Consider the following 126,136-nt stretch of genomic DNA (forward strand, 5'->3'; position numbering starts at 1 on the left):
AGATAGATAAATGTGGAAATACAGGACTTTTACAGATGTGTAAATGCCCCTGTTGTCAGGCTGCCCAGATGAATAACAGAAAAATGACAGCAGTGTATGGCAATGGTAGTAACAAGGGACAGACAATCATTAATGTTAAAGCATGCAATTTTAGAGATACATCCCTTGTTTGTTTTTGCTATTTAGTGAAGGAAGAGAAGCCAAGGACTACTTGCTCCACTGAAAGGTTTTGATCAAGGAGTAAAAACCAAAGTGTTAATATGGAGACCACGTCCCTCAAGTATAAATGGTGTGTACGCCAATTTCCATGCTCACTTCAAGATGTATAAAAACTAAACTTGGCATAAAGCCACTCACGTTTTCACGGCAGCCTCACACCGTGCGTACACACGTTTCTGCTCAGTTTTGAAAACTGGCGGCACCCAGCATCAAAGCAGTGCTACTGTTCCTGTTTTCTTTCTTTTTTAGACTCATATCCATAACACGAGTTTTATCAAATACATCAAAATTAACTGTATATTGTTTATAACTTGAAGGCACTTCATTGTAATCATGCTGTAACAATATAATGCAATGGACAAACTATTCCAAACACCATAGTTGCTTTAGTGTTGCTACTCTTAGTGCACCACTCAGAGTATTTTTAACCCATTGTATCTGAGTATGGAATCACAGCTGATCAGCAGCTGACTGGAAAGCTCTATGGCGGCTTGTGTTGAGAGCGCAGAGGATTATTGGGATACAGCATCCAGCCCTGGAGGACATTTATAGCACACATTTCCTCTTGAAAGTTACAAGCTCCTGCATGGATTCCCCTCAGCCATGCTGCAGTCTATTTGAGCGTATCCCATCCAGCAAATACATCACAGCCTATCCAGACCATCAAGTGCTCCCAGTAGAACTATTTGTTCTTATAATTACAATTATCTCACCGTAAACTCCAGCAGACTCCTGTGACCATGTAGTTGGATAATGGATGGATGGATGGATGTATAAGAAAACACTGCCTATATCATTACCTTACCTATTATTCATCTCTGCTTTAAATCTCCATCTGAGGATCTCCTTGGCTTACTGTGACAAGGAAATTTCAAGCTGACAGCTTGAGTAACATGCAAGGACAGACACATCCAGACCATCTACTGATAATCTAAACTTATTCATCTGGTTTTGCAATGACCAATTCATATAGTACATCACTCCTAGAACTATCTCTTGCGTGGGGCTGTCAACCTCCTTCATGGCTGGCCTCAAACCTGCACCAATGCTAATGTCAGAACTCTCATTGTGCTCTCTTTTTCAGGCTATTCTTATCTTGCTCTGTAATCTGCTACTGGGTTACAACTGTAAATCTTAAATCATCTTCTCTCACCAAACCTGTTTATTACAAGTCAGGATTACAGAGAACCATGAGGTATCCCAGCAACAGTTAAAATAAATTCCTGGAAAACAAGGAAGCCGAAATCAAGATAGATTTTCCTCTTACCTTTAACAGCATGACATCGTTTTCTAAGGCTGCAGGTTGATAGTATGGATGAGGGATGGCTTCCACTTCTACAGTATGTCCTGCCTGCTATTCTCATTCGCATCATGAAGCAGCACAGTCTAATGTGGGACAGCAACTGCTCCTAACAAATGCTCCCTTAAGCCCCATAGCCCTTAAGTCCAGAGAGCAGGTTGTAATACATTGGAACAAGGTAAGGTGAGTCCCATTGTGGCTCTCCTCTTTTCTCAGTTACTTTTGGCAGCTATCTGTCTCTTCACAACTACTTTGTATTTCTATACTTTTATCTTTCAACACTAATGTAACCAAATAAGAAAAAATATTTTTTTCAATTAAAATAGTTTTAGTAAAGGAGTCTTATCAAAAGTTTTTCTGACCTCTCTCATGAAATATTCTAGCAATCTACTTTTGCAAAATTATGATTGTGTTTGCAAGCTAACAAACAAAAACACCAACAATTGCAGCCAGGGACCAGCTTTACTTTAATTTGACCTTGTGGTGTAATGTATTTTATTTTAAAGACTGTGAGTACATTACAGTGATTCATTTAAAATCTGTAAAACATAAATCCTGTTCAAATTAAAATCTACATGTGTAGCCTTTTCTTAGTGACTCTGCTGGTATTATTGTCAGTGGGTGGTCTTCTGTTAGCAAAAATGAACACTCTAGCACAGACAAACTCATAAACAAAAGAAATTCAATGAGAGTCCCCTAAAGGCAATATGGCCAACGGTGCCAACATATACAGTTTATGCTCTCCATTTACAGTATCTCTATAGGGTGTCCTATAACAACACAGGCTCACTATCAGCACTTTGGGAAGGACTGGCATATTTGTGAACAGTGTCTTGGGGAAGGAAGGTTAGTCATTGTGTCAAAATAACACAATAATGTTGGAAGATCCTTCTTTAATTTGCTATCTTTATTTCACTATTTCACCTGTTATTTCTCATCACATTGGAGCCATTATTAGTTGAGGTTGAGTAAGCCAGTTTTCATATCTCTGCCTAACTTGTCATTTTAAAGGCAGCTGTGCTCACTAGTGAATGGGTTACCAGGCAGCACAGGTTGGTCTTTAAGTATTTTAGTCTGTTGTGGCTGTGTTCCCTTGTACCTTCATTAATCACTATGGCCTGGTGACATAAAACAGATTCCTCTAGCATCACTGCTAAGGCGTTCTTATAGAATAGCTACCAGCTTAGTTGCTCAAACAAGGCTGAGACCACAACCCTAATTCAGATGACAGAAATGATGTACATTCCAAGTGTAGGCTGAGTCAAGCAGATTTTTTCCATCATAGGGTTGAAAGGCTGGGAACTCTTTAAAGGCAGCATAGAATAAGGAGCCAGCAGGAGCTTAATGTACAGACATAGGCCGCCATAGCCAGTCCTAAAATGGTCTTCTGGCCCTGATTTTTAAATTTCTCCAGGACAATCTTAATGCAAGACCAGAGAGATCAAACTCCTACCCCTGCTTTGCTTGACTTCAGGTTTCATTATGCATTTTTAAATATGTGACTCCTTACAAGTCATCATACAAAAAAAAAACTTGAATGTGATCCTTTAGCCTCGCCCTTTCAGCACCTCTAAAGATGTCCTGTAGTGATTAATTACACCAGAAAATTGTCTTCCTTGGGGGGATTTGGTGTTGTACTCTCAATTTTGAAATCACTCAAACAAGCTTCCATATAAATTTGTTCCTTAAAGAGCAGTTAGATGTCTCAATGGCTGTAATCGTCTCTGTTGATTTTGCTTTCTCAGGCAGTAAGTATTGCTGACAAAAGGAAGCATTAATTATCAATAAACCATAATGAGTCTTGTCACATTGCATTTTCAGATAACTAGTGGAAAGAGTGAGATTAAAGAAACCACAAATGAAAATTAAATTCAGGGAGAAGAGAAGTGCAGAATTCACAGATAGTACTTCAGTGACCTCATGACTGCACTTTACTGAATCTGGTGCTACTATAGGTACCCGGGTTTAGATCCCACCCTGATCACCGTCTCACTGGAGTCTGCATGCTCTCCATCTTTATCACTCATATCTCAACATTGTATGGGTCAGGTGAAGTAAAGTCTGTAAACAGGCCCTCTATGTTAGACTGTGCCTATTTATCCTAGCAATTAGCGGGTGCACCATGTGCCTTAATTCCAGACTTGTGATTGATTCTTTAAGAATAAGCTCTGCCTGAAGTTGGCATGAAAAGGGGAGTTTAAAAAATTAAAGTATGAATGGCAGAGTTTTAAACTCTGGTGTTTTTGATTAGTAAAAGTAACTGATGATCCAAGAGACTGAAGTCATTAATTTAGCTCCTTCGACAGCAGACAATATAAAAGGTTATGGCCTCTTTGTTGTATTTTTCTAAATCTATTTTATTATTATGGCAGCAGTGGGAAACACTACTGTCTCACAGATCCAGGGTCCTAGGTTCAAGTTCATGTCTATGTAGGTTTTCCTTCCATATCCTCATTGTTTGGCTAGTAAGTGGTATGTGACCAAAAGAGTTGTGCTTTTATGTGTGTTATGACAAAACTCATATGTTTGTTAGTGCTGGTGATAGTGAGTTGCTATGTAGAGAATCCTATGTGGAATATTACAGAGTGACTGGTAATTGGCAGCACCCCAGGCTTTGCCAGGATAGGATCTTTATGTGTGTGTCTGTGTGTGTGTGTGTGTGGGCTAATCTTTCCCCTAACCCTTGCCCTACTCTGGTAAGTCTAACAAATTCCATGATAATATATTAACTCTGTCTGCGGACCTCATCTTTTTCATGTACTGTATATGGATGACAGGGTGGCTTTCACTCTTTCTCTCACTTGCTTTACATTACAAGTCCAGTACAGTATAATGTCCATAAGCCCGCTAATGTACAATCTACTTTAATATTCTGATAGGCTACTTCAAGTCATACGGTACAAATAGTACAAGATCACAGGGAAAGATGAAAGGAATGGACTACAGTTTAAATAATCTACCTCTCCATTCATCTATTATCAGGCCCATTTAATCCACCAATGGCAGAACGTTTCCCTCAGCACTGGAGGCAAGACAGGAGCCAACCATGGACAAACGTTAATCCATCCATTAATTCTACAACCCGCCATATCCTAACTACAGGGTCATGGGTGTCTGCTGCAGTCAATCCCAGCCAACACAGGGTGCAAGGCAGGAAAAAAACCCCAGGCAGGGCGCCAGAACTTCAAAACCTTAGGTCTAAGAGATCACAAACATTAGAGAGGTCTGAAAGCATCTTCATCAACACAAGTTTAGCAACTTTAGGCATTCTTTGTTTAATGCACTACCAGTGATCAACTCTAGAGGACTGAAAGGGTGTCATCAAGAGGTGTAACAGATTTGGGCAAAAAGCAAGAAAGTGCTTTCACAAGGTCAATATTTTTTTCTGGAAAATCTATACTCTGTTTTTCCAATGGCATGTTCAACATACATCTCTTCAGTGACGGATTAAGAAAGTAGTGGTGTGAATGTCAGAATCTTTTGTCATGAATGGACACCTGAGGACCTTTTGGACTTTGCTGATGCTTGCAATACCACTCCTGGTTGAAAGGGGGCACTGTTACTAACAATATCTTTTCATTTTCCCTCCGTGGTACCAAGATGGCACCCAGTGAGGGCAACTGAGACACATACACAACATCTCAAATGGGCCATATAAATTCAAAAGTTCCCAGAAGGAATGGTTGCATTTGAGAACCAGACCATTTATATGAAGGACATCTGTGACCCTGAATTGCTCGATTGAGCTTTTTCAGTTGAGAAGCCACGTTGGCCTTGTACGCACTTATTACGACTTTTTCTTGTTTTTGCACCTCTGGTTAAGTTCTGTTTTTAGACTCTTACTCTCCTGTTGTTTGGTCCCCAACTATTTCTGAAGACTCATCAGTTTGCTTGTCCCCTGATACTTTATGTGCCACAGAGGACAAAACAACACCATCAGCCAAGTAACTTCTTGCTGTCTGCTTTCTTTTGTTGGGATTTACACCCTCAAATGTCTGTCATTACTTTGCCTAGAAATCCTCTTTTTATTTTTTGTTTTTTATTAATGCCTCTAGTGAAGCACTAATAACCTCACAGGACATACACATGTGCATAATCTAAGACTGTAGAAGAAATTGATGGCTTTAAGCTGTCAATAACACATGCAAAGAACTTCCTGACTCAATTTATTTGGATTAAAAGCCAAACAGCCTGTCTACTGATATCCATTAGTGCATTCTAATCTTCTGCAACTCATGAAAGAATTTAAAAAATTGCATTTTTACTGTCCCATCAAAATGACTAGACAATTAAAACTCCAACACGTTTTCATTGTGGTAGGATCCTGCTGTGTTCATTTGTAGTGCTTATGGAAGACATTGAACTAGACAGCTAAAACAATAATCTTCTATATACTGTGGCTCTTCATGGATAGCATGAACTATTAGCAAGTGTATCTGGTGGTTGTATAAAGAGGATCTCATTGCCAAGTTGCTTTTGCAATAGTCCTACAATAAACCTTTTAAACTGCTCATGGCAGCAGCACTGTCGCAACACCAGGTGTTAATATAATCAGTCCTGCAGCCACAGTGATGCAGAAGTCTAAAAATGTTTGTCAGAATCCAATTTATACAAGGCTAGCAAACCAACCTAGTGACCATTCTAACCATAAACTAGACTAATTTTCCACTTTGTGCACATATCTTCTTCTATCACACTTAATGTAGAATCTGCTTGAGTTTTCATTAGCATTAGAACATTAGAACATTAGGGACAAGAACAGGCCATTCAACCCAATAAAACTCCAGTCCTGTCCACTGTAAAAGAAGTAGCCTCAACACACGATAAAGGTTTGGGGCAGCCACCCGTATATTGTCCCTGGCTACAAAAGGGTAAAGAGAACAACGTTGCTGTGTTTAGGTTGAGGTCCATGACTGAACTGATGACGTTTTGAAAGATGGTGGTTTTATAATCTGTGAACCGGAAGTGATGTCATCTGGCCGGAACTGGAAGTGGCGTTAAATCAGGTAGGTTTTACCTTATTTGGCCTGCAGAGATAACAGAGGTAGGTTTAATGCACCCGCCACCCCCTGGCCTTGCAGGTAATTACCTCCACTTGGTCCACTCAGCTCTTTTCTATTCTAATGTGTGTGACACCACTTATTTTTTCCAAAACAATATCAAGTTGAGTTTTGAAATTCCCAAAAGTCGCACTGCCTATTGCACTACTTGGTACCTTATTCTATGTCTCCATGGTTCTCTGTTTGTGTGAAAGTTATGCTTAACAAGTTTCCAACTGTGTCCCTGTGTTTAAAATAACAGTCTCAATCCACTGGACTATTTCTTTCATAATTTTAAACATTTCAATTATGTCATCTCTTAATCTTCTTTTGCTTATACTGTGTAGGCTCAGCTCTTTTAATCGTTCCTTGTAATTCATCCCCTGAAACCATGGAATCAGCCTAGTCGCTCTTCTCTGGATCTTTTCTAGTACTGCTGTGTCATTTTTGTAGCCTGGAGACCAAAATTGCACACATTACTTTAGATGAGGCCTCACCAGTATGTTATAAAGCTTGAGCAGAACTTCCTCAAACTTGTACTCTACTCATTGCACTATATGACCTAACATTCTGTTAGCTTTCCTAATGACTTCTTAACATTGTTTGGGAGTTGATAACATTGAGTCCTCTATGACTCCTAAATCCTTTTCAAAAAGGGGTACTTTTGATTTTCAGACCTTTAATTGTGCATCCAAACCTAACATTTTTACTTCCTATGTGTAATACTAATTTACTGTATATGTTTGAGCAATTTCTGCACCCAATTACATACATCACCCTGAACTTCCATCTCTTTTAATTTGATGCCCAACCTCACATGTGGCATCTTATCAAATGCTTTCTGAAAGTCAAGATAAATAATATTCTATGCTTCACTTTGATCATATTCTTCTATTTCTTTCTCACATAATTCCAGCATGTTGGTAAACATGACCTCCTTCTTCTGAACCCTAGCAGACTATTTAGTAAGACTCCTGATCTTGCCAAATGTTGCTCAATCTTTCCCTTAATAATTCCTTCCATTAATGTACCTGTGATGCACATTAAGCTTACTGATCTGTGATTTCTTGGATCTACTCGGTCACACTTTTTATATAGAAGGATAATATTTGCCATTTACCAGTCCTCTGGAATTTCCCCAGTGCACAGTGACTTCCTGAAAATAAGGGTCAAGGGTTTATATATGTACCTGCTAACCTCCTTAAGAACTCAAATATTATCTGGTCCTATTGATTTGTTTGGTTTCAATTTAATTCTAAACAGCACTTCTCCCTCAGACAATTTCCAAATCACTCAGTATCTCCTTAGTAGTCCCTGTTACTGCTGGGAGGTTATCCACATTCTCACATGTGAATACCTCAGAAAAATGCAACTTTAGAGTACTGGCAATTTCACTGTCTGTATTTTTGAAATCCCCTTTACTGTTCTCGATACACTCCACCTTCATCTATCTATCTATCTATCTATCTAAACAGATAGTACTGAATGAAATAACAATGATGGATATTACAACACATTCAAATCTTTGAGCAGGTACTGCAATATATTATATAAAGGCTTAATTTCTTATCAGCAATGAAATAATGCCTTGTTGTTGTATCCTCCATTACATCAACCACAATTGTTGCATTCAGCACATGTTATGAGGCTGACAGTAACAATATGTAAAATTAAACCTCTGATATTTGGAAATTGAAGAGTATGATGTCTTTCTCTTCATTCTATTAAACATTGTTAAAAATAAGGATAACTTTAAAAAGTGCAATTTTGTGATTGATTGAATATAGGTCTGCATCTGCCATGTCCAGAGGGTCTTAATAAAAAAAAATCTGTTCAAGTGTTTTGAAAGTCAAGTAAATTAAATCGGGGTTTTGATAGTTTGTTATATTATCTTTTGTACACTAAGATAAGTTACAGCCATAGCAATATACAATACAATACAATTTATTTTTGCATACCTCAAAATCACACAAGGAGTGCCGTAATGGACTTTAACATGCCCTGCCTTTTGACAGCCCCCCAGCCTTGACTCTCTAAAAGGACAAGAGAAAATCCCCCAAAAAAACCCTTGTAGTGAAAAAATGGAAGACAACGTGGGAAAGGCAGCTCAAAGAGAGACCCCTTTAGGGAGTAAATACAGTACAATATACAGATCAGAACACAAGTAATCCTCAATACAGTAGTGCAATAGTAATATTACAAATGCACAGCAAAATTCAACAGTAGATGATATCACGTAATATGATTCAGATTTGTTCACAGAGTCCTGGAGACCTCAGCCATCAAGCTACCTCCCCTTTTTGGCTATTCCACAGCTGAGTCAGTGCTTGGCCAGCTTGTTCAGCTACCAATAAACTTTACCTGTATGCAGAGATAAGGCAAACTGAGTGAGTGCACTACGTCTTATTTTTATTAGCACTCATGACGGCTTGCTTTTCGCTATTAGATTCAAAAATATATGTACACCTGATGATTGTTTGGGCAGGACTTGTTTTTGCAGCCCTTTAGACAGACTACACAATGCAGGGGCGTATACATGTGTGGTTGCCTTTCAATCGCAATTAGTCTTTCAGCAACACAGCACCATAGGGACAAAAACTGTTGGTTTCGAATTTGTCTGATAAGAATTGCGAAGGATGTAAACGCCACAGGTGGGAAAAGTGCAGCCTTTAAAATGTGTGAGAGAGCTGGATACTAGTGTGAGCTTTCAAACGCGTGTGAAGATGTGTCGCCTGACGATCTGAGACAAGACGTGAAGCTTTAGCTCTCTCGAACCCTCATAGTGAGCAGATAGAACTTACATTAAGTGTTGAAGTCATCTTTGCCGTTTTTATAGGTGCTTCGGCGCTTTCTGAATCACCGTCGCTTTAAGTTTCCACCACCCGCTGAGCGATCGACTTTAATTTCTCACTGCCGGTTATTTCTACTAGTCAGCTGCCGGCTTTACCTCAGGTGAACTTGCTCGGGTGCTTTCGAAGGGCTACGTGCCTGTGGGAGACGCCGCCGCTCTCTGCTTCCGCTCGCTGATCCGCTCTTGACTCCTCTGCTTTTGAAAATTTTAGACCCATCTCTAACCTGCCCTTCTTAAGTAAAATTCTAGAGAAGGCAGTCATTTTGCATTTAAATGACCACCTCAATAAACAGGCTACTCTTGATAAATTTCAGTCAGGCTTCAGAACAAATCACATCACAGAAACTGCACTCGTTAAAGTAGTAAATGACTTGCGGGTAAATGCAGACAGAGGCCATTTATCTGTTCTCATCCTCTTAGATCTGAGTGCTGCATTTGACACCATTGATCACAACATTCTTAGAAATCGCCTTAGTCAATGGGTGGGCCTCTCTGGCACAGTCTTAAATTGGTTTGAATCCTACCTGGCAGGTAGAAAATTCTTTGTGAGTTGTGGTAATCACATCTCAAAGACACATGATATCCGATATGGTGTTCCACAAGGCTCTATCCTGGGTCCGCTGTTTTTCTCAATCTAAACTGCTCAAAAAAATTAAAGGAACACTTTGAAACTTTGAAAACACATCAGATCTCAATGGGAAAAAGAAATCCTCCTGGATATCTATACTGATATAGACTGGGTAATGTGTTAGGAACGAAAGGATGCCACATCGTTTGATGGAAATGAAAATGATCAACCTACAGAGTCCTGAATTCAAAGACGCCCCAAAAATCAAAGTGAAAAAATTATGTGGCAGGCTAGTCCATTTTGCCAAAATTTAATTGCAGCAACTCAAAATTGTACGCAGTAGTTTGTATGGCCCTTGTGTTCTTGTATACATGCCTGACAACATCTGTGCATGCTTCTAATGAGATGACAGATGGTGTTGTAGGGGATCTCCTCCCAGATCTCGACCAGGGCATCACTGAGCTCCTGGACAGTCTGAGGTGCAACCTGGTGGCATTGGATGGACCAAAACATAATGTCCCAGAGGTGTTCTATTGGATTTAGGTCAGGAAAGTGTGGTGGCCAGTCAATGGTATCAATTCCTTCATCCTCCAGGAACTGCCTGCATACTCTCACCACATGAGGCCAGAAATTGTTGTGCACCAGGAGCCACTGTACCAGCATAGGGTCTGACAATGGGTCCAAGGATTTCATCCTGATACCTAATGGCAGCCAAGGTGCCTTTGTCAAGCCTGTAGCGGTCTGTGTGACCCTCCATGGATATGCCTCCCCAGACAATCATTAACCCACCACCAAACTGCTCATGCTGAATGATGTTACAGGCAGCATAATGTTCTCCATGGCTTCTCCAGACCCTTTCACTTCTGTCACGTGCTCAGGGTGAACCTGCTCTCATCTGTAAAAAGCACAGGGCACCAGTGGTGCATCTGCCAATTCTGGTATTCTATGGCAAATGCCAATCGAGCTACATGCTGCTGGGCAGTGAGCTCAGGGCCCATTAGAGGACATGGGGCCCTTGGGTCACCCTCATGAAGTCTTTCTGGTTGTTTGGTCAGAGACATTCACACCAGTGGCCTGCTGGAGGTCATTTTGTAGGGCTCTGGCAGTGCTCATCCTGTTCTGCTTTTCCCAAAGGAGCAGATACCGGTCCTGCTAATGGGTTAAGAACCTTCTATGGCCCTGTCTAGCTCTTCTACAGTAACTGCTTGTCTCCTGGAATCTCCTCCATGCCCTTGAGACTGTCCTAGAAGACACAGCAAACCTTCTGGCAATGGTACATATTGATGTGCCATTCTGGAGAAGTTGGACTACCTGTGCAACTTCTGTAGGGTCCAGGTATCACCTCATGGTACCAGTAGTGACACTGACTGTAGCCAAATGGGAAACTAGTGAAGAAACAGAAAAGATGAGGAGGGAAAAATGTCAGTGGCCTCCACCTGTTAAACTATTCCTGTTTTGGGGTCCATCTCATTGTTGCCCCTCTAGTGCATCTGTTGTTAATTTCATTAACACCAAAGCAGGCAAAACTGATTAACAACCTCCTCTGCTACTTAACTGACCAGATCAATATCCCAGAAATTTCATTGACTTGATGCTATACTCTGATTAAAAAGTGTTCCTTTAATCTTTTTGAGCAGTATATATGCTTCTGTTAGGTCAGATTATCTCAGGTTACAACGTGAGCTACCACAGCTATGCTGATGACACACAGCTGTACTTATCAATAGCACCTGATGACTCCGACTCTCTCAATTCACTAACACAATGTCTTACTGGTATTTCTGAATGGATGAATAGTAATTTTCTCAAACTAAATAAAGAGAAAACTGAAATTTTAGTAATTGGCAATAATGGATTCAATGAGGTTATCAGAAATAAACTTGGTGCATTAGGATTAAAAGTTAAGACGGAAGTAAAGAACTTAGGGGTAACCGTTGACTGTAACCTGAATTTTAAATCGCATATTCATCAGACCACTAGGACAGCATTTTTTCACTTAAGAAACATAGCTAAAGTTAGACCTCTTATATCATTGAAAGATGCTGAGAAATTAATTCACGCTTTTGTTTTCAGTCGACTAGATTACTGTAACGCACTCCTCAGGACTACCCAAAAGACATAAATCACTTGCAACGAGTGCAGAATGCAGCTGCTAGAATCCTAACTAGAAAAGAAAATCGAACACATTTCTCCAGTTTTGATGTCACTACACTGGTTGCCTGTGTCATTCAGGATTGACTTTAAAATACTGCTTATGGTTTATAAAGCCTTAAATAATCTCGCTCCATCTTATATATTGGAATGCCTGACACATTATATTCCAAATCGTAACCTCAGATCCTCAAATAAGTGTCTCCTTACAATTCCAAAAGCTAAACTTAAAAGAAGTGGTGAGGTGGCCTTCTGCTGTTATGCACCTAAAATCTGGAATAGCCTGCCAATAGGAATTCGCCAGTCAAATACAGTAGAGCACTTTAAAGAAACTGCTGAAAACACATTACTTTAACATGGCCTTTTTATAACTTCACTTTAACTTAATACTGATACTCTGTATGTTCAATTCTTCATAATAACTATTCATAGTGGCTCTAAAATCCATACTGACCCCTACTCTCTCTTCTGTTTCTTTTTCCGGTTTCTTTGTGGTGGCGGCCTGCGCCACCACCACCTACTCAAAGCATCATGATGCTCCAACATTGATGGACTGAAAGCCAGAAGTCTACGTGACCATCATCATCAAGTCCTTCCATGAAAACCCTAAATACAAAGAGGACTGTTTCATTTATGTTAGGTAGAGAGGGGACTGGGCGGTCTCTTGGTCTGGAATCCCTACAGATTTTATTTTGTTTCTCCAGCTTTTGGAGTTTTTTTTCTGTCCACCCTGGCCATCGGACCTTACTTATTCTATGTTAATTAATGTTGACTTATGTTTATTTTTTATTGTGTCTTCTATTTTTCTATTCTTCATTTTGTAAAGCACTTTGAGCTACATTTTTTTGTATGAAAACGTGCTATATAAATAAATGTTGATTGATTGATGAAAGTAAAAGAATTTTAAAATCAATGTGAAATTTTACAGGAAGGCAATGAAGCTGCTTAAGAGATGGAGTAATGTGTCGTATGTAAGTAATCTGATTTATAATACAGGTAGCTGAGTTCTGCACAAGCTGGAGTTTATGGAGAAGCTTATGTGAGAGACCAAAGAAGAGAGAATTACAATATTCAATGCGGGAAGTGACCAACACGTGAGTAAGGATAGCAGTGCTATTTAGTGTGAGGGAGGTTCACAGGTGTGCAGTGCTACGGAGATGAAAAAAACATTATTGATACGGGATTCAAAAGACAGAGTACTATCAAAGATAACCCCCAAACTCTTAACTTGTCGTGAAGGAGAAACTATTAGATTTTGATAAAGTAGACTTGGATGAAATGAGGAGGACCTCTGTCTTATGGCTATTGAGTTGGAGGAAATTGGAAGAAAACCAAGATTTTATTTCAAGTAGACAATCCTTGAGGCAGGACATAGGAAGTAGTATTGTCTGCATAACAATAAAAATTTATTCCAGATTTCTTAAAAATACCACCTAAACAGAGCCAAGCACCAATCCCTGGTGAACACCACTAGTTATTGGGAGGGACCGTGATCAAGAGTTTTTTATCTGAACAATCTGAGTACAATTAGACAGGTATGAAGTAAAGCAAATAAAAGGGTTATCAGTAATGCCAATGGCAGCTAACCGATTCAACAAAATACTATGTGATACAGTATCAAAGGCTGCACTCAGATCGAGTAGGAGAAGGATTGTTAAAAGTCCAGCATCAGCAGCCATCAATAGGTCATTAGTGACCTTGACCAAGGCTGTTTTGGACAGAAGTTGGTCTGAAATGTCTCAAACAGGTTGTTATCTGTAAGATGAGCATTAACCAGTGTAGCAACTACTTTTTCAAAAATTTTTTAAATCAATTGTAGATTTGATATAGGATGGCAATTATTGAAGTTATTGAGGTTAGCACCAGGTTTCTTTAAAACTGGAGTAATTATAGCTGATTTAAGGGATAAAGGAACAAAAGCAGATCTTAGAGAGGAATGAATAATACCAGTTATAAGTGAAGATAGTGAAGGCAAGCAGGCTTTTACCATTTGAGTAGGCATGGGATCAAGTGGACAAGTGGCAGATCTAGGTTTATGAATAAGATGAGAAATTTCAGTTTCAGTGGGCATTTCAAAAGTAAAAGGAAGATCAGCTGAAATATTAAAATAAGACTTGTATGGTGTATGTATTGAAAATGCTGGTTGTTGATGAATATTGATTTTGTTTTTTAAAAAGGTCAAGAATGCATCACATGTGGCAGTGCAGCGTAAATGAAATGGGATTATATCAGGAGGTGCAAAAAATCTATTAATAGTGGAAAACAAAGCTCTTTTGTTACTATCAGACATGGTTTGTTTAGAGTAATAAGCAGTTTTAGCTGCAGATAATGCATCTTTGTACAGACGAATGTGCACAGTGATTCCAGTTTCTTTATACAGACATTCTAAACGACGGCTATTCAGTTTAAGTGGTTGAAGCTCAGGAGTGAACCAGAGACCAGAGTGTGTAAAGAAAACAGTCTTGGTTTTTAGAGGTGCAAATGTGTCCAAAAGGCTATGAAGTCCATCTTTGTTGTAAGAAACTAATTCATCTGGAGTAGCTAAATCTTCATTACAGGTAAGATTATCAATTGCTGATGTCTAGGGAGAAATATTTATATATTTTATGTTACAATAACACATATAGTGTTGTTGTTTAGGTTTGAATAACAGCATATTAACACAAAATGAAACTCATTTATGGTCAGATATAAAGAAATCAGATGTATTACAATCACTTGGGGCAATGCCAGAGCAGCACTTTTATTCTCTCAGTCACGATCACGATACATACTACTGCCCTAGGGATCTGACACTGTTAGTTTGTATTTGAAACTGGGAGTAACTGTAGATGTGAGTGGTGTTTTGAGGCAATGGAACTGGACATTCTCTAATCTGGAGGGATAAATGCTGACACATAAACACTGGTGAACCTGCCTTCTTTGTATCTCACCGACACTTGACTTTTTTTTATTCAGTTTTATTGAGTGTTCCTGCTCATGCTGAAAAAAAGGTAACTTTTACAAGTCCTATAAATGTACACTGTCTGTTACAGACGCAAACCAAATGTATGTGTGTACTGTATAATATTAACAATAAGAACAGCTCACTACTGAAAATGGCAAATATAGGAGACAGTCAGGATTGAACCGGGGACTCTTGCTTACAAGTCAGCAACTTTTACTGCTACACCACTGAAGCTGTTGTCTTATTCTTGAACCCTTTATTTGATCTTTGGCTTTCAGGCTTCACACGTTATATAGTTTATGCCAACATCTTTTCATTTACTACTAAAATATGAAAAACGTTTCTGTTTAAACAGTGTGTTTACACAGATTATTGTGGAAACAGAAAACACATGAAATGCATGTGTTCCAAATAACAATCTATTATTTCCACTCTAAAACTCCAGCACTTCGCTCCCTGATATAAAGGAAATCAAGGCATGAGCTGGGAGAATGTTGTGCACGTTCTGTGACGGTGGGGGGATGGAATAGCAGGCTGCTTGTCTTTATCGGAACATTTACAGGACAAAAGATGCTGATGGAGAGGTGCGATGAGATTTAAGGTGGGCCAGATCTACGAGTTTTTTTGTAGGCTCTGGTAATTCTAGTGTTAAGCAAATACTACTGGATATATTTATACTGGATGTATAAAGTACTTGACGATAGAATATAAACTCTGAATAAAGAAGTATAGCTCTCTGTCTATACATTTTCCAAATCCAGTTTCACGTCTGCTGAAAATCAAAGCCCATCCCAGCAGTACTGGACACAAGGCTGGGTCCATCTCTGGATGATGTGCCAGGTCATCAAAATAACTGTGTTCATGTTGTGCCAGTTTAAAGTAGCCAGTCAACCTAACCTGCTTGTGTTTGGGATGTGAGAAGAAATGGGAGCACCCAGGGAGGAAAAACCAATGCAAACATTGAGGATGTACGAAACTCCACTGAGACTGAGTGAAACTGGACTTTAAAGCCTTAATAGCATTTTGGTTAAAATGTTAATGAAAATGTTGTTTATATAGCAAAGAAAAAAGTAACTGTAGTGGGTATGACAAAAAATGGGAAATGCATCAGATGAAATGGGAAGTGTGAAGGTTTTCTGGACAACCTTTTAAAAATGTCAGTGATTTGCAATTATTAAGATTATACACTAGATGGCAGTGTCTGCACTTAAAACCAAAATTGCACTTTGCCATACTTGGTTTTAGTCATCTGACATGAATTTATATTTCTTTCTTTTAAACTTAAACAATGTCACTATCATTTTTTATGTTTCTCTGAGGTCTCCTAAATGGCCTCTTTGGTACCTCCACTTCTAGCCCAGTACCAGTTAAATAACACTTCTATTGGACACATCAACACTTTTAACTATTTCTTTCAGTTGCCCATTAACTTTCTCATGAACTCTCCTCACTTAGTTACTTTTGGCTTTTCGTCCCATGCGAATGATGCAGAGGCTAAGACTTTGCACTGGAAAGGACTTTAGTGCTTTGCACTGGAAAGGACTTTATATTACCTTATAGTAATATTGAAGTAACTGTGCTCTCATCTTTTGCATATCTCTTTGGATCAAAGCACCAGCTAAATGTTAGCAATGCACTTAGCAATCCTTTGCTTTACACTTTTGTGTACAACAGCCCTTTATGGTCATTTTGCCATTTCCTTTTTATTTCAAGTTCTCAGTTTGTTCCAGTTCCATATCCTTGATCAGACCCTTACACCTGGAGAAATGTGTGATCCCATGGTTACAATGATCTTAGCTTCTTCTGATTGTCTTTGAAAAGTGTCTTTGAACCCCTGTGAAAGAACACAAACAGAGAGATCAGTGTGGCTGTGATCAACGGACGTGATATATTCTGCAAAAGAATTTGTACATTATTAAAAATAAAGGTTCCAGAACAATTCTTCAGAATAATGCCTGAAGGGAACATTTTTTGGTTTCCAAAAGACCAATCCACATGAAGGTTCCAAAAAGAACCTTTATTTATTTACATCTATAACCATGACTAGATGGTAAGAGATTTATGAAATCCCATGGGTTCCTGATTTTCTTTGGACTCTTCCTGCATACAATAGCATGGGCTGAGTTCAACTTTCCTTAATCTGTTAGTGTCCTGCTAGGTAGCCTAAAATACATCAGAGATTGCAGATTTTTGTGTACATATTTAAAATGTTTTAAAGCACAAAGAACCCTTCCCAGAATAAAATGGTGCTTTGTCAAGCAATGGTTCTACGAAGAACAACACAACCCAGTAAAGAACTATTAATTTTAAGAGTGTATGGTCTTTCATCTTAATGGCTTACCATCTCCCTTGTTTCACCTACGTAAATGGCTGGACACTTCCTACAAGAAACGCAGTAAATAACATTTTTAGACTGGCAAGGGGCCTGTCATTTAACATTGAATTCATCAGAGGCACCAGGTAGAAGGGAATTGTTGGTGACATATTTGCAAGTGACACAGCAGCTCCTGTTACAGCTCAAAGTGCCAGGTGGGGAATGTCGCTCTCCTGTGTGAAGTGAACTCTGGACGAGATGTTTGCATAGGATAGGTGGTCGGTGGAAGGAGATCAAGGGAGGGTCAGGAAAAAAAGCTCCTATGGAAAGATCAATCTGCAAAATGGGGAAAGTTTGTTTGATGATCTGTGTTAGAGATAGAGTGTTGAGGTGGAATGGGAGGACCATCGAGATATGGGTATTATTATTGAGGTTCCCCTTAGAGTGGATCTACTCCTTATTTGATTGAAGGCCTTGTCCACAACATGGGAAGGGTATTATCTATCAATGAGGAAACTTCTCATTCTGTGTGCTTCAGGACAGAAGTCACCCCAAACACTCCAAAGGCAGTGGAGTCTAAGGAACTGAGACATTTTAGTATGTCAGGTATTGAAGGATCTGTACAGAAGGTAACTGTGTGAATAAGTTGGCTTGTAAAACACAGAAGTTTGAAGACCTGGAAAAGTGATAGAAAGACTGATTAACAATGGTAGAGTTGTGGTGGAAACATTGACTGTAAAAGTGACCGATGGATTGAAACTAGTAAAATTATTAATGAATTATCTTAGCTGGCTTCTGAAGGAAGAGGCAGCAGTCTATCATCAATATATATTTTGTACGGGTCCTCTACAAAGCCTAGGTAGAAAGAAATGGAATGTTATTCCACCCAGCCGACAAAGATGTTGGCATAACTAGGTCCCATTCTAGGTCAAGGTTACTTTATTGTCATCATCGTCTGTGTACAGGTACATAGTGAGATGAGACAATGTATCTCCATGAGCTCCATAGACAATATGCAATAAAGTAAAATAAATACAACCATGTAACAGTATAGGGTGAAAAAGATTTAAACCTTCCAGAATAAAGTAATATTGCATGATAAATAAGATATTGTACAAAGGCAGTTTGCAATATTGAACCACATTGAGTGTGTGATAAGTATAAGGTTATCCGAGCAAATAACAGGACTAGAATGTGCCTGTTGTAACAGTAAACAGAAAATAAAGTATAGGTGCTCTTGAAAAAGTCCAAGTGTAATATGATAAGTATATAAAGCATAAAATGAGGTAGTACACTAGATAGACAGTGTGGCTGACGACCGGGGTCCATATATGTTCAGGAGGAGTAGTCATGGACTGTGTAATACCTAGAACGTTAGATGGCAGCCCCCCTGGGTTGGAGCAGTGCCTCAGTTTCTCGCAGGGCTCCATGGGAATTGGAGTTAGGTGCAGCCCTGTTGGGACCTGCAGGCGCCGCTAGTGGGTGCTGCAGCTGGGACTCCTGAGCCCTTATGGGCAGTGTATTTCGCCATGCCTGGAAATGCAGCCAAAACTTGGCAGTCAACCACCTGGAGCACTTCTGGGTGGACTATAAAATGTGCCAGCAGCCACCACTCAATGGCCAGAGTCGGGAGGAGGAGGACGAAGCTTGGAGGAGGAGTGGTGGTGCCAAAGAAAAGTGTTTGTGCTTGTGTTTTGGGTGTTTTGTCTACTTGGGACTGTTTTGTGGCTGTGGGCATCACGGGGAAGACGTGCCCTACAGGTGAAGAAAAATAAAAGGCTTTCTTGGTTTTATACGTGCCTCCAGTGTGAGTCTGTGTCGGATCAGGTGCTTATATAGTGCCTTTGTTACAACAGAAACTAGACATTTTTTAGACATTCATAATTCTGATGGACTGTGGTATGAACCTGTTACTCAGTCTTACAGAAACAAAGCAGAAACTTTGAAACCATTTGCCAAATGGCAGAAGAGAGTAGAGTCCATGTAATGGGTGGGAATGGTCTTTCATAATGTTACTGGCTCTGTTGTAGCAGCGAGTTTGATAAATGCCTTTCAGGGAAGGTAGAGGCGCACCACTAACCTTTTCAGCTGCTCTCACTATCCGCTGTAGTGTGTTGCAGTCTAAAACATTACAGTTCCCGTACCAGACAGTGATGCAGCTAGAGTGCAGACTTTCAATGGTACTCCAATAAAATGTGGTGAGGATTGGTGAGGGGGGTCTTGCTCTGTTCAGTCCAGGCATTTCAGCTCCACTGACCTGGTGAAAAACGTTGTTATCAAAAGGGATAAAACTAAAGAGAAGAACCAGTTCTGCCAGTCTGATGAGGGTGTTCATGGGAGGATCCTGGACTGGACATCTGTTAAATGCCTGTCTGAGGGCAATAAGCACCACTTACATAGCGTCACTACCTCGTAGCCTGAGTGACCCAAACTAGAAGTAAGGCCTGCACAAAATCAATGTGAAGTTTGAACCTTCCTCTCTTGAGAGTTTTAAAGTATTTGAAGATATGAAATTGGCATGATATGAGTGAGTGTAGGTGTGTTCACGAGGGGTACTCTGTCCAGGGCTGGGTACTTAATGGATCCTGCCAAAGGTTGGCTCTTGTTCTCTATAGTTGATTTGAGCTGTTTAAGTAAGCCTGAGTGGGCCATGCAATAGACTGATAATCTGTTCAGGGTTAATTCCTGCTTTATGGCCAAAGCTGCTTTTTAAAGTTTCATCTCCTTCGTCTTTGTAATGATAATGAACAGACAAGACCACAGAGAGAATGTGCAAAATCACCATGGTGGGCACTCACTAAAGTTAACTTGATAAAATACAGAACATGACATCTGTTTTTCTTCAGCTTCCATGACCCTGAGCTGCCTTCTAGTGTAGTCTAAGACTGTCTAATTTTGTAAACAATCAAAGTATGCCATATTTTTGTATATGTTGCCCCCCATCCTTGTTGATTCTTGATTTGCACTGCTTTACAGGAAACTAAAAGTCTGTCACATAAGTAATGGACAGACAGCGCCCAGTGAAGCTCCACTGACCCCATTTGATTTATTACTTTTTGACAACCATCTGCCCTAGACTGGCTTTGCTGGTTTGGTGTCTTGCTCACTAGCTATTTATAATGAAGTTTTATATTCATTCTTGTTAAGGATTACAAAGTAGAACCAGAAACACCCCATCCCAGAAGGGCAGCTGGCTGACCGGTGACCCTCAGCCATGACACTTCAGTTTCAGTACACCAACCCACCAATATGCCCATCCATATTCCAGTCACACAAGTCAATTCAAAGCCACTCACTCCATTTTTTGAGGGACACCACTCTACAAAGAGAAGCACTTTGCATTTTCTTTTATTATTTCACTACAACTACAAACAGACAGGTGAATAATTTACTTTAATCACTGGACATTTTTTTTAAATGTTTCAATACATCACAGAATTTGTAGCATCAACACTTCAAACATGATACTTCAGGCCTACTAAAACAAAACAATAGATAACAAATTATTCCAAACAGTAAGACATTTTTTTGTTTAATCTGGTTGGCCTCGGATGTCCAGACAGGGCTATTTACTGCACTTGGAATACTGGACCTGCTGGGACGCTGTGGAGCTCAACGTGCCCTGTGACGCCGTGCAGACGTACACTTTGTCTGCCTTCCACTCTCTGCCTGTGAGGCTCAGGTAGCTGCTAATGCTGTAGGTCTTGTCCGGGTCTTGCACAGGGTCACTGGTCTGCACGTTGCTGGTCACTTCTGTGCCATCTGATGTCCACTTGACGTCAGCGAGGGAGACTGACAGCTTATTGGCTATACAGACTAAGGTTACTGTATCGCTGTCTGCAAGATTCTCAGGTACCTGAGGGATGATAGAGACTGATGGTGGCAGCAGGTTGGCATCTGGAAGAGACAAATAAAAAGACAAACTTAAAACACAGGGCACTGGACTTATTCCTAAATGTGTAAATGGCCTTAGAAATCTGTGAGAGCAGCAACTCAGTAATGAAATGATGCAAATACATCCTCCAACCATCCATCATCAGATGCAATTGAAGTTAAACCAGATTATTAATACAACCCTGTAACATCCTACAGCCATTGTTCATAAAATATCTGCTCATATTATATATAATAAAAATGATTATTATCTTGTCCAGTGGGCATTAATTGAAATAAGTAGATTAGTGAGCTTTATGACATTATAGATAGAATTTACCCGTTCGGGGTAGACAGACAGACAGACAGACAGACAGACAGACAGACAGATAGATAGACAGATAGATAGATAGATAGATAGATAGATAGATAGATAGATAGATAGATAGATAGATAATGCATTATTAATTAATGAGCAAAGTTTAAAAAGAGATAGATGACTACTTAACTTGTTTCACTAAAAGGCTAATAATAACATGATATATGATTCTCAAACCTGCACAATCCAATCCAGGTTGAAAGTGACTGAAGCAGCACAAGGTTTAAGGTAGGAACCAGTCAGAGTCCCTTCAAGTACACACTCACAATCATACACACACACACACACACACACACACACACACACACAGGACCAGTCTGGAATCAGCTGTCAACCCATTTCCTATGTTTGGGAGGAAAAGTGGAGGGACAGAAGAAAACCCAAAGCAGACATTGGAGAATGTCCACATGGGCCATGATTGGACATCAGATTTCAACTTAGGACCAAGAGAGTGTTAAAGTGCCATGTTCTCCTAATATGATATAACATTATTTCTGATTTACCTGACAACTTAATCAAAGACAACTTATGGTATTTAAAATACAACATGGTTACATGTCTTTTGCTTTCCGATTGGAGCATAGCAAGTGAAGTACCTTGCTCATGGTGACACAGAGTCAGTAGCGGGATCTAAATCCATCACCTCAGGGTTTGTTGTACAAAGCCGTAGCCATTGCACTACACTATTATAATATAATATAATATAATATAATATAATATAATATAATATAATATAATATAATATAATGTTTTTACATGTTTATAGTGTATTCTTATTAGGCACGCTTTCACTTATTTTCTTTTAGCTCATATTGAGAACGGAAAAGAACACAGGTAAAAGAAAACTTGTGCTAATGATATACTTTGAGAAAAATATACATTATTATCAGAGAAAAACATAAGAATGGTAATTCTTTTTTATTATCACAAAATAATAACTAAAATCATGGCGAGTTAAACGCTATAATCAATTAAATGCCAGTTTAGTTTTTTCTTCTCTCCGCCGTCCTCAGCTCGTATCGTCAGTGTTCGGTGAACTGGCGATTCTAACGTGGCCCCATTGCTAATGTGATTGACCGCTGCGATGGACTCTCTGGCACGCTGTCCAGGGTCCTGCCTTGCATCCTGTGCTGCTTGGACAGGCTCGAACCATATGGGAGGTTGAATTGGATTAAGTTTAGAGGGTTTGAGAAGGTGCTTGTAATATTTAACTCTTCTTTATTTTATTTCCAGAAATTAAGGTAAAAAACAATAATTTAATATTTACTAAAAATGTGTCATTTACTTTTGAACTGGTGTCATGTGTAATTATTATTTCTATATTTACATGTTTATTGAAAAAAAAAATACTTTACATTGAAATTTAAACCTCAGATTCGTTCATTTCTAAACGGTCTAAACAAAGCTGCAGTATATGAAAATGCAGATCTCGCATCTCTATATTTTACATTGTTTATGAATCTGAATTCAGTATTTCCAAATGAGAGACTTTTTCACGTTCAGACCTTAATCAGTTACTACAACTTGTCATTCTTAGATGCAGTTACCTGTGAACAAAACTTTAAATGTTAAAATGAGTTTTTGGAAATTGAAGTACTCCGGACTTGCGTCTCAAAATTACATTTACTTACTTGACTGACGGCTTTATCCAGTGCGACGCACAACATCTGAGATACAAATAGTTACATTTCTTTTCTGATTTTGTAATCGGAGTACGGACAAGTGAGGTGAGTCAGTAATTGGATCTGAACGCGCAACCTCAGGGTTGGACGTCCAAACTGTTAATTACACATTGCCTACCTGCTACGTCGTCCACTATTTTGGATGTTTAACTTTCTACGGCAGTGAGATATCTGGTTTATGTGACCTAAAAGCAAAAACTGCTTTGCACATTTTATTCGTCACTTAATTAGAGAGATTTTGAAATTCAAAAGGTGGACAAACACAATAGAGATCACAATAAACGCACTGCTACACAATATATATCCTAAACACACATACTAACATAGCATAGCATAAAGTGATGAATCCTGTTACAATTTTACAAAAAATGTTACAGATGCACTTAAAATATTAAAAACTGGCGTCTTACCTGAAACGATGAGTTTGGTGCCTTTGCCGAATACCACAGTGTCCAACTCACCGCCGCGGCAGCACAAAAATCCACCAGCGCCGAGTGTTCACATTTTGACACAACAGCCTTTGTTATTCAGCGGAGACTCGACACTCTGGAAAGTCAGTAAACTGTGTCCATTAGAGAGCCATCAGACATCATGAAAGAATTCGGAAATATAAAGGTTATGGCAAACAAAACTGAGACGTTGGCAGAAGAGAGCCCTTTTACAGTGTAAAGCTTCATCCCAAATCTAGTTTTCGGTATCGATGTCTGAGGCAGTCTGGAATTAACGTGAATTCTCAGAATTCGTTTGTATTATACACCCAGTGTTATACTGAGTGAGCGGAGGGACTCCTGAAGTACCAACGGGTGGCTCGGAGTGGACTGGAAGGTGACGAGCCTGTCCTCTAGTGTAGTACCATAAATAATGAAAGTGAATGTCAGTGAGCAGTAGAGATTTGTGTTTGAATGAAAGGACAGAAACTAAGGAGAAGCGAGAAGAACTGATACGTGAGCTGTCAGTGACGGGAGACGAAACGAGGCAGATGTGCCTGCAGATGTTCAACACTAGGACACGTGTGCGTTTAACACATTATTATATGCATAATTTAGGAAGCAACTGCTGAGTAATACATCATTCATTCATTTAATTTTGAAATCTGCTTATTTCACTACGAGTAGCTGGACCTAATCCCGGCAACATTAACAACACACAAGGTCCAGCTTTGTAAGGTGCGCTGATTTGTCTAAACAGGGCATCAACACTCAGACACACTGGGTATATTCAGAGGTGTCAATCTATTCGACCTCAAAGTCTTTGGCATGTGAGAGGAAACCTCCAGCAAATCCATACTGGTAACAGGAAGAGGATACAAAGACAGTGGCTTGGCTGGGCATATGCAACAAAGGACCCCAAAGCTGCAGTACATCCATCCAAACATTGTCTAAACCCTCATATCCAGGACTGCAGGGAATCTGGAAACTATCACAGCAATCACCAGGCACAAGACAGTTTAAACACCTAGACAGGGTGCCAGCCCATCACAAAATGAACACACACAATTTTGCATTTACCAGTTCGCTTAACCAACATGTCTTTGGGAGATGATTGGATCTCTGGAAAGCAACCCTGGTGATCACGGGAGAAACCTGCAAACTAAGCGTAGGGAGTACCGCAATGTGATGATATTATATTATCCAGTATCTTGTCATTATTGGACCTATAGTAGTAGAAGTGTGTGTACACAGACACTAACTACCCAGTGCAGAGTTTTTTCCTGCTTTGCATTAAGTGCACCCAGGTCAGGAATTAAAATCTATGTTATTAATCTAATCTAATCTAATCTAATCTAATCTAATCTAATATAATATAATATATATGGGCTTGTGCCCCCATCCACAGACTGTTTCTGCATTTCACCCAGTTCTTGCTATGATAGACTCTTCCCAGTGACCCTGCTCTATGTGAAGTGGATTTGGAAAATGGATGGATGGATAATAATACTAATGCTACTAATAAAAGTAATAACAACATTAAAATAATAATAATCATAATAATAATAATTAATTAATTAATTACATTTATGTAGTTAATTAATTAATTAATTACATTTATGTAGTGCTTTTCTCATTAGTCAAAGCACTTTACATAGACAGAAGGAAGACACTTCAGCTGCCACCAGTGTATAGCATCCACCTAGATGATGAGATAGTAGCCATTATTGGACAAGTATGTTTGCTACACATTAGCTGTTAGGTAGTGAAATGGTGATAGAGATACCCAATCAAATCAAATCAAAGACAGGGGATGATTAGGGGGCTACAATGACTAGGCCACGGTGGGCAATTTAACCTGGACTTTGGGATACATCCTGCTCCTTACAAAGGATGGCTAGGGATCATTAATGACCACACATAGTCAGGACCTCAGTTTTATTGTGTCATATGAAGGACAGTGCCACTTTTACAGCACAGTGTCCCCATCAGTGCACTGGGCCATGGGGATCCACACACAGATCCAGGCTGGGCCCAGACATGCTTAACTTCCAACACAAAAGGCTTGGACACAAGTTCACCAATGAATAGAGGTTTTTATTGTGTGAAAGTTTTCCAGTGATTTGTTTCCCCACATGGCAACCACACTCTAATTCTAATACACACTCTTTGTCCTGTCTCCTCCACTCCTTTCGGCAAACTTCATCCTCCTCCTCCCAACTCTAACTCTCTGACTTGAGGCAGGCTACTCCTCTTATATAAAACCCCGGAAGTACTTCTGGTGTCACGAGACTGTAGCTTGAGAGTACTTCCGGATGAGATTAGAGCCTAACAAAGCAAAGCAGGGCCCACTAGTCCCCTCACCATCCCCTGGTGGTGCCCACAGGCCCAAGTAGGGCTGAGCCAAAGAACTCCAGTTCTCAACATGGGAGAGGGAATCTATATATGTATGGAGAGTTCTATGGAGTAAGATCGCTGTCAAAAACAACTCGTAATAATTTATGTCAAATTTACACTTCACACGTGTCAATTATGCTTGCACTTCTGAAAGTTACACTTGCTTCTGAAAATTCTGGTTGCACTTCTGAAAATTACACTTGCTTCTGAAAATTATGAGAACAATTCTCAGCGTGAACAGCCAATCATAATATTCTGCAGCATAAAAAGATATTAACATGCTTCACTAAAATGGGTCCTTTATTTAAAAAAATAAATCAGTTTTCCATATTTTCTACCTGATCAGATACAAAGGAGTAACATGAAATTGGACCAACTTAATTTTCATATTAAAGGGCAGTTCAGTTATTTCCCAGCTGAATGACAAACGTGGCACACTGTTATATCTAATGAGTAAGATGTACACTGATGTTTAATTGGCTCAATAAAGCGTTGGGTGATGTTGGGCAGTCCTCATTTTCATGACTTTGTGACAAGACAGATACCTTGTTATATATGAGTTGGGTACGTGGGTCAAATTGACGGGCAAAGTTGGCACATTCCCATATATAGTGAATGGAATTAAATGTTTAATGGGCACTGTAGAGAGTTAGATGGCATTGGGCTACACTAGTTTTGAGAAAAGAAAGATGTCTTAAGTTGCAGTTGAACTTTGGGTACATGGGTCAAACAGTCTGGCAAATTTGTCACGTGATGAACGAACAACTCAAAAACCAGAAGACTCGAAACAGGTGGCGTCACGTTAAAGATTCACTCAAAATGAATGAATCGTTCAAAAACGACCCATCACTATAACGCAGTGTTACGGAAGCAACTTTGTGGCGCTGCCACCAAATACTCACAGAAAAATCCACAAGTTAATACACACGCTGTCTCTACAGTTTCTCCACACTGAATCCTCCAGGCACTACTTACAAAAGGTTACATTGACAATCGTGTTACGTTATTTTTAAAATGTTTCCTTTTCTTAGCACAAGCACAGCTGAGAAGCTTTGATGCATGCGTTCCATAACGCGTTAAAAATCACTCATTTAATCACACTTTGCAATACAAGCAAAGGGAACTTCTGTCAATGCATGATTTCCTGGTACACCGATTAGATTGATCAGCGCTTCCTGATTCATTTTACCCTCGCACCTTGGTTTGAGAAGAAGTATGAAAAAATATGAGGTTCACACAGAAAAACAGATCACCAATTGAAGCTTTATAAATAATAGATTCGCCATCAATAATTGTTTTGGTAAAGCCATACTCAGTGTAATCCTCCTTCCATTTTATAATTTTTCCGCCACTAGCCATGATTAAATGAATGGTAAAAACTAAGAGCGGCGAGGTGACTTATTCAGGCAGGCAGGTGACGGCTCAATAGCTCAATTTGGATATAAGTAGGTTCTATTTAGTTGCCAGAAATATCTTTGGTAGGAATGGAAGTTGAATTTAGTCTTTAAATTTCTATGGTAAAGAAAAAGTTATGCAATAATGACTAAATTTAACTATATAAAGTCAAAAGTTTTATATATAAAGTCATTCCCGAATATATAAAGTCAAACCTTGATTATATAAAGTCACTGTCGGAATAAATAAAGTCAAAACTTGAATATATAAAGTCAGCGTCGGTATATATAAAGTCAAAACTTGTTTCTGAATATATAGAGTCAAAACTTGAATATGTAAAGTTATTCCCAAATATATAAAGTCAAAACCTGAGTATATAAAGACGCGTTGGAATATTTCTGAATATATAAAGTAAGTGCTGCAATATATAAAGTCTAAACTTCAATATATAAAGTCAGCGTCGGAATATACAAAGTCAGCTGGAATATCCATCCATTTCCCAACCCGTTGAAGCCGACCACAGGGTCATGGGAGTCTGCTGGAGCCAAACCCAGCCAACACTGGGCGCAAGGCAGGAACCAATCCTGGGCAGGGCACATGCATCATTTTCAAAACATTAACCGAACAGTGTTTTTTTAATTTATTTTTCTGAATACGTTTTTGTTAACTTAGTTCAGTTCAGAGTCGTTTCAATCAATAGATTTTGACTTTCACTTTATATATTCAGGAGTGAGTTTATATACTCCGATGTTGACTTTATATAATCAGAAATGACTTTATAAATTCGACGCTGACTTTATATATTCAGGTTTTGACTTTATATATTCCAGCTGACTTTATATATTCAGGTTTTGACTGTATATATTCCGACAGTGACTTTATATATTCAATTTTTGACTTTATATATTCGGGAATGATTTTTGATATTCAAGTTTTGACTTTATATATTCTGACGCCGACTTTATATATTCACAAAATCAATGTATTTGCCTGTTTGGCACCCCATAGTATATGTGTGTGTGTATATATGTACACATGTATGTGTATATATATATATATATATATATATATATATATGCCAGCAACACGAAAATGAAAATGACAAAACAATTACATTGTCAATCATGTTACGTTATTATTAAAATGTTTCCTTTTCTTTTTACTTCTCCGCTGCCAAGCGCGGGTATTTTGCTATATATATATATATAGATAGATATAGATAGATAGATATATATATATTATCACACATGTACGATTAGGAGGCAGTCAAAGAGCCTAAAGGTGAGTGAAACATCGCAAGATAAGGGGTTGTCATGTGGTGCTTACCTGAACTCTCTGTTATGCCAACAGACATCAAGAAGAAAAATAAGAAAGCCACTTCCGGGTTTCAAGATGGCCTCAATAACGTCACTTCCGGCCATTCTTGTTGATGTTACTTCGCCATCAACAATCACGTCACTTCCGGCTCATCTCCAATGACGCAATTTCCAGTTCCGCCTCCATGTCAACATTGCCAACCATTTTCTGTCACATGTCTTTGGTTTCCTGTATATAAACGCCATCTTGTTCAGTAAATGGCATTCACTGTGTGAAAGACTTTGAATCAGTTTTTTCTTTAAATTGTCTGGGAGACAATATACAGGGACGGTCCCAAAACTTTGTTTTGTCAAGTGTGAAGAATTATTCTATTACAATTGGCGTAGTCAGCAGGATCCTGTTCAAGAATGAGCGAAGAACAGAACCTCAACACCGTTTTGTCAACCATCATGGGGGATCTGCAAACCCTAAAAATCCAAATGGGTGAGGCGAGGACCCAACTAGCGGCGGAAGCTTGTGCTGCAGCTGGAGTTGGACGGAGGTCGCCGGTCACCATCCATTGCCCTGACCCTCTTACTGAGTCAGATGACATTGAGACTTATTTTTGATGTTTGAGCGTACTGCTAAGTGGAACGCATGGCCAAGGTCGGAATGGACATACCAACTGGTTCCCTACCTGAAGGGAATGGCGCAGAAAGCCTATTATGATTTAACCGAGGAGCAGGCTGCTAATTATGATGCTCTAAAACAAGAGGTGTTCAAAGCGCTACGGAGTATCACCGGAACAGGAGGCGAGAGAATGGAGGGAGTGGCAATTCGACCCAGAAAGACCACTACGAACCCAGGGCTTTGAAGCCTGGGGAAAGGTATGTCGCTGGCTACGCCAGATATAAATAGCTTGCACAAAATGGCAGAATTGCTTGCGTGTGAAACCTTCGTGCATGCCCTCCTGACCATATCGCCCAGCAGATCCGGAAACATAGCTTCGAGGACATGGACACCTGATCCAGATCGCGGAGCGTCATTGGGCGGCTTACAAATCGGGGCGAGCAGAGCGGTTCTCTCGCCAAACCCAACAGGCACGTGGGGCAGCTCGAGCCCCTCCGACAAGCTCCCGAACCTGCCGTCTGAAAACAGGATAGACCTGCTAACCTACCCGTTGTTACAAGTGTGGAGATGTTGGACATCTGTCACCGAACTGCTCCTACGAGCCTATGGATTGTTCATTAGGGAAGGGAGAAAGGTATAGTGCCACTGTGAATAACCCTTTGTCTCTTCCGTATACAGGTGCAGTTATTATTAATGGCAAAAGGTAAGGACAATGTTTGATTCCTGGAGCAACATTTCTATTGTCGCTACCCGTTTTGTTTTACCACAACAATAGACTAAATTAAAAACTAGTCTCAAATATATTCATGGGGATATCTGGTATTATAAGACCGCCAGATGTGTGGTAACCGTGAATCATAACATGATAAATATGAACATGGCTGTCTTACTGGATCCCCATTTCCAGTCACCCTTGGAAGGGATTGGAATAAAATTAACAGCGGTAAAAACATAACTGTACCGAAGAAAGGCTTAATCATGGAGAATAATGCTCCGACTGCCTCCATGCCATGTCCCATAGTAGCACGGTCTGATACAAGCACCCAGTGCGAAAATTTTGATGTCCCATCGTCCTCTGCGGGAGCTGATACAGTTAACATAGAGGGCGTGGAGCAGTTGCCCCTCCCTTGAGGTCACACCAGACCCCATTCAAACCTTATCCTTCCAATTTCTGTTAACTCCTTCATCATTTAAAGAGAACAATGGAACGATGATTCCTTGAAATTTGCTAGGAATGCTATAATATCCACCGAGGGTTATACAACTCTAGATCCTATGCCATCGATGCGTTCTTTGTGCTCCAAAATGATTTGTTATATAGAGTGGCAGAACACAGGGGTGAAGTCGGGCATCGTTGTTAATTCCACGCACTTATCGGCGACAAGTGTGTGAATTAGCACATGCTCACCTTCTAGGAGCCCATTTAGGCTCCGAGAAAACTTTAGAGAGGATAAAACTCCGATTTTACTGGCCGGGAATAAATGAGGAGGTCAGGCGATTTTCCGCTTCCTGTCTGGAGTGTCAACTTCGCCAGATACCAAGACGGTCGAAAGCTCCACTTGTTCCCCTTCCCCTTATTGACATCCCATTTGAAAGAGTTGGAATCGACCTTGTAGGACTATTAGAACCCTCGTTAAAAGGTTTTAAATATATTTTGGTATTAGTTGATTATGCCACTCGCTCTCCAGAAGCTGTCCCATTGTGCTCAGCTAATACAAAAACCATCGCACGGGAGTTAGTAGGGATATTCGCTCGTGTTGGGATCCCCAAAGAGGTTTTGACAGACCAAGGGACTCCTTTCACTTCGGAGACGTTCAGGGAAATAGCCAGATTACTCCGTATTAAACATTTGAAAACGTCGGTCTATCATCCCCAAACTGACGGGCTGGTAGAACGTTTTAATCAGATGCTGAAACAGATGTTACGTAAAGTAGTTAACGAGGATGGGAGAAACTGGGATCAGTTACTCCCTCTCGTTTTGTTTGCTTATCGGGAAGTCCCGCAGACCTCTACAGGTTTCTCTCCTTTTGAGTTATTATATGAGAGACAACCCAGAGGGCTTTTGGATATGTTAAAAGAAAATTGGGAAGAGAAGGTCCTTCCTTCATCAAATATTCTCGAATATATCGCGCAATTACGTGATAGACTTGAGAAAATTAGACCCATTTTAAAAGATAATTTAGTCAAAGCACAAGCAATGCAGTCTCGTTATTAGAATAGAAACACCATCATTCGGGAGTTCGTCCCGGGTGATCGTGTAATGGTGCTCGTTCCAACCTCCCACTCAAAATTATTGGCACATTGGCAAGGCCCCTATGAAATAAAGGAAAGAAATAGGACTGTGACTATTTGGTAAAACAACCTAATCGTTGACCGGTGAACGGGTTTACCACATTAATTTATTGAAACCATGGAAGGACAGGGATGTGGATCCCTCCTCTGGACAACCTCGTTCTCTTTTCACGTCATGTGCCCATCTTAATTTTGGTCCTGAATTAACCTTGGAACAGCGACAAGATCTCGAGTGTGCTATCTTGTCTATCCCTAAAGTTGTGGATGAGACACCTGGGCGTACTGCGCTGATTGTTTATGACATTATTACGGACCCTGGGGTAATTGTCAGAGAGAGACCTTCCAGGCTCCCGGAGGCAAAGAAAGCGGAAGTAGAGTTGGAAATTAGACGAATGCTAGACTTAGGGGTTATCGAAGAAAGTTATAGCCCTTGGTCTAGTCCAATTGTCTTAATTCCTAAGCCTGATGGTTCGTGGAGGTTTTGTAACGACTTCCGACGTCTTAATCAGGTCTCTAAATTCGATCGTATCCCATGCCGAGAATAGATGATTTACTTGATCGGTTAGGGAACGCTCGATTCCTAAATACTCTTGACATGACTAAAGGGTATTGGCAAGTTCCTTAGCGGACTCGCTAAAGAAAAACGCATTTAGTACACCTAGTGGACATTGGCAATACAGGGTCCTTCCTTTTGGTTTGCACGGGGCACCAGCGACTTTTCAGAGTCTGGTAGACACACTGCTAAGGCCCCACAATTCCTATAGTGCCGCCTACCTGGATGACGTTGTCATTTATTCTGGCACATGGAAGGACCATGTATGGCAGATTAATGCAGTGCTCTCCACACTAGCGTCTGCAGGGCTTCGTATTAATCCTAAGAAATGTTTCTTTGGTTTGAAATAAGCCAAATATTTAGGCTATGTGGGGGCATTGTTAAACCACAATGTAGTAAAATTGATGCCATCATGAATTGGCCCCGTCCGATGAATAAGTGGCAGGTTCAAGCATTTTTAGGGTTAGCGGGTTACTATCGCCGTTTTGCACCGCATTTCTCTGAAATTGCTTAGCCCTTATCTAATTTGACAAAGAAACGTGCACCTTTAAAAGTGGTATGGGATAATGTGGTGGATAAAGCATTCTGTGACTTAAAGTTGGCCCTGACATCAGCGCCTGTTTTGAAATCCCTGATTTTTCTATTCCTTTTATTCTCCAGACCGACGATCGGCCACAGGATTGGGTGCCGTTTTGAGCCAGTCGTCGGCGGTGCTGAACACCCCATTATGTAACTGAGCGGAAATTGCTGGAGCGTGAGACCAGGTATGCTGCGGTGGAGCGTGAAGCCTTGACGATCAAGTGGGCTATTACGGCTCTGAGGTACTATCTATTGGGTCGGGAGTTTACTCTGGTGACGGATCACGCCGCTTTACAGTGGATGTCCCTTCATCGTGAGTCAAACCCACGCATCACTAGGTGGTTCTTAGAGTTACAACCTTATCGTTTCAGTGTCATTTATCGTAAAGGTTCATTACAAGCCAACGCAGATGCTCTCTCTTGTATCCACGACCTGCTGGTGCAGGTCGCCCGACTTGAGGGTCTGGGCTGAGGGGGTCATGTCACACATGTACGATTAGGAGGCAGTCAAAGAGCATAAAGGTGAGTGAAGCATCGCGAGATAAGGGGTTGTCACGTGGTGCTTACCTGAACTCTCTTTTTTGCCAACAGACATCAAGAAGAAAAATAAGAAAGCCACTTCCGGGTTCCAAGATGGTCGCGTCACTTCCGGCCATTCTTGATGATGTCACTTCCGCCATCAACAACCATGTCACTTCGGTTCATCTCCAATGACACAATTTCCAGTTCGCCTCACGTCAGCATTGCCAACCATTTCCTGTCACATGTCTTTGGTTTCCTGTATATAAACGCCATCTTGTTCAGTAAATGGCATTCACTGTGTAAAAGACTTTGAATCAGTTTTTTCTTTAAATTGTCTGGGAGACAATATACAGGGACGTCACCAAAACTTTGTTTTGTCAAGTGTGAAGAATTATTCTATTACTATATATATATATATATATATATATATATATATATATATATATATATATATATATATATATATATATATATAGATATGAGAACAACACTCATATCAATGACAAAACAATTACATTAACAATTATGTTACGTTATTTTTAAAATTTTTCCTTTTCTTTTCATAACTTCTTTAACACACTACTTCTTCGCTGCTAAGCGTGGGTATTCTGCTAGTGTGAAGTATAAAACACACCGCCGTTAATTTGTTAATTTAATGCTCTCGCTTTTTATTGTTAATTGCATGTTGTCATTAATTAATTCATTGTATCAGTTTTATTTTGTTTTTGTATTTTGCCCTTTGGAGCCACTGTAAGGGGGCTAAATATAAAGTATATTCGCTGTCAGAAATAACTCCAGTATTCTACCTCTGTGGCACATGCGTAGTAACAAAAATCGATTGCTTCTTCCTGGATAGTGAACGTCTTGTGAGTCCAATAACATATTTTTCACAGTTTGTTCACACCTGAGAATTGTGCTTGCAATTCTCAGAAGCAAGTGTAACTTTTAGAAGTGCAAGTATATTTTTTGAAGCAAGTGTAATTTTCAGAAGCAAGTGTAACTTTTATTATCAGGTATATACAGTACAATTCATTTTTACATCCTTGTCTTCCATGGAATAGATGACGTCAATATAATAAGAACAAATAAAAAATACTACAATTACAACCTTATACATGTATAGAACAGTGGTGCAGTGTTTTATGGACCAAAGACCACTTTGCTCAAGTCAAATCTAACAACGGAACACTTGAGTATGTGAGCTATTTGTTAGTGTGATTAAATTTCTAAAATTTATTTTACGACACGTATTTATACAAAGAGGAGTCAAGCTAAAGTTAGAAAATGGGATTTATTAGAAAATGGAATGAACCTAACAAAACTGATAATGTCATTTCTCAATGTAGTCACCTTTCTCAATGCACTTGCACCACCAGCCTGGAAGTGCGGGTTTCAGCAGAATAAAAGGTTTTGTCTTGTCCTCTAAACCTGCACACACACACACACATAAGAAGAGCTTAGAAGAACATAACAGATTTAACAAATGTGAGGAGACCATTCAGTCCATCAGGCCCACTTGTTTAGCTAAGAGCTAAGCTGTCCCAATATCTTATCCAGATCCTTCTTAAAGGTTGACAAGGTTTCTGCGTCAACTACACGACTCAGTAGTTTGTTCCAGATTCCCAAAACTCTTTGAGTAAAGAAGTGTTTCCAGGTTTCAGTTCTAAATACACTTCCTCTTAATTTCCAATGGTGTCCTCGAGTAAAAGATTCACCATTAAGTTGAACACACACACACACACAGATAGCTGTTTTAGAATCAACGAGTAACCTAACATACATATATTTGAGGATGGGGAGGAAGCAATAAAACAAAAAGGCCCAAAGTGATGATGAGAAACTGTGATAAAATAAGAGAGGCATTAGCAGTGTAAAGAGACAAAAGCATAAGATAAAGGGTCTGGGGCACCGAGGCAAACCCTGCATATTAAAAGTATGCAAAAGGCATAAAATAAAATGTGTGGTATAGTGCTAAGATGAGGCGTCTTAAAACAATCAATCAGTATGCCCCAGATGGCGTTGTTTCCTCTTAAGGTGGATTTTAGGATGAAGAGCTGGGTCCAGGTGGTCTGACTTGGGAAGTGACATCATGGTTAGAGAGGTGTCAATCTTCCTTTCAGCAAGAGGGGTAGGAGAAGAGAATGTTATTACACAGTGCCCCTCATGTCTTGGCAGTAAATTACACTCACACAAGCCTTTAGTTTGTCCCCTAAGTGCTCACATATGACAGAAGACAGTAGTCCTGTAGAGTGTGAATTGGCCAACTGTCATCCTTCCATCCATCTATCCATTATTGAACCCAATGTGTCCATTTTCAGAGACTCAGGAGCTGGCGCCTAACCCAGACTAGAGTGTGTAGTTATAATGTCTTCCAAAGTGTGAAATCATATATATAAATATATATTGTCAGAGATGGCTGGGGTGGCGACCGGCGGAACGCCAGGAGGACCAGAGGAGGGCTTGTGCCTTCCACAGACCATGTGGGGTGACTGCCCTGGTACCTTTGGGGCCACGGGTACAGGGCTTTGAAGCTTCACCCTGTAGGGACCATGGTCACCGCCAGGCGCCCTGAGCCTAGAGAGCCCTGGACCTCAGCACTTCCGCCACACCCGGAAGTGCTGGGGAACAGGATCGGGACACCGGAGTGCTTCGGGTACACAGCCAGTGCTTCTGCCACACAGGGGCGTGTCGGGGAAGGTCACTGGAAGATACCTGGAGCACATCCAGGTGCGTATAAAGGGGCCGCCTCCCTTCATATAATGGCAGGAGTTGGGAGGAGAACGACGAGGTCTTGGTGGAGGAAGGATGCGGCCTGAAGAAGCAAGGCATTGGTGTTGTGGCCAGGACTTTGGGGACTTGTGGGGTTTGTGAGCACCACTGACTATTTGTAAATATGGAGCACTTAAATAAACGTGTTGTGGATGACATGAACATGTCTGCCTGTCTGTGTCTGGGCAAGCCTCCACAATTATATATATATATATATATATACCGTATATACAGATGGAGCCACGTCAAATAGCGCGCGTGTGAATGGCGTCGAATGGCGTCGGCTGCCCTATGCACGCCGTGATCCCCCTCCCTCTACTGATAGAAGGCGTGTCAAGATTTCACAGTAAACACGCCCATTCATGCCCTATTTATTCATTTACCTGGTTCCACCACTAGATGGCGCTTTGTTCTCAAGAACACGTTAACACACGCCAGCAATTTAGCTGCGCTGAGTTGCAATCACGTGATTTTAACATTATATTTTATTATTATAATTATAATATTATATTATATTATTATATAGGAGCTTCCCTGTCTGCCTATCATATAGTGCCTTTCCTTCCTACCTACCTATCTATATATCTATCCCCTTAGCTGTTTTTTATATATCTATTATACAGTGCCTTCCCTGTTTATTTATATATCTAGTGCCTTCTCTGTCTGTCTGATTGCATATAGCGCTGAACTTACTGCTCTGTACTATTCTGTCCTCTGCATGTCCTGGAGTACAAAAGAAACAGCACCATACAGCAACATGTGCGAACTGGCAAGATCGGGAAAAACACGCGTCACTGATTACAAACCGCAAGATGAATGAAAGCGATAATATATGTAAAAACATCATCGCACTAATGCAATATTATTTGAAAACGAATAGCGTCAGATCGGGTTTGAATATGCCTACATATTGCATGTACTGTGCGTTGAAAGTGCTGCACTGAATAAGCTGACTCCTTCTGTAACAGCGTGTATTCAAACCCGATCTGACGCTAATATTGCATGTACTTAACTATTTTAGAATAAAACATACATTTTATTTCAGTCAGTCTGTAAGAGCCAGTGTAAATGCATGATAATTGTAACGGTTAGCTTTTTTTAAATTCAGTTCCATTCTCTCAGTCGCGTTCACGAAACCCCCTCTGACAATGCTGTTTTCACATAAAGACGCGCTATAACTCAAATGTGATTTATTTGGAGAGCGCTATAGCTCGAATGTGATTTATTTGGAGAGCGCTATAACTCAAATGTGATTTATTTGGAGACGCGCTATAGCTCGAATGTGATTTATTTGGAGACGCGCTATACTCGAATGTGATTTAAACAGGGAAGAAAGTACAATGTCAGGTGCTCATTCAGTGTAATAGGAACCATAGCACAGAGAGATGTGTACACTGCAACAAGTACACATGTCGTGAATGTAGGAAGGGTGTGTGGGAATTGTTAATATTTGAATGTGATGATTTTATACAGCACGGATCGGAAATCAGCAATTCTTAGCATTGCACCACGCAAGCTGTCGTATCAACCGCCTACTGTAACTTGCTTTATTTTTCTTCACTTATAGTCTAGAATAAAAGTGCACTTGTTTTTATTCTTGTACACCAACATATGTTCCTGTGTTTGAGCGACATGGGCATGCTCAAAAATAGACGTGTAATGCCACGAAAACTGCATGCAGGCACTTCAGTTCGCAAGCATTGGTACGAGAATGCAGTCACAAGTACACTGCAGAGCTACAGCGCATCTTTATGTGAAAACAGCATTCTCAGATGGGGGGTAGGGAAGGATCCTGAACACGACTGAGAGAATGAAAAGTGAATAAAAAAACTAACCTTTACAAGTATCATAAATTACACTGTTACACACTGAAATCAAATGCATGTTTTTATTCTAAAATAGTAAGAATAAGAGCAGTTTACTTCTCAAAACAAAGTGGTGCAGGATCGAACTCACGGTCTTCTGACTCGCAGTCGGAGCTGATTCAATTGCGCTACGGAGGCAGTCGCATAAACAAGTGTCAATGTCGCATGTTAAGGCGGTTTTTTCTGCAGTTATATTTTTTTGAATAAAAGCATACTTGTTCTGTTATATTTGTTCCTTTTGTGAAAGTGTTTGATATTTGGACTTCAGGCTTCATACATTATATAGTTTATGCTTACATTTTGTCATTTACTACTACAATATGAAAACGTTTCTGTTTTAAAATGTGTTTACACGGATTACTGTAGAAACGGAACACACGTGAAAAGCGTGTATTCCAAATAATGATCTATTATTTCCTCTCTAAAACTCCACTTCACTCCCAGATAATCCAACAAGGCATGAGCTGGGAGAAGTTTGTGCACGTTCTAAGTCGTTCGGGGGATGGAATAGCCGGCTACTTGCAGCTTTTCTTTTATCAGCACATTTAGATTAACAAAAGACACTGGCGGAGAGGTGAGAACGGTTTTAAGAAGCGATTGACTAGTTTTGGAAGAATACATTTTATTTCTAAAGTCGTGTGTGCGTGTTTTAATTGTTGGGGGATTGTTTGGGTATTTAAAAAAAACATTTACTTGAACCAACTACTTACAGTAAATGGGCAAAAATGGGAGACGCTTTTGTTTTAAATAGTCAAAGAGTTGGGCTAACAATAATAATTATTATTAATATTATTACTGGTCATAGAAACAAATGAAAACAATAGTTAAACACTTGATCATATGTATCTGTGCTAGTTTGTGTTTGTGATTATGTGACCCATAATAATTTTTTCTCAGTATAAATAATTTTTTGGGTTTTAAGAACTCCATAAAAAGAGCAAACACAAACTTAGGTGAGAAACCTCAGTGGAGAATCCTGACTATGACGTGCGCTAATTGCTCTGTGTGTGTTTTTTTGGCGGGGGGAGGGGTTCTTTAGACCTGTCTGCGCAAATGTGTTTGTGTTAAAGCCAACGGAGAAATGCAGGAGCGCACACACACACACACCTCTCATCCACAAATGCTTTAACTGTTGTCTTGTAAATCGTTGATTAAACCTATGAACACAGCTGTTCAGCAGTCCTAAACACAAGCGCATGGTCTATTTTTGTCCTTAATTAAAAGACATCAATACGTTAATAATTAACACAAAGATAACATTGTTTATTTTGCTGAATAAGGTAATAAGCTATATTTAAAATAAAACAAACCAGGAAGTTAGTGTTTTATACATTAAAGTACTCTGTATAACCAAGTGCCCTAACAAACAGCAACAGTGTACAGTACAGACAAAGAGTGTGTGTGCTGGTGGGGATTGGAAGGTGAATTAGGATACCTCATTTACAAGACAAAAGACGGTCTGAGGTGTGAATGCGCAGCTCCGCTTTGCTCTTCGGTGTGTGTGTTTTTTAGGTTACTAGGGGTGCATTCTTAAATTCAGTCTGTCTAAATCTTTATAAACGCCAAGTTGGAAAATCATGTTTGAGAAAATGACAACAACAATTAAAATCTTGATCATTTGCGTCCGTGCTATTTCGTGCTTAAGTGACCCAAAATATTTTTCTTAGTTTTCTTAGAACTTCATTAAAAGACAAACTTAGGAGGAGTGGAATGTGAGAAATCTCAACGGAGAATGTACTGACTTCTCCTTATTACTGACTGTTAGATGGTGCTAAAATGTTTTTTTTCGTCCTGCTGGCGCGCAAATGTGTTTGTGTTAAAGCCAGCTCAGACAAACCTGACGAATGCCGGGCGCGCGCACACACACACACACACCGGTGGCACTTTGGCCGTTAGTGCTTCAACGTTAAACGAAGCCCCGTAAACTTGATCCTGAACAGCAGACTGACTTTAACAATAATAGTTGATTGTTTTTATATTTATGTTTTTGTATATACTGTATTTTTAAATGTTCAAATGAACGTTTCAGAGTATATAATTTGTTGTGTCATCTGTTTACAGTGTTGGCTGATTTTGTGATTGAGACCCATGGGTTACATTGAACTGGAGTGGGACAAACGGCAAAGCCAAATTGTCCAAGAATTTAAAAGAGAATGTGCACGAGACTGTCATGCAGAGATTTCCGGATCTGACAGCGCACCACTGGTTCCGAGTCGGCTATTCCATCCCCCCAACGACTTAAAACGTGCACAAACTTCTCCCAGCTCATGCCTTGATTGATTATCTGGGAGTGAAGTGGAGTTTTAGAGTGGAAAGAATAGATCATTATTTGGAATACACGCATTTCACGTGTGTTCCGTTTCTACAGTAATCCGTGTAAACACAACTTAACTGGGTCGGGAACACTTAATATAAAGCATTTAATGTGCTACATTAATTAATGACGGGGTTTGAGAAAATCTAGTAAATTAAACATTCATTTTAAGATTTAGTTTAGTTTGCGACATTCTACTGACAAAATAAACTATTAGAATAAAGTGGAAAATGTCGACTTTAATCTCGACATAATTGGCGACAATAAAGTGGAAATGTCGAGAATAAAGTCAACATGTCGACTTTAATCTCGACATTTAGATTTTTTTCTTCACTGTGTCCGTATTTTTTTTTTCACCGTGGCCCTAATACGCTTCCGTAATGTACACTGGCTCTTACAGACTGACTGAAATCAAATTTATGTTTTTATTCTAAAATAGTTAAGTACATGCAATATTAGCGTCAGATCGGGTTTGAATACACGCTGTTACAGAAGGAGTCAGCTTATTCAGTGCAGCACTTTCAACGCACAGTACATGCAATATTATTTGAAAACGAACAGCGTCAGATCGGGCGCATATTCAATATTGCATTAGTGCGATGATGTTTTTACATATATTGTCTCTTTCATTCATCTTGCGGTTTGTAATCAGTGACCGCGTGTTTTTTCCCCGAACTTGCCAGTTCGCACATGTTGCTGTATGGTGCTGTTTCTTTTATACTCCAGGACATGCAGGGGACAGAATAGTACAGAGCAGTGAGTTTAGCGCTATATGCAATCAGGCAGAAAGACAGACAGGCAGAGAAGGCACTAGATATATAAATAAACAGGGAAGGCACTGTATAATAGATATATAAAAAACAGCTAAGGGGATAGATATATAGATAGGTAGGAAGGAAAGGCACTATATGATAGGCAGACAGGGAAGCTCCTATATAATAATGCAATATTGTTTGAAAACGAATATGTAAATGCATGATAATTGTAAAGGTTAGCTTTTTTTTTTAAATTCAGTTCCATTCTCTCAGTCGCGTTCACGACCCACCCCCCCAAATCTGACAATGCTGTTTTCACATAAAACGCGCTATAACTCAAATGTGATTTATTTGGAGACGCTATAGCTCGAATGTGATTTATTTGGAGACGCGCTATACTCGAATGTTATTTATATAGGGAAGAAAGTACAATGTCAGGTGCTAATGTAATAGGAACCATAGCACAGAGAGATGTGTACACTGCAACAAGTACACATGTCGTGAATGTAGGAAGGGTGTGTGGGAATTGTTAATATTTGAATGTGATGATTTTATATAGCACGGATCGGAAATCAGCAGTTCTTAGCATTGCACCACGCAAGCTGTCGTATCAACCGCCTACTGTAACTTGCTTTATTTTTCTTCACTTATAGTCTAGAATAAAAATATTTTACTAACTAGTTTTATTAATTCATTATTTAATAATAAATAGCATAATCATCATGGGTTGTGTATTGAGTGATTTAACTAATCTGTTTTATTAATCGGTTTGTTGTTGTTTTTTTTACCACGTCATCTATTTATGAAACTATGTTGACAATACAAGAACTGCCTATACAGTATATTAAAGATACGGTATAGGGCTTCCTGGACACTGCAGTTAACTGAAGCATTCAATGCTCCATCTGGCGGGATTATACAGCATTGCAACCATCTTTTTAGAAAGCGCATGGGGGCGTTTATGGGGCGGGGCATCGTTAACTGCGTCATCGCGGGGGATCACATTCCGTGCACGGATCGTGCATGGTCCTGTCATGGTCCTGTCATGGACCTGTCATGCTCCAGGCGGCTGTTTGACGTGGCTTCCACTGTATATATATATATATATATATATATATATATATATATATATATATATATATATTAAAATACCAGAAAACAAGGCTTGAGGAGAAATTGCAATTTCCATTTACTGCAGGTTAAACAGGAATGAGTGAGAAAAAAAACTATGGCACACTACCAACATACAGTACTTTGCTTTCATTTGCTCATCTCTCCTCTTTCCAATCTGGAATGGAGCCTACCCATCAAAATCCTGGATCATTGGGGGAATTAAAGATTTTGTAAACAGACAAAGGATGGATTTTAGACAGCTGGAACTTTGCAGACGGGATCTTCAAACAACTCAGGAAATATAAGTCAGCCACTTTACGCCTTGCACATTAGGAGTGAGGCTTCATCCCTTTCTGTGTCTTTAAATCCTTAGAATTTGATCATTGGGTAAATCCATGATATGTATCAATTGTCAAATTATTGATAAGAAAAATAGAAATAACATGCAATGAGACTTATTGAGATTGCATGTTATTTCTTTTTGATAAAAAATTCTTTTAGTTAAATTGTCAGTAAAATCCTAAACCTAAAAAAATGAGGAAGTAGTGTTATAGCACTTTGAGCAACATTATTTGTATGAAAATGTACTATATAAATAAATGTTGTTGTTATTGTATAGGATAGTTTTTTTGTTGTTGTGGAAAACAATCATCATTGCTCTTTAAATATCCGTTCACAAGTCTGTGTTTACCTGTGTTTTTTATCCAGAGCTGTGTAGTGCAGGTAATCCACAACACACCAGTAAAATCAATCATATTTAAACTACACTCCTCAAAAATATTAAGGGAACACTTCATCATCACAGTCTCCAATCAAATGTATGAGTCTGTCACATACTCAAATCAAATGTATGTTTTTATTATATAACAATAACAATAGCAGCTCACCACTCAAAGCGCTAAATCCAATGAGGATCTGGGATTCAAACCAAGAGACCTGTTGACTGTGAAGCAGCAGCTTTACCTCCACACCACCTAAGCAGATCTGTGAGACAGCCATGGGGACAGGCACACTTAATGCTTTTGAGAAATGTACAGAGTTTAGTTTCTGTCTCTGATGCATTTTTATGATTGCAATGATTACGTTTTTTCAAGAGAGAAATGTGTTTAAACACTAAATGACAGGCAGATGCCTACAGAATTAGCAGAAATGCTTCCAAACAGGGAATAAACACTTTTCTTCCAGGATCAATAGCTGAAATATCCTGGTCGTGAAACAAACGTTACTTCATGAAATGTTTTACAAATCCAAACTCAAAGTTTCATTGCAAATTCAATTATGAGTAACTTACTTGCTCATCACTAGCCAATACAGTATGCTGGTCTTCTAAGATGACATCTGTCTATGGTGCCATTAATAATATAGTGCCTTGTAACTGTATTATTAATAACAGGTACTTATGCATCTTATTCTAACCTGAATTTTAATTAGACACTCACATTCTGAAGAAGCAAAAATAAAATGCAAGATGTACCATGAAAATATTAGTTCTTAACACAAAGTGGGATCAATTAAAGCCTGAAATAAAGAAGTGATAGCTGTATAGACATTTCTACAAGTCATTGGCAATAGACCTGAATAGATCACACTTTGAATGGAAGACAAGTCCTCGTTTCTGCCTTTTATCTTTCTTTTTCAGTTGCAGCAGCTCCACCTCTGGATTGTCAAGCTTTAGTCACATAATGAACTTCATCTGCTATATTATGCAATTGTGTTGGATGTATTCTAGTATATTTTTAGAGGGGAAGTCCCAAAGAAGATGACAAGATCATTGGAGATGGATTCATTTCTGAACAAGAGGTTATCATCTCAGTGTCATCACTGTTTAAGTTTAAGACATACGAGTAAACCTAATGGTGCAAGTCAGTGTAGAGGGCCAGCTGTCTAGTGTGATGTGAGCATCTGAGCAGTAAGGTGAGATGTAGCGCAGCGAGAGGTTTTTGTTCTGCTATTTATCACTGTGATACCCCAGCACTAGCAGAGCTGTCCCAGGTTTGACAGTAATACACAGCACTGTCTGAAGCCTCCACATTACTGATTATTAACTGATAATCAGTTTTGCTGCTGGCTTTTGATGTGAACCGACTGGAAGAGAAACCAGTGCCATATAAGTCAGGAGCGCTGATAGAGTGGTAGAAACGTAAAATAAACTGAGGGGACTGCCTGGCACCTGCTTCTGCCAGGCTACATGGTTGCCCTCATCTTTCTGAATGTTGCAGTCCAAGGAAGCTGTTTGCCCTGGGCTCACAGACATAACACCAGGCTGTGTCAGGACCTTCTGACCATCAGTATCTAAAACAGAGGAAATACAAAAGACATTCAGTAAGAAAAAGGTGATTATTCTATGTGTGTGTGTTGGAATGATCCAGGTAAAACAGTCTTACATGTCAACCAGAGTGCCAGGCAGAAAAGTGCCACCCACATATCCAACATGCTTGCTGACCACATGCCCTACAGTTGAGAGACGCTCAGAGTGAGGAGTCAAGTGACAACAGTAACAGATAAAGAAAAATAAGAACCAATCATATTTGGATATTCAAGGATATGCAAATCAAACCTCCAGAGAGACAGGGTGGGGCTGGACTGGAAAGAGCAAGAAAGTGGAGGACAGAAGAAAGTGTGATACTGGACTGAGGGCTGAAGTATAAACAACCTTCATCTCCTCTCTGTCTAGTGGGGTGGTCCACTACCTTGCCTACTGCCAAACTGCATTCTCTCTAAAGTTATTTCTGTTTCTGGAATTCCTAAATATGTCTGCACATGTGCCATGCAATTGACTGGCATCTTTTTTTGATATAATGCAAATAAAGGCTCTGGACTCAATTTAGACCAAATTGAACTAAATAATTTCCCACAGGAATGAAAAATCAAATAAAGGATCTCCTTAACATCTTTTGGTTTCTCCTAGACAGCAATGAGATCAGAAGAAAGTGTTGCCTCTTAGGTTTCAACAGAGATCTCAGTCACACAATTAGCTTGGATTTATCCCAATAGTTTCTTGATATTTATTTTTTTGCAATTTAAAAATATCTGCATTGTGTGCTCAGTAATATATGGTGAAGTGTGCAGTTGCCTCTGGTAATGAAACACTTTACTTTGATTACAAAAATGTAGTTCTGATTAATACAATTAGTTTCTCTAATTTATATTGCTGTGCTTCGATTAGATCATACTCATTCTGAAAGTAAAGGCAGACACGTGGTTAAGACTTTGGACTTCAAATGCTGAGACTGTAGGTTCAAATCAAAGTTTATGTCTCCTAAGGGATTTTAGGAGAAACATCTATGACAATGTCAATTCTTAAATGAAATATAAATGAGAATCACTTCTAAGCCATCAAAGATCAGCTGTTGGGCAGTAAAATTTTGCAGTGGATTTGAACATGGGTAGATTTTTTTACAATATATCCTAATATTTTATTTGCCCTTTTAGTTGCTTCTGTACATTGACTGGATGATTTTTTTACAAGAATGTTGTATTAGCGTAAAGCCCTAAATGCTTTGCAGAGGCCACTTCCTATATGCCAGGGTCTCCCATCTTTTATTTCTACTTAACATTCTATTTGGTTACATGCAGTATTTTTCTTTTTCAATGAAAATGCACTTCCACATGGATTGAAGATTGTCTGTGTGTTTGATTATTTTTACTGTCTCCTTAATATTTGCTTTGCCAAAATGTTGGTGACATCTGTATATTTCACACGTTCACTCTCTAAATCCTGCGGTGGGTTGGTGCCCTGCCCGGGATTGGTTCCTGCCTTGTGCCCTGTGCTGGTTGGGATTGGCTCTAGCAGACCCCCGTGACCCTGTGTGAGGATATTGCAGGTTGGAAAATGACTGACTGACTGACTCTCTACATCTGAATCAATGTCATTAATAGAAAGCTCAAAGTGAGTCCACTGGTGACCTCAGCCTTCCCCCATTTGGTTGTACTTTATATTTTTTGATATTTAACAAGCTTGAGGATTATTCTTCAGTGTGGAACTCTACCAGATGATTTGTTGAAGGTCTCAGTAAATGTTATATTGAAAATGTAAAATTATGTTTATTTTGTATGTCTGTTTAGAGAAATCTACAGTAACAATTTGTTTTGGTAGGTTCTTACGATAGCTGTTTTAGTACATTGCTTTTATGAAAGAAGTCTTCTAATTTATTTTTGATGACAATTTCAATAATTTTAGATAGGTAAAAGATGAGCTTATTTGGTGAATAATTTCTGGAATATATTTTGTGTCCATTCTAATGATTGGAGCCACATTTATATTTTGCCAATTCCATCTGAAGGCGATAGCTGGAATATGATACTGTGGCGAGTGGCTGGGGTGGTACCCAGCTGGGATGCCCAGGAAAACCAGAGGAGGGCTTATGCCTCCTCCAGACCACGTGGGGCAACCACCCTGGTTGATTTGGGGACCACTGGAACTGAGCTTGAAACCTCAACCCCATAGAGGCCCGTGGTCACTGCCAGGGGCACCCCAATGCCTGAGGAGCCCTGACTGTGCACCTGGAAGCACTCCAGGTGTCCCTGGTCTTCTTCCCCCCAGTGCTTCTGGGTGCGCAGCTGGTACTTCCGCCACACTGGGGAGTGCCGGTGGAAGCTAATCGGGAGGCACCTGGACCACGTCCTGGTGTGTATAAGGGGCCACCCGATCCATTCAGGGGCTGGAGTCGGGTGAGGAGAAGGACGCAGTCTTGGTGGAGAGGAGTGAGGCGGCCTGAAGAAGGCATTGTGTGAGGGCCTGCACTTTTGGGGAGTTTGGGGTTGTGTGTGCACCTATGTAAATATTAATTTGTAGAATAAAGCGTGTTGTGGGTGATTATACAATGTCTACCTGTCTGTGTCCGGGCGCTTACCACAATACACAATAAGGAAGATTGTTTGTGCCAAAATTAAATACAATCCAACGTGTTGACAACATTGCAATGCAATGCATGTGCACCTGGTGAATTTCATTTTGGTACAGTTTATCATGTCATAATTAAAACATATCAACAATCGATTGCATTTCACTAGGGCACACAATTTTCACATCCGTGTAAAATGCAATACAAATTTATTTTGTAATTTAATTCAGAATGCATGTCATAACTAAAACAAAGCAAACATATTGTTTTTCACTCAATGGCTGCTCAGAGTATATTGCATTTCAATTTGAAACTGAGCTTCAATAGTGCCAAAACTGAATGGGATCAGGTAACCAATCAGTGTCAAAAGGAGGAGCAGTGGGCGTTAACAATTGAGTTAAGGAGCATTATACTTCTAAACATTTCCATTTTCTGGGGCCAAGCGTAAGTTTTGTCAATGTCGACTGTGGAGGACTATGATGAAAAGTATGTTTTAGGCCTTGTTGAAAAATTTACTCTTATGTTGTGTAAAGTTGTCTTCTTTCTTTTCATGTTAAAATAATCCATGCAATTACATTTTTAAGGTATGCATTGTTAGCGGTTTAAACTAAATACTGAATACAGTGAAACATTTGTTAGTGTTGTAAGACAAAGTGCCCGGGCATTGCCCATTCTGTTAGGCTTTCATGGCACACCAGTCCTGTTAAGAAAGCAGATTTAACAGGCTGCAGACACCCAGCTAAACAAAACCCCCACTTGCATTCCAAACTAAGTAACTGAACTCCAGCTTGCACCAGGATCTGCCTGAAAACAAAGGTGTAAATTAGAGTGGCACTTCCATCTCTCCAGAGGCCCCTCTGCAGACCTGTTGAGTCAGAAGGGACAAAATGGACTCAAGCAAGGACAAAGACCTGTAATTAAAGGAATGACAACTAAGAAGGACAGAAGAGCCCACCTATTAAAAGACACTGATTTTGTAAATGGAAGTGACTTTATTCCAATCAGGAGAAGGTTCCACTGTCCTTTAAAACACACGCACCCCATTAAGTGAGTGAGTGAAGAAGGAAAAGAGACTAGGAATGGACACTCAATGAGTTCCTAGGGATTCTCTCAGGGAGAAGGAACTCTCTAAAATGACTTTCTAAAATCTTCTCTCAAACTAAAAGCTACGAACCTCTTTTCCTTTGAGGGCTGAATTCAACACATTCTTATCTATATGGACCAGAAACTGAGACCCAGTCTATCAAGCTAAAGCTGTGTGCCATTAGCCTGATAAGGCTGAGAAGCCATGACTTCAAGAGTGAAAATTCAGCAGCTAAACTCTTGGGCCTGAATGAGTGATGCCTTTTGCCTATTAAGTGGAAAAAGACAGCAGAAGGCAAGCTAAGGAAGGAGCAGCGCAGCACTGACAAGGATCATGCTGCAAAGACAAAGAGTGCACTCCAATGCATGAAGAATCCTCCACTTGAACCTGGAGCAACAGCAAAGCAAGAACTCCAACAACATCGGACATCATCCATAAAGACTGGATATTGTAAGACTATTTACCTGCTCCAAGATAAAGTAAAACTCCAAATACCAGTAAACAGCCAGCCTATATGTTACGGTATATGTTTGTCTGTCTGAGTCCAGTCTTTTTGTCAACATATATATGCGGTTATCATATTTCTAAACTTCTTGGGCCACATGTATGACGGCGTGTGTAGAATTCACACTAAAACATGGCGCACGGGCAACCTGGAAATGTGCATACACAATAAAAATCCAGATGCATAAAGCTGTGTGTACGTAAAGTTCCACACACTTCCCCTTTATAAAACCCAATGAACATGAAATTTAACGCATGTGCACGCACCTACAGCCCCACCTCGACTCCTCCCAGAATTTCACATATTTGAATATGCAAATCAATATAAATATCACCTTTCATTCAGTGTTTGGTTAAAAGACAATGGCAAAGGTACGTAAAAAAGAAGAATTTCAGTGTATACGAAGTGAATGCAATGAAAAATGTACCATTTGTTGGCTTACTCAGTGGTATAAACAACAAAAGTGTGGCGGAGACACTCAAAAATTCAAGTTCAGAAAGTCACACAGTGACCGAAATAAAGAAAGAAGTGGTCCGATATCACAGTTGACGTGAAAAGTACATGGCACCTAGGGCACCAAACAGGCTAGGACTGTCCCTGATTCCAAAGAACAATATATTATTTACCCTATACAATTCACTACAACTGATAAAACCATCAATACAGACTTGAGCTGTGAGTATTTTGCTGTGTGATGACTTCAGCTGGCTGAATGGAGGATGAGAGAGTGCAGGCTCAATCCTGAAACTGACACATTTGCATATCAAGTTGGTGTAGTGATAAAGAGCTGTGAAGAAAACTGAGGTGGTCCAGGAAAATGAAAATGTTCACAGGCTTCAGGTATTGTAGTTTTAATGTTTTATGTCGCCCTCAAAAAGTGCAGCACCTTTGTTTAAAAATATGACACAACCCCAAATGTACTATCATGCATATTACTAGATTTTCTCCCCAGGAAAACCCACTACACAGGAGCTCATTCCTGTTTCTTGATTCCGGCAGATGGGAACAGGCACACTTTCAATGCTTTTGAGAAAAGTACAGAGTTTAGTTTTTGTCTCTGAAACATTTTTATTATTACAGTGATTACGTTTTTTTCAAGAGGGAAATGTGTTTAAACACTAAATGACAGGCAGATGCCTACAGAATTAGCAGAAATGCTTCCAAACAGGGAATAAACACTTTTCTTCCAGGATCAATGGCTGAAATATCCTTGGTTGTGAAACACACTTTACTTCATGAAATGTTTACAAATCCAAATTACAAATCCAAACTCAAAGGTTAATTATAAATTCAATTATGAGCAACTTACTTGCTCATCACAAGCCAATACAGTATGCTGGTCTTCTAAGATGGCATCTGTCTATGGTGCCATTAATAATATAGTGCCTTGTAACTGTATTATTAATAACAGGGTACTTATGCATCTTATTCTAATCTGAATTTTTAATTAGACACTCACATTCTGAAGAAGCAAAAATAAAATGCAAGATGTACCATGAAAAGTATTAGTTCTTAACATAAGGTGGGATCAATTAAAGCCTGAAATAAAGAAGTGATAGCTGTATAGACATTTCTACAAGTCATTGGCAATAGACCTGAATAGATCACACTTTTAGAGGAATTTGAGCCCTCGTTTCTGCCTTTTTAACTTTCTTTTTCAGTTGCAGCAGCTCCACCTCTGGATTGTCAAGCTTTAGTCACATAATGAACTTCATCTGCTATATTATGCAATTGTGTTGGATGTATTCTGGTATATTTTTCAGAGGGGAAGTCTTGAAGAAGATGACAAGATCATTGGAGATGGATTCATTTCTGAAGAAGAGGTTATCGTCTCAGAGCCATCACTGTTTTTTTAATAAATATACCTAATGGTGCAAGTCAGTGTAGAGGGCCAGCTGTCTAGTGTGATGTGAGCATCTGAGCAGTAAGGTGAGATGTAGCGCAGCGAGAGGTTTTTGTTCTGCTATTTATCACTGTGATACCCCAGCACTAGCAGAGCTGTCCCAGGTTTGACAGTAATACACAGCACTGTCTGAAGCCTCCACATTACTGATTATTAACTGATAATCAGTTTTGCTGCTGGCTTTTGATGTGAACCGACTGGAAGAGAAACCAGTGCCATATAAGTCAGGAGCGCTGTGAGAGCGGAAGAAACGTAAAATAAACTGAGGGGGACTGCCTGGCACCTGCTTCTGCCAGCCTACATAGTTGCCCTCATCTTTCTGAATGTTGCAGTCCAAGGAAGCTGTTTGCCCAGGACTCACAGACATAACACCAGGCTGTGTCAGGACCTTCTGACCATCAGTATCTAAAACAGAGGAAATACAAAAGACATTCAGTAAGAAAAAAGGTGATTATTCTATGTGTGTGTGTTGGAATGATCCAGGTAAAACAGTCTTACATGTCAACCAGAGTGCCAGGCAGAAAAGTGCCACCCACATATCCAACATGCTTGCTGACCACATGCCCTACAGTTGAGAGACGCTCAGAGTGAGGAGTCAAGTGACAACAGTAACAGATAAAGAAAAATAAGAACCAATCATATTTGGATATTCAAGGATATGCAAATCAAACCTCCAGAGAGACAGGGTGGGGCTGGACTGGAAAGAGCAAGAAAGTGGAGGACAGAAGAAAGTGTGATACTGGACTGAGGGCTGAAGTATAAACAACCTTCATCTCCTCTCTGTCTAGTGGGGTGGTCCACTACCTTGCCTACTGCCAAACTGCATTCTCTCTAAAGTTATTTCTGTTTCTGGAATTCCTAAATATGTCTGCACATGTGCCATGCAATTGACTGGCATCTTTTTTGATATAATGCAAATAAAGGCTCTGGACTCAGTTTAGACCAAATTGAACTAAATAATTTCCCACAGGAATGAAAAATCAAATAAAGGATCTCCTTAACATCTTTTTGGTTTCTCCTAGACAGCAATGAGATCAGAAGAAAGTGTTGCCTCTTAGGTTTCAACAGAGATCTCAGTCACACAATTAGCTTGGATTTATCCCAATAGTTTCTTGATATTTATTTTTTTGCAATTTAAAAATATCTGCATTGTGTGCTCAGTAATATATGGTGAAGTGTGCAGTTGCCTCTGGTAATGAAACACTTTACTTTGATTACAAAAATGTAGTTCTGATTAATACAATTAGTTTCTCTAATTTATATTGCTGTGCTTCGATTAGATCATACTCATTCTGAAAGTAAAGGCAGACACGTGGTTAAGACTTTGGACTTCAAATGCTGAGACTGTAGGTTCAAATCAAAGTTTATGTCTCCTAAGGGATTTTAGGAGAAACATCTATGACAATGTCAATTCTTAAATGAAATATAAATGAGAATCACTTCTAAGCCATCAAAGATCAGCTGTTGGGCAGTAAAATTTTCCAGTGGATTTGAACATGGATAGATTTTTTACAATATATCCTAATATTTTATTTGCCCTTTTAGTTGCTTCTGTACATTGACTGGATGATTTTTTTACAAGAATGTTGTATTAGCGTAAAGCCCTAAATGCTTTGCAGAGGCCACTTCCTATATGCCAGGGTCTCCCATCTTTTATTTCTACTTAACATTCTATTTGGTTACATGCAGTATTTTTCTTTTTTTTCAATGAAAATGCACTTCCACATGGATTGAAGATTGTCTGTGTGTTTGATTATTTTTACTGTCTCCTTAATATTTGCTTTGCCAAAATGTTGGTGACATCTGTATATTTCACACGTTCACTCTCTAAATCCTGCGGTGGGTTGGTGCCCTGCCCGGGATTGGTTCCTGCCTTGTGCCCTGTGCTGGTTGGGATTGGCTCTAGCAGACCCCCGTGACCCTGTGTGAGGATATTGCAGGTTGGAAAATGACTGACTGACTGACTCTCTACATCTGAATCAATGTCATTAATAGAAAGCTCAAAGTGAGTCCACTGGTGACCTCAGCCTTCCCCATTTGGTTGTACTTTATATTTTTGATATTTAACAAGCTTGAGGATTATTCTTCAGTGTGTAACTCTACCAGATGATTTGTTGAAGGTCTCAGTAAATGTTATATTGAAAATGTAAAATTATGTTTATTTTGTATGTCTGTTTAGAGAAATCTACAGTAACAATTTGTTTTGGCAGGTTCTTACGATGGCTGTTTTTAGTACATTGCTTTTATGAAAGAAGTCTTCTAATTTATTTTTGATGACAGTTTCAATAATTTTAGATAGGACAAAAGATGATCTTATTTGGTGTATAATTTCTGGAATATATTTTGTGTCCATTCTAATGATTGGAGCCACATTTATATTTTGCCAGTTCCATCTGAAGGCGATAGCTGGAATATGATACTGTGGCGAGTGGCTGGGGGTGGTACCCAGCTAGGATGCCCAGGAAAACCAGAGGAGGGCTTATGCCTCCTCCAGATCACGTGGGGGCAACCACCCTGGTTGATTTGGGGACCACGGGAACTGAGCTTGGAACCTCAACCCCATAGGGGCCCGTGGTCACTGCCAGGGGCGCCCCAATGCCTGAGGAGCCCTGACTGTGCACCTGGAAGCACTCCAGGTGTCCCTGGTCTTCTTCCCCCCAGTGCTTCTGGGTGCGCAGCTGGTACTTCCACCACACTGGGAGTGCCGGTGGAAGCTAATCGGGAGGCCCCTGGAGCACGTCCTGGTGTGTATAAAAGGGGCCATCCCCATCCATTCAGGGGCTGGAGTCGGGTGAGGAGAAGGATGCAGTCTTGGTGGAGAGGAGTGGAGGCAGCCTGAAGAAGGCATTGTGTGAGGGCCTGGACTTTTGGGGAGTTTGGGGGTTGTGTGTGCACCTGTGTAAATATTAATTTGTAGAATAAACGTGTTGTGGGTGATTATACAATGTCTACCTGTCTGTGTCCGGGCCTCTTATCACAATACACAATATGGAAGATTGTTTGTGCCAAAATTAAATACAATCCAACGTGTTGATAACATTGCAATGCAATGCATGTGCACCTGGTGAATTTCATTTTGGTACAGTTTATCACGTCGTAATTAAAAACATATTAACAATCGATTGCCTTTCACTAGGGCACACAATTTTCACATCCGTTTAAAATGCCATACAAATTTATTTTGTAATTTAATTCAGAATGCATGTCATAACTAAAACCAAAGCAAACATATTGTATTTCACTCAATGGCTGCTCAGAGTATATTGCATTTCAATTTGAAACTGAGCTTAAATAGTGCCAAAACTGAATGGGATCAGGTAACCAATCAGTGTCAAAAGGAGGAGCAGTGGGCGTTAACAATTGAGTTAAGGAGCATTATACTTCTAAACATTTCCATTTTCTGGGGCCAAGCGTAAGTTTTGTCAATGTCGACTGTGGAGGACTATGATGAAAAGTATGTTTTAGGCCTTGTTGAAAAATTTACTCTTATGTTGTGTAAAGTTGTCTTCTTTCTTTTCATGTTAAAATAATCCATGCAATTACATTTTTAAGGTATGCATTGTTAGCGGTTTTAACTAAATACTGAATACAGTGAAACATTTGTTAGTGTTGTAAGACAAAGTGCCCGGGCATTGCCCATTCTGTTAGGCTTTCATGGCACACAAGGCCTGTTTAAAAAGCAGATTTAACTGGAATGAAGGCAACCAGCTACACAAAACCCCCACTTGCATTCCAAACTAAGTAACTGAACTCCAGCTTGCACCAGGATCTGCCTGAAAACAAAGGTGTAAATTAGAGTGGCACTTCCATCTCTCCAGAGGCCCCTCTGCAGACCTGTTGAGTCAGAAGGGACAAAATGGACTCAAGCAAGGACAAAGACCTGTAATTAAAGGAATGACAACTAAGAAGGACAGAAGAGCCCACCTATTAAAAGACACTGATTTTGTAAATGGAAGTGACTTTAATCCAATCAGGAGAAGGTTCCACTGTCCTTTAAAAACACACGCACCCCATTAAGTGAGTGAGTGAAGAAGGAAAAGAGACAAGGGAATGGACACTCAATGAGTTCCCTAGGGATTCTCTCAGGGAGAAGGAACTCTCTAAAATGACTTTCTAAAATCTTCTCTCAAACTAAAAGCTACGAACCTCTTTTCCTTTGAGGGCTGAATTCAACACATTCTTATCTATATGGACCAGAAACTGAGACCCAGTGACCCAGTCTATCAAGCCAAAGCTGTGTGCCATTAGCCTGATAAGGCTCAGAAGCCATGACTTCAAGAGGGAAAATTCAGCAGCTAAACTCTTGGGCCTGAATGAGTGATGCCTTTTGCCTATTAAGTGGAAAAAGACAGCAGAAAGCAAGCTGAGGAAGGAGCAGCGCAGCACTGACAAGGATCATGCTGCAAAGACAAAGAGTGCACTCCAATGCATGAAGAATCCTCCACTTGAACCTGGAGCAACAGCAACGCAAGAACTCCACACAACATCGGACATCATCCATAAAGACTGGATATTGTAAGACTATTTACCTGCTCCAAGATAAAGTAAAACTCCAAATACCAGTAAACAGCCAGACTATATGTTACAGTATATGTTTGTCTGTCTGAGTCCAGTCTTTTGTGTCAACATATATATGCAGTTATCATATTTCTAAACTCCTTGAGCCACATGTATGACGGCGTGTGTAGAATTCACACTAAAACATGGCGTACGGGCAAAACTGGAAATGTGCATACACACAAAAAAATCCAGATGCATAAAGCTGTGTGTACGTAAAGTTCCACACACTTCCCCTTTATAAAACCCAATGAACATGAAATTTAACGCAAGCGCACGCACCTACAGCCCCACCTCGACTCCTCCCAGAATTTCACATATTTGAATATGCAAATCAATATAAATATCACCTTCGTTCAGTGTTTGGTTAAAAGACAATGGCAAAGGTACGTGACAAAAAGAAGAATTTCCAGTGAATATGAAGTGAAGGCAATGAAAAACGTACCATTTGTTGGCTTACTCAGTGGTATAAACAACAAAAGTGTGGCGGAGACACTCAAAAATTCAAGTTCAGAAAGTCACACAGTGAACGTAAATAAAGAAAGAAGTGGTCCGATATCACAGTTGACGTGAAAAGTACATTATTTGTATGAAAATGTACTATATAAATAAATGTTTTGTTGTTGTTGTATAGGATAGGATATCCGTTCACAAGTCTGTGTTTACCTGTGTTTTTTATCCAGAGCTGTGTAGTGCAGGTAATCCACAACACACCAGTAAAATCAATCATATTTAAACTACACTCCTCAAAAATATTAAGGGAACACTTCATCATCACAGTCTCCAATCAAATGTATGAGTCTGTCACATACTCAAATCAAATGTATGTTTTTATTATATAACAATAACAATAGCAGCTCACCACTCAAAGCGCTAAATGCAAATGAGGATCCGGATTCAAACCAAGAGTCCTGTTGACTGTGAAGCAGCAACTTTATCTCCACACCACCTAAGCGGATCTGTGAGACAGCCATGGGGACAGGCACACTTTTAATGCTTTTGAGAAATGTACAGAGTTTAGTTTCTGTCTCTGATGCATTTTTGTGATTTATTTACTTGCACATCACTAGCCAATACAGTATGCTGGTCTTCTAAGATGGCATCTGTCTATGGTGCCATTAATAATATAGTGCCTTGCAACAACAGCGTGGATATCAAATAGAACTGGTAGAAAATGAAACATGCAAACACACATGCATGCAAATGTTTTATTTTGTACCCATTAATGTTTAGGCTTCAGTTTTTACACATTAGGCCAACCTGTAAATTTCACAATTTTACTTCAGTTTTATTCTTGACTAAAAGCAAACTTGGTTTGTTATACCTTTTGTGAATATGTTTATTTGATATTTGGTCTTCAGTCTTCACACATTCTACACTTCATGTCAACATTATATTGGTATCACTATAACATATGAAAAGTTTCTATTTTAGCTATGTGTTCAACATTTCTTGCTTTGCATTTCCTATGTCATCCTACATAAACACAGATCGTTGTAGTCATGAAATACACATGAAATGTATGTATTCCAAACAGTGACGGTTTTGATATGGGCACATGGGCGTTGCCCAGGGCGGCATCGTGTTGGGGACGGCATCTTGGGCATCGGCAAAAATTTTTTTTGCGTGCACCCATGCTGCCCGACATCATGCCAGTACATTTTGGGATTGCATGGGCACTGATTGGTTTTCTATTGCTCATTTGCGGAAGTAAAGGCGCCTCCATTTGTGAGTCGCCTGCTGCTTGCTGCTTGCCGCAGGGAGGAGAGGGGGGGTGGTGGGGTATTCTCCTGTGTGAAGCTGACGCCAGCTCAATGCGTGTGCTCTCTCTGTTCTTTATCACAGGTTAGTAAATTCACCATAATTGGAGTGCACATTACAGACTTTAAAATGGTAAAATATCGTCAATGAGATTTTGAGCATGTTGATAAAATGATTTGAGTTAGTAAGAGTTTTTGTTTGGATATATATGTTTGCGTGCTAACTTACTAATGCAAATGACTCGTAGTGGAGAATGGTAGGCAGGGAAAGTTAACCCGAAATATTAAACTGACTGCAGCTCTGAGAGAAAAGGTTTATGTAGTTGTTAGTGACCTGCTGGTGAACTGATGACTGGAGATGGTACTGAAGTGAAAATTCTTTACACTATAACGAAATATTTTGGTGCTGTTTAAATGTAAAATTTGATTTTGTCTCTGTTAGACATTACATTTCCAATAGTTTGTTTTATTGCACCGATTTTGTTCAGTATTTATTAGAATGCTTGGGGGCGCTGGTGGGGTGCCAGAGGGGTGTTCGCCTAGGGCACCAAACAGGCTAGGACCGCCCCTGATTCCAAAGAACAATATATTATTTACCGTATACAATTCACTACAACTGATAAAACCATCAATACAGACTTGAGCTGTGAGTATTTTGCTGTGTGATGACTTCAGCTGGCTGAATGGAGGATGAGAGAGTGCAGGCTCAATCCTGAAACTGACACATTTGCATATCAAGTTGGTGTAGTGATAAAGAGCTGTGAAGAAAACTGAGGTGGTCCAGGAAAATGAAAATGTTCACAGGCTTCAGGTATTGTAGTTTTAATGTTTTATGTCGCCCTCAAAAAGTGCAGCACCTTTGTTTAAAAATATGACACAACCCCAAATGTACTATCATGCATATTACTAGATTTTCTCCCCAGGAAAACCCACTACACAGGAGCTCATTCCTGTTTCTTGATTCCGGCAGATGGGAACAGGCACACTTTCAATGCTTTTGAGAAAAGTACAGAGTTTAGTTTTTGTCTCTGAAACATTTTTATGATTACAGTGATTACGTTTTTTCAAGAGCGAAATGTGTTTAAACACTAAATGACAGGCAGATGCCTACAGAATTAGCAGAAATGCTTCCAAACAGGGAATAAACACTTTTCTTCCAGGATCAATGGCTGAAATATCCTTGGTTGTGAAACACACTTTACTTCATGAAATGTTTTACAAATCCAAACTCAAAGGTTAATTATAAATTCAATTATGAGCAACTTACTTGCTCATCACTATGTTGGTCTTCTAATACAGTATGCTGGTCTTCTAAGATGGCATCTGTCTATGGTGCCATTAATAATATAGTGCCTTGTAACTGTATTATTAATAACAGGGTACTTAGACCTGAATAGATCACACTTTTAGAGGAATTTGAGCCCTCGTTTCTGCCTTTTTAACTTTCTTTTTCAGTTGCAGCAGCTCCACCTCTGGATTGTCAAGCTTTAGTCACATAATGAACTTCATCTGCTATATTTTTGTTGGATGTATTCTGGTATATTTTTCAGAGGGGAAGTCTTGAAGAAGATGACAAGATCATTGGAGATGGATTCATTTCTGAAGAAGAGGTTATCGTCTCAGAGCCATCACTGTTTTTTTAATAAATATACCTAATGGTGCAAGTCAGTGTAGAGGGCCAGCTGTCTAGTGTGATGTGAGCATCTGAGCAGTAAGGTGAGATGTAGCGCAGCGAGAGGTTTTTGTTCTGCTATTTATCACTGTGATACCCCAGCACTAGCAGAGCTGTCCCAGGTTTGACAGTAATACACAGCACTGTCTGAAGCCTCCACATTACTGATTATTAACTGATAATCAGTTTTGCTGCTGGCTTTTGATGTGAACCGACTGGAAGAGAAACCAGTGCCATATAAGTCAGGAGCGCTGTGAGAGCGGAAGAAACGTAAAATAAACTGAGGGGACTGCCTGGCACCTGCTTCTGCCAGCCTACATAGTTGCCCTCATCTTTCTGAATGTTGCAGTCCAAGGAAGCTGTTTGCCCAGGACTCACAGACATAACACCAGGCTGTGTCAGGACCTTCTGACCATCAGTATCTAAAACAGAGGAAATACAAAAGACATTCAGTAAGAAAAAAGGTGATTATTCTATGTGTGTGTGTTGGAATGATCCAGGTAAAACAGTCTTACATGTCAACCAGAGTGCCAGGCAGAAAAGTGCCACCCACATATCCAACATGCTTGCTGACCACATGCCCAATGTAGTTGTTGAGAGAAGCTCAGAGTGAGGAGTCAAGTGACAACAGTAACAGATAAAGAAAAATAAGAACCAATCATATTTGGATATTCAAGGATATGCAAATCAAACCTCCAGAGAGACAGGGTGGGGCTGGACTGGAAAGAGCAAGAAAGTGGAGGACAGAAGAAAGTGTGATACTGGACTGAGGGCTGAAGCATTAACAACCTTCATCTCCTCTCTGTCTAGTGGGGTGGTCCACTACCTTGCTACTGCCAAACTGCATTCTCTATAAAGTTAGTTCAGTTTCTGGAATTCCTAAATATGTCTGCACATGTGCCATGCCATTGACTGGCATCTTTTTTTGATATAATGCAAATAAAGGCTCTGGACTCAATTTAGACCAAATTGAACTAAATAATTTCCCACAGGAATGAAAAATCAAAAAAGAGATCTCCTTAACATCTTTTTGGTTTCTCCTAGACAGCAATGAGATCAGAAAGAAAGTGTTGCCTCTTAGGTTTCAACAGAGATCTCAGCAAAGGCACACAATTGGCTCGGATTTTCCTAATAGTTTCTTAATTTGTTTTTTTTTTTTTGCAATTTAAAAATATCTGCATTGTGTGCTCAGTAATATATGGTGAAGTGTGCAGTTGCCTCTGGTAATGAAACACTTTACTTTGATTACAAAATGTAGTTCTGATTAATACAATTAGTTTCTCTAATTTATATTGCTGTGCTTCGATTAGATCATACTCATTCTGAAAGTAAAGGCAGACACGTGGTTAAGACTTTGGACTTCAAATGCTGAGACTGTAGGTTCAAATCAAAGTTTATGTCTCCTAAGGGATTTTAGGAGAAACATCTATGACAATGTCAATTCTTAAATGAAATATAAATGAGAATCACTTCTAAGCCATCAAAGATCAGCTGTTGGGCAGTAAAATTTTGCAGTGGATTTGAACATGGGTAGATTTTTTTTACAATATATCCTAATATTTTATTTGCCCTTTTAGTTGCTTCTGTACATTGACTGGATGATTTTTTTACAAGAATGTTGTATTAGCGTAAAGCCCTAAATGCTTTGCAGAGGCCACTTCCTATATGCCAGGGTCTCCCATCTTTTATTTCTACTTAACATTCTATTTGGTTACATGCAGTATTTTTCTTTTTTTTCAATGAAAATGCACTTCCACATGGATTGAAGATTGTCTGTGTGTTTGATTATTTTTACTGTCTCCTTAATATTTGCTTTGCCAAAATGTTGGTGACATCTGTATATTTCACACGTTCACTCTCTAAATCCTGCGGTGGGTTGGTGCCCTGCCCGGGATTGGTTCCTGCCTTGTGCCCTGTGCTGGTTGGGATTGGCTCTAGCAGACCCCCGTGACCCTGTGTGAGGATATTGCAGGTTGGAAAATGACTGACTGACTGACTCTCTACATCTGAATCAATGTCATTAATAGAAAGCTCAAAGTGAGTCCACTGGTGACCTCAGCCTTCCCCCATTTGGTTGTACTTTATATTTTTGATATTTAACAAGCTTGAGGATTATTCTTCAGTGTGGAACTCTACCAGATGATTTGTTGAAGGTCTCAGTAAATGTTATATTGAAAATGTAAAATTATGTTTATTTTGTATGTCTGTTTAGAGAAATCTACAGTAACAATTTGTTTTGGCAGGTTCTTACGATGGCTGTTTTTAGTACATTGCTTTTATGAAAGAAGTCTTCTAATTTATTTTTGATGACAGTTTCAATAATTTTAGATAGGACAAAAGATGATCTTATTTGGTGTATAATTTCTGGAATATATTTTGTGTCCATTCTAATGATTGGAGCCACATTTATATTTTGCCAGTTCCATCTGAAGGCGATAGCTGGAATATGATACTGTGGCGAGTGGCTGGGGTGGTACCCAGCTAGGATGCCCAGGAAAACCAGAGGAGGGCTTATGCCTCCTCCAGACCACGTGGGGCAACCACCCTGGTTGATTTGGGGACCACGGAACTGAGCTTGGAACCTCAACCCCATAGAGGCCCGTGGTCACTGCCAGGGCGCCCAATGCCTGAGGAGCCCTGACTGCGCACGGAAGCACTCCAGGTGTCCCTGGTCTTCTTCCCCAGTGCTTCTGGGCGCAGCTGGTACTTCCACCACACTGGGAGTGCCGGTGGAAGCTAATCAGGAGGCAACTGGAGCACGTCCTGGTGTGTATAAAAGGGGCCATCCCCATCCATTCAGGGGCTGGAGTCGGGTGAGGAGAAGGATGCAGTCTTGGTGGAGAGGAGTGGAGGCAGCCTAAAGAAGGCATTGTGTGAGGGCCTGGACTTTTGGGGAGTTTGGGGGTTGTGTGTGCACCTGTGTAAATATTAATTTGTAGAATAAACGTGTTGTGGGTGATTATACAATGTCTACCTGTCTGTGTCTGGGCCGCTTACCACAATACACAATAAGGAAGATTGTTTGTGCCAAAATTAAATACAATCCAACGTGTTGACAACATTGCAATGCAATGCATGTGCACCTGGTGAATTTCATTTTGGTACAGTTTATCATGTCATAATTAAAACATATTAACAATCGATTGCCTTTCACTAGGGCACACAATTTTCACATCCGTTTAAAATGCCATACAAATTTATTTTGTAATTTAATTCAGAATGCATGTCATAACTAAAACCAAAGCAAACATATTGTATTTCACTCAATGGCTGCTCAGAGTATATTGCATTTCAATTTGAAACTGAGCTTAAATAGTGCCAAAACTGAATGGGATCAGGTAACCAATCAGTGTCAAAAGGAGGAGCAGTGGGCGTTAACAATTGAGTTAAGGAGCATTATACTTCTAAACATTTCCATTTTCTGGGGCCAAGCGTAAGTTTTGTCAATGTCGACTGTACAGGACTATGATGAAAAGTATGTTTTAGGCCTTGTTGAAAAATTTACTCTTATGTTGTGTAAAGTTGTCTTCTTTCTTTTCATGTTAAAATAATCCATGCAATTACATTTTTAAGGTATGCATTGTTAGCGGTTTTAACTAAATACTGAATACAGTGAAACATTTGTTAGTGTTGTAAGACAAAGTGCCCGGGCATTGCCCATTCTGTTAGGCTTTCATGGCACACAAGGCCTGTTAATAAGCAGATTTAACTGGAAATGAAGGCAACCAGCTACACAAAACCCCCACTTGCATTCCAAACTAAGTAACTGAACTCCAGCTTGCACCAGGATCTGCCTGAAAACAAAGGTGTAAATCAGAGTTGCACTTCCATCTCTCCAGAGGCCCTCTGCAGACCTCTTGAGTCAGAAGGGACAAAATGGACTCAAGCAAGGACAAAGACCTGTAATTAAAGGAATGACAACTAAGAAGGACAGAAGAGCCCACCTATTAAAAGACACTGATTTTGTAAATGGAAGTGACTTTAATCCAATCAGGAGAAGGTTCCACTGTCCTTTAAAACACATGCACCCCATTAAGTGAGTGAGTGAAGAAGGAAAAGAGACGAGAGAATGGACACTCAATGAGTTCCTAGGGATTCTCTCAGGAGAAGGAACTCTCTAAAATGACTTTCTAAAATCTTCTCTCAAACTAAAAGCTACGAACCTCTTTTCCTTTGAGGGCTGAATTCAACACATTCTTATCTATATGGACCAGAAACTGAGACCCAGTGACCCAGTCTATCAAGCCAAAGCTGTGTGCCATTAGCCTGATAAGGCTGAGAAGCCATGACTTCAAGAGGGAAACTTCAGCAGCTAAACTCTTGGGCATGAATGAGTGATGCCTTTTGCCTAGGAAGTGGAAAAAGACAGCAGAAAGCAAGCTGAGGAAGGAGCAGCGCAGCACTGACAAGGATCATGCTGCAAAGACAAAGAGTGCAATCCAATGCATGAAGAATCCTCCACTTGAACCTGGAGCAACAACAAAGCAACAACTCCACACAACATCGACATCATCCATAAAGACTGGATATTGTAAGACTATTTACCTGCTCCAAGATAAAGTAAAACTCCAAATACCAGTAAACAGCCAGACTATATGTTACAGTATATGTTTGTCTGTCTGAGTCCAGTCTTTTGTGTCAACATATATATGCAGTTATCATATTTCTAAACTCCTTGAGCCACATGTATGACGGCGTGTGTAGAATTCACACTAAAACATGGCGTACGGGCAACACTGGAAATGTGTATACACACAAAAAAATCCATATGCATAAAACTGTGTGTACATCAAGTTCTACACACTTCCCCTTTATAAATCCCAATGAACATGAAATTTAATGCATGTTCACGCACCTACAGCCCCACCTTAACTCCTCCCAGAATTTCACATATTTGAATATGCAAATCAATATAAATATCACCTTTCATTCAGTATTTGGCTAAAAGACAATGGCAAAGATACATGAAAAAGAAGAATTTCAGTGAATATGAAGTGAAGGCAATGAAAACGTACTATTTGTTGGCTTACTCAGTGGTATAAACAACAAAAGTGTGGCGGAGACACTCAAAAATTCAAGTTCAGAAAGTCACACAGTGACCGAAATAAAGAAAGAAGTGGTCCGATATCACAGTTGATGTGAAAAGGTGACTCACAGCCCACCGTCTGTTTATTCTGTTTCAGACAATATTACAAAAACTGACATCCGTGTGATGGTCGGCGGTAATGGTGCTGCTGTGCAGAGTACATCTTCAGGCTCTGGATGCTAACACACCACTGTCTTGGAAACTGCAAGGCAACCATCTGGCTGTGTGCTAACAGATGCTGTTCTGAAGTCACAAATTGAAATAATGGATGATGCAAGAGATGTAGCCAATGAACTAAGGAAAATAAGGGCTGTACTATGTGATATTCACCAAAAATGAAATGAATTGTTTAAAAATAAATGCTACATCTGTGAAACCCGTGTTTACATTCTGCTAATTACATTCAAACAAAGTTGAAATGCTGCCTGATTTGGCTGACCATTTGGTGGGTCAAGGTCAGGTTCATCATACCACGTGTCTTCAGGTACAGGCAAGCCACGATTGTGTGCCACATTATGCAGGATACTACATGCTTGCACAATGTGACACACTTTCTTTGCACTATAGAGCAGCACATTAATAAAGTGGAAATGCTTTCTATTTACATGAGCAAATTCATTCTCTGAAGTCGTCTTTATAGTGTAGCGTCGGCACCGAGCACCACAACAGATCGGTTCTCTGCTCTTTACATGGGTCATTGAGGTGTCATAGCTTTAAAAGGACTTCTTGCCTTTTCCCATTCTAGTTGGAAAAAGCACCTGCAACTGTGCAGTGCTGCTGTTTTACAGGTTCTCCAGCTATATAATGCCAGCTCATTTTTTGGTGATTCATCCCTGGAAGATGTGATTTGTCCGATGCTGTTGCAATAGCAATGTGCATGCAGCTGACTGCTTCGATTACATTTGGGAAACTAGATGTTGGTATGAATTACTCTTTGATGTTTCCCAGTTCAGCCATAGTGTAAGGAATATCTCATATATCTGGATGACAAGCAGATAATATGGACAGAACTGACAAAGGAGCAGATTGAGCACAATTCCTTAAAGTCTGCCTTTGTAAAGCCGGCACCAGTTTAGCACTCAGCTCCAAGGGAATAGTTCTTGGAAATCTAAATTAACTTAGAAGCCAGTCATCATCATCATCTCTAAATACGCACTCTCTTCTAATTCTTGCAATGTCTTCTAACAATGCTAAAGCAGCTATGGTAGTTGGAACAATTGGGCCATTCGTCCACCATTATATTTATTATTACAGAATGATTAAAATCAAGTGCCTTAAATTTGTAAACGATATGCAGTTAAATTCAGTGTATTTGATAGATCCAACATCATTGTGCATATCTGAAAAAGGGAGACCACATAGAGACAGTAGCACTTCTTTGACGTTGGGTGCTGCCAGTTTGTAAAACCAAGCTGAAATGTATGTACTCAAAGTGAGGGTCTATGGTGAAAATGTGCGTAGCTTTGCTCCAAGTTTAGTTTTTATACATCTGGAAATCAGTGTGGAAACTGATGAGGCCCCTTATGTTTATCTACAGAAACTCTGAACTGCAAAATGAAATAAATATAGGTTACGTATGAGATAAAGTTAGATTCATTACACTAAGACCGTCATTGAAGCTCTTAGACGGTAGCAACTGTTCACCTGTCTCAGTCCAATGCCGCTGAGCGGTGAGGTGAAACCAGCATGTGAAAAGATTTTAAAAGTAGATTGAGAAGATTTTGTTCAGCTGTTTATCAGTGTGATACCTCAGTATCGACAGAGCTATCTTTGGTGTGACAATAATACCCAGCACTGTCTGATGCCTCCACTTTACTGATTATTAACTGGTAATTGGTTTTGTTGTTGGCCTTTCCAGTAAACCGGATGGAAGAGAAGCCTGTTCCATAATACCGAGGATTACTCCAGGAGTGATAGAAAGACATAATATGCTGTGGAGGACGGCTGGGAACCTGCTTCACCCATGACATGTAGTAGTTTTCATCTTTCTGTATGTTACAGTCCAGTGTGACTGTGTCCCCAGAGTCACAAATAGAACATCAGGTTGCATGAGGACCTTCAGTCCACTGGCATCTGAAAAAAGCAACAAAATGATTGAATTGAAAGAAGACGTGATAATGATTTTGTATTTGTGGCTGAAAAAGTACAGAGAAATGTTCATTACATGTCATGAAGAAAGCCAGGAAACAGAAGGCCACCTGTCTGTCCATAGCCCTTACTGACCGCATGTCCAGCTAAGATAAGAGCTCAGTGTGAGGAGCTGACGAGAGACAGGTATAAATAAAGAGGAGGAATCCAACCAGAGGCCAGGAACTTAATGAATATGCAAATCACTCCTCCAATGAGGCTTTTGTGACATCTGACTTTACTGGGCTTGTACTTTGAGTACTTTCAATGGCCATTGACATTTTATTAAAATGTGTCCATAATTGTTTTTAAACTAATACAAGGCCTAAATCTGTGTAGTCATTGTTCAAAGCCATCAGTTCAAAGAAGCAGTGTGGTACTTGAGTGAGAGCCTATCACCCATGACGGGTTAGGTGGGGGACAAGTGGGACATCGTCAGAGTAATATTCAAAATTAGGAAAGATACAGACATACTAGACTTTATTTGAAAACGAATTCATTTAAATGTGTGTATACATAATCTCTAAAAAGAAAATGAGTTAACATAAAACATGAAAATTCATTCAAATGTTCAAATTTTATGTCAATATAGTACTCCTTTGTGTTACAGTGTCCTAGGTAACCCTATTTTCCTCTTTATACTGCTAATTGTGTAGACCTTAACAAAATGTCTTAATTCCCATACTCTTACCACTCTTTTCAGGTACTGCAGTTTAGCACTTCCTCCCCACTTCACTTCTACATCTATAACCTCAAGCAGGAGAGCCACACTTCATCTACACATTATGAATAATAAATTGTATTTTAACTAGTGCCATACAAACAAAAAGAATGTGGCTTTGCAAACCAAAACCAAAAAGCCCGATGATGCTAGATGTGTAGTTTCAGGTGTCCAAATAACTTACATTTACATTTGATGCACCTTGGTCAGCTCATCATCTGCACAGGCCCAGGCAGCCTGCCTGTCTCAATACGAATACTGAGACAGAGTTGTCTCTCTTCATGGCAAGATGGAGAGAGAGAGAGAGAGAGAGAAAGAGAACAGTACTCCATTTGGTTCCAGTTCAGCTACTTTACAGTGTAGATGTAATAAACAAGCAAAAAAGAAAATGTTTTTTTCTGAACTGCAGACTCTTTATATTAAATCTTAATTGTTTTGATCAAACAAACCAGAATGAACTGAATTTACAGGACTTTAATTTCAAGCATTGCAAGCATAATTTCTTGTAGGCCTACATTCTTCCTGTATTGTATCAGCAATTTGTGCTTCTGTTCCAGTTGTTTTATTTTTCAATAATTTTATGACATGGGAATGGGAAACTAGTGCAGATGCCTCTTACATCCTGCTTTAATTAATTTATAACATATGAATGGTTGGATGCTGTAGGATTAGGAATTACACAATTACTTTAAAGCTTGACAAAGAAAGGAGTGTGGAGGTATTTGAAAAATCAAACACTTTGATCAGAGTTATTCACCATCAGAACAATATAGCCAATCAAATATGTGCAATTTCACATGTCCCAAAATCTCACATGTGCATTTTAACATAAATATGGCTTGTATGAGGGGCCAAGAGGGGATAAAACTATAGAAGAGCAACAGAGGAAGTGGTGTCAGAGATCGAGACACGTGTGACCATTTCATCTGGACATCGGAAAACATAACCTATGAAGAACACTGAACACTGCTAAATCTAAAGGACAACATCCACCCCTTGACATTTGATTTTCAGAAAGCTTTTCTAAGTCTGATTATATCCAGACTTTGCTATCTATTTTATTTTCTATTATGTTTTCTTCTAATTATTATTGTTGATAAATACCTATTTACTTTTAAATTTTCAAGCCAAGAAAGCTGATGAGTATTGATCTGTGCCTTCTATTTTCCCACACATGTTCATACAAAAAGGGATCTGGAAATACTTGTTATTTTTATATATATTCCTGTTAATAAGTAAGGACATGTTTTCTATTCACTTGTGCAATTTCTCACTTAAATATGGAAGTAAATCAAAACAAAACCAAACATGTGCCATGAAAAGTTTACATGATTTTCAGCCTGTCGGGAGGAACCCTTTGGGCGTGAAAGATTGTTGCACAGAAAGACTAAGAGCTGAACTACCATGCATGGCTGGTCTTCTTTAGAAACATTTGAGTCACATAATATTGGTGTTTTTATGTGTATAAACTATTTTACAGTGTGTGTGTAATTACAAAATATGGATCAATACTCTACAAGTGTGTTTTGTCTTTTCTATCCGTGCCCCATAGACTGCAATGTAAAGCACTGGTGTGGGTAAGATGTTTTTAAATGTATAGAAAACAATTAACTTTAGAATACATTTTGTGGGCAAATGAATATATAGCATATTTATGAAGAAATACCTTTGACTTGACTTATACCAAACTTACTCTTTAACAGTGTGTTCCACAAATCCTGTTTTCCATTCCATTTTAAGTCTATCATGATATTCATTTGTTTTATGTTTTCACCCAGTCTGTATTAGTTATGTGTTCAACTGCTAATTAGACCACCATCTCAAACTATTCATCACAGCATATGCAGATATACTATTAACTCCAAAATTTTGAAGGTAACATGCTAAGTCTATCATGATATTCATTTGTTTTTATGTTTTCACCCAGTCTGTGTTAGTTATGTGTTCAACTGCTAATTAGACCACCATCTCAAACTATTCATCACAGCATATGCAGATGTACTATTAACTCCAAAATTTTGAAGGTAACATGCCACAGGTGCCAGTGCCAACCGTTCTGCTAATGTAATCGCACATGTGTTCACAAAATAGCACTTGTGGCCATACTTCACACATTTGGGGTTGACTTGGTTATCTTTTGTGCTTTTTCCACCCATGGCATAACTCTTAAATTTCATCAGCCAGTAGATTGGCATCGCATCCATAGCCACCAAATATCTTCTTTCCAAACAGGAGAGATGTTATCACTACCAAGAAAGGTAATTTTATTTTGGAAAAGCCAGGGTTTATTGTAAAAAAAATATCGTGAGCCTGTTTTTTTATTTTACTTTACTTAAAATGTATAATGGGAAGTACAATGAGGTTTGAAATATAATAGATAAGTAAACAATGAGGTTTGAAATATAATAGATAAGTAAACTACGTATAAGCCTGTGGAATTGTGCTTTACTTCCTGCTTAGTGTTATCAGATCATCTAACATAAATGACCTTTTTGCACTGCCTGCTATTTGTGTATACAGTATTTTCAATTAAAATCTTCACAGTGTTGTGCTTCTGCTTGGCATAAAACTGCTTCAGCATTTAGTTGAGAAAATAGTTTCAAATAGTTTCAGATTTTCAGCCACATCTATTTCATGGCTATATGAATTTAAGAATTGTTAAAAAGCAAGCGGTCCACACAGATTCTTGGAGCCTTACTGTGAGGCTCTTTGGCAGCATTTTATACAGTTCTCCTTTAACAGCCACTAGGCATGTCTGCCAGTTATTGTTACTAACTTCTGCTGCTTTACCCACCTGCTTCTCTCCTATCACTCCATCCCTTTTTAACATGCGTTATCTGCCAGTCACATAACGAGAATGGTTGGTCAATCAAAGATGTGCACAGCCTTCAGTGAGTGCTCTAGCATTGTGCTTTACAGCCTTTGTGAATGTGCTTACTGTTTGAGCTTGGGGTTAGTTGGTTGGAAATTATTTTCCTTCTGCCTTGTATTTGTTCTGCTATGCTTTGGAGAATGTGGCAGGGTATTATCTTGAATCTTGGTATGCCTTTGACAAATCTTTTATACTGTGGCTTTTGTGACTTAATGTTTCATTACTTCCAAAGTCATACCCCTAGTATCCATTGACCAACATCATCACGTCTTGATGACGACACCACAAAATAGCAGTGCGTCTGGGAAAAGCCAAATGGTGGCATGGTAAACACCAAAACGTTAAATACACATCATATGAGAGTGAAAATGAAACAAGTATCTCCATATTAACCTCTTAATCCCCTCTGCCGGATATATCCGCATCGTAGCATTATTGCTGATGCTATACTGCCGGAATTATCCGGCACATTTGCCTATGGTTATGTGAATGCCTGGCGCGTAGTATAACTGACGCTTTGCCGGGTATTATTACTACATTGTATTTTGACAACTCTGTGGTTGTATTGGCGGAAAATTTTTCTTTGCTGGTCACGTGATAACCATTCGGAAGTGAAAGTTGTGAATATGGCTAAACTGACTTCAAGTGAGGTTTTGCAGGCAATTTTGGACAATAATTCTGATCACGATTTTAACAGTTCTGAAGAATATTTTAGCGACATTGATGATCAGCAACGTGCGCTGCTTGATACTGTGAATGACGACGCATCGGATCATGGTGATGAGTGGGTGTATCCGTTTGAGGCAACGTGTAGATTTACTGTTGATGTAAACAATTACACTGCTGAGCAGTTTTATGAGCTGTTTGTGTCACCTGACTTGATCAGACATTTTGTTCATCAAACAAATCTGTATGCAGGACAGTTTATTGAGAAAAATCCCAATTTACCTCCACATTCCCGTGTTCATGGTTGGGTAGACACTGATGAAAACGAAATGAAAAAATCATTGGGATTTTAATGTTGATGGGAATAATCAGAAAACCAGATATTGAGATGTACTGGTCTACAGATCCTATGTATGCAACACCTATTTTTGCAGATATCATGAACGTAACCGATTCTCTTTGCTGCTGAAATTCTTTCATTTGAATGACAACAGCAATGAGCCAGATAAGAAAGATCCAAACCGTGACCGCTTGTTCAAGCTACCTGAGAAAATGTACATTTTGTGTTTAATTACACGTTTGCCCATTTCTAGAACTTGCACAACATTTAGTGGTAAATACTGCTTGAATAAATGTAAAAAGTAAAAACGAAAATTGTTCAGATTTCACCTGCATGGGGAATATTTAGGAGTTGGCGGTTAAAGGGTTAAAAAAACCCAAACCACCTCCAAACCTGGGGAAAAAAATCACATGTAAAAAAATATGTCATTACTTTGATTAGATCTCATCCTGTTTTTGGATTTTAAACAAGTATCATACACAATACTCTTTACGCTCTGTTTTTTAACCTGAATGTACCCATGATCAGTTTTTGCTAGATTAGCATTTCTGTACCAGATTGAAATGCAGGGTGGTCAATATATGTCTCAGGGATGGCAACATTCAGAAGCTTTGCCAGAATACCAAGAAAGGAAATATTTCAAAAGAGCCAGTGTGTGGTGTTCTACTGCAAAGTGACACAATGTTTGCCTTATGAGGACTGAACAGCAAACACTTGGGCTAAAGGCACAATGTAAGCATCACAATATAAATTGATCTGGATTTTAATTAGATATATTCATTTACATGATGACATGTGTTAGAGTGTTAACAATTTAGTATTACTAAGACAGCCTCTGGGTTTTGACTGTTAGCTGCTTTCCCCCATAGTGAAGTTGCAGTCCAATGGTGAAGCAAGAGATTTTTGTTCAGCTGTGCGTCACTGTGATACCCAAGCACTTCCAGTGCAGTCCTAGGAAAGCAGTAATACACAGCTCAGTGATGACTCCATGTTGCAAATTACTAACTGATAATCAGTTTTATTGGTTTAGGTCTTTGATGTGAGCCGAATAGAAAAGAAACCAGTCTCAAGCCAGTATTCATGTTCATTTTCATCTCTCCCAATATTACAATCTAGCGTGTCAGGCACTTTTACAACATTCTGACGACTGGAATTTAAAATCAAAAAATGTAAGAAATGTTTCAGCCTGAGAAGGAAAATACAATACATCTATGTCTGAAGATAAGAAAGCATCTCTCACATGTCACTCTGAATATCAGGGATCAGAGTGCCATCTATGTTGCCATTTTTGTCGCCAAACAAAATTTATTTCATGAAATATTTTAAGCGGAACTTAAAATTTCACTGCAAACTCAATTTTGAGTGAATGGCTGGGTCATCACTAGCCAACAATGTATTTAAAATACAAACTGACATCTAAAGGTGTGACAAATGGAAATCTGAAATAAAGTGATAACTGTATGAGGATTTGAACATTTCTTCAAGTCCTGTAAATACAAGAGATCTGTACAGCAACACAATTTGAATGGAAGAAGAGTCTTTCTTTCTTTCTTTTACAGACGCTTAGACACCCAAACTATACTCAGACAACGGATCTCTTATACTGTATTCGCCCATTTTGTTGGATGTGTTCATGTACATTTTTTAGAGACAAAGTTCTAAAGAAAATAATAAGATCTTTGGAGATTTCCTGTCAGCAAATTCTTTGATGGATACATCTGTACTGTAAAAAAAGAGGTTATCATCACTGTGCCATCACTGCTCATTTAAGAAATATATGCAAGAGTGCCAGTGCGTGTAGAGTGCCAGCTGTCTGAGCTCTACTGTGAAGTGAGCAACTGAGCAGTGAGGTGAGACGCAGTGCAGCAAGAGGTTTTTGTTCTGCTATTTCTCTCGCTGTGATACCTCACAGATGGCAGAGCTGTACCAGGTTTCACAGTAATGCACAGCACTGTTTGATACTTCCACATTACTGATTATTAACTGATAATCAACCTTATTGGTTTTGGCTTTTGATGTGAAACGACTGTAAGAGAGGCCAGTGCCATAGCTGTCAGGAGCACTCCAAGAGTAGTAGAAATGTAAAATGTACTGGGGAGGACTGCCAAGGACCTGCTTAAGCCAGTATACATTTTCACTTTCATCTCAGTGTGGCAGTCTGTTTTAGACTCATAGACACCACTGAAGGCTGTTTCACAGACTTCTGACCACTGGAATCTAAAATAAAAAAATGTAAGAAACATTTCAGTCTGAGAAAGAAAATACAATACATCTGTGTTTGAAGGTAAGAAAGTGACTGTCTCACATGTCAACCAGATTGCCAAGGAGCAGAGCATTATCCATGTCTCCATTTTCTTTTCTGTCTGCATGTAGCATTCACCAAAGAGACAAGTGGAATGTGAGGACTGCAGAAGAAGTAGGAGTAGATAAAGCAAAAGAAGCCTATCAAAGTTCATGTATATGCAACTCACACCAATAGGGAAAGAGAGAGAGAGAGAGAGAAACTGGACTGGGGCAAAGAAGGGAGAGGAGGACCAATGCAAATGGAAGTGGAGACATTGAGAGGGTCACATTAGAAATAACGCTTGCATTAAGAATTGAGACAATTATGACTTAGGTGTGAAAAAAGGTGATATGGACTTAACATAAATGCACCTAAAGAGGTAATAATAATAAAAAATAATAACAATAATAACATTGTTATAGAGCATCTTTCCTTTACTCAAAGTGTCCAGAATCTGAGGGAACCAACTGTATGAGAATTTAAGGGAGTCAGAATCATGGATCCTTTAGAATTTTATTTTTACTTACTTGTCAAGTTTTTTTACTTAAGCTTATTCCCATCACTCAAAAAACAAAAACAAAAAAATAATTGTGTTACTTCACAGAAGTACTTCTTTATTTTGCAATGATTATTGCATTATTTTGGTAAATAATTGTGTTGTGAAATAATACAATAATTTTTACAAAACAAAGGTATTGCATTATCAAGTGCCGTGTCTACAACATAGCGATCACGGAACTGCCTTTATGCCCGCTTCTCCAGGTAGTCCCGTTATCCTCAGACAGGTCTTGACCACCTGCTGAGCTTCTCCCTCTCAGGTTCAGACCCAAGTACCCTAAACTATTATTTCCATGGCACACCTGGTGAGCTCTCATGGCGCACCACTGTGCCTTGGCACACTGGTTGAATAACATTGATCTAAGTGATGGATGTGTGGAAATAAAATATAATAATTCCAAATATTACAAAAATAATAATTATGCACAAAAGTGATCAAAAATCGTGACAGGGATTGATTTACTCCAAACCATATGGTGGCTGGATTTTTTTTTTCAAAAATTCTAACAAACCCAATAAGACCTCAGCTTTGCCATAAGTGTGAGTGAGGACATTATGAAATACTTTTACTGTCTGCATGTTCTTACTTTATGATTTATTTATTTTTATTGTTGTTACCACACTACCATTTTAGAATGAGTATTGCCTCATGGCTGCCTCCATTTTCTGTATTATTGTTAAGGCTTCAGCCATATTTTTGGTTGCAATGGTGTCTAATATCCAAGTCTTATGTAATATCATCTACTGTTAAATTCTGCTCCGTACTTCTAAAATTTTTATTGTTATGCTGTATTGAGGATTTGTTCTGTGTATTGTATTGTGTTGTATTGACCCCCTTCTTTTGACACCCACTGCACGCCCAACCTACCTGGAAAGGGGTCTCTCTTTGAGCTGCCTTTGCCAAGGTTTCTTCCATTTTTCCCTACAAGGATTTTTTGGGAGTTTTTCCTTGTCTTCTCAGAGAGTCAAGGCTGGGGAGCTGTCAAGAGACAGGGCCTGTTAAAGCCCATTGCGGCACTTCCTGTGTGATTTTGGGGTATACAAAAATAAATTGTATTGTATTGTACTGTTGGTCATGTGGGCTTGACTTCATCCTGCTGTCATTTTAAAACAATGCAATGTGCACATCCTGGTATCTGAGCTTTGGATATTTGCAACTTTTTAAATGCATACCCAGTTAATTCTGCTTATTAAGATAAATATGATCTAAGATTATTTAGGTAAGGATGACAGAAGTATTGGGGTACAGTAGCTTAATTCACTAATCATGGTGCTGGAGAGTAAAGCCATGTTGCATGCTGAATTTAGCTCTACTCTGCACATGTGACAATAACACCTCTGTAAAACTATAAACCTATTAAGAAATAATCTAACTACAAATAGTGAGAAAAAGGATTGGTAGTTTGCTATCATAACTCTTGCTTGCTTTTTAGACTGAGATTGTCTGGTTATTGAACTGTTCACTGACACTCGGCTTAAATTCTCCTTTGAGATCTGGCCTGTTTTTGACTACTCTTCTGTTTTTCCCTTAAAGGAAGCCTTTAATGTCCTACCCTAAAATTAAACCTTAAATCAGTGGTCTTGTCATATAATCACTTGGCCATATCAAGCACCAACATCCATAATTAGTCCAAATTCTTAAATGATACTTTATATTCTTTTTCTCAGTTTAGGTTTTAGCTTGTTCTCTTTTGTATCTTCCCTAAGTTACACATGAAATCAGGCAAGGATCCATTTCAGTTCACCCACCTAAAAACAAAGATTCACTCAAGATGTCACATGCTGATACACACATACTCTCTCTGACAAAGAGGCAGTTACCAATAGTGTCATCGACATACAAAACGTGTAACTCAAAATATTCATAAATCATCAATATTAAAATACAATTTATTCAAACAAATAAATAATGGCAAAATATTTAAAAACATTGCTTAAATGCAAATGAATTAAGCAATTGATGGCTGCTCGTATTTATTTAGGAGGTGGGTACTCACAATTCCCCTTATCTGAAATGTTGTTATGAATTGGAGTTTTCTACAAGGTTATGAATTGGAGTTTTCTACAAGGAGCAATAAGGTAAGACCTCCAGAAAAAGGCTAAAAGCAAGCTAGAATCCTTCCTGCTCAGCCTATCTGAGGTTCAATAGACTTCAATCAGGCCCCAAAATAACATGCTGGCTCCAGCTGGAGCAGGCCCAAAAAGAGGGAGCCAGCAAAACAACTGTAACAATATCAAAAATATATGAAAATTCCACAAGAGGAGGATAACCAAAATCAGTGAGTTGTGCACAGATGGGCAAGCAAAGAATCTTTACAGAATAAGATTTGTTGATAGAAATATAAAACAATATAAAGAACAGCTCAAAAAAGCAAATGAGGCACAACAGAGTTAACTAAAAGGCAGACCTAATGCAAAACAAGTTGAAATCACAGTCCTGTAATCAGACTCCAAGAACAGAGCAATAATAATAAAAAAACTAAATCCATACAAAAAGCAATACTTGTAAGAACCTCATTTATATGACAATAGATCCCACACTCAGGCTTTTGGCTTGAGGAAGAGTCCGGCTGTGGTGATGTCAGGGTGACCCCATCTCTTAGGGCAACACCCATAAAGGACTTGGAATATCAGCATATTTAAAGAGACAGAACATAATCGCATCACATATGAAACCAACAGAAATAACATAGTGTGTCAATGATTCAAAATTCAGAAGGTCAGTTGGACAAAAACTCAGTGTCAGAAAGAGATGAGTTTAGGGTCTGCTGGGAGAGAGAGAGAAAATTGATAAGAGAGAGTGGGAGAAGGAAACGAGGAAGGCATTGCACCAGGTAGTTAGTTGGTCAACAACCTGAGACCCTGAGGTTCACCTGATTCACTTCTGTTAAATATTTAAGACTTTATTTATCATTATTCTGTGTAGAGAGGCATTAGTGGTGACAATCTTTTTACAACACTGTATTTGTCCAGTTATTCTCTTTTTATTGTCCTTGGTGTGAACTGGATTCACAAAACATCATGAGTGGTGTGTGAGGCCTCCAATTAGAAGACCATTACCAGCCTGTCCAGATAATGCTACACCCCAAACAGCTAGCCACCAACTACTGATGGCAGGCCTTGGCCACAATGATAAGCTGGCTTTGAAACTTTAAAATGTTACGAAAGTTAGTATAAGAAATTCCTTAATAGACAATCCAAGCCAAGAATCTTTAAAAATTGAGAATGTATTAAAAAAAAATAATAGAAAACAGCAAAAATAAATTAAAAATAACATAAAGGGCAAGAAAGAATCAAATAAATCAAATCTGAAAGAAAGAAATAATCACAGAAATTGAACCCTCTCTCTGACCTCAATATAATGCCAAAGGGAGGAAACGGCACCAGAATATTAGAACAATCTTAATGAGAGCAGGCCATTCAGCCCAACAAAGCTTACCTTTGTCGAGTTTTAAAAGACCCTAAAGTCCTACTGTCGACCACAGTACTTGGTAACTTTTTCCATGTGTCTGTGGTTCTCTGTGTGAAGAAAACTTCACATTGTTTGTGCAGAATTTACCCTTAACAAATTTCAAACAGCCGGGTTTATACTTCACGTGATGCGACGTGTGCGTCTGTGGATGCTACTGCTACGCCAGCATTGTACTGCTTATATCTGCGCGTGTACTTTACGTCAATCTGGAAGATTTCACCATGTGGCAGTGCAAGATATCACGGTGAGAAAACATTCGGCTTTGCTGTGTTGTGAATTGCCTGAAACATTCATTAAATTCCAAGGACCTTGCCACAATATCTCTGAAAAAGATGGATTACATCCATCAATCCAGGGATGCATCCATTCCAGCTAGCATTAGGCATGAGGCAGATACAATCCCTCGATGGGGCATCAGCTCATCGTAAGGTGAATACAAGCACTCACATACACTGGCACCACTTTAGCATCACCAAATCCCCAAACCTTTATGTCTTTGGAAGGAAACCGGAGCACACTGTGGAAACCCACCAGGAAAACATGCAAACTCCAGGTAGGGAATACCAGGGACGTGACTCTCTATTGCAAGACAGCAGCGCTATCTCTCTGCCACCGTGCCACCCCCATGTGTGTAATTATTAACATTGTTCATTATTTCAACTGAGTTAATGATTTATCTGTAAAATGTAACATACTTACTTTAATGCATATCATCATGAAAGTGATATCAAGTATAAAACTAAGGATTCTAAATATGCAGAGAGCTGGAATATCGTATATTTAATGCAGTGCTTCTCAATTATTTTCTGTCATGCCCCCCCTAGGAAGAAGAAAACATCTCGCGCCCCCCGCGCGACTATAAATAGTATCATTTGTCTATAAAATTGTTATAAGTACACCTCTGCATAACACTGTATCCTTATTAATGTATAAGAGAATAAAAAAAGAAAGAAATATGGACCAATTTACAACAAAGAATAGCTTTATTAAATGTAACAGAAAAGATTTAAAGTGCATTCTAAATTCAAAAAAAATTTAAAAGAAAAATAAAAAAGCATGTTCCCCGAGGTCAAACGCGCCCCCCTTGACGGCGCCGGGGGGGGCGCGCCCCACTATTTGAGAAACACTGATTTAAAGTGTTTTGTGTGGGGAATGCTGCTTGCCGCTGCTGTCAATGTAGGAGGGAGCCCAAGAAGCTCATAGTGATTAACAACTGGGTCAGTTTTTAGATGATGTTTATGATGGTCTGCTTTAATGATAAAGTAAACTACGAGGTTAAAGCTGACATTTCGAGATTTAAGCTGAAACTTACACTTTAATCACAAAACAGACCTTTTCACTGTGTCCTTAACTTTTTTTTCTCTGTGGCTTTAAATATGCCGCCGTACAATTCTGATGCAAAAATGGCACAGAAGATATTATGTGAGACTTTTAAAATGTATCGTGTCATTTCGTTGAGGAATATGCAACGCCAGAATATAAAAGCACCATGAATGCATTTGTATGTCGGCATTTTGCTTCACCACATTGAGCCATTCATCAAACATCGACGCATGCAGAACGATCCCGGAGGATCGTCAGAGCAGCTTTCTGTCACATGTAGATAGAAATAGAGACTCTGACGTCACATTCTGACTTGATCACACTGCTGGCACTGCAACTCGTGTATGCATCGCGTTAACTTCTGAGGACGTGCTCAGAGGACGTGTCAAGTGAATGCTGGGAACATGTGGCAGCCTTGATGCATGCGTGTACACGTTCTGAGTGTGACGTATAAACCGGCCCTATGACTTAACAGTGTCAGAGAAGATGTAAAAAAGGGTGCCATGGACTTAACAAAAAAGCACCCAAAGTGTGATATCTGCATGTCCTATTCACCAAATAGAAAATCTGTATGCGAGGGGTGGAGAGGTAGTAGGGCCAGATAAAGAGACAGGAGCCAATCAGAGCTTATGCATATGCAAATCACACCTGCAGAGAAAAGTGGGTGAAACTTAACTGAACTGGACTGGGAGAAGAAAGAGAGAAAAGGACCAATGCAAATGAGAGTTGAGACACAGAGGAAATTAGAATTAGAAATACAGCCTGCATTTAAAAACTCAGTCTGCCATGAGCTAAGAATGTCAAACATGGTGTTACACGTGACAAGAAGGTCTTATGGACGACAAAATACTAAAGGTGAGTGAAGATAAACACTCATCAGAAGAAAAGCAGGAGATCAGAATTTGCATGAGAAAATGTAGGGTCAAAATGTACAATTGGAGACCTGCTGAGATGACACTATGAGATACAGTACTTCAGCATTTTGATTAATTAATCGTGTTTTTTGAGTCTTTGTGACTAGAGGGCAAGTTTTTCTCTAAACTTGAAAAGTTTATGATATTGGGGTTCCAAGCTTTGTCATTATTTCCTCTAGGGGTCGCTAGCTCCCTAGTTGGAATAAGTTCTTTTGTAATTGCGGCGTTTTAAGTAACCCAAAACTATCTCTCTATATATAAAAAAAAATCCTGGAATGTAAAAGCCAGGCGACGAGATGTGATCTTCTCGAAAGTTCTCAAAAGACATTTTAAAGTCCCGCGAGACAACAAAAACAGGCCACGGAGCGTCTCACGGGGACCGTAAACATGAGACTTGGTGCCAAGAGATTGTCCCAGGGCAGTCTTGCAGGGAAGTGGAACATAAGAGTCTTGCAAGACACGCCCTTCTTATCAATTAAGAGCTCGGACAGCCAGCAAAACATTCAGTCATGTAAAGTCACGCTCTCAGCAAAGAAGAAAGAGCAGTGCGGAGAAAAGAGATACATATGCAGAGAAAGGTACAGAATATGAAAGTAGTTACAGTCGAACGTATTTTAGCGTTCCAGCCAAGCTGAAGCCTTTTTTGTTTTAAGTGACTGTTAGGTCCATTCGAGGGAGGGTAGAGTACACCATGGCAGACTGATAGCTGGGTGCTGATTGATGCAGTAAAGGGGAGGTAAGACCCATGGAAGGAAGGGTTGGAGAGGGTGCTAGAAAATTGTATTTGGCGTTACGCAGTCGGTGATTGTTAAAGTAGAACTTTTGTGACACTTTATTACGTCAGTCGCTACGGTATCAAAAAAAACATATCACAGATCGCATTGACGCAAACAAAAGGAAATTAGTTTAAGTCAGAGAATTTCAAAAACGGGGTTTAACTCACATTCATTTATTTGTTACTTTGCAAAAAAAAAAATATTAACTGCTGATGATGTGAATCGTTTTGTCTGAGCTGAAATACTAAACAGAGAAACATATCCTAAATTATGGTACAAAGTCATTAAACACACTGTGGTGACCGGCCCAGACACAGACAGGTGGACACGTTCATTTCACCCTGAAACACATTTATTTACAAATATATACAGTTCAAAAGTACACCACAAACCCCCAAAGTCCTGGCCACACAATGCCTTTCTCTTCAGACCGCCTCCTTCTCTCTTCTCCAGCTCAGTCCTCTCCACTCCCGACTCTTGCCTCGAATGAAGGGAGGCGGCCCCTTTTATTATCACCCGAATGTGCTCCAGGTGGGTTCCGACAATTACCTGCCGACACGTCCCTGTGTGGCGGAAGTGCCGGCTACATCCCCGGAAGCACTGCGGGTGTCCCTGCTCTTCTTCCCCCCAGCACTTCCTGGTGTGGCGGAAGTGCTGAGGTCCAGGTCTCCAAAAGCATGGGGGCGCCCCCTTGCGGTGACCACGGGCCCCTACAGCGTGGAGCTTCAAAGCTCTGTACCCATGGCCCCCAAAGCAACCAATGTGGCGGCCCCGACGTGATCCAAGGCGGGCGCACACCCTCTTCCGGTCCTTCATGGCGTCCCGGCTGGGTCGTCGCCCCTGGCACCTCTGACAACACGTCTCACAGACCTCATTTAAAAGATTCATCATACTGGGACACAACAGATTCCAAATATTGTTTTTACAGAAGTTCTGAAATAAAAGTGAAACTAATAAAATAGCAACAATTCAAAGAAAAAAAAAATCTTACAAGTGTGTATACAACTAATTGGTTACTTTGCAAAAACAATTATTAACTGCTGATGATGTGGATCATTTTGTCTGTGCTGAAATTCCAAACAGAGAAACCTTTCCTACATTATGGTACAAAAGTCATTAAACACAAGTCTCACAAACCTCATTTAAAAGATTCAGCATATTGGGACACGAAAGATTCCAAATATTGTTTTTACAGAAGTTCTGAAATGAAAATGAAACTAATGAAACAGCATCAATTAAAAGAAAAAAAAATCTTACAAGTGTGTATCCAGAAAACCAAACATGGAGGTTGGCGAGCGAAGCTAGCAGGGGGCGAAGCCCCCTAGAATAGATATAATATTAAAAAGTGATACCTCTCCCATAGTGATATGGTGGTAAGAAATCACATAAGAGAAAATAACTTAGCTTTCTTTAATGATGATTTACGCTGCATTACAGACGAAGGAAGCCATAACAAGACAATTACCAAGGTGGGATCTTCATGTATACAGTCTGCAATTTTTCATCGCTCCACTGGAAGGATTTTCAGGACGGACGACATTATCGCCCATCTGTCCATCGGCTTCAAGGTGTTTGGCTGCTGTCCAAGTCTTTTATACTGTTTTCTCCACGTGCAGGCCCTTACTTAGGTTCCAAAAAAGGCAAGGAGACGATTCAATTTCATCTCTAACATACAGAAATAGTGCAATGCCCATTTTTGTAGTTGTCCCCTTCTCTCTTCAAATGCTTGCCTAGCAGTTCTAAATGCTGAAAGCCCCTTTGCGCTAACTTTGGCCTGGCCTGTACATGTGAGTGGATTTATAAAATAATTTTTGTACAGAGCACAGTGACATTAAACTTATATTCTGATTACAGTCATCTTATAGTTTAATACTAACACACAGAAATCAGTGACAATTGTTTTGCTCTTCTTTTTTAGGTGGAGTGAAATGGTATTCATTGTTGGTTTTAACTTCATCATATAAATCTCTTTATTTTACCCAGTAACTCTGATTTAGGTTAAATTGACTAGAAAATGTTACTTTATAAGAAAGGGACATTTAGATTCACTTAAGGTTAATGTCATGGCCAAAGGCAACAACTTCCACCAATAGTACAGACTAGATGTCTTGAACTTGGGGCACAAAAATACTTAAAAATAACTGGAAATGCCCACTTGCTGGGGAAAAACTGTCAAAAAGAAATATTTTCAATAAAATGCTAAATGACAAAAATAGCTCCAAGGAGTACAAAAGGAAAAGGTAAAAATAAAGGCAATCTAAGGCAAACCAGTCATAACAACAGAAATCCAGAAGAGAGGTTGAAAAACAGACTAAGGGTTCAAAATTCAGTTAATCTACAAAAAATAGAAACAGTAACAATAATCACTAAAACTCACCACACCATCAAGCGTATGTAATGAACTCCATGCTTTCTCAGCTTTTGTAGGGTTTGGGGGACACCCTTTGAAGGTGATAGGCAGGTGGCACAGCCTCTTAGGGTACCACCCATATGACAAATAGAACATAACAGAAGAAGCGTATTAACATTATTTGCATAAACAAAAGAATAAAAAATGAACAAAAAGGATATAAAAAGTATATTTGAACCCCAGGCAGGGGAAGAACCCTGGCTGAAATACGGCATCAGTGTTTATTGCAGCCTGGCCCTACAAGGGGTGGATCATTCAGCTGTTTAATCACACTGGGGCCCAGGAAGCCAAAGTGAAGCCAAAGGAGGCCCGAGTCTCCATGATAATGAGTCATTATCATTTCACAAACTGTTAACTAAATATAGTAGAGAGCTTCGGGATAGATGTCACATGGGGTGTGTTGTTACTTTGCATTCTCAAGGTATTCCACTAGGGGCAGCACAGTCTGGTTAAAGGTTGATGTGACTTTCCACTCTCCAGCCAGAGCAGACAGCTAGAGCATTAAGTCTGGTGGGTGCCATTGCAGTGAATGCATTGATGTACTAGTAATTTATGAAAAATTATCAAGAAAAAATTTATGAAAAAAATTCGGTTGAATTTGAGCTGAAAATGAAACATCTAGCTCCGGTGTTCCCTACATATTAAGGCATATTTATGGTAATTAACAATGGATTGAACATTCTGGAAACATCAGGTGGAAACTTAAGATCAAAGAGTAATCCTGATTGTAATTCCAATTCTCTATGAAAAACATAGATGCATTTCATAATTAAGATTAAACATAATAATTGCACGTATTTACAGCAAGCATAAGAGATGTAGAAAAACTCTAAACCTAAACCGCACTTTTCCCTGAGAATATAAAAATAATCCCAATTAAGGTCTTGATTCACTCCTGGGATTTGGAAGAGTCGATTCCTAACAAGTTTTATTTGTGGTGCTGTTATTTTTTTTTGTGTTATAATCATTGAGCAGCGTTCTGTAAATTTGTAGTTGGATATCTTTGTTTCCCAGTCGATACTGAAAGGTCAGTTACATACAAGTTTTGTTTTGAATCAAAATTTAAAAGCTGTAGTGAGAATATTTTTTTATTTGCAGTTTAAAAAGATATTGTAAATAAAAAAAATAAAAATCTACATATGAAATCACTGGGTAGCTTTTCTTTTGCATTAGCATTATTATTACTAACATTGGTATTAGTAGTATCAGTAATATTATTAATAATATTAATAATGTAAATGCCTTGTTCCTTTTTCAGATATCTCAACACGTCTGAAAAGGGTTTGAATTGAAAAGCTTTATCTTTATCAAAGCAATGTCCCGATGACCTTAATGATGAGGATTTTGCAACAGAAATGCAACATTTATCTTCAGTACATAAGGCAAATTTTAAAAGCGTATAGGTAAAACCATTAGATCTGTTGAAAATATTAACAGAAAAGAAGCTTGCCAAACTGTTCCCAAATTTCCATTTACTTGTTTGGCTAATGCCTTTATCCAAAGTGACTTACAATATTTATGATACAATTGGTTACATTTCTTTTTGGTTTTCCAATTGGAGCACAGGCAGGTAAAGTAACTTGCTTGCAGTCGCTAAGTGTTAATAGCAGGATTTGAAGTCCAAAGCCTTAACCACTACATCACACTGCACGTGAGAACATACCAACTTTTTTTAACAATTCCAGTTAGTGAAACAATTTACTGACTGATTGAAAATTCAGTGTGTTTCTCTTCATATAAAGTTAGTGAAACAAGCTGCGTTTCACTACCCGTAAAATTCATGCCTTTGACACAACAAGAAATTTGCTTAGGCCTGTCTGGAAGTGTTTTTGTACATAAAATCTGCATGCATCTGCCTGTCACTTAGTATTTAAATAAAGAATTCTAGCAAAAAACAAATGTTCGCTGGACTAATTTTCTATGATGTGCAGACATTTTGTTGAGCTGCCAGACATGTTGTGGAATTAGGTCTTCACTTTGCCAATTATGATGACAATTTTGGCAACCACAGTTCTATAGACAGAAAAGAGGCTTCGTGGAGCTTGGACAGTGTGTGTCCTCAAGTTCTTCTTCGGGAATCAGGAGTCAGGTAAAGGTGGTTGTTAGGTAACAGAAGGGTGGGTAGAGGGTAGGGGCAGCTACCTGTGGAGTGAGATTTTCCTTGGAGAAAACACAGAAACGATGTGTTTTAATGTGTCATTATGTGAACAATGTGCAGTATGCCACATTCAAAAAATGCACTGCTCTCCAGTGTGGCGATGTGAATGAGGGCGAAAAACAACTGCTTTTTCTGGGGTGTGACTGACTAAATGCATGGCATTGCAGCATAAAAGGTAAGAGAAGTAAACATACCAAAAAAATTTGGTGACTTCTACATTTCACAATTGCAAAATCACCTGCAAAACAAAATTTAAGGTCAGTTTAGCAAAACTTTATGGAAATCAAAACTTTCCTTTTTCACAAGAGTTACCAAGGGCATTGTGCCTTGTATGGGCTTATTTAAAACAGTGTTTTAACAAATGGTGTTCAAAGAGACTTTTAATAACAGCCTCATGTTATGAAAAATACAAAAAGTTAAATGCAAGGTTGACTGTAAGAGATTTCAGTACCTAGAAGGTAATATAAATTATAATGTAAAATAAAAGCATTAAAATAAGCAAGGTGCTGCAAACAGATTTGTACAGCACTGCACTTTCATTGGAGACCATGTTCTTTCTTTCTTTCTTTCTTTCTTTCTTTCTTTCTTTCTTTCTTTCTTTCTTTCTTATACTATAAATATTTTGCCATTTTGGATGAATTCTGAAACATTTCTTCTATTGGTCATGATAGAAAACAAAGATTGTTCTAAGACTAAGACAATTGCACTAAGACAAATGGCTGCAATTGATTTAAAGTTTTCAAAACAAAGCTTATTCCCACAGGTTTGTTTTTAAGGATAAGTTCAATATTTTTCAAGTCAAAGTTGTTTCTTCACAATCATCATAAACATTACTTTGCCACATAAACTTGTGTTCAAAAGTTAAGTGTTCTTGCAGTTTACAATAGGACTGAAGGGTACCAGGGTCCATAGCTCTAAAACTTACCAAATATGCCCACTTTGAAGCAGCAAAGGTTTTGAATTAACCAATGCGCCTTTCACATTTCTTGAGGCATCCTTGTCATTATTAAAGGAAACTGTGAGTATTTTATCACGGATCCTTGGAACTATTTGAGGTAAGAATACATTTCCCTTTCACCCTCCATTGTGAGTGCAGTTCAAATGCAAATAAGGAAGTTGATCAGCACCAGAACAAACAATGTCTGAAACTGTTTAGAACAATTTTGCATTTCAAGAAAATGGTTTGAAAATGCACATATAGAGCATGTAAAGAAAAACATAAAGTTATGGCTTGTAGCACTTACAGTAGGTTGGATGTGAACGTTTGAATGAAAGACTTACTTAAAGTGGACCTGTGAATTTGTGTTGGTCATTTCCTGTAGACTACTACTTGCAGCCAAGCAGGTAAAACAGTGTGTTCCTGATCATCTGTAATTGAAGCCAACTGCTGTTCCAGACATATTTAATTTGAGTCATTTAACTGTAGCCGCAATAGAAGTGGGCTGAAATGTAAAGCCATAGAATATTGATAATGAATATCATTTACTAGCAAACTGAACACTTTATCAGGAGCGGCTCTCATGTAGGGCAGTAAGGCAGAGCAATCATTACTGGTGCTGCATCACAAATCTAGCATCATGGGTTTGAATCGTGTGCCTGATTGTCGTCAGTGTGGAGTTTGCACATTCGCCACACGTAGTGGAGTTTTCCCTCTAACACATTTACAAAGAGATAAAGGTAATCTGAAATGGCAATTCTAGGTTAGCGTGAATAGGATTGTCGTGGGAGCAGGTGGGTCAGTTCTTCCTGTGATTGCTAGGCACCTTTTGCTTGACTTTCATATACAGTAGAGCTGTGAAGGAAGACGCGACAAGATGAGGTCCTTTTAAAATGGCTAAACTTCACAAACAATTTGTTTACATTATTATTACTAACATTGGTATTAGTAGTATCAGTAATATTATTAATAATATTAATAATGTAAATGCCTTGTTCCTTTTCAGATATCTCAACACGCCTGAAAAGGGTTTGAATTGAAAAGCTTTATCTTTATCAAAGCAATGTCCCGATGACCTTAATGATGAGGATTTTGCAACAGAAATGCAACATTTATCTTCAGTACATAAGGCAAATTTTAAAAGCGTATAGGTAAAACCATTAGATCTGTTGAAAATATTAACAGAAAAGAAGCTTGCCAAACTGTTCCCAAATTTCCATTTACTTGTTTGGCTAATGCCTTTATCCAAAGTGACTTACAATATTTATGATACAATTGGTTACATTTCTTTTTGGTTTTCCAATTGGAGCACAGGCAGGTAAAGTAACTTGCTTGCAGTCGCTAAGTGTTAATAGCAGGATTTGAAGTCCAAAGCCTTAACCACTACATCACACTGCACGTGAGAACATACCAACTTTTTTTAACAATTCCAGTTAGTGAAACAATTTACTGACTGATTGAAAATTCAGTGTGTTTCTCTTCATATAAAGTTAGTGAAACAAGCTGCGTTTCACTACCCGTAAAATTCATGCCTTTGACACAACAAGAAATTTGCTTAGGCCTGTCTGGAAGTGTTTTTGTACATAAAATCTGCATGCATCTGCCTGTCACTTAGTATTTAAATAAAGAATTCTAGCAAAAAACAAATGTTCGCTGGACTAATTTTCTATGATGTGCAGACATTTTGTTGAGCTGCCAGACATGTTGTGGAATTAGGTCTTCACTTTGCCAATTATGATGACAATTTTGGCAACCGCAGTTCTATAGACAGAAAAGAGGCTTCGTGGAGCTTGGACAGTGTGTGTCCTCAAGTTCTTCTTCGGGAATCAGGAGTCAGGTAAAGGTGGTTGTTAGGTAACAGAAGGGTGGGTAGAGGGTAGGGGCAGCTACCTGTGGAGTAGAGCTGTGAAGGAAGACGCGACAAGATGAGGTCCTTTTAAAAATGGCTAAACTTCACAAACAATTTGTTTACTTTCTTTTTTCATTTCTAAAGCACCCTGGACACTCTGTTTTACAATATGTGTTCAATCTCTAGATGCGGACATTCTAATCTTGAAGAATAGATGTATTTGGTATGCTTAAGCCTTTTTTTAATGTTTGGACCCTGGTACCATTCAGACCCATTTTAAATTTCAAGAACAAACAATGTATTTTTAAAAATAATAAAAAATGTTTCTCTTTACAACACAGTTTTGTATGGCAAATTATATCATAATTGTGAAGAAATAACTTTGACTTGAAATATACCGAGCTTATCCTTCAATGATGGCAAACTTAAGAGTGTGTTTGATAGACTCACATGTGGTAATACCAGCAGGTTATAACTGTGACACTTCAACTCTACAGAGTGCCAGTTGGTCTAAGGTGCCAGCTGTCAGTGGTCCACTGTGATGTGAGCAGCTGAGCAATGAAGTGAGACACACAGCAGTGAGAGGTTTTTGTTCTGCCATTTGTCATTGTGATACCCCAGTGCTTGCAGAAGTGTCCCAAGTGCAACAGTAATACACAGCGCTATCTGATGCCTCCACATTACTGATTATTAGCTGATAATCAATTTTATTTTGGGCTTTTGATGTGAACCGACTTGAAGAGAAGCCATTGCCATAATAGTCAGGAGCGCTGTGAGAGTGGTAGAAACGTAAGATAAACTGAGGAGGACTGCCTGGCACCTGCTTCTGCCAGCTTACATATTGATTGTCATCTCTTTGAATGTTACAGCCAATTGAGACAGTTCCTCTCAGATTCCCCGACATCACTGCAGGCTGTGTGAGGACCTTCTGACAGCTGACACCTAATACAAAACAAAAGAGGAAAATAAAAGTGTATAGCTAGAGATTATAATCCAGCTCTATCTATGTCTGAAGGAGCTGACAAACATCACTCACATGTCATCCAGAATGCCAAGCAGTAGAGGGTCACCCACAAGTCCATATTGCCTGATGACTGCATGTCTTGTCCTCTCTGCTCAGTGTGAGGAGTTGGAAGGTAGCAGGCGTAGATAAAGAGAAAGGGGCCAATCAGGAGTGATGGTTATGCAAATCACACATACATAGAGAGAACTGGATTGGGAGGAGGTGGAGAAGGAGAAATCAGATTTAGGGCTGAAGTACTTTGAAGGTCATTAGAAATAAAACCATTATTAAGAGCTCATGTCAGTCATAGTCCTACATGTGACTAGAACGTCTTATGACTTGGAAAGAGCTGGACGGTGAGCCAAGACATTCATTAGCATTATTGGAAATGAAATAAATGTGAAGCAGAATTGAAGCAATGTGGCTGTGAAAGAACACGGAGAGTAGGAGTCAGAAGACGCCTGCAAAGACACCATTCACAAGTGCTTGGACTTTTATTTTTCTTCATTTCACCAGACTTTCAAACTAAAGAGCTAATTTCTCAGTGTTTTCTTAGGAGACCTCTGTACTTTATGGACCTCCTTATTAACTTCTTTTAACAGATCTCTTTTTAATTTGACGCATTGTTGCTACTTTGAGTTTGTAGATCCAGAAATACAAATCAACTTTAATATGGGACTTAACACTTCTGTTGTACGGTGTATTGGAGGCTTGACGCCATTTTGGGGCTGACGCTTCATGGTCATGTCCAGTGATGATCTAAACAATTCATGCGAAACTGAACCATTTTGCTTTGTAAAAAAATCATGAAATAAGTGATGTTTGACTTTCAATAAAATGTGTGCCATTGACACAAGAAGAAAGATGTTTAGATCCTTTCTGGATGTGTTTACATACCTCTTCCTGTCATTTAGTATCTAAATAAACAATTGTACTGTGTAACACTAGATGGCGCTATACCAGCGCTTAACCCAACACACAGACACTGACAATGTGTTAAAAGCACCAAGAAGTTGTTTTAATATCTTCTTTTTAAATGAATAGTGCCCAAAGCACCTCCACCACAATAAACAAATAAACACAATAATATTCAGTTCTCAAAATCTCTCCTCCACACCTCCCAGCAAGCTTTCTCCTCTACCTCCCAACTCCAGATGACTTGCTGGGTTCCCATCAGTCCTTCAAATAGTCCTTGACCCGGAAGTGCTTCTGTCCTTCCAACCATGTGACTGGCTGTCACACATGAGTCTAATGAGGAACTGACATTTTCTTTAGACTGGAAGTACTTTGGGGCTTCCATCCTCGTGACGACCTCATACTTCCCGGCCATAAGAAAAGAATGAGTGCCCAGGTCCTTCGACAGCTCCCCCTGGAGCCACCCATGGCACCCAGTAGGGCTGAGAAACAAAACTCCAAGTCCCAGGATGCCCTGCTGGAATCCAGGGTACCGCTACACTCCGGGTGAGCGGCCATCTAACGTTTTGGGAGAGGTAGAGTCGGCAAGTAACTGCCTTCCCCCATCCTTTCATTCCAGGGATGTCCGGGCAGGTTCAGCTGCCGGCCGTCCATCACAACTGATCAAAAGACTCACGAGACTCATCACCTGTCATGTGTCACGTGTGTTCTGGTAGCATGATCCCCTCTTTGTCAATTATGATGACAATCTTAGTGATCACCACCAAACAGATGCATTGGAGACAAAAAAAAAACTCAAACGTCCATGACACTTGGAGAGATCAAAAAGCAGTTTTTGATAAATAAGAGACATACAGTAAATATAAATGATTCAATGTGTGTGCAACAAATTACATGCATTGTGCAGTTGGAGAAAAGAAAACAGGTAAACATGGAAGTGTGAACAAAGCTTTAGGAAGCATTATTCCCTGCTGTTCATTCCATAAAAGCTTCAAAACTCCCAAGAAGCTTCTAGTGAGTTTTGCATTTCATAATTTAAAAATTGCCTGAAAAATGAATTTTAGTGTCAGTTTTGCAAAACAGTTTGAAAATTGAAACCTTCCTGTTGTGTACATCAGTATTCATGTTGGCCATGTTGCTTGTTGACATTCATGGGACACTGTGGTCACAGGAACATTTTAAATTATTCCCCACATCTTAAAAATAGTTGTGCGTTAGACCTTTTGTCCAGGTTTCTGGATAGTTCTTGCACTTAACTATTTCAAAGTCCCACATCAGAGGAGGGGAACTGTCAAACCCTGGCATGTCATAAAAAGGCTAAACATTGAATCTTTATAAATGAAAATAATGAACTTTTACAAAACGAAAAATACCTTTAGGCACAACATAAGTTCAGAGGAGCACACAAAAGTCCAAAGGACTTACCTAAAACATTAAAGGCAATCTGAGGTTACTAAACCCTAAAACATGAATCCAAAGAACAGTTGAAACACAAAACACAGAGGCCAAAAATCCAGAAATCACAAATAATCCAAAAGAGCAATAAACACAGCAGACCTCACTAACCATCTAGCGCATTTGATGAACTGCAAGGGACTTTATAGGGCTGACAGCTGTCCCTCGATGGTGGTGGTCAAGTGGCCCCCGTGTTGGGGAAGCACCAATAAAACACATTGAACATAACAAAATGAGCGAAGACACATATAAATTAAACAACACACAAAACTAATAAGGAACATATAACAATGCAAATAATGAACACCAGTAAAACCATTAACATAAACAAAAGAATTTAAAATGGATAAAAACAACATGAAAAATTAATTTTTAATATAACAATGAGATGGAAGTGTAAAGTCCAGGGAATTAATGTCTAATGTTGGTTTTAGTGATGTGAAAATGTAACTGCACCATTCTATTTTCCATGGAACCACTGTTTGAAAGAGTTTACTGGTTTATTATTGTCACATGGGCAGAGGACAATGAAATTCTTACTTGTATGTAACTTGTCGCCACTCTCCAGCTCCATGATTACTGAGTGTAACAGTTTTATCAAGAAACTTTGTCTTCCAGTCTTGAGCAATCTCAGAAATGTATGAGGTTTCAGTTGATAGATGACATGGAGTTGCTATGCAGAGATAACTGCAAGTACGTGGTGTGTGATGTCACTGCTCTGACGACATGAAGACCAGCATTGTGACTTCCTGGCTGTGGGAGATTATGAGTATTTGAATCCTTTTGGCTTCTGCTTCGTTTTCTACATGATATGTTGGAGTTTTTCGCCTTTTTCTGTTTTGGATTTTGACTATGATTTAGGATAGTTTTTGGTTTTGTTGCTTCAGTCATTCACATTTCATTGTTACAATCTAAGTCTGAGTTCTGACTACCTACCTTCTCCTGGTAATCAATTCTGTCTTCCTCTGTTATTCTTTAATCACAATATTATGCAATTAGGATTTTTTTACTTTGACCTTTGTTCTGTCTGTTGTGCTTTGTATTAATTTGTCAGCTTTTTAATTGTTTTGGGCTTTGAGCTCTGCTTGTTTCTAATTATATTTTGCATTAATGTCCTGGTCCTTTTAGCCTTGAAATGATCTAGCCTTTTAAGTTTGGCAAAAATGGCTGGAGGTCGCATCTCTAGGTAAAAAGCCTAACTATGCAGGCAATAAGGATGAGTCGCACTCATAATAAGAATCATGCATACATATGAAGGAGAAAAGGCCAAAACTGTGAAAAGAGACTGAGCCAGAGAGGACCCCATTGAGACAGTGCACACCCTTCAGTGGTTAGGAACTCTTCCCAATAAATAATGAACACATTAATAATTAATTTAATTATTAATTTTATTAATAGAATGACCAGATAAAAATACAAATACCTGGATATGAAATATTAACACACAAACAAAAAACAAAGAAATACAAAAACTTAAGAAATAAGCGAAAATATAAATTGATAACTAAAATGGAGTTTTGTTAAAATTTTTGAACATAAAAACTACAATGAAACAAGGCTGCTTAGTTTAATAGCTAAACTCATTACTACCAAAGAGAAACTCCAAATACAATAATAAATTCAAGATGAGAATCTAAACCTGATGTTATCACAAATCCTAATGTTAGTCACAAAATAAGACCAAGAGGCTAACCAAAAGTCAAAAAAGGGGCAAATATCTAGACAAGCCTAAAAAACTTAACATACGAAGGACTATAGAGGAGAGTAGCTGGCAAGGTGGAACTTGCCAGCTAACAAACACACTAACAAACACACACACACACTGAGAGGCCCCCACAGCCAATATGGCTCTCTGTCATGCTTGATGATCTTTGGTGGGTTCTAGTCCATCCTTGTGCCATCTTGCTGGTGTCATCCCAGAGAAACTTCTTTCCAGATGGGCACTCCCTTACAATTGCATGGAAAGAACCAAGCAGAACAAATGACCATGACATGGCAATGTTAATGACTTACATGAATAAGCAATAATATCTGCTTTACTGAGATGGAGAAGTAAATATAAAACTGTGTTGGCAGAGGTTCACAGGAAAATGAACAAAGGGCCAATGTGAACAACTGGGTAGTAAAGTTATATATGAAGACTGTGATGAAAACATGCTGGTGAAAAGCAAGATTTAAATTGGAAAATATGCTTTGAACAGAATTCCAACTTTAGATTCATGATACAGTATTTTATTTATTTATCGATAAGTTTCAGAGTTTAACCAATAAGTGTTACCAAGACAAACACAGGGTTGGCATTCATTTATGACTGCCAGCAGCTTTTTCACCACAGTGAAGTCACAGTCCAGCAGTGAAGTGAAAAAAACAGAGCAGTGAAAGTTTTTGTTCTCCTGTTTGTCATTGTGATACCCAAGCATTAGCAGAAGTGTCCCAAGTGCAGCAGTAATACACAGCACTGTCTGATGCCTCCACATTACTGATTATTAGCTGATAATCAATTTTATTTTGGGCTTTTGATGTGAACCGACTTGAAGAGAAGCCATTGCCATAATAATCAGGGGCACTACCAGAGTGGTAGAAACGTAAGATAAACTGTGGAGGACTGCCTGGCACCTGCTTCTGCCAGCTTACATGATAATTGTCATCTCTTTGAATGTTACAGCCAATTGAGACAGTTCCTCTCAGATCACCGACATCACTGCAGGCTGTGTGAGGACCTTCTGACAGCTGACACCTAATACAAAACAAAAGAGGAAAAATAAAAATGTATTGCTAGAGATTATAATCCTGCTCTATCTATGTCTGAAGGAGCTGACAAACATCACTCACATGTCATCCAGAATGCCATGCAGTAGAGGGTCACCCACAAGTCCATATTGCCTGCTGACTGCATGTCTTGTCCTCTCTGTTCAGTGTGAGTAGTGGGAAGGTAGCAGGCGTAGATAAAGAGAAAGGGGCCAATCAGGAGTGATGGTTATGCAAATCACACATACATAGAAAGAACTGGATTGGGAGGAGGTGGAGAAGGAGAATTCAGATTTAGGGCTGAGGTACTTTGAAGGTCTTTAGAAATAAAACCATTATTAAGAGCTCATGTCAGTCATAGTCCTGCATGTGACTAGAAGGTCTTATGACTTGGAAAGAGCTGGGCGGTGAGTCAAGACATTCATTAGCAATACTGGAAATGATATAAATGTGATGCTGAATTGAAGCAATGTGGCTGTGAAAGAACACGGAGAGTAGGAGTCAGCGGACGCCTGCAGAGACACCATTCGCAAATGCTTGGACTTTTATTTTTCTTCATTTCACCAGACTTTCAAACTAAAGAGCTAATTTCTCAGTGTTTTCTTAGGAGACCTCTGTACTTTATGGACCTCCTTATTAACTTCTTTTAACAGGTCTCTTTTTAATTTGATGCATTGTTGCTACTTTGAGTTTGTAGACCCAGAAATACAAATACACTTCAATATGGGACTAAACACTTCTGTTGTATGGTGTTTTGGAGGCTTGACACCATTTTTGGGCTGACGCTTCATGGTCAAGTCTAGTGATGATCTATACAATTCATGTGAAACTGAACCATTTTGCTTTGCAAAAAAATCATGAAATTAGTGATATTTGATTTTCAATAAAATGTGTGCCACTGACACAAGAACAAATATGTTTAAATCCTTTCTGGATCTGTTTACATACCTCTTCCTATCATTTAGTATCTGAATAATTATACTGTGTAACACTAGATGGCGCTATACCAGCGCTTAACCCAACACACAGACACTGACAACGTGTTAAAAGCACCAAGAAGTTTTTTTTTTTTAAATAATTTTATTGTATTCATTCCATACAAATCGATCAGTTTTTACAAAAAATAGGATTGAGATTGAAAAAACAAGTCGACCCCCACCCCTGAGAGAAACAGCATGGCCAACAGGTTAAAACTTAAGGCTTGTAAACATACCTAAATTGATGAGTTTGATAAGCCAGTAGAGATGAATGGAGAAGAAAAACAAATACAGAAATAATTGCTTCCTCTTGGCTTTAAGAGCTTATTCTAAAATATTACAGATTAGATCCTGCCATGTATTGAAAAAAATCTGTACAGATCCTTTAACTGAGTATTTGATTTTTTCCACTTCCAAATAGTATAAAACATCGGTTTCCCACTGACTTAAAAGAGGAGAGTTAGGATTCTTTCAGTTTAGCAAAATAAGTCTGTGTGCCAAAAGTGTAGTGAAGGCAATCACAGTTCGTTTGTCCTTCTCCACTTTAAGTCCATATGGAAGAACACCAAACACAGATGTTAATGGGTTAGGAGGGATTGTGATGCCAAGGCTGACTGAAAGACACTTAAAAATTTTGATCCAAAATGATGTTAATTTGGTGCAGGACCAACACATATGACCCAGTGAGGCTGGGACTTGATTGTAGCGTTCGCAGGTTGGATCTTGCCCTGGAAACATTTTGGACAGTTTTTGGCAAGACAGATGTGCTCGATATTCAATTCTGAGTTGAATAATTGTATGCTTTGCTCATATGGAGTTCGAGTGAATTCTCTGCATTGCTACTTTCCGCTCCTTTGCTGATATATTGATTGAAAGATCTTTTTCCCATTGCCCTCCTGGATCTTTGAAAGGGAGGGACTGTAAAACAGTTTTATGTATTGCTGAGATGGTGTCTAAGTCCTTGAAAGTGAGCAATATTTTTCCCAGCATGGACAAGGGCGCAAAAAAAGGAAAATCAGGCAGGTTCTGTTTAACAAAGTTCCTAATTTGAAGATAGTGAAAGAAATGTGTGGCTGGAAAGTTTAAATTTGGAGTGTAATTGTTCATAGGATGCAAAGATGTTGCCTATATAAAGATCTCTAAGCAATTTAATCCCAAATCTTTTCCAGATATTAAAAACTGCATATGTTTGCAAGGGTTGAAAGAGGTGGTTCTCTTGCAGAGGTGCCACAGATAAAAGCTTCTCCATCTTAAAATGCTTTCTACATTGGTTCCATATTCTGAGTGAGTGAAGCACAATTGGGTTATTAGTATATTGCTGATAAGTTGCATTTATTGGGGCACAAAGCAGGGAATATAAAGAAGTACTGCAGGAATTTACTACTAATGCGGACCAAGCCTGTGTATGTTCATCTATTTGTATCCAGGTTTTTATAGCTTGTATGTTTGCTGCCCAGTAATAAAACTGAAAGTTGGGTAGAGCCATGCAACCTTCTGCCTTAGGTCTTTGTAGGGTAGCTCTTTGGATACGTGGATGTTTTGAGTTCCAAATAAATGAGGTTATTGTTGAATCTAATTGCTTAAAAAAAGATTTATTGATGTATATTGGAATGTTTTGAAATAAAAAAGAAGCTTAGGAAGAATATTCATCTTAACAAAGTTAATTCTTCCAGCTAGAGTGAGATGAAGGGTTGACCATCTATGTCATCTATGGCTAAGTCTTGCTTAATTTTTTCCATGTAGACGGCAAATTTTTGTTGGTAAAGAGCTTTGTGTTTACTTGTGATGTTAACCCCTAGGTATTTAAACTGATCTGCAATGATAAAAGGTAGAGTGTCTAATCTAATATTATATGCTTGAGAATTCACTGGAAAGAGTACACTTTTATTCAGATTAATTCTGAGACCAGAGATCTTTTGAAATTCTGTGAGTGCTGTTAAGACTGCAGGCACAGAATTTTGTGGGTCTGATATATACAGTACCATATCATCAGCATATAGAGAAATTTTCTGTTCTAGTCCTTCTCTGATAATCCCATTTATCTGATCAGCATTTCGACAGTGAGCTGCCAGTGGTTCAATGCCGATTGCAAATAGCAGTGGTGACAAGAGTCATCCTTTTCTGGTACCATGTTCTAGTTTTAAGTAGTCTGAAGAAATGTTGTTAATACAAGCTGAAGCTTCTGGATTGGTATACAGTAGTTTGATCCATGCACAAATGTTGGGCCAAACCCAAATTTCTCTAATGTAGTGAAAAGGTATTTCCATTCAATCATGTCAAATGCTTTTTCTGAATCCAATGATAATATTTCTGGGGTATTTGACTTTGATGGTGAGTATATTACATTAAACAGGTGTTGAAGATTGGAAGATAAGTGTGACCCTTGATAAATCCAGTTTGATCTTGTGATATTACCGAAGGCAGCACTTTCTCCATCCTTCTAGCTATGATTTTTGAGAGTATCTTAACATCATTATTCAAAAGTGAAATTGGTCTGTATGATGCACATTGTAATAAGTCCTTATTTTGTTTAGGAAAGATGGTGATTAATGCTTGGTGAAGAGTTTGAGGAAGAATTTAATTGTCTTTAGCTTCTGTAAATGTTGCTAATAGGAGGGGAGCTAGCTGAGCGGAGAATTTCTTATAAAATTCTGCAGGGTAGCCATCAGGGCCTGCTGCTTTTCCGCCTTGTAGTGACTTTATAGCAACTAGTAATTCTGATAGCACCAGAGGTTTATTCAGTTCCTCCATACTAAAAGTATCTATTTGTGGTATCTGTAATGTATCCAGAAATGCATTAGATTGTGTGTTGTCTTCTTTAAACTCAGTAGAATATAAGGATTTATAGTAGTCTCTAAATGTGTGCATTATATTTTTATGGTCAATGATTTCATCTCCGTTCGTGTTGGTGATTACTGGGATTGCATTGCGAACTTCTTGCTTGTGGATTTGTTGAGCTAAAAGCTTATTAGCTTTCTCTCCATGTTCATAGTAATGATGTCTGGATTTATAAATTAGTTGTTCAGTTTCTTTAGTTGTCAAGAGGTTTAGTTCTGAATGCAGAGCCTGCCTTTTCCTATGTAGAGCCTCGCTTGGAAGCCTGGCATGTTCTTCATCTATTCTAGTAATTTTGCTTTTTAGCTCTGATACTTTCTTGGTTTCTAATTTATTTCTGTGGGAAAGATATGAAATAATCTGTCCTCTTAAGAAGGCCTTAAGAGTTTCCCAGAGTATTCCTGCAGAAACCTCTGAGGATGTATTTGTCTCTAGGAAGAAACTGATTTGTTTATAAATAAATTCTGTACAGTTCTCGTCTGCTAATAGAAATCTGCGAGGTGAGTGTGTTGGGCATAGTGACTTTAGTTCCAAGATCAGAGGTGCATGGTCAGAAATAACAATAGCATCGTACTTGCAAGATTTAATCGGCAAGAAATTATTATCTATAAAGAAATAATCAATTCTTGAGTAGCAATGATGTACTGGTGAGTAGAAAGAATATGTTCTTGAGTTTGGGTTTAGAAACCTCCAGGGTCTGATAAGTTGTGGTCAGTTATAAACTTTGTAATTATCTTTGCAGTGTTAGATGTCATCCCCCCTGTGACAGGAGTCCTATCTAAGAGTGGATTTAAAAAGTCCCCAGCCATTATAATTTTATGAGTGTTCACATTGGGAATGGATGCAAATAAATTTTGTATAAATTCCTTATCATCGACATTAGGTGCATAAACATTTATCAAAATCATTTTACAGTTAAATAAGTTGCCCATGACCATCACATATCTCCCTTCAGGATCAGATACTACATCTGATGCTACAAATGAGACTGTTCTATGTATGAGAATTCCCACACCTCTAGTTTTCTTTGTAAAGCTAGAATGGAACATTTGGCCAGTCCAGTCCTTTTGCAGCGGAACTGATCCTTGCTTAGTAAGTAGGTCTCCTGTAAAAATACTATTTTAACGTTTAAACCTGTTAGGTGAGAGAGTACTTTCTTTCTCTTTAATTCATGATTCAGGCCTTTAACATTCCAGCTCACAAAGTTAACTGTCCCATCATGGAGACATTGATTCTGAATTTTTGATGTCATTTTATAGTCTTAACTGGAAGTGAGACAGCTTTAACCTTAATTTCCTATTTCCCCAAGAGTTATTGCCATGCAGCCTATTGTTACATTGGTAGTTATAATTATAAGGATTAAAAGGATAGATTAGATATAGCCTGCTCTCTTTCTCTCCCCCTTAGACCCCCACCCCCATTTTGCCTCCCACATGAGGCTGGACCCCACTTCACAAAGTCTCGGTCCTCTAACACATCTAGAGACAGAGCACATCCAAAGCAAAACAAGCCCCCCGCAGGTGTTTTAGGATTAAAAACAGAGATATCAGTTGCCAATATAGTCTAAATACCATATGCCTAAAATATAATCATTAACAAACTATAAGCGTAAACAACAACAACAACATTTATTTATATAGCACATTTTCATACAAAAAATGTAGCTCAAAGTGCTTTACAAAATGAAGAATAGAAAAATAGAAGACACAATAAAAAATAAACATAAGTCAACATTTATTAACATAGAATAAGTAAGGTCCAATAGCCAGGGTGGACAGAAAAAACAAAAAAAAAACTCCAGAGGCTGGAGAAAAAAAATAAAATCTGTAGGGATTCCAGACCAAGAGACAGCCCAGTCTTAACCAATCTTAAAGTATTAGGATAATAAACCCAGGGAATGGTGTTAGAAAGTGGTCCAGGATAAGCATATTAAGTCCTAATGCATTAATAACAATAACAATAAACCAAGAGTATGATGTTAAACAGTCTCCTTTAGGGTAGTAAAAAAAAAAGTTAATTTCTTCCACACACACACGTCTATAACTGTAATTAAAACATAAACAGAAAGCGTCCGAGTAATAAAAAGGATATATAATTATAATACCCGTATTATACCCGTATCATTACAAGTGGATCAGACAGCAGGTTATATATCCTTGCCATGCCATAACAGGATGCAACTCACTATTGTGTTTCAGAATAGTGTAGGGATCAGCTTTCTTAGTTCCTTTTCTGCTTCCTCCTTGCTGGAGAAGACGTGTTATTGGCCTTGAAAATCCACTTTCGGTTTGGCAGGATACAAGAGGCTGTATTTGATATCGGCTTGCCGTAACCACTGTTTAATGTTGTAGAAGGCTGCACGATTGGCAGCTGTTGTGGGAGAGAAATCAGGGAAAATACGAATGTGGTTATTTTCATAAATAATCTCTTGCTTGTGTCTGAGGAGTGCTATCACATCTAGCTTACACAGTAACCTCTCGAAGTGGATTATAAAAAACCTAGGTCTAAAGGTATTTGATCTGCGTATGCGATAAGCTGCTGCTATCTCGGTATCTAATTTAAAGTCCTCTCCAATTATTTTAGCGAATAGTTCAGCCATGAATTTTACTGTGTTTGGACTTTCACAATTCTCAGGTAGACCTTCGATTCTAATATTATTCCTTCTGCTTCCATCTTCCAGAGCAGCAAGTCTGTCTCCAAGTTTTTTGCATTCAGAATTTCGCAGCTGTTGCTTTTTCATCAGTGGTGGATGCTAGATTTTCAACTGTTTCAGTTCGAGATGTGAGGGACTGCTTAACATCCTCCAGGTGATCGGCAAGTGTGCTCAGTTTAAACGCGTTTTCCTGAATGTGCTCATCTATTTTATCCAGCAGAGCATTAAAGGCTGCCTCAGAGCGAATATATACGCGTTTCTTTGAGTCTTTATTTTCCTGTCGCAGCTCCCACCGTACCTTGAGCCTGAACTTGGACTTGTCGGTCTGAGCTTGGATGTAGTTTTAATTTTCTTTTCCATTTCTTTCTGAGCCCCTTTCTTGCCGCCCTTGTTTATATATGCTTGCATATATTGTAGTAGAACCCTCGGGTTGGATAAATACAGGATATCTTGGGATAATTAGGAAATAATATAAAAAATAACACCACTGCTAACGGTGCTCCGCTCAGACGTGCATCTCTCGCACTGGACGAGACCAAGAACCACCAAAAAGTTTGCAGTGTGCTAAAAGGCGGAACGTGACGTCAGTGTCTCTGTTTACTATCTACATGTGACAGAAAGACTCTATGCAGATCCTACGGGATGAATGCTTCGATTTGGTGAAACAAAATGCCGACATACAGATGCATTCGTGGTGCTTTCATATTCAAGTGTCGCATATTCCTGATCATAATGACACGATACATTTTAGTGGATATTTCGGCTTTAATCTTGAAATGTCCACTTTAACCTCGTAGTTTACTTTATCATTAATGCAGACCATCGTAAACGTCATCCCAGTTTTTAATCGCTACGAGCTTCTTGGACCTGACAGCAGCGTCAAGCTGCAATAGATCACCACACAGAACAAATTAAATGTATGATATTCCAACTCTCTGCACATTAAGAATCTTTAGATTTGTACTTGAGAGCACTTTCATGATGAAATGCATTAAAGTGTGTATGTTACATTTTACATATAAGTTTGTTTAAATAATGAATACTGTTAATAATTACACACATGGGGGCGTCACAGTGGTGGAGCGATGGCACTGCTGTCTCGCAGGGAGTTATGTTGCTGGTATTTCCTGCTTGTATTCCACACTGTGCTCCGGTTTCCTTCCACAGATATGCAGATTTGGGGATTTGGTGCCGCTAAAATGACGCTAGTGTATACGAGTGCTTGTATTTACCTTACGATGAGCTGAGGCCTCGTCCAGGGATTGTTTCTCACTCGTACCCAATGCTTGCTGGAATGGACACATCCCTGGATTGATGGATTTAATCAATAAACATCCTTTTCAGAGATATTGCGGTAAGGTGTCATCAGAATTTAATGAGTGTTCCAGGCAATTCACAACACAGAGAAGGTGAACATGTTCTCACCGTGATCATATCTCGCACTGTCACCTGGTGGATTCCTCCAGATTTACGTAAAGTAAATGCGCAAGTATGAACGTCGCGTGAAGTATAACTCTGACCTAAAGCACAATATAAGTTCAGAGGAGCACACAAAAGTTCAAAGGAGTTACCTAAAGCATTAAAGGCAATCTGAGGTAACTAAACCCCAAAACATGAATCCAAAGAACAGTTGAAACACAAAAGACAGAGGTCAAAAATCCAGTAATCACAAGTAATCCAATAGAGCAATAAACACAACAGAACTCACTAACCATCTAGCGCATTTGATAAACTGCAAGGGACTGTGGGTCTTCCTCTGCCTTTATAGGGCTGACAGCTGTCCCTTGATGGTGATGGTCAAGTGGCCCCCTGTTGGGGAAGCACCCATAAAACACATTGAACATAGCAAAATGAGTATAGACACACATACATTAAATAACACACAAAACTAATAAGGAACACAAAAAATGCAAATAATTAACACCAGTAAAACCATTAACATAAACAAAATAATTTAAAATGGATAAAAAAAGACATGAAAATGAATTTTTAATATAACAATGAGCTGGAAGTTTGAACTCCGGGGAATTAATGTCTAATGTTTGTTTTAGTGATGTGAAAATGTAACTACACCATTCTATTTTCCGTGGAGCCACCATTTGAAAGAGTTTACTGGTTTATTATTGTCACATGGGCAGAGGACAATGAAATTCGTACTTGCATGTGTTGGTCAACATGTAACTTGTTGCCACTCTCCAGCACCATGATTACTGAGTGTAACAGTTTCATGAAGAAACTTTGTCTTCCTGTCTTGAACAATCTCAGAAATGTGTGAGGTTTTTGTTGATGGATGCTGTGGAGTTGCTATGCAGAGATAACTGCAAGTACGTGGTGTGTGATGTCACTGCTGTGATGACATGAAGACCAGCATTGTCACTTCCTGGTTGTGGGAGATTCTGAGTATTTGAATCCTTTTGGCTTGTGCTTCGTTTTCTACATGATCTGTTGGACTTTTCGCCTTTTTCTATTCTGGGTTTTGACTAGGATTTAGGATAGTTTTTGGTTTTATTTATTCAGTCATTCACAGTTCATTGTTACAATCTAAGCCTGAGTTCTGACTACATACCTTTTCCTGGTAATCAATTCTCTCTGCCTGTTATTCTTTAAGCACAATATTATGCAGTTATGATTTTTTTACTTTGACCTTTGTTCTGTCTATTGTGCTTTGTATTAATTTGTCAGCTTTTAATTTTTTTGGGCTTTGACCCCTGCTTGTTTCTAATTATGTTTTGCTCTCATCTCCTTGTCCTTCCAGGCTTGTAAAGATGTAGCCTTTTTGTTAATTTTGGCAAAAATGGATGGAGGTCACATCTCTTGGTAAAAAGCCTAACCATGCAGGCAATAAGGATGAATCGCAATCATAATAAGAATCATCCATACATAAGAAGCAGAAAAGGCCAAAACTGTGAAAAGAGACTGAGCCAGAGAGGACCCCATTGTGATAGTCTGTTAAACCCAGGGAACACAAAGGAATGCCCCCAGAATACTTCCAGTGAAACCTGTGAGAACATTGCTGTATTTTTCACTCAAAAAATTAATGATATTAGAGATAACATAGTATATCTCCCGAACACTGCAGAACCTCCAAAGCCCCGGTACTCCTATAAACAAATTAAATGCTTTCACCAGGATAGATTTACCTGAATTACATAGTATAATCTCTCAACTGAAATCCTCCACCTGCGTCCTTGACCCAATACCAACCAGGTTTTTCAAAGAAATATCAGGCGTTCTAATTGACAATATTCTGGACATAGTAAATTCGTCATTAGATACGGGGGTCTTTCCAGACTGTCTTAAGACTGCTGTAGTTAAACCCCTTCTTAAGAAACATAATCTTGACCCTCTGCCTTTGAAAATTTTAGACCCATTTCTAACCTGCCCTTCTTAAGTAAAATTTTAGAGAAGGCAGTCATTATGCAGTTAAATGACCACCTAAATAAACATGCTATTCTTGATACTTTTCAGTCAGGCTTCAGAACAAATCACAGCACAGAAACGGCACTTGTTAAAGTAGTAAACTGACTTGGGTAAATGCAGACAGAGGCCATTTATCTGTTCTCATCCTCTTAGATCTGAGTGCTGCATTTGACACCATTGATCATAATATTCTTAGAAATCGCCTTAGTCAATGGGTGGGCCTCTCTGGCAGTGTCTTAAATTGGTTTGAATCCTACCTGGCAGGGAGAAAATTCTTTGTGAGTTGTGGTAATCAAATCTCAAAGACACATGATATCCGATATGGTGTTCCACAAGGCTCTATCCTGGGTCTGCTGCTCTTTTCAATCTACATGCTTCCGTTAGGTCAGATTATCTCAGGTTACAATGTGAGCTACCACAGCTATGCTGATGACACACAACTGTACTTATCTATAGCACCTGATGACTCCGACTCTTTCGATACACTAACACAATGTCTTACTGGTATTTCTGAATGGATGAATAGTAATTTTCTCAAACTTAATAAAGAGAAAACTGAAATTTTGGTAATTGGCAATAATGGATTCAGCGAGGTTATCAGAAATAAACTTAATGCACTAGGATTAAAAGTTAAGACGGAAGTAAAAATTTAGGGTAACCGTTGACTGTAATCTGAATTTTAAATCGCATATTCATCAGACCACTAGGACAGCATTTTTTCATTTAAGAAACATAGCTAAAGTTAGACCTCTTATATCATTGAAAGATGCTGAGAAATTAATTCACGCTTTTGTTTTCAGTAGACTAGATTACTGTAACGCACTCCTCTCAGGACTACCCAAAAAAGACATAAATCATTTGCAACGAGTGCAGAATGCAGCTGCTAGAATCCTAACTGGGAAAAGAAAATCCAACACATTTCTCCAGTTTTGATGTCACTATACTGGTTGCCTGTGTCATTCAGGATTGACTTTAAAATACTGCTTATGGTTTATAAAGCCTTAAATAATCTCGCTCCATCTTATATATCGGAATGCCTGACACGTTATATTCCAAATCGTAACCTTAGATCTTCAAATGAGTGTCTCCTTATAATTCCAAAAGCTAAACTTAAAAGAAGTGGTGAGGCGGCCTTCTGCTGTTATGCACCTAAAATCTGGAATAGCCTGCCAATAGGAATTCGCCAGGCTGATACAGTAGAGCACTTTAAAACACTGCTGAAAACACATTACTTTAACATGGCCTTTTATAACTTCACTTTAACATAATCCTGATACTCTGTATGTTCAATTCTTCATAATAACTATTCATGGTGGCTCTAAAATCCGTACTGACCCCTAATCTCTCTTCTGTTTCTTTTCCGGTTTCTTTGTGGTGGCGGCCTGCGCCACCACCACCTACTCAAAGCATCATGATGCTCCAACAATGATGGACTGAAAGCCAGAAGTCTACGTGACCATCATCATCAGGTCCTTCCATGAAAATATGATGATTTATGTTAGGTAGAATGCCCAGAGGGGACTGGGCGGTCTCTTGGTCTGGAACCCCTACAGATTTTATTTTTTCTCCAGCTTTTGGAGTTTTTTGTTTTTCTGTCCACCCTGGCCATCGGACCTTACTCTTATTCTATGTTAATTAATGCTGACTTATGTTTATCTTTTATTGTGTCTTCTATTACTCTATTCATTTTGTAAAGCACTTTGAGCTACATTTTTTTTTGTATGAATATGTGCTATATAAATAAATGTTGATTGATTGATTGATTGATAGTGCACACCCTTCAGTGGTTAGGAACTCTTCCCTATAAATAATAAACACATTAATAATTAAATTAATTATTAATTTTATTAATTGAAAGAACATATAAAAATACAAATACCTGGATATGAAATATTAACACACAAACAAAAAGCAAAGAAATACAAAATATTTAGAAATAAGCAAAAATATAAATTGATAACTAAAATGGAGTTATATTAAAATGAATTAAAATGAACACTACAAAGAAACAAGGTTACTTACCTTAATAGATAAACTCATTACTACCAAAGACAAACTCCAAATACAATAATAAATTCAAGTTGAGAATCTAAACCTCATGTTATCACAAATCCTAATGTTAGTCACAAAATAAGACCAAGAGGCTAACCAAAAGTCAAAAAAGGGGCAAATATCTAGACAAACCTAAAATACGTAACATATAAAGAACTATGGAGGAGAGTAACTGGCAAGGTGGAACACACACTAACAAACACACACACACTGAAAGGCCCCCGCAGCCAATATGGCTCTCTGTCATGTTTGAAGATCTTTGGTGGGTTCTAGTCCATCCTTGTGCCATCTTGCTGGTGTCCTCCCACAGAAACTTATTTCCAGATGGGCACTCCCTCACAATTGCATGAATAGAACCAAACAGAACAAATGACCATGACATGGCAATGTTAACGACTTACATGAATAAGCAATAATATCTGCTTTACTGAGATGGAGAAGTAAATATAAAACTGTGTTGGTAGAGGTTTACAGGAAAATGAACAAAGGGCCAATGTGAACAACTGGGTAGTAACGTTACATATGAAGACTGAGATGAAAACAAGCTGGTGAAAAGCAAGATTTAAATTGGAAAATATGCTTTGAACAGGATTCCGACTTTAGATTCATGATGCAGTATTTTATTTATTTATCCATAAGTTTCAGAGTTTAACCAATTAGTGTTACCAAGACAAACACAGGGTTGGCATTCATTTATGACTGCCAGCAGCTTTTTCACCACAGTGAAGTCACAGTCCAGCAGTGAAGTGAAGCAAACAGAGCAGTGAGAGGTTTTTGTTCTGCCATTTGTCATTGTGATACCCCAGCATTAGCAGAGCTGTCCCAAGTGCAACAGTAATACACAGCGCTATCTGATGCCTCCATATTACTGATTATTAGCTGATAATCAATTTTATTTTGGGCTTTTGATGTGAACCGACTTGAAGAGAAGCCATTGCCATAAGCGTTAGGAGCGCTGTGAGAGTGGTAGAAACTTAAGATAAACTGCGGAGGACTGCCTGGCACCTGCTTCTGCCAACTTACATATTGACTGTCATCTCTTTGAATGTTACAGTCAATTGAGACAGTTCCTCTCAGATTCACCGACATCACTGCAGGCTGTGTGAGGACCTTCTGACAGCTGACACCTAATACAAAACAAAAGAGGAAAAATAAAAGTGTATAGCTAGAGATTATAATCCTGCTCTATCTATGTCTGAAGGAGCTGACAAACATCACTCACATGTCATCCAGAATGCCATGCAGTAGAGGGTCACCCACAAGTCCATATTGCCTGCTGACTGCATGTCTTGTCCGCTCTGCTCAGTGTGAGTAGTTGGAAGGTAGCAGGCGTAGATAAAGAGAAAGGGGCCAATCAGGAGTGATGGTTATGCAAATCACACATACATAGAGAGAACTGGATTGGGAGGAGGTGGAGAAGGAGAATTCAGATTTAGGGCTGAGGTACTTTGAAGGTCTTTAGAAATAAAACCATTATTAAGAGCTCATGTCAGTCATAGTCCTGCATGTTACTAGAAGGTCTTATGACTTGGAAAGAGCTGGGCGGTGAGTCAAGACATTCATTAGCAATACTGGAAATGATATAAATGTGAAGCTGAATTGAAGCAATGTGGCTGTGAAAGAACACGGAGAGTAGGAGTCAGCGGACGCCTGCAGAGACACCATTCGCAAATGCTTGGACTTTTATTTTTCTTCATTTTACCAGACTTTCAAACTAAAGAGCTAATTTCTCAGTGTTTTCTTAGGAGACCTCTGTACTTTAAGGACCTCCTTATTAACTTCTTTTAACAGATCTCTTTTTAATTTGATGCATTTTTGCTACTTTGAGTTTGTAGACCCAGAAATACAAATCCACTTCAATTTGGGACTGAACACTTCTGTTGTACGGTGTTTTGGAGGCTTGACGCTTCATGGTCAAGTCTAGTGATGATCTATACAATTAATGTGAAACTGAAATGTTTTGCTTTGCAAAGAAATAATGAAATAAGTGATGTTAGACATTTAATAAAATGTGTGCCATTGACACAAGAACAACGATGTTTAGATCCTTTCTGGATTTCTTTACATACCTCTTCCTGTCATTTAGTATCTAAATAAACAATTGTACTGTGTAACACTAGATGGCGCTATACCAGCGCTTACCCCAACACACAGACAATGATAACGTGTTAAAAGCACCAAGAAGTTGTTTTAATTTCTTCTTTTTAAATGAATAGTGCCCAAAGCACCTCCACCACAACAAACAAATAAACACAATAATATTCGATTCTCAAAATCTCTCCTCCACACCTCCCAGCAAGCTTTGTCCTCATCCTCCGAACTCCAGATCACTTGTTGTGTTCCTATCAGTCCTTCAAATAGTCCTTTACCCGGAAGTACTTCTGTCCTTCCAACCATGTGACTGGCTGGCACGCACAGGTCTAATGACAAACTTACATTTTCTTCAGACTGGAAGTACGTCAAGGCTTCCATCCTCGTGACAACCTCATACTTCTCAGCTATAAGGAAAGAATGAGTCCCCAGGTCCTTTAACAGCTCCCCTTGGAGCCACCCATGGCACCCAATAGGGCTGAGAAACTGAACTCCAAGTCCAAGGATGCCCTGCTGGAATCCAGGGTACCGCTACACTCCGGGTGAGATGCCATCTAGCATTTTGGAAGAGGTAGAGTCGGCAAGTAGCTGCGTTCCCCCATCCTTCCATTCCAGGGGTGTCCCGGCCGGGTTCAGCTGCCGGTCAACACAACTGATAAAAAGAGTCACGAGACTCATCACCTGTCGTGTGTCATCTGTGTTCAGGTAGCATGATCTCCTCTTTGTCAATTATGATGACAATCTTAGTGATCCTACACCCTACAGATGCATTGGAGACAGAAAAAAAACTCAAACGTCCATGACACTTGGAGAGATCTAAAAGCAGTTTTTGGTAAATAAGAGACATACAGTAAATATAAATGATTCAATGTGTGTGCAACAAATTACATGCATTGTGCAGCTGGAGAAAAGAAAACTGGTGAACATGGAAGTGTGAACAAAGGTTTAGGAAGCATTATTCCCTGCTGTTCATTCCAAAAAAGCTTCAAAACTCCCAAGAGGCATCTAGTGAGTTTTGCATTTCATTTTTTAAAAATTGCCTGAAAAATGAATTTTAGTGTCAGTTTTGCAAAACAGTACGAAAATTGAAACCTTCCTGTTTTGTACATCAGTATTCATGCTGGCCATGTTGCTTGTTGACACTCATGGGAGACTGTGGTCACACGAACATTTAAATTATTCCCCACATCTTAAATATGGTTGTGCATTAGACCTTTTGTCCAGGTTTCTGGATAGTTCTTGCACTTCCTTATTTCAAAGTCCCACATCAGAGGAGGGGAACTGTCAAGCCCTGGCAAGTCATAACAAGGTTAAACATTGAATCTTTATAAATGAAAATAATTAACTTTAACAAAAAGAAAAATAGCCTAAGGCACAACATAAGTTCAGATGAGCACACAAAAGTTTAAAGGAGTTACCTAAAACATTAAAGGCAATCTGAGGTAACTAAACCCCAAAACAGGAATCCAAAGAACAGTTGAAACACAAAACACAGAGGTCAAAAAATCTGGTAATGATAAATAATCCAAAAGAGCAATAAACACAGGAGAACTCACTAACCATCTAGCGCATTTGATGAACTGCAAGGGACTGTGGGTCTTCCTCGGCCTTTATAGGGCTGACAGCTGTCCCTTGATGGTGATGGTCAAGTGGCCCCCTGTTGGGGAAGCACCCATAAAACACATTGAACATAACAAAACGAGTATAGACACACATACATTAAACAACACACAAAACTAATAAGGAACATATAACAATGCAAATAATTAACACCAGTAAAACCATTAACATAAACAAAAGAATTTAAAATGAATAAAAAAGACATGAAAATGAGTTTTTAAAATGAACAATGAGCTGGAAGTTTGAAGTCCAGGGAATTAATGTCTAATATTTGTTTTAATGATGTGAAAATGTAACTGCACCATTCTCTTTTACAAGGTACCACCGTTTGAAAGAGTTTACTGGTTTATTATTGTCACTTGGGTAAAGGACAATGAAATTCTTACTTGCATGTGCTGGTCAACATGTAACTTGTCACCATTCTCCAGCACCATGATTACTGAGTGTAACAGTTTCATGAAGAAACTTTGTCTTCCTGTCTTGAACAATCTCAGAAATGTATGAGGTTTCTGTTGATAGACGACATGGAGTTGCTATACAGAGATAACTGCAAGTACGTGGTGTGTGATGTCACTGCTGTGACGAAATGAAGACCAGCATTGTCACTTCCTGGTTGTGGGAGATTCTGAGTATTTGAATCCTTTTGGTTTGTGCTTCGTTTTCTACATGATCTGTTGGACTTTTTCGCATTTTTCTATTCTGTATTTTGATTATGATTTAGGATAGTTTTTGGTTTTGTTGCTTCAGTCATTCACAGTTCATTGTTACAATCTAAGTCTGAGTTCTGACTACATACCTTTTCCTGGTAATCAATTCTCTCTGCCTCTGTTATTCTTTAAGCACAATATTATGCAGTTATGAATTTTTACTTTTGACCTTTGTTCTGTCTATGTCTATTATGTTTTGCTCTCATCTCCTTGTCCTTCCAGGCTTGTAAAGATTTAGCCTTTTTGTTAATTTTGGCAAAAATGGCTGGAGGTCGCATCTCTTGGTAAAAAGCCTAACCATGCAGACAATAAAGATGAGTCGCACTCATAATAAGAATCATCCATACATACGAAGGAGAAAAGGCCAAAACCGTGAAAAGAGACTGAGCCAGAGAGGACCCCATTGTGATAGTGCACACCCTTCAGTGGTTAGGAACTGTTTCCGATAAATAATCAACACATTAATAATTAAATTATTAATTTTATTAATAGAAAGAACAGACAAAAATAGAAATACCTGGAAATAAAATATTAACACACAAACAAAAAGCAAAGAAATACAAAATATTTAGAAATCAGCAAAAATATAAATTGATAAGTAAAATGGAGTTATATTAAAATGATAAAAAATGAACACTACATAGAAACAATGTTACTTACCTTAATAGATAAACTAATTACTACCAAAGACAAACTCCAAATACAATAATAAATTCAAGATGAGAATCTAAACCTGATGTTATCACAAATCCTAATGTTAGTCACAAGATGAGACCAAGAGGCTAACCAAAAGTCAAAAAAGGGCCAAATATCTAGACAAACCTAAAATACTTAACATACAAAGGACTATAGAGAAGAGTAGCAGCTGGCAAGGTGGAACACACACTAACAAACACACAAACACACTGAGAGCCCCCCACAGCTAATATGGCTCTCTGTCCTGCCTGAGGATCTTTGGTGGGTTCTAGTCCATCCTTGTGCCATCTTGCTGGTGTCCTCCCACAGAAACTTATTTCCAGATGGGCACTCCCTCACAATTGCATGAATAGAACCAAACAGAACAAATGACCATGACATGGCAATGTTAACGACTTACATGAATAAGCAATAATATCTGCTTTACTGAGATGGAGAAGTAAATATAAAACTATGTTGGTAGAGGTTCACAGGAAAATGAACAAAGGGCCAATGTGAACAACTGGGTAGTAACGTTACATATGAAGGCTGAGATGAAAACAAGCTGGTGAAAAGCAAGATTTAAACTGGAAAATATGCTTTGAACAGGATTCCAACTTTAGATTCATGATACAGTATTTTATTTATTTATCCATAAGTTTCAGAGTTTAACCAATTAGTGTTACCAAGACAAACACAGGGTTGGCATTCATTTATGACTGCCAGCAGCTTTTTCACCACAGTGAAGTCACAGTCCAGCAGTGAAGTGAAGCAAACAGAGCAGTGAGAGGTTTTTGTTCTGCCATTTGTCATTGTGATACCCAAGCATTAGCAGAGCTGTCCCAAGTGCAACAGTAATACACAGCACTGTCTGATGCCTCCACATTACTGATTATTAGCTGATAATCAATTTTATTTTGGGCTTTTGATGTGAACCGACTTGAAGAGAAGCCATTGCCATAAGAGTCAGGAGTGCTGTGAGAGTGGTAGAAACGTAAGATAAACTGTGGAGGACTGCCTGGCACCTGCTTCTGCCAGCTTACATATCGATTGTCATCTCTTTGAATGTTACAGCCAATTGAGACAGTTCCTCTCAGATTCACCGACATCACTGCAGGCTGTGTGAGGACCTTCTGACAGCTGACACCTAATACAAAACAAAAGAGGAAAAATAAAAGTGTATAGCTAGAGATTATAATCCTGCTCTATCTATGCCTGAAGGAGCAGACAAACATCACTCACATGTCATCCAGAATACCATGCAGTAGAGGGTCACCCACAAGTCCATATTGCCTGCTGACTGCATGTCTTGTCCCCTCTGTTCAGTGTGAGTAGTTGGAAGGTAGCAGGCGTAGATAAAGAGAAAGGGGCCAATCAGGAGTGATGGTTATGCAAATCAAACATACATAGAGAGAGCTGGATTGGGAGGAGGTGGAGAAGGAGAATTCAGATTTAGGGCTGAAGGTACTTTGAAGGTCATTAGAAATAAAACCATTATTAAGAGCTCATGTCAGTCATAGTCCTGCATGTGACTAGAAGGTCTTATGACTTGGAAAGAGCTGGGTGGTGAGCCAAGACATTCACTGGCATTATTGGAAATGAAATGAATGTGAAGCTGAATTGAAGCAACGTGGCTGTGAAAGAACACGGAGAGTAGGAGTCAAGTTGACGCCCGCAGAGACACCATTCGCAAATGCTTGGACTTTTATTTTTCTTCATTTTTCCAGACTTTCAAACTAAAAAGCTAATTTCTCAGTGTTTTCTTAGGAGACCTCTGTACTTTATGGACCTCCTTATTAACTTTTTTTTAACAGATCTCTTTTTAATTTGACACATTGTTGCTACTTTGAGTTTTAGATCCAGAAATACAAATACACTTCAATATGGGACTTTCAATAAAATGTGTGCCCTTGACACAAGAACAAAGATGTTAAGATCCTTTCTGGATGTGTTTACATACCTCTTCCTGTTATTTAGTATCTAAATAAACAATTGTACTGTGTAACACTAGATGGCGCTATACCAGCGCTTAACCCAACACACAGACACTGACAACGTGTTAAAAGCACCAAGAAGTTCTTTTAATTTCTTCTTTTTAAGACAATAGTACCCAAAGCACCTCCACCACAATAATATTCAATTTTCTCCCTAGCGTCTTTTAGCCGGGTGCTCCGCCCGGCTAATTTAGTTGAGCGCCCGGCTGTCATCTTGCATGACATTGTGAGATGACAGCCGCAGATCTAATGATCTGCAGAGATGGCAAAGGAACGAGCGGTCGGGTGGGAAAATATTTTAGAGGTAGGATCGCAAGTTGCAAGGAGGTAAAGTTAATAGCGGGGACGAGGCGGAACGGAGTTCACAAGCAAAGAGTATGGGGAGGTGGGCTTTCAAGAGGGGGGTGTACATGATAATAGCAGGGGTGGAGCAGTTTAATTACAGTAGCAAGGAGTATGGAGAGGTGCGCAGGCGAGAGGAGGCTGTACATCCTAATAGCGGGAGCAGAGCGGCACTTCACAAGCAAAGGCGATGTGGAGGTGGGTGGGCGAGAGGAGGACTGATAAAATAAAAAGAAGACTCGTGGAACCAGCCTATCAAATATCAGAAAAAGGGCGTTAGGAAGTGATGTCTCTGTTCTCAGTGTCAGTGCAGTCTGTGTAGTGCTGCTAAGCTTATGTGGAGAATAAAGTTGACATTTCCACTTTTTTCTTGCCGTTTACCTCGAGATTAAAGTAGACCTGTTGACTTTATTCTTGTAGTTTGTCATTAAAGTAGAACATCGTAAACTAAACTTCATCCAAAAATGAATATTTAATTTACTAGATTTTCTCACACCCCGTCATAAATTATGTAGCTCATGAAATGCTTTGTGTTATCGTTTGGTGATTGGTTATGTGGAGAAAGAAAAAGAAAGGATAGGAATTGGGGTTTTGGTACGTCAGATAGAGACAGCATGCCTGCAATAAAGAAAGGCCGCTCAGAAGAACATCCGTTGAATTCTGTGTTCGTGTCTCCAACCACCAGATCATGAACTTAACATTTACACAATATTTAAGTTAAACCTGTGCAACTCCCATTCATACATCCAGTTTTTTGGAGCCTCACCACACCTGCCATAAAGGTCTCTGCACTGAATGTACACCTGGGGACCACTTACTGCGAGGGAGCAGCACTACCGCCACACTACCATGCATGTTTAATACCGGTTTTAATGCATTTCATCAAGAAAATGATATCAAGTATGTATCTTAGCATTGTAAATGTTCAGAGAGCAGGAATATCGTGAAATGAATGTATTCTGTGCAGCGATCCCTCCCAGTGCCTCCTCAGTGCAAGAGGAAGTCCGGTTAAGAAGCGTGTAGTGATTAACAACTCGGTCGGGGAACACGTAACACAAAGCATTTAATGCACTACACTACCTTATGACAGGGTTTGAGAAAATCTAGTAAATTAAACATTGATTTTAAGATGAAGTTTAGTTTGCGACATTCTACTTTAATGACAAAATAAACTATGAGAATAAAGTGAAAATGTTGACTTTAATCTCAACATTAACGACGAGAATAAAGTGGAAATGTCGAGAATAAAGTCAACATGTCGACTTTATTGTCGACATATAGTTTTTTTTTACTTCAATGTGCCCGTATTTTTTTTTCTTTACCGTGGCCCTAATACACTTCTGTAGTTTTGTTAAAGTGACCCATCTGCCATTCCTTTTTTATACATATCTTGCCCTGCCATAGTGCAAGTGTGCATTGGATATCCAACAGGCTCTCACTTTCCCACTCAAATGTCTTATTCATAAGTACTTTTAATTTTTTTTACCAACATGAGCAAAAAAAAGTGTTCAGAAAACAACACAGATCAGTTATTTCAGAAAAGAGATGCCACAAACTAATGAAGATGCAGTGTCAACTCCTCATGTGGCAATTTCAGACAAAGACATTGCAGAGGTTGGTCCATCAGGGGAAATCTCTTCAGCACACACTCTGCCAACTGATAAATCTAAGCACTGCTTAGATAAACAAACAATGGTTTAAAGATTTTGATTGGCTAATGGTCAAAGAACGTGGTATGTAGTGCTCATTGTGCATGAAATATTCAAACAAACATCCCCCAAGGAGGGAGTTACCTTGGGTAAATGTGCCATGCACAAGAATTCGAAAACAAAGCTTGCTGGACCATGAGAAATGTAAAGCGCACATTGAGTCTTCTGCTGACCTTTTAGGAAAGCGTGTACTAGAGCAAACTGGAATTGGTCAAATTGAAAGATCTATATCTGTGTTAAATAACTTACAGAGAGATGCCTTTGTGGGAGCTTTAAGATCCATGTATTGGTTGGCACAAAATGAGTTGCCACATACAATGTTGTTTGAAAAGCTGTTGGAGCACTGTAAAGAAATGGGTTGTTCCTTTTCAAGGAAGAAAACAAAAATAAATATTTAACTGAAAACACCTTCTGCATATGCAAGTTGGCTTTGTAGAATATTTCTTAATTTTTTTCATTGTTTTCACTTTTCTTCCCGACAGTGACAATACTTTTGCCTCTTGGTTTATGTCATAACAACTGTTATTTAAAATTTTTGTTAAGGTTGCAGGATCCTGAATTGGATACTTCTTAAATTTAATAAAAAATATTCTGGCACAAGTGTCAAACCTTAAAAAAGGAAGTCATATTTAGCATTGGAAAATAATTAATAATAATTAACTAACCGCCAAATTTCCCAGTCCCACCCCACCCGACTACTTTTTCATGCCATCCAGCTGGAAAGAATTTCTGGGGAGAACATTGATATTCAATTATCAAAATCTCTCCTCCACACCTCCCAGCAAGCTTTGTCCTCTTCCTCCCAACTCCAGATGACTTGCTGGGTTCCCATCAGTCATTCAAATAGTCCTTGACCTGGAAATACTTCTGTCCTTCCAACCATGTGACTGGCTGGCACACAACGATCTAATGAGGAACTGACATTTTGTTCAGACTTGGAAGTACTTCAGGGCTTCCATCCTCGTGACCACCTCATACTTCCCGGCTATAAGGAAAGGGTGAGTCCCCAGGTCCTTCGACAATTCCCCCTGGAGCCACCCATGGCACCCAATAGGGCTGAGAAACCAAACTCCAAGTCCCAGGATGCCCTGCTGGAATCCGGGGCACCGCTACACTCCGGGTGAGAAACCATCTAACTTTTTTGGGGAGGTAGAGTCGGCAAGTAACTGCCTTCCCCCATCCATCCATTCCAGGGGTGCCCCGTCTGGGTTCAGCTGCCGGCCATCCATCACAACTGATCAAAAGCGTCACAAGACTCATGACCTGTCGTGTGTCATGTATGTTCAGGTAGCATGATCCCCTCTTTGTCAATTTTGATGACAATCTTAGTGATCACCACCCTACAGATGCATTGGAGACAGAAAAAAAACTCAAACGTCCATGACACTTGGAGAGTTCAAAAAGCAGTTTTTAGTAAGTAAGAGACATACAGTAAATATAAATGATTCAATGTGTGTGCAACAAATTACATGCATTGTGCAGCTGGAGAAAAGAAAACAGGCAAACATGGAAATGTGAACAAAGCTTTAGGAAGCATTATTCCCTGCTGTTCATTCCAAAAAAAGCTCCAAAACTCCCAAGAAGCTTCTAGTGAGTTTTGTATTTCACAATTTAAAATTGCCTGAAAAATGAATTTTAGTGTCAGTTTTGCAAAACAGTTTGAAAATTGAAACCTTCCTGTTTTGTACATCACTATTCATGCTGGCCATGTTGCTTGTTGACACTCATGGGACACTGTGGTCACAGGAACATTTTAAATTATTCCCCACATCTTAAAAATGTTTGTGCGTTAGACCTTTTGTCCAGGTTTCTGGATAGTTCTTGCACTTATTTATTTCAAAGTCCCGCATCAGAGGAGGGGAACTGTCAAACCATGGCAAGTCATAACAAGGGTAAACATTGAATCTTTATAAATGAAAATAATTAACTTTAACAAAAAGAAAAATACTCTAAGGCACAACATAAGTTCAGAGGAGCACACAAAAGTCCAAAGGAGTTACCTAAAGCATTAAAGGCAATCTGAGGTAACTAAACCCCAAAACATGAATCCAAACAACAGGTGAAACACAAAACACAGAGGTCAAAAATCCAGTAATCACAAGTAATCCAAAAGAGCAATAAACACAGCAGACCTCACTAACCATCTAGAGCATTTGATGAACTGCAAGGGACTGTGGGTCTTCCTCGGCCTTTATAGGGCTGACAGCTGTCCTTTGATGGTGATGGTCAAGTGGCCCCCTGTTGGGGAAGCACCCATAAAACACATTGAACATAGCAAAACGAGTATAGACACACATACATTAAACAACACACAAAACTAATAAGGAACATATAACAATGCAAATAATGAACACCAGTAAAACCATTAACATAAACAAAGAATTTAAAATGGATAAAAAAAGACATGAAAAATGAATTTTTAAAATGAACAATGAGCTGGAAGTTTGAAGCCCAGAGAATTAATGTCTAATGTTTGTTTTAGTGATGTGAAAATGTAACTGCACCATTCTTTTTTACAAGGTAACACCGTTTGAAAGAGTTTACTGGTTTATTATTGTCACATGGGCAGAGGACAATGAAATTCTTACTTGCATGTAACTTGTCGCCACTCTCCAGCACCATGATTACTGAGTGTAACAGTTTCATCAAGAAACTTTGTCTTCCAGTCTTGAACAATCTCAGAAATGTATGAGGTTTCTGTTGATAGATGACATGGAGTTGCTATACAGAGATAACTGCAAGTACATGGTGTGTGATGTCACTGCTGTGACGAAATGAAGACCAGCATTGTGACTTCCTGGTTGTGGGAGATTATGAGTATTTGAATCTTTTTGGCTTCTGCTTCATTTTCTTCATGATCTGTTGGACATTTTCGCCTTTTCTATTTTGGATTTTGACTATGATTTAGGATAGTTTTCTGCTGTGCCATGTAGTTGAAGCAGAACCCGTTACAACCTTTCAGAAGAATCTGGAAAAGATATTGGGGCAGCATATCTATTAGCTAAACAAAAGAGCTTGAATGACCCTTGTTTTGTCACATTTCTTATGTTCTCATGCTCTGGTATTAAGGATCAAAGTGGAGAAGATACAGTACAGTATTTCTGCCTATTCTCATGTGCCGATGTCTTTCAGTGAGGAGATCTAGAATCTAATTGTAGAGAGTGGAACTGAATTCCAAGATAAGTAGTAGTAGTAGTAGTAGTAACAGTGTCATCACATGTACAGAATACAGGGAAATTTTACTTACATTTCCAACCAATGGGCCACTGTCCAGTGCCATGATAAATAAAGATTTATTACAATACAGAACTTCATGTTATCTAATGGCAAATACAAATGATGTAAATAAATATGTAGAATTATCTAATCTTTTATAGATCTAGCAGCTTTTGCATCAATTTGGACACTATGACCATGTTAAATGCTGAGCAGTAATCAACAAATAACAGCCTGGTATAACAGTTTTTACTTTCCAGGTGTGATTGCGTGATGTGGAGAACAAAGGGTTGTTCTCAAATGGCATTGTCTCTAATGTGCCCCAAAGTGAGCCTCTTAAAAATCTTTGTTACATTTTTAGTAAGCACTGTACCTCTGGGTGATATTTACAGTATTAAGGTTGCTCATTGTTTGGAACAGACATAAGGCTAATGTTCTAGAAGCAAGTGGGACTTATTAAATCTGTCAAAGAGACATTAAAAATATCGGTGAAGGCCGATGCTAAGTGGTCAGTACATTATTTTGAAACACAACCTGAGACTCCATTTGAACTATTGCCTACATGTGTTTTGGTCTGGTTTGTGGTTCTTATATGTGAGGATTGTACTTTATATGTTATTTTCCATTTTTGTTTTTGTTTTTAAAGATCTTGTTATTGTCTTTTTTTAAATTTTCTTGTCACCGTTTTATCTGCGTATTGTTACATTCCCAGTCTTGTCATCACAGGAGCCAAAAACATCTGCTATAAATATGGTGGTGCACTGCAGGTTCAGTATTCCTTGGTTTATGTTCCAAACAACTAAAATACTTAGCAGTAATTAGTTTTTTGGTTTTTTGCCCAATAGTGTTAGGATTCTGATTTTGATTTAAATTTCAGTTATGCATTTGAAAGTACAAAATGTGAAAAAAAAATCATATAGAAAGATAACTGAATGACAGTGACTGGGCAGGTCATCAAAATCGATAACATAACAGAACATTTTCAAACCCACTTTATGACTGTGGGCTCACATTAAGAATCATCTCAGTTTGCAGATTTGCTGTGTGGTAACTGCCAATGCCCAGCCACAAACCCACAACCTCCGGATTATCAACAGCCTTCTGAAGCAGTCTCTTTATAGCCTGAGCTAATAGTAGAGTTTGTAGTCTTAGGCAGACATGGCCTGCTTCTAAATCCTGTGAGCCAACTGCTTCCTGGCAATGTTATCTGAGCCCACAATCCTTTGCAACAATGCACCACACCCATTTAGGCCAAATCAGATTTGTGAGTGGGTTCGGGATTCACAAATCAGCCACCATTCTTGGACAGTCAATTTAAAAATGAAGATCACTCAACTCCCAACCATCACAAGTTACGCCAGCAGACATGCCTACCAGGTATGGTTGCGAACTCCATCTAACCTTAGCCCTGCCTCTCACCTTCCTGTCTTTGACCCTGTTGCAGTTCAGTGCTTTTTTTACAAAGATGTAGTCTGTGAACTTACTGGCAGTTAGTGCCATGTTTGGGAAGTGGCTGTGATCAGTTTTGAGACAGCTTGTGTACTGTTTAATTGCTAAGGTCAGAGCTACACAATTGTATGTCAGTGGATGCATTGCTCTTATGAACAGTCAGCTTTTCAATTAAAACTGAGGTTTGCAAATTTGAACATGATGATTATTTTTGTGCAGGGGTAATGTCTGATATGCTACTGGTGTGTGACTAAGTAAAAAACATACTTCTACATGATGCTGAATAAAAAAAACTGTAAATAAAGGGAAAGAGAGAGGCCCAACAAAATATGAGAGAAAACTACCACCTTATGATAAAAGACGATGACTTTGCTTTATCTTTGTAAACCTCCCCTCTTCTTATGGCATCTGATCTACCATACTGCAGTTAAAGAAAACCAACAAACAACTTGTAAAAAAAAAACTCTGCGTTTTCTTTGAATTGGCTTCTTTTAACCGATTGTAAGTGGTCAGTATTAAAAACAAAATTAGCTACGTTAAGTTCTTCATTTTAATGGTAAAGAGTTGTAGTCATCTTTTTTCACAAAGAGTTGAGGACAGGGCATGCTTATAAAAAGATGTTTATTTTAAAAGAGCTCAAATCTAAGGGAGCTATCACCCCTTCTTGGATACAGACCCCATGAGTCTTGATGGGTGTCCTGGCAGAAAGAATTAAAGAACCATTAGGTGAATGGAAAGCAAATACCATAGCCAAAGACTGACAACCAGGAGATGAGAAAGTGAATCTAGCGACAAAACCAAAATGTGAAGCAAAACTTGTAGTCAAAAAAGCAGAAATAAGTATATAAGAATATATTTAAGCTTAAACAAACAAGAATCGTGAATGAACTTGGTATTTCTTTGAGGAATCTGCATAATTGGATGAGGAAGTGACCTCTGACTTTGCCGTTAGTAACTTCATAGCAAACAGCAAACAAAGCGTCTTATAAAAAAAAATAAAATGCTAGTATAGTAGAAAGAAAATAAATGCATAATATCTTAATTAGAATCACAAAACCTAAGATGACCTTCAAAATAAGGAAATAATCATCTAAAATTATACTTTTCAAATTATTTGTGGCAACAGCACCTAACATCATGGCACTGTGAGCTTGATGACATGTGTTATGTGGCAGTCACAAAATGGGACTGGAGGGACGGTCTATGAAGTGCAAATGTCTCAGTGGGTGCTCTAGCATTGTGCTCTACAGCGTCAGTGAAAGTGCTTAGTGTTTGTGTTTTGGATTAGTTATCTAACCACAAAGTAAGTCCAGATATCACAACTTTTATTCCTTTTAGAAAGCCAGACTTCAAAAACCAGAAAGACCAGAAGGCAGAAGTTTACAGAGTAATACCAAAGCCAGCTTTGGGGCAGTTGCTGTCATGATTTGTCATTCAGTTTTTTGAGGCTTTTTGTGATCCCCCTTCCACAATGCAAGTACTTATTTTGGGGTTTTGAACATTAAGGAATCCAAACATGACAGAAGTTTTTCATTTTATGATTTTTTAAAAAAGTAGAAATTAGGTATTGTTTTGCTTTGTTGCATTTTGTTTGACCTTGGAAGTCAATTTTGTACACTTTTGTTGTGGTGGTTTGTATTTATGATGTCCAGGGCCATATTGTACATGCCAATGCAGGTCAAGGGCATGAAGATCTACAAACATTTCCTCTTTTCTGAGATTAAGTAAAAACTGTTGTTGTGTGGTTCTTGTGAAAAAAGTGAAAGTTGCTTACATCACTTGTGATAAAAAGGTGCCATCTTTATTTTGTTTGCAGAGTTAATAATTAGGATAAAGTCTGGGTTCATAAATTTTTAAAATATGTTACTTGTTTTCTCTAAAATATTTTTATTTTCAGTTTAAATCTCCATCTCTCAGAAAACTACATGTGATAAAGCAATTCTCTTGTCAGCATACTCAAATCTATAAAGATCACCTAAATCTTAGATAAGAGTGAACATTTTTTAGAGCAGTACTTTTGGTAGGTGTTGCAACTCTTGATGACAGATCAGTTAGACTTTTAATTATGACTTTGGCTTGATTTTTGAGCTATATTTCATCTCCTGGTCCTTTTCATTAAAAATTTTCACTGTCCCATTCCAAGTCAGTACAGTTGCACGCTAATAAAGAGGCTGCTGCAGGGAGGACCGAGGACTCATTTGTGCCCTATGACTCGGAAGCTCGTCATAGGAAGAGCGACGGGCTTCCGGGGTGAAGAAAAGAACTTTTACCTGACCCGGAAGTGATTGAGGATCACATGGACTGGGGATTGAGAACACTTCTGGGTCAGGGAATATAAAAGGACTGTGGGAGCTCCCAGACGGAGAGCTGAGCTGGGTGGAAGGGTGGCAACGCGTCTGGGAGCGGGAGGATTGGTTTATAGTGATCATTGTGTGTATTTAATGAATATTGTGGTGGAGAGTGTGCTTTTTGCACTGTGGAGATTAAATAAAGTCAACTGTTGGACTTTTACCCGGTGTTTGGAGTCGTGGACAGGGGTTCAAGGGAGTGAGAGCGCCCCCTATCTACCACAAAAGAAAAGCCAGGAATGAAACTCTTGCTATTCCACAACAATTCCTTCAGTTAAATAACCTTCTTGTTTCTGAAGCAGTTTCTTGTTTAGCAAACAATAATATATTTTATTATTTGATTAACTATCTGCACTTACTTGTTGAGGACAGGTAATAGAATATAGGCTAATTAAAAAATGTGTTCCTTTTGAGTCTCTCCTGAGTATCTTCATGTGCCTCAACCTCAGTTACCTTACATGTATCCCCAGCATTTCTCCTATGACTTTCCTCATTATCGTCATGTGTCTCGATCTCTCTCTTCACTTGATTGTGTTTGTGTAAAGCCTGCTTTCAATACTCTGTCATTTTGAAGCAACTTCCTTGCCTTCTGTCCACTTTTTGACTGCCACAAGTAGTAGATGGGCTTTCATGGCCGACTATGAAAACATTATTCTTATTCTTGTGAATATAGCCCACCATCACTCGGTATGCATATTTGTTTTGTTGTCATTGAAAAGCTCCAATGTCACAAATAGGAATTAAACTTCACATCTTTAAAGTATCATGTCATCATCCCTAGCGCTAACTAACCACAACCAAACTGACCAATCAGTTGCATAATCAGTTGTACGTAAGCAAAGTTCTCAGCACTTTCCTGAGCAATTTGTGAATTGCTCAGAGGTGCTGGACATGTAAGGCACACATGCACACACAATTGCTTTTTATTGTACAGTACGGATTACATTCTTGCCTACAGTTTCTGATTTTCTTTTTTTTTACATTGCCGTGATTAATAACCTGGATGTTCCAATAAATTTGCCTGACCTGTGTTTCTCCCTTACAAGAAGGCAGCACTGGATTGAAATTGCTAGCTGGTTATTACAGGGTCTGGAATGGCTGGTCACATATAGTGAGAAATTGGCCATAAGCCAAAATGCCAAGAAATATCCCGAACACTAAGTATTACTGTAGGGTGACACAAAGGCTCCTCAAGGGACATAGCCTGCCAAAAATGTATAAGAACATCCTTAATATGTGACTATCGTCAACAGTAGCTTATAACACACTGGAAGCTAATGTTGGGTTTATGAGAACTGAACTGAACTGTCAATATAAGAAACAAAATGTAGGATATACAGTAAATACCACAATATGTGACTGATTTTGACTTTACTTTAATGTATGAGTTTTCAGGGTCCTTATATCTACGATCAGTTTTTAAAATTCAGAGTGTTAACAAAATCAGCATTACCAAAACAATTACTGGGTTGGCATATACTTATGAGTGCCAGTAGTGAAGTCGCAGTTCATCATTGAAGTGAAACGGGCAGAGTGTCAGGTTTTTGTTCGGCTGTTTGTCACTGTGATACCCAAGAGCTGACAGAGCTGTCCCAGGTGTAGCAGTAATACACAGCGCTGTCTGATCCCTCCACATCACTGATTATTAACTGGTAATCAATTTTATTGTTACTGGCTTTTGACGTAAAACGACTGGAAGAGAAGCCAGTGCCATATTCATCAGGAGCACTCCAAGAGTAGTAGAAACGTAAAATGTGTTGGGGAGGACTGCCTGGGACTTGCTTCAGCCAGCTTACAGAGTTACCATCTCTCTGAACATTACAGCCCATTGTGACAGTTTGTCTCAGACCACCAGGCACCACAGCAGACTGTGTCAGGACTTTCTGACCATTGGAAGCTGAAATAAAAGATATAACAAAAAATTAGTCACAAAAGAAAAAAAAACACTACATCTGTGTCCGGAGGTAACAAAGTGTCTCTCACATGTCACCCAAAGTGTCAGGCAGCAGAAGGAGACCCACATGTCCATTTTGCCTTCTCTGCAGATGTCCTCTTCACAAAAGAGAAAAGCTGAATGTGGGAAGTTTAGAGACACTGAGGGCAAATAAAGAGAAAGGACCCAATCAGTGTGTGCATATACAAATCAAACTGAAAAAGGGAGTGGTCAGAACTGGATTGGGAGGAGAAAGAGATAGGGGGACCAATGGAAAAGAGAGCTGAACCGCTGAGAGGATAACATTAGAAATGAAACCTTTTCTGTGAAATCAGTCAGCCATGACCTAACCATGTCAGAAATGGTGTTACACGTGGCAAGAAATTGTTATGGACTACAACTTCAAATGTGAATGAAGATGAGGATAGGAGGACATCAGAATTTAGAAAAGCAGACCAATGAAGCATGGACAGTTGGAAGAAATCATGGGACATGTGACGAGACCTTACTCACAGATACTAAACAGTTTTATTTTTGTTCATTTATCACATTTTTCAGTTTGTTTGGCTTGATGGCTATACCGTGACATGTTCAAGCTTATTATATTAATTTCTTAACTGTTCCTTGGCCTTTAAAGATTACATAAACATAGCTTCTGGGGTTTTGAAGATCAGTGAATCCATTGGTTACACTGTACTTATTCTTTATTCCTGTGTTTTTAATATTGTTAAAAAATATTCAAATTCTATTTCGGTACCATCTTGTTTCCTGATTTTTGGGATAGTTTTATTATTAATCTCTACTTTTCTCTGTTTTATTTCCTAGTTCTTCTGTTCTGGGGCTTCATGCATAAACTGTGTGTATGCACAGAAATGTTGCGTAAGAACTTATCCACGTTCAAATTACGATGTACAAAACCTACACTTGGCGTAAAGCCACGCACTTTTCCACGATACCTCATACCTTGTCGTATGCAAGTTCTCTGCTTGGTTTTGCAGACTGGCGGCACCCAGCGTCAAAGCAGTGCTACTGTTCCTGTGTGGTTTATTTTTTTAGAGCCACATTCCTGCAACGGCTTTATAAATACACTGAGACTAACCACATATTGTTTATTAGTGTAATGCATCTGATTGTAATTAACTTGTAACAATATAATGGTCCAGGGAATAGCCATAGTATTCCAAATACCATAACTGCTTTAGTGTTGTTACTCTCACTGCACCTTTTTTTCTTCTTTCAGCTGCTTCCGTTAGGGGTTGCCACAGCAGATCATCTTTATTCATATTACTCTCACTGCACCACCTGGAGTATTTATATCACTGTATCTGAGTGTGAATCACAGCAGCAGCTGATCGGAAAGAGAAATATCGGTATACAGCATCAAGCCCATCCTGCCTCAGCCACGGCAAAACGTTTCAAAGCCTTTCCTGTACGGACCTTGCAGTTCAGAAACAGATTCATCCCAAGAACTTTAAACAGTCAATCAGTCCATCAATTGCTCCTTGTAGAACTGTTTCTACTTATAAGTATAATTACCTCACTGTAAACTTGCACTACAGTTATAATATTGCAGAACCTCAATTACATATGATGATGATATAATTTTTAAGATGAAATGCAGCAAAATACGCTGATTATATTATATAGATAAAACTTTAACTTCATTTAAATAATCTGTATTGTTAATAATTAAACATGTGAGGACACGGTTCTGCAGCACTAGCTATTTCACAGATTGATCCTACCTTGTGCTGTATTCTTTCTGGGGCTGACGCAAAACTGTAAGGATAGATGGATAGAATAATTAAACTTGTACTACAAAGATATTTCAATGTTCCTTAAAAGTTTTCAAGTTTTCACCTGCTTAACTTTTGTAAGTAAGCTGTAGGGAATGAGCCTGCCAAATTGCAGAATTCTACCTACATGAGAAGTTGGAGAATTAGTGACATTGGAAAGTTCAATATGGCGGCCGACAGTGGCGTCATACCACCGAAATAAGTATGTACATCGATTTCGGTTAGCGCAGGGAAGCGCCTACCAAATTTCGTGAAGATGGGGCCATAAATAAGAAAGTTCAACATGGCGGATGTTGTCGACTGTAATGACCATTACGTGTAGAATTTTGAAATGAAATGTGCTTAACTTTTGTAAGTTAGCTGTAAGGAATAAGCATGCCAAATTTCAGCCTTCTACCTACATGGGAAGTTGGAGAATTAGTGATGAGTGAGTCACTGGCATCTGAAAAAAAGAAACAGAAGAAAACATTTACATGGAAATATGATAATCTCACCTTGTCAGTCCTTGTAACTAAAGAAGTGTACAGAAGTTTCCCTCTTACGTGACAGCCAGAATGCCAGGAAGCAGAGGACAGCCAACATGTCCAGAGAGCCTGTAGACCTCATGTTCATCTGTGATAGGAGCTCAATGTGGAAGGCTGAGGGGTGGCAGGGGTAGATAAAGAGAAGGCAGCCAATCAGGGCCAGAGACTGATGGGCATACAAATCAAACATCTGCACCGACACCACAAGGTTTGCCTTTAATGGGTGTTAGTGGGTGCTTCACCAGCTTCTGATTATATTTTTTAAAAAAGTCAGTTAAGTGATTGGCTGGGGCAAAAAATATATACAATGTACAGTATAAAAACATTTACTTCCTTGAAAGTGTTCACATTTTTATTCCAAAACATTGAATCACCATGGATTTAATTTGACATTTTTCAGATTTATCAACTGGAAAACACTTGTTACTGTCAAAGTGAAAACAGATCTCTGCAAAGTGGCTTAATTAATGTAAAGTATAAAACACAAAGTAATTGATCACATAACTATTCACCTTCTCCAAATTAGTATTCAGTAGATGCACCTTTGACAGCCATGACAGCCTTGAGTCTGTGTGCACACAGGTTTTTCTGTATCAGCTTTGCGCATCTAGACACTGTAAAATTTC

At 39.0% G+C, this 126,136-nt stretch overlaps 1 pseudogene and 2 gene segments (V, D, J or C); all 3 read right to left on the reverse strand.

Annotated features, from left to right (window-relative positions):
* Positions 1-20,763: 20,763 nt before the first annotated feature.
* LOC120537543 lies at positions 20,764-44,704 on the reverse strand (annotated as a pseudogene).
* A 5,491-nt stretch (positions 44,705-50,195) lies between these two features.
* LOC120537544 lies at positions 50,196-59,156 on the reverse strand. The segment is given in 3 exon segments: positions 50,196-50,971; positions 51,065-51,123; positions 59,130-59,156. Coding segments are annotated over 3 exon segments (402 nt in total).
* A 32,809-nt stretch (positions 59,157-91,965) lies between these two features.
* On the reverse strand, positions 91,966-93,324 carry LOC120537545. The segment is given in 2 exon segments: positions 91,966-93,158; positions 93,254-93,324. Coding segments are annotated over 2 exon segments (339 nt in total).
* Positions 93,325-126,136: the final 32,812 nt, after the last annotated feature.

The sequence above is a fragment of the Polypterus senegalus genome, chromosome 10 (genome assembly GCF_016835505.1).
Source record: "Polypterus senegalus isolate Bchr_013 chromosome 10, ASM1683550v1, whole genome shotgun sequence".
In the NCBI taxonomy this organism is placed as follows: Eukaryota; Metazoa; Chordata; class Cladistia; order Polypteriformes; family Polypteridae; genus Polypterus; species Polypterus senegalus.